At 41.8% G+C, this 128,240-nt stretch overlaps 5 protein-coding genes across 11 annotated transcripts in view; 1 reads left to right on the top strand and 4 right to left on the bottom strand.

Moving 5' to 3' along the window:
* Positions 1–28,708: 28,708 nt before the first annotated feature.
* Positions 28,709–46,817, bottom strand: cpne1 (copine I). Its single transcript, XM_082967796.1, is given in 11 exon segments — positions 28,709–31,741; positions 32,125–33,221; positions 33,297–33,356; positions 33,454–33,531; positions 34,916–35,008; positions 38,220–38,303; positions 38,412–38,483; positions 38,654–38,699; positions 39,032–39,208; positions 39,314–39,443; positions 46,810–46,817. Coding segments are annotated over 5 exon segments (372 nt in total). The 3' UTR covers positions 28,709–31,741; positions 32,125–33,221; positions 33,297–33,356; positions 33,454–33,531; positions 34,916–35,008; positions 38,220–38,303; positions 38,412–38,472.
* Positions 46,818–49,615: 2,798 nt separating this feature from the next.
* rbm12 (RNA binding motif protein 12) lies at positions 49,616–61,143 on the bottom strand. Of its 3 annotated transcripts, XM_082967340.1 has the most exons (4): positions 60,995–61,107; positions 60,184–60,266; positions 54,634–54,720; positions 49,616–53,070 (listed from the first exon to the last, which is right to left on the bottom strand). In XM_082967340.1, exon 4 carries the CDS (start codon positions 53,043–53,045, stop codon positions 50,499–50,501), a length of 2,547 nt encoding a protein of 848 aa, XP_082823466.1. In that variant the 5' UTR covers positions 53,046–53,070; positions 54,634–54,720; positions 60,184–60,266; positions 60,995–61,107; the 3' UTR covers positions 49,616–50,498. The 3 variants fall into 3 exon arrangements, with proteins under 3 accessions (XP_082823466.1, XP_082823467.1, XP_082823468.1); XM_082967341.1 differs by lacking the exon at positions 60,184–60,266 and having other exon boundaries at positions 60,995–61,143; XM_082967342.1 differs by lacking the exons at positions 54,634–54,720; positions 60,184–60,266 and having other exon boundaries at positions 60,995–61,108.
* A 112-nt stretch (positions 61,144–61,255) lies between these two features.
* nfs1 (NFS1 cysteine desulfurase) lies at positions 61,256–80,695 on the bottom strand. Its single transcript, XM_014165890.3, has 13 exons — positions 80,368–80,695; positions 79,858–79,934; positions 79,557–79,673; positions 79,385–79,468; positions 78,998–79,150; positions 78,700–78,793; positions 78,448–78,582; positions 77,992–78,149; positions 77,536–77,641; positions 75,666–75,747; positions 62,968–63,051; positions 62,689–62,778; positions 61,256–62,345 (listed from the first exon to the last, which is right to left on the bottom strand). Exons 1-13 carry the CDS (start codon positions 80,459–80,461, stop codon positions 62,282–62,284), a joined length of 1,338 nt encoding a protein of 445 aa, XP_014021365.1. The 5' UTR covers positions 80,462–80,695; the 3' UTR covers positions 61,256–62,281.
* Positions 80,696–103,814: 23,119 nt separating this feature from the next.
* si:ch211-15p9.2 (protein serine/threonine phosphatase 2C family protein) lies at positions 103,815–108,447 on the top strand. The gene is made up of 2 exons (XM_014165885.3): positions 103,815–104,051; positions 106,642–108,447. The coding sequence occupies exon 2, from the start codon at positions 106,672–106,674 to the stop codon at positions 108,232–108,234; it is 1,563 nt and encodes a 520-aa protein (XP_014021360.1). The 5' UTR covers positions 103,815–104,051; positions 106,642–106,671; the 3' UTR covers positions 108,235–108,447.
* A 12,196-nt stretch (positions 108,448–120,643) lies between these two features.
* LOC106582636 (RNA-binding protein 39) overlaps positions 120,644–128,240 on the bottom strand; it is a 51,338-nt gene continuing 43,741 nt past the window's right edge. For all 5 annotated transcript variants that reach the window (XM_014165880.3, XM_014165881.3, XM_082967338.1 and 2 more), the window contains 5 exons: positions 122,043–122,129; positions 121,648–121,756; positions 121,364–121,469; positions 121,205–121,283; positions 120,644–121,088 (listed from right to left, as the gene is read on the bottom strand). In XM_014165880.3, coding sequence (XP_014021355.1) covers positions 120,985–121,088; positions 121,205–121,283; positions 121,364–121,469; positions 121,648–121,756; positions 122,043–122,129 — 485 coding nt within the window. In that variant the 3' untranslated portion in view covers positions 120,644–120,984. The remainder of the gene's footprint in view (positions 121,089–121,204; positions 121,284–121,363; positions 121,470–121,647; positions 121,757–122,042; positions 122,130–128,240) is intronic.

The raw sequence follows: 128,240 nt of genomic DNA, 5'->3' as shown, positions 1-128,240 counted from the left end.
GGAAGGTTTAGCCGGCCAGGATGTCCTTGTCCCATCACGCTCTAGCGACTCCTAGTGGCGGGCAGGGCGCCTGAAAGCTGACTTCGGTCACCAGTTGTACAGTGTTTCCACCGACACATTGGTGCGGCTGGTTTCTGGGTTAAGTGAGCAGTGTGTCAAGAAGCAGTGCAGCTAGGCAGGGTCATGTTTCGGGGGACGCATTGATTCTCGACCTTCGCCTCTCCTGAAGTTGTACGGGAGTTGGAGCGATGGGACAAGACTAAGTATCAATTGGATATCACAAAATTGGGAAGAAAAAGGGGTAAAAGTACCAATTTCTTTTATTAAATACTATTATTGCACACAAAGTGAGTCCATGCAACTTATTAAGCACATTTTTAGGTTTGCCATAACAAAGGGGTTGAATACTTATTTGAGTCAGCTTTAAATGGTTTATTCATTTGTAAAAATTCAACAAAACATGATTCCTCTGTCATTATGGGGTATTGTGTATAGGCCAGTGACAACATTTAATCCATTTTAAATTCAGTCTCTAACACAAAATGTGGAAAAAGTCAAGGGGTGTGAATATTTTATGAAGGCCCTGTATATCAAAATCGATCTATTGTTTGACTACCATAAAGCCACTAAGAGGGTCATCTGCATTGGGCATCCTCTGTCTAAATGGAAAAATATGACCCCACCCATGTTCAGTTTATTAGATAGCTAAATAATATTTTATTTAGTCTATAGCGCTAGGATAAACTTTCATTCATGGTTTGGATTATTTTAAATAGTCACCGCTAACTTGAGTCAACTTTATCCAACACTGCACAAAAACAATAGGATTGATTGGAAGTCATTATGTTCGAACTGTGTAGCCAAAACAGTAACTTTAAATCAATCCACTCTATTTTGCTCTCTCCCAGTCTCCCCTCCAGGAGGCTGAGCCCCTAGGACCGTGCCTAAGGACAATCTGGCACAATGATTCCTGGCTGTTCCCGTCCCCAATCCACCTTGTCGTGTTACTGATCTCGTGCTGCTGTTCCGACTGCAGCTTTGAACCCCTGGCCTGACTTCGGAGTACGTGCTACCTTATCCCGGACCCATGCTGATCAAGCTCCCTTTCTCTCCTCTAGGTTTTCCTCCTATGTTCCTTTATTTTTTTAGCCACTGTGCTTCTGCCTCTGCTCTTTGCACGCCCATTATTTTTTGATTAGCAGTGGCTAAAGTTTATTCAACTTAGCAGTGGCCATTTAAAGGTAGAGTCAGCAACGCAAAGTAAACAGCAACATTGGGTCGATTTCCAAAACAACTAAGAGTGTTGAAGCGCGGGGCTAAACTTCAACTGTTTTGGCCTTACAGCCATCACTTTTCAAAAGCATGAAGCGCACATCTTTTGCTATTGCAACATTTTGCATCACACTCATGTACAATATCATGCTGCTCGTGGCAACATCATATCCCAGAGTCTCAGTTTAAGAAAACCTGAACCATGGATGACGGTTTCTCCTGGTCCCAGTCTATTTTCTTTCATGAGAGGAAGGGGGGGGGGGGAAGGGGAGAGGTGTTGCATGTGGTCTAGAGTGCTGCATGGGTCCGTTTTGTTTTAAACCGCACCCGCCCACATTTCAAGCACCATCTTTTTTTCACAATGAGATACGCCACATTGACAACTCAAAACGCTTAGAAAAAAATAGCTTTCTAAATTATCCTTCTTGACTAAAGAAAGTGTGACAAAGTTGGCGGTTACCTTGTACACATAAAAAATGTTTCTTGAAGTATCTAATATCTAATTTGTTGTCAATAATTAGATCAATACAACAGGTAAAAAATTAGGCTGAGAGCTAAAACAAGGATTAGAAGATCAAAAAGCTCAATCTAGCAAACATGCTCTCCTCTATCCTTGCTTCCAACTACCTCTCACCCTCCAAAGACATATAGACCTGTATTTCATCAACTGAAATAGGTGGGAGGGGCACACAGTTACAATCAGCCAATCCTGATTTTACACACATATTCAATTGACCCACTTAACTGCTGCAGGTGAAATGGTGAAAAACATGTTTAACATCAGGGCTGAACTGACCAAGATGCACCTCCAACAACAACTTCACATAATTCTGCCCAAAAACAATGATAATTTCTCTCAACCAGTGGCATATGGGCTTTTTAGGTGAGTGTTGATGTTCTATGATAAGCACTGCCCACGTTGTCAAAGGCAGGGATGCAAATGATGTATCTTGTCCATTCCCAGTGCGCCTCTCCAGGGTGCTGTTGGAGACGCAGCACTGTGGCGCTCCACCAACATTCCATCAAAGAAATGACCATAAATAATGTTGCATATGGTAGAAAGAGTATGTGGCCTTTTCTGTAGCCTACACGCTGGAGATAAAATTAGACGGAAAATTTTTGCATCATGCAGGTTTCTACGATCAAATAGCCTAACCTAAAATGGCGCCCAATGAAATATAACACGAGCTGACATGCTAAATAACATATCCTAAGAACAGGGCAGGTCAAAGTAAAAATTGACAATATGGAATGGACAATCAGGCTAGTCATCTAGTGGATTTCATCTAGTGGGTTACTTTGTCATGATCAGTGGTTTCAAGTTTGTATCCATAAATATTTTACAAGCTGATCATAGCGAAAAATAAAAAGAACTTCTGCATTTCCCACTGTGTAAACATACTGCTCAAGATAACTCCTTCTGATAAAGTTGGGTAGCTGATATTCAGAGCTTAAATAGCCAAATTGATTAGTCACAGGAATCAGGACTAATAAAGCCAATACAATAGCCTCTTTTACAAACGGTGGGCCTACCACATGGATGGGCATTCATAAAATGTAACTGTGGACCGACATGGTAGGCTAGACCCCAGTAAGCACAGACCAACGTCTTGTTTTGGTCCTGTCTGGATGTCTTTTTGGGGGTTTAACAAAAGGTTGGCCTACCACAGAGATTGGCATTCCAAAAAAAATGTGACTCACCACCTGGATTCGGTCTTATGTAGCAACAAATGAATCTGTTTTCTTACATTGGATAAAAGTAGAGACTCAGAGCTACAAAATGGTATATCATACACGGCATTTGAGGAAACAATGGGAAAGTAATTATGCTTTAACAGTTGATTAACTTGTAAACTCACTTTTGAGAAAAGTCTTTCAATGTTTTGGCACTACTATTGGAGAGCCCTTCTTTGTCTACACCCATTCAGCATTGTTCACACCCTCTTAATTAAGCCTTAGCCCCACCCATCTCTTTAAGGGTTGATCCGAGCATTCTGTACTAACTTGCCAGCTACTATATATAAATATATGAGAGTGAGTGAGTGAACAGGTCACTGAACATTACTCGCCCTAGCAGAGCTGGTAGGCTGCTTTGTTATCCAGAGCGTTGGTGACTGCAACTGTGCTGTCAGATTGTCCATTCGTAAATTCAGAGCGTTTCGCGTTCAGAGCGCACACTGGACGCTCTGGCCAATAAGTAGGGTTGTTCTGAAAGCTCTGACCTCACAACGACAGTCAGGCACCCAAGCTAACTGGCTAACATTGGCTAGCTACTTCCATACACATAATGAGAGAACACCCCACTCTGACCATTTTACTCACCCTAGCAGAGCTGGTTAGGCAGTTTTCATGTTACCCAGAGTGTTGGTGACTAATAGTGCTGCTGGCTACAATTGAATTACGCTTTGTTGCCAACGTTTACTGACACAGGACATATTCAACCGGTGTTGAGCGCTCAAAAATGAATCAGTTATTCTAACCAACCAGGTTATATGGCTATAACTAATAAAGCAAATGTGTCTGAGATACGAAGAATAAGATCATACACATAACATTAGCTAGCGACCCCACCAGCTAACATTAGCTAGCTACCAGTACACTTGAAATGAAACCACTGTCAAAATTAGAAACGTGTAATATCAGAAAATGTAGCTAGCTAGACTATCTTACCAGTATACATCATGGTTGGACGCGTCTCCTGTCTGATGCCATTCATGGTTGCCTTAGTTTGACAATGTAATCCGGACTGGTGTTCTCTCCATCTCCTTAGCTATCATACTCAAATTCCACTGATTTCAAAACTTGGTCTTCCAGAAAGTGGAGAGCATACACATAACGTTAGCTAACGAGCCAGCCAGCTAACGTTAACTAGCTAACATTACACTTTAACTTGACATTAGGTTTATGCAGTTTTACTACGCGATACATTTGGAAAAAAAGCTGTGTTTGACACTATTACCTAGACATACTGACCAGCTCCAATAGACAGACATGTGCTATATGGCAGAACAATACAAACTCATCTCTCGTAATGTCCAGCCCACTCATTATCTCAGTCAACCATGGCTAGTGGGAAGGTTGCTCACTTTTTCTGTGGCTAAACCAACTAGGCTCGTAATTTAACAATTGTATTCGTATTTACAGATGGCATACAAGTTTGATATTAAGGCACATGAAAGTTCACATGTTTGAGAAGGCATTTCTGCCAAAAAACGCATTTTGATGTAAAAAAAATATGTTTTTTGCGTTCGAACAGCTCTCCTGTGAATTAGTGACTTGCAACATACGCCTAGTTTCATGAATCGGGTCACAAATGACATATTTTCAACTTTCATTCAGAATCGAAAACGTCCGGAAAATACGTCTTTTCACCTTTTATTCAGAACCTAACTTTAACATCTGGGAAAATACATAATTCTGCTTACTGGGACTATTCTTGTAGGGGTAGCAATTTTTAAGTCCAGGGCCGATTCTGGTTAATAAGGATCCGCCCCTTTTTTTCCCTCCAATTTCTGCCTAAAATGACATACCCAAATCTAACTGCCTTTAGCTCAGGACCTGAAGTAAGGATATGCATATTCTTGATACCATTTGAAAGGAAACACTGAAGTTTGTGGAAATGTTCAATTAATGTAGGATAATTTAACACATTAGATCTGGTAAAAGATAATACAAAGAAAATTGTTTTTTGGTATTTCTTCTCTACCATCATCTTTGAAATGCAAGAGAAAGGCCATAATGTATTATTCCAGCCCAGGCCCAATTTAGATTTTGGCCAGTAGATGGCAGCAGTGTATGTGCAAAGTTTTAGACTGCCCAAATGTGCCTAATTGGTTTATTAATACATTTAAGTTCATAACTGTGCACTCTCCTCAAACAATAGCATGGTATTTTTTCACTCTAATAGCTACTGTACATTGGACAGTGCAGTTAGATTAACAAGTATTTAAGCTTTCTGCCAATATCAGATGTCTGTGTCCTGGGAAATGTTATTGTTACTTACAACCTCATGCTAATCACATTAGCCTACATTAGCTCAACCGTCCTGCGGGGGACACATCGATCTTGTAGTGGTTTTAACATGTTTATTGCAGGATATGAAAAATGACTGAAAACAGGGCCCTTTAATAATAACAAATTCACACACAAAATGTGGAATGTTCAGTATTTTAGTGAGGATGCGTCTCACAGAAAGCCTATAGCCGACATAAAACACCACCATTTTGTTTAGATAATCAAATAGTTCAATTGAACTGAAATAAACTAATTCCCAGACACATAAACAGGATGCAAAAATATATGTATTTTGAAGGATATTGCCTACTCAAAAACTTTACCAGCCGCACCGGTTTCAAATTGATATGGTCTAAATCAGGGATGGGCAAATGGCGTTCTATGAATTATTTATTTGGAACTCAGTCGGGTTCTCAACTTAATGTTGAGAGTTCGAATACACAAGGTGCAATTTCGAAATGTGGTTGTGCATCAGCAGTTTCTCTTGTTGTGTGTCAGTCACTGACAGTCACTCAATTAGCCCATGTAAGCAAAACATTTTTAGATGTATAGAATTGCAGCTAACGTGCTGCAAATTTTTCTCTCAACTCCATGGCAAAATGTGTAGAATTTCATGAAATTAAATAGAAATGGCAGGGGCCGCAGCGGTCAACAAAAAAAAAAGGCAAAATCCTCTCTATGTCCACGACAAAATGTGTGGAATTGCAGGAAATTAACTCTAAAACTGAAATGTTTTGCTCCCAACTAAATTTCACTTAGGGCCCCCAAAAGGCTACGGTCGGCTCTGACTGCATGTGTGGGTATAGATGTAGGAAGACCCACGAGCCACTGCAGCCCAGATTGTTTTGTAGCACCCACCCCCTACAAAGTTGCCCATCCCTGGTCTAAATTAACGAAAGCCGTAATTAACATAATACAGTGCCTTGCAAAAGTATTCATCGTTTTTCCTATTTTGTTGCATTACAACCTGTAATTTAGATGGATTTTTATGTAATGGCCATACACAATAGTCCAAACTGGTGAAGTGAAATGGAAATAATAACTTGTTTAAAAAAATTCCCCAAAATAAAAAACAGAAAAGTGGTGAGTGCATATGTATTCACACCCTTTGCTATGAAACCCCTCAATAAGATCTGGTGCAACCAATTACCTTCAGAAGTCACATAATTTGTTAAATAAAGTCCACCTGTGTGATCTCAGTATATATATATATATATATATATATATATATATATATATATATATATATATATATATATATATATACACACCTGTTCTGAAAGGCCCCAGATATATATATATATATATATATATATATATATATATATACACATATACACACCTGTTCTGAAAGGCCCCAGATATATATATATATATATATATATATATATATATATATATATATATATATATATATATACACACCTGTTCTGAAAGGCCCCAGATATATATATATATATATATATATATATATATATATATATATATATATATATATATATATATATACACATATACACACCTGTTCTGAAAGGCCCCAGATATATATATATATATATATATATATATATATATACACATATACACACCTGTTCTGAAAGGCCCCAGAGTCTGCAACACCACTAAGCAAGGGGCACCACCAAGCAAGCGGTACCATGAAGACCAAGGAGCTCTCCAAACAGGTCAGGGACAAAGTTGTAGACAAGTACAGATCAGGGTTGGGTTATAAAAAAATATCAGAAACTTTGAACATCCCACAGAGCACCATTAAATCCATTATTAAAAAATTGAAAGAATATGGCACCAGAACAAACCTGCAAAGATAGGGCCACCCACCAAAACTTTGCAAGGAGGGCCTTAATCAGCGAGGCAACAAAGAGACCAAAGATAACCCTGAAGGAGCTGCAAAGCTCCACAGCGGAGATTGGAGTATCTGTCCATAGGACCACCTTAAGCCATACACTCCACAGAGCTGGGCTTTACAGAAGAGTGGCCAGAAAAAGCCATTGCTTAAAGAAAAAAATAAGCAAACACGTTTGGTGTTCGCCAAAAGGCATGTGGGAGACTGCCCAAACATTTGGAAGAAGGTACTCTGGTCAGATGAGACTAAAATTGAGCTTTTTGGCATTAAGGAAAACACTATGTATGGTGCAAACCCAATACCTCTCGCACCCCAAGAACATCATCCCCACAGTAAAGCACGGGTGGCAGCATCATGCTGTGGGGATGTTTTTCATCGGAAGGGACTGGGAAACTGGTCAGAATTGAAGGAATGATGGATGGCGCTAAATACAGGGAAATACTTGAGGGAAACCTGTTTCAGTCTTCCAGAGATTTGAGATTGGGATGGAGGTTCACCTTCCAGCAGGACAATGATCCTAAGCATACTGCTAAAGCAACACTCGAGTGGTTTAAGGGAAAACATTTAAATCTCTTGGAATGGCCTAGTCAAAGCCCAGATCCCAGTGGCTAGATGTGCCAAGCTTATAGAGACATACCCCAAGAGACTTGCAGCTGTAATTGCTGCAAAAGGTGGTTCTACAAAGTATTGATTTTGGGGGGGATGAATAGTTATGCATGCTCAGGTTGTCTTATTTCTTGTTTGTTTCACACTAAAAAATATTTTGCATCTTCAAAGTGGTAGGCATGTTGTGTAAATAAAAAGGCTACAAACCTCCCAAAAATCAATTTTAATTCCAAGTTGTAAAATAGGAAAAATGCCAAGGGGGATGAATACTTTCGCAAGCCACTATAATGAACTGATAATGAACTGAATTAGCCTATCGTAAACAAATAGCCTACCAACTTGCACTTTCTGCAAGCTGTTTATCCATCTTCCGGGTTGTCCTTGTCCCCAAGTACTCCAAAATCTTTCCAAACCAAACCAGGGATTGCACTTGCCCAGCACTTGTTTCCATGATGGTGTATACCAAGGGTATTCAACTCATTTTTTTTTTTTACCTTTATTTAACCAGGTAGGCTAGTTGAGAACAAGTTCTCATTTACAACTGCGACCTGGCCAAGATAAATCATAGCAATTCGACACATACAACAACACAGAGTTACACATTTAATCAACAAAACATACAGTCAATAATACAGTAGAACAAAAGAAAACAAAAAGTCTATATACAGTGAGTGCAAATGAGGTAAGTTAAGGCAATAAATAGGCTATGGTGGTGAAGTAATTACAATATAGCAATTAACACTGGAATGGTAGATGTGCAGAAGATGAATGTGCAAGTAGAGATACTGGGGTTGCAAAGGAGCAAGATAAATAAATAAATACAGTATGGGGATGAGGTAGGTAGATAGATGGGCTGTTTACAGATGGGCTATGTACAGGTGCAGTGATCTGTGAGCTGCTCTGACAGCTGGTGCTTAAAGCTAGTGAGGGAGATACAAGTCTCCAGCTTCAGAGATTTTTGCAGTTCATTCCAGTCATTGGCAGCAGAGAACTGGAAGGAAAGATGACCAAAGGAGGAATTGGCTTTAGGGGTGACCAGTGAGATATACCTGCTGGAGCGCGCGCTACGAGTGGGTGCTGCTATGGTGACCAGTGAACTGAGATAAGGCGGGGCTTTACCTAGCAGAGACTTGTAGATAACCCCCCTCTTACCCTACGAGGTCCGGGTGCCTGCTGGTTTTCTTTTCTACCTGATAAATAATTGCACCCACCTGTTGTCCCAGGTCTAAATCAATCCCTCATTAGAAGGAAACAATTAAAAAATGCAGTGTAATTGTCTTCGAGGTCTGGAGTTGAGTTTGAGGGGTGTAGGCTATCATCATCACCTTTTTTATTTCTGCGTTGACGTTAGCCATTTTCGTGTGAGCTAGGCTAGCCAGGGAAAGTAGACTTGGCAACGTATTCTCACGTGGGGGGGATGAAACATAAAAGATTCAGCTCCACACAAATACTTGACAACACACTACGTGCATGGCTGGTAGCATATATGTCTGCCACACCGCTCACAGGATGGAATTCTCAACACAATGCAACAAGCTCATGGGTTCAATTTTTTACCTTTATTTAAAACGTTTCCGACATGCGATAATTGTTCTTAACCGCGAGCCGACCTGCGGGTTGAAAGTACGTTTTCATTTTTTGTGGGTCGAAATCCGATGCAGGATTCTAAAGTGGTCTAGACTCACCGATGCGTTGTTCTGCTGTGTCGCCCCTGATGCGATGCCTGCTACGTGGTTGATGATGGGGGAGAAGTTGGTGGGACCGTAGAGCTTCACCTGAGGTAGGGCCATGCGGTAGGCCTCCACAATCCCCTGGACTCCTGCAACACAACACGTAGGGCCACATTAGTTTGAGCTAGAACTGCTGTATATACCGTAGGGCAATGGTACCAAAACACTAGAAGGTCCAAATAGTGACAGCATGCACAATATATTACTTTGGCAGAGCCAGGAGTAAGCATGATTTGCATTGTCCACAAGAATGAATGTAATCCATGGTACCAATGTTAACAAAGCCGCATTGCAAGCCAGAACTTCCTAAAAAAAATCTATGTTCGGTAGTTGGAGTTTGCAGGGATTTATTAACGTACATACTTCTAACTTAAAAAAAAAACATTAATTCTACTTTTTAGTCAGGGGAAACCCATTGAGACCAGCACAGCAATATAAAATAATCACAAAAAAAATACGTAACTGTTCAAAAGTTTGGGGTCACTTTGTCCATTAAAATAACATCAAATTGATCAGAAATAGTGCAGACATTGTACATGTTGTAAATGACTATTGTAGCTGGAAACGTCTGATTTTTTTTATGGAATATCTACATAGGTGTACAGAGGCCCATAATCAGCAACCATCACTCCTGTGTTCCAATGGCACGTTGTGTTAGCTAATCCAAGTTGATCATTTTAAAAGGCTAATTGATCACTAGAAAACCCTTTTGCAATAATGTTAGCACAGCTGAAAACTGTTGATTAATGCTGATTAAAGAAGCAATAAAACTGGCCTTCTTTAGACTAGCTGAGTATCTGGAGCATCATCATTTGTGGGTTCGATTACAGGCTCAAAATGGCCAGAAAAAGACTTTCATCTGAAAAACTGGACAGTCTATTCTTGTTCTGAGGAAAGAAGAATATTCCATGCGAGAAATTGCCAAGAAACTGAAGATCTCGTTCAACGCTGTGGACTACTCCCTTCACAGAACAGCGTAAACTGGCTCTAACCAGAATAGAAAGAGGAGTGGGAGGCCACGGTGCACAACTGAGCAAGAGGACAAGTACATTAGAGTGTAAGCAGATTTCCTCTGTCCAGTGTCTGTGTTCTTTTGCCCAACTTAATCTTTTATTTTTATTGGCCAGTCTGAGATGTGGCTTTTTCTTTGCAACTCTGCCTAGAAGGCCAGCATCCCGGAGTCGCCTCATCACTGTTGACGTTGACACTGGTATTTTACGGGTACTATTTAATGAAGCTGCGAGTTGAGGACTTGTGAGGAGTCTGTTTCTCAAACACTCTAATGTGCTTGTCCTCTTGCTCACTGGTGCACCGGGGCCTCCCACTCGTCTTTCTATTCTGGCTAGAGCCAGTTTGCGCTGTTCTGTGAAGGGAGTTGAACACAGCGTTGTACAAGATCTTCAGTTTCTTGGAAATTTCTCACATGGAATAGACTTCATTTCTCAGAACAAGAATAGACTGACGAGTTTCAGATGAAATGTCTTTGTTTCTGGTCATTTTGAGCCTGTAATCGATACTCAGCTAGCCTTCATTTCTCAGCTAGTCTAAAGAAGGCCAGTTTTAATGCTTCTTTAATAAGCACTACAGTTTTCAGCTGTGCTGTCATAATTGCAAAAGGGTTTTCTAATGGTCAATTAGCCTTTTAAAATTATAAAAACTTGGATTAGCTAACACAACGTGCCATTGCAGTGATGGTTGCTGATAATGGGCCTCTGTACACCTATGTAGATACTCCATTTTAAAAAATCTGCCGATTCGAGCTACAATAGTCATTTACAACACTAAATGTCTACACTGTACGTCTGATCAATTTCATGTTAGTTTAAATGGACAAAAAAATAGCTTTTCTTTCAAAAACAAGGACATTTCTAAATGACCTCAAACTTTTGAACTGTAGTGCACATGCAGTTGAAGTTGGAAGTTTACATACATTTAGGTTGGAGTCATTAAAACAAGTTTTCAACCACACCACAAATGTATTGTTAACAAACTATAGTTTTGGCAATTCGGTTAGGACATCTACTTTGTGCATGACACAAGTCATTTTTCTAACAATTGTTTACAGACAAATTATTTCACTTATAATTCACTGTATCACAATTCCAGTGGGTCAGAAGTTTACATACACTAAGTTGACTGTGCCTTTTAAACAGCTTGGAAAATTCCAGAAAATGACGTCATGGCTTTAGACGCTTCTGATAGGCTAATTGACATAATTTGAGTCAATTGGAGGTGTACCTGTATTTCAAGGCCTACCTTCAAACTCAGTGCCTCTTTCCTTGATGTCATGGGAAAAATCAAAAGAAATCAGCCAAGACCTCAGAAAAAATTGTAGACCTCCACAAGTCTGGTTCATCCTTGGGAGCAATTTCCAAATGCCTGAAGGTACCACATTCATCTGTACAAACAATAATACACAAGTATAAACACCATGGGACCACGTAGCCGTCATACCGCTCAGGAAGGAGACACGTTCTGTCTCCTAGAGATGAACGTACTTTGGTGCGAAAAGTGCAAATCAATCCCAGAAGATGCTGGAGGAAACAGGTACAAAAGTATCTCTATCCACAGTAAAACGAGTCCCATATCGACCTGAAAGGCCGCTCAGCAAGGAAGAAGCCACTGCTCCATAACTGCCATAAAAAGCCAGACTACGGTTTGCAACTGCACATGTGGACGAAGATCGTACTTTTTGGAGAAATGTCCTCTGGTCTGACGAAACAAAAATAGAACTGTTTGGCCATAATGACCATTGTTATGTTTGGAGGAAAAAGGGGGGATGATTGCAAGCCGAATAACACCATCCCAACCGTGAAGCACGGGGGGGGGCAGCATCATGTTGTGGGGGTGCTTTGCTGCAGGATGGACTGGTGCACTTCACAAAATAGATGGCATCATGAAGTAGGCAAATTATACGGATATATTGAAGCAACATCTCAAGACATCAGTCAGGAAGTTAAAGCTTGGTCGCAAATGGGTCTTCCAAATGGACAATGACCCCAAGCATACTTCCAAAGTTTTGGAAAAATGGCTTAAGGACAATGAAGTCAAGTTATTGGAGTTACCATCACAAAGCCTTGACCTCAATGCTATAGAAAATTTGTGGCAGAACTGAAAAAATGTGTGCGAGCAAGGAGGCCTACAAACCTGACTGAGTTACACCAGTTCTGCCATGAGGAATGGGCCAAAATTCACCCAACTTATTGTGGGAAGCTTGTGGAAGGCTAACTGAAATGTTTGACCCAATTTAAAGGCAATGCTACCAAATACTAATTGAGTGTATGTATGTAAACTTCTGACCCACTGGGAATGTGATGAAAGAAATAAAAGCTGAAATAAATTTCACACTCTTAAAATAAAGTGGTGATCCTAACTGACCTAAGACAGGGATTTTTTACTAGGATTAAATGTCAGGAATTGTGAAAAACTGAGTTTAAATGTATTTGGCTAAGGTGTATGTAAACTTCTGACTTCAACTGTACATTGAAAACTTACATGTTAGAACTTTCAACATAACAACCATAAAAATATTTTCATTCAATCCAAACAACTCCCACTCAAGACATGTAATACTAGGGTCTTAAACTGCCCTGGCGGCACCTGGGAATCAAGATGTAAGGAGTTCTGCAGGCTATTCCAAGAACGGGGGGGCATTAAAACTGTAAGCGGATCTACCTAGATCGATACGGACTAGTGGAACCTCGAGAGTTAACCATCCCTGTGAACGGGTTTGGTGTCCCATATTGTTTTATTTTAACAGTGAAGCGAGGTAGGTAGGAAGCTTTTTCAGCAGCTTTGTAAACAAAAAGGGAGTAACGAAGTGATCTACAGGACTTTAGCGAGGACCAGCTGACCTTCTGATACAGGATACAGTGGATGAGCATTAAACCTGTCACCTGTGATGAAGCGAAGTGCGCTATGGAGCGAAGTGCGCTAAGTGCGTTAATTAACATAGACACAGTTAGCATCACCTTCAAGCATAGCCTACACCATCACAATAATTCCATTATTTATTTTAGACAGGTCTAAAGAAATATGATACGAAGAAAATGTAGTCTATTTCAGAAGAACAGAATAGCATACTCTGTTGTCCTTATGTTAGGAACTGACCTGGCTATGCAATATGGCTGTGGGCAACACACGTTAATTTAGAAGACAAGATTTTCTTAGAATTCCGTAGCATTATTTGATATTATTTTATAGTGTGAAGAACACAATTGAACAAAGCTGAATAAAATATAAAGGATATTTTCTCCAAACGATTTGAGGGAGTGCGCACATGCGTCTATTCTGTGTTGAGTGGTTAACAAAGAAACAGGTACTCCTACAATACAAGTCAAAAGTTTGGACACACCTACTCATTCCTAGGGTTCTCTTTATTTTCACTATTTTCTACATTGTAAAATAATAGTGAAGACATCAAAACTATGAAATTACTCATATGGAATCATGTAGTAACCAAAAACAAAGTGTTAAACAAATCCAAATATATTTTATATTTGAGATTCTTCAAAGTAGCCACCCTTTGCCTTGACAGCTTTGCACACTCTTGGCATTCTCTCAACCAGCTTCATGAGGTAGTCACCACTAATGCATTTAAATTAACAGGTGTGCCTTGTTAAAATTTAATTGGAATTTGGAATATTCCCAATGCGTTTGAGCCAAGCAGTTGTGTTGTGACAAGGTATGGGTGGTATACAGAAGATGGCCCTATTTGGTAAGACCAAATAGACCAAGTCCATATTATGTAAAGAACAGCTCATCAAGCACTATGATGAAACTGACTCCCATGAGAACCGCCACAGGAAAGGAAGACCCAGAGTTACCTCTGCTGCAGAGGATAAGGTCATTAGAGTTACCAGCCTCAGAAATTGCAGCCCAAGTAAATGTTTCAGAGTTCAAGTAACATCAACTGTTCAGAGGAGACTGCGTGAATCAGGCCTTCATGGTCAAATTGCTGCAAAGAAACCACTACTAAAGGACTTGCTTGGGCCAAGAAACACGAACAATGGACATTAGACCGATGGAAATCTGTCCTTTGGTCTGATGTGTCCAAATTTGAAATTTCTGGTTCCAACCGCCATGTCTTTATAAGATGCAGAGTAGGTGAATGGATGATCATCCCATCTGGTTTGCGCTCATTTGTTTTTCAACTGGATAATGACCCAACACACCACCAGGCAGTGTAAGGGCTATTTGACCAAGCTGGAGAGTGATGGAGTGCTGCATCAGATGACCTGGCCTCCACAATCACCCGACCTCAACCCAATTGAGATGGTTTGGGATGAGTTGGACTGCAGAGTGAAGGAAAAGCAGCCAACAAGTGCTCAGCATATGTGGAAACTCCTTCAAGACGGTTGGAAAAGCATTCCAGGTGAAGCTGGTTGAGAAAATGGCAAGAGTGTGCAAAGCTGTCACCAAGGCAAAGGTTGGCTACTTTGAAGAATCTAAAATATATTTTGATTTGTTTAACACTATTTTGGTTACTACATGATTCCATATGTTTTATTTCATAGTTTTGATGTCTTCACTATTATTCTACAATGTAGAAAATAGTAAAAATAAAAACCCTTGAATGAGTAGGTGTGTCCAAGCTTCTGATGGAGTTATTCATGTAACTAGTTGTGATACAAATGTTGGGCTATACAGAGCATTCGGAAAGTATTCAGACCCCTTGACTTTTTACACATTTTGTCACATTAAAGCCTTATTCTAAGATGGATGAAATGGTCTCCCCCCTCAATCTACACACAATACCATATAATGACAAAGCAAAAACAGGTTGACATTTTAGCAAATATATAAAAAAAGAAATACCTTCTTTACATAAGTATTCAGACCCTTTGCTATGAGACTCGAAACTGAGCTCAGGTGCATCCTGTTTCCATTTAGCATCCTTGAGATGTTTCTACAACTTGGGAGTCCACCTGTGGTAAATTCAATTGATTGGACATGATTTGGAAAGGCTCACACCTGTCTATATAAGGTCCCACAGTTGACAGTCCATGTCAGAGCAAAAACCAAGCCATAAGGTCGAAGGAATTGTCTGTAGAGCTCCGAGACAGGATGGTGCCGAGGCACAGATCTTTGAAAGAGTACCAAAAAATGTCTGCAGCATTGAAGGTCCCCAAGAACACAGTGGCCTCCATCATTCTTAAATAGAAGCAGTTTGGAACCACCATGACTTTTCCTGATCCAGGCTGCATCACATCCGGCCGTGATTTGGAGTCCCATAGGGCGGCACACAATTGGCCCAGCGTCGTCCGGGTTTGGCCGGGGTAGGCCGTCCTTGTAAAAATGTGTTCTTAACTGACTTGCCTAGTTAAACAAAGGTTAAATTTTTTAAAATTAATAAATCCTAGAGCTGGCCCCCAGACCAATCTGAGCAATCGGGGGAGAAGGGCCTTGGTCAGGGACGTGACCAAGAATCCGATGGTCACTCTGACAGAGCTCCAGAGTTCCTCTGTGGAGATGGGAGAAACTTCCAGAAGGACAACCATCTCTGCAGCACTCCACCAATCAGGCCTTTATGGTAGAATAGCCAGATGGAAGCCACTCCTCAGTAAAAGGCACATGACAGACTGCTTGGAGTTTGCCAAAACGCACATAAGAAACAAGATTCTCTGGTCTGATGAAACCAAGATTAAACTCTTTGGCCTGAATGCCAAGCGTCACGTCTGGAGGAAACCTGGCATCATCCCTACGGTGAAGCATGGTGGTGGCAGCATCATCCCTACGGTGAAGCATGGTGGTGGCAGCATCATGCTGTGGGGATGTTTTTCAGCGGCAAGGACTGGAAAACTAGTCAGGATCGAGGGAAAGATGAACGGAGCAAAGTACAGAGAGATCCGTGATGAAAACCTGCTCCAGAGTGCTCAGGACCTCAGAAGGTTCACCTTCCAACAGGACACCGACTCTAAGCACACGGCCAAGACAATGTAGGAGTGGCTTTGGGCCAAGTCTCTGAATGTACTTGAGTGGCCCATCCAGAGCCCAGACTTGAACCCGATCGCACATCTCTGAAGAGACCTGAAAATAGCTGTGCAGCGACGCTCCCCATCTGCAGAGACGAAATGGGAGAAACTCCCCAAATACAGGTGTGCCAAGCCTATAGAGTCATACCTAAGAAGACTCAAGGATGTAATCGCTGCCAAAAGCTGCTTCAACAAAGTACTGAGTAAAGTGTCTGAATACTTTTTGCTTTGTTATTATGGGTATTGTGTGTAGATTGATGAGAAAAAGATTTTGGGAATTAATTTTAGAATAAGGCTGTAACAAAATGTGGATAAAGTCAAGGGGTCTGAATACTTTCTGAATGCACTGTATGTTTTGATTATTAATACATTATAAGGCTGCATGATGTGACTAATGATGATTTGAAAAAAGTCACATGAAAGGCATGAGCTCTGCTTTGTTTGTGCAGGCTGTACGCATTTCATCAGTCTCTCATTCACAATTTGACAAGCACTTGATAATGCCTCAAATTTCCCGGTGGCATCCCCTTTGTGTGGCCGTAATGCCCCCCCCCCAAAAAAACATGTATTTTGCGGTCTGTGGCCGTTGTGCCCTTGGCCTGAATATGATCATTTTAATTCCCTCCTCCCAACTTTGTACCGAAGCACCTCTCACTCACATGGCTCTCCGTCACATGATCGGGTCTTTCTAACAGGCTACAAGTGAAGACACATCGGGGACGCAACTGTGTGTGTCCTTATCCAATTCCGAGGACCATATTTAAAGATATTAGAAGAACTATCCACATTTATTTTTCATCAGCCAACAAGATGAGTAGGCCTACTGAACAGCAAAAGCACTAGCCTATGTGAATCTACTTTCCCCACAGCACAAAAGTTTACCTATTCTGTGCAATAAATAAATATTCCCAAACATAGTCTGGGAGAGTTGTGGGATGCGATAGCGCCCAAATTCATACAACCACTAGCTAATCAAAAACCTGTGAGAACGTGTAGCTTAAAATGTTATGATAAACTATTAGGCTATTTCTTCATATTATATGCGCAGCAATGTGCACATGGCAGTAGGCTTTTAGCACGAATGTTCCATTAGCAAGAAAAAAACATTCTCAAAAGTGACCACAAATGTGATTATGCATGTATTGCTTTTATTATAAATGCGCATTTTTATGGTGAAAATTATCTTCCCCAAACCGGTGCGCCGCCTATGTATGCCAGTTAGGCTCTACACCCGTTGTAAAGCGGATTAATGTGCTTTATTTTAATAAGTTATTTGGACACTTTAGTTGTGATAAAACCTTATCAAAACATATAGGCCAGGCTACATGAGGTGGGCGACTATGTTAATTTCAAAGAATTGATTCTAGCTTTGAAAGATTCCAAAAAGTGTCCAATTATTTCAGGTCCAGTACCATCATTGGGCCGCAGGTGTGAAAGATTAAGCAGGCTACTGGCATAACACATCTGGCTAAAAGACTACTGTAGCTCTGTTGGAATAACTTAGATAACTTTTACACCTTCTGGAAACAGAAGATACTCTACAGGAATGACGGAGTCCATCAAAATCATCTTGACTCCTGTCCACGCCTTTCAAGGCTGCGTTGATACAATGACCACAGCTAAGATAATCTCTACCATTGTGTTGCTGACTTATCGTAATGCTGCAGCAAATGTACATTATCCCAGGGGCGTTGGCAGTCACAATGCAAGTAACCTAATTTATGTCCCTCTAACTCCCCTAAATGTCCCTGTCGATCCTACAGCTACTGATCCAGTAATTATGTGCCTATGAACCAAAGTTATACTGTTAGCACAGAGGCGGTGTGCCCCAGTAGGAAGTCCACTGTGTGCAGCTCACCCTGCACTGTCTACTCCCGATAAGCTTCCCAGTAAAGCAATAAAAACAATCAAGCAACCCAGAAAAGTGCTAAAAAATAGCCCAATAACATACAGTTGAAGTCGGAAGTTTACATACACCTTAGCCAAAAACTCAGTTTTTCACAATTCCTGAGATTTAATCCTCGTAAAAATCCCCTGTCTTAGGTCCGTTAGGATCACCAATTTATTTTAAGAATATGAAATGTCAGAATAATAGTAGAGAATTTTTGATTTCAGCTTTAATTTCTTTCATCACATTCCCATTGGGTCAGAGGAAAACATACACTCAATTAGTATTTGGTAGCATTGTCTTTAAATTGTTTAACTTGGGGCAAACGTCTCAGTTAGCCTTCCACAAGCTTCCCACAATAAGTTGTGTGAATTTTGGCCCATTCCTCCTGACAGAGCTGGTGTAACTGAGTCAGGTTTGTAGGCCTCCTTGCTTGCACACACTTTTTCAGTTCAGCCCACACATTTTCTATAGGATTGAGGTCAGGGATTTGTGATGGCCACTCCAATACCTTGACTTTGTTGTCCTTAGGCCATTTTGCCACAACTTTGGAAGTAAGCTTGGGGTCATTGTCCATTTGGAAGACCCATTTGCGACCAAGCTTTAACTTCCTGTGTCACGTCCTGACCAGTAAAAGGGATTATTTGTTATTGTAGTTTGGTCAGGGCGTGGCAGGGGGTGTTTGTTTTGTGTGTTTCGGGGTTTTTGGTTTATGTTCTAGGTTATCTATTTCTATGTGTTTATCTAGCTTTTCTATTTCTATGTTAGTTTTGTCAATGACCTCCAATTAGAGGCAGCTGGTTGTTGTTGTCTCTAATTGGAGGCCATATTTATGTGTGTTCGTTTTCACTTGTGTTTGTGGGTGGTTGTTTCCAGTATAGTCTGTGCACTTTATTGGACTGTTTTCGTCGTTTGTTTTGTTTAAGTGTTTTTCCTTCAATAAATAAGAAGATGATAAATATACCCGCTGCATTTTGGTCCACTCCTTACGACGACCGTTACATCCTGACTGTTGTCTTGAGATGTTGCTTCAATACATCCACATACTTTCCTCCCTCATGATGCCATCTATTTTGTGTAGTGCACCAGTCCCTCCTGCAGCAAATCACCCCCACAACATGATGCTGCCACCTCCGTGCTTCACGGTTGGGATGGTGTTCTTCGGCTTGCAAGGCTCCCCCTTTTTCCTCCAAACATAACTATGGTCATTATGGCCAAACAGTTCTATTTTTTTTTCATCAGACCAGAAGACATTTCTCCAAAAAGTACGATCTTCATCCACATGTGCAGTTGCAAACCGTAGTCTGGCTTTTTATGGCGGTTTTGGAGCAGTAGCTTCTTCCTTGTAGAGCGGCCTTTCAGGTTATGTTGATATAGGACTCATTTTACTGTGAATAGAGATACTTTTGTACCTGTTTCCTCCAGCATCTTCACAAGGTCCTTTGCTGCTGTTCTGGGATTGATTTGCACTTTTCGCACCAAAGTACGTTCATCTCAAGGAGACAGAAAGCGTCTCCTTCCTTAGCGGTATGACGGCTGGTCTACATTTTGTTTCTGACGTTTTGGCAGAATCTTTTTGATTTTCCCACAATGTCAATCAAAGAGGCACTGAGTTTGAAGGTTGGCCTTAAAATACATCCACAGGTACACCTCCAATATCTCAAATGATGTCAATTAGCCTATCAGAAGCGTCTAAAGCCATGACATCATTTTCTGGAGTTTTCCAAGCTGTTTAAAAGGCACAGTCAACTTAGTGTATGTTAACTTCTGACCCACTAGAATTGTGATACAGTGAATTATAAGTGAAATAATCTGTCTGTAAACAATTGTTAGAAAAATTACTTGTGTCATTGTAAGGGCTGTCGTCGGAAGAAGACCAAAATGCAGCGGAGTTAGTGTTCAACATATTTAATTATTGCCGTAACACTATTCAAACAAAACAAGGAACTGACAGCCAACACAGTCCTATCAGGTGAAACATACTAAACAGAAACAATTACCCACAAAACCCCAACGGAAAAACATGCACTTATGTGTGACTCCCAATCAACAGCAATGAACTTCAGCTGTGCCTGATTTGGGAGCCACACACGGCCCAAAACAAAGAAATAAACACATAGAAACAGAACATAGAATGCCCACCCAACGTAACACCCTGGCCTAACCAAAATAAAGAACAAAAACCCCTTTCTATGGCCAGGGCGTTACAGTACCACCCCCCCCCCCCCCCAAGGTGCGGACTCCGGCCGCAAAACCTGACACTGAAGGGGAGGGTCTGGGTGGGCCCTCTTACGGTGGCGGCTCAGGTGCGGGACGTAGCCTCTGCCTCACCCTTGGCATCGCCCTCTTAGGTGGCGCACCTGGCCGCGCCGAAGGTCTGGTGGGCGACCCTGGCTTCGCCCGGCTGGCGGGCGACCCTTGCTGCGCCCCGGCTGGCGGGCGGCGATGGCTGCGCCCGGCTGGCGGGCGGCGATCGCTGCGTCCGGCTGGCGGGTGTCCCTTGCTGCGCCCGGCTGGCGGGCGGCGATCGCTGCGCCGGGCAGACGGGTGGCGATGGCTGATCCGGGCAGACGGGCCACTCCGGCTGGGCCGGAGGGCAGGCGGGCCACTCCGGCTGACCCGGGCAGGCGGGCCACTCCGGCAGATCCGGCTCAGGATTCACCAGGCTGGGGAGACATGAAGGAGGCCTGGCTCTGGGCGCAGGCCCTGGACTCAACAGGCTGGGGAGACCCGCTGGAGGCCTGGTCTGAGGAGGCAGCACAGGAGAGACCAGGGTGGAGGGATCCACCGGAGGACTGGTCCTTGGAGGAGACACGGGACGAACCAGGATGGGGAGACCCATTGGAGGACTGGTCCGTGGAGGAGGCACGGGCTTGACCAGGATAGGAAGACATGCAGGAGGCCTGGTTCTGGGCGTAGGCACAGGACGTGCAGGGCTGGGAAGACATGCAGGGGGCCTGTTTCTGGGCGCAGGCACAGTCTTCACCAGACAACCAGCACGCACCTCAGGACGAGTATGGAGAGCTGCCTCAGGTGACATCATTTCCACGACACGCTCCGTAGGGCGAATGCCGTGCCTTATGCACCAAACTAGCAGCTTTCTCATCTCTCTCCCCTTTAATTTCCCCATTAACTCCTTCACAGTCTCTGCCTCGTACCCCTCGCTCACCTCCAAAGTCAACCCGACTGGCTCTGGTTCCGACCTCGGCTCCGCCGACTGTCCCGTGTGCCCCCCCCAAAAAAATTATTGGGGCTGCCTCTCGTGCTCGTTGTGCTCTCTCTCCTCATAATATCGCCTCTCCGCTTCAATCTCCCACTGCGGGAGGCGATACTCCCCAGCCTGAGTCCATGGTCCCTCTCCGTCCAGTATCTGTTCCCATGTCCACGAGTCCATCAAGCTGTTCTCCTGTTGCTCCTTCCTCCTCCGCTGCTTGGTCCTGGTTTGGTGAGTAATTCTGTAAGGGCTGTCGTCGGAAGAAGACCAAAATGCAGCAGAGTTAGTGTTCAACATATTTAATTATTGCCGTAACACTATTCAAACAAAACAAGGAACTGACAGCCAACACAGTCCTGTCAGGTGAAACACACTAAACAGAAACAATTACCCACAAAACCCCAACGGAAAAACATGCACTTATGTGTGACTCCCAATCAACAGCAACGAACTTCAGCTGTGCCTGATTTGGGAGCCACACACGGCCCAAAACAAAGAAATACAAACACATAGAAACAGAACATAGAACACCCACCCAACGTAACACCCTGGCCTAACCAAAATAAAGAACAAAAAACCCCTCTCTATGGCCAGGGCGTTACAGTCATGCACAAAGTAGATGTCCTAACCGACTTGCCAAAACTATAGTTTGTTAACAAGAAATTTGTGGAGTGGTTGAAAAATTAGTTTTAATGACTCCAACCTAAGTGTATGTAAACTTCTGACTTCACCTGTATGTATCCTAAGAAACAAGGTAAATGAAATCGATAACTTGCTAGTATCAGATGACATTCATATTCTGACTATATCTGAAAGTCACATACTATAGATACAGTGATAGCAATACATGGTTATAACAGCTACAGAAAAGCCAATGCTTTGCAGTCCATATTCAGAGCCACATTACTGTTCAACTTAGAGGATCTCATTAAATACCGTTGAAGTAATATGGTTACAGGTTCACCTGCCTCACCTACAGTCCATTGTTGCTATACACCACCAAGTGCTAACAGTCAGTATCTGGATAATGTGTGTGAAATGCTTGATAATGTATGTGATATCAACAGAGAGGTATATGTTCTGGGTGAACTAAATATTAACTGGCTTTTATCAAGCTGCCCACTCAAGAAAAAGCTTCAAACTGTAACAAGTGCCTGCAACCTGGTTGCCTGCTACCAGGGTATTTATGAAATCATCAGGTACTGATCACATCTTTACTAATGCTGCAGAAATTTTTTTTTAAAGCAGTATCCAAATCCATCAATGGTAGAGGGCCTAATATAAAGAGATCACACAATACGTTTTGTAATGATTTCTATGTTGATGATGTAAATAATATTTTCTGGTCTGTGGTGTATAATGAGGGGCAACCAGACACAGCACTTGACACATGAAATGGTTTATTCCAGTTACTAATAAGCATGCAGCCATTAAGAAAATGAGTAAAAACTGAAATCCCTGTGGATTGATGAGGAATTGAAAAATTGTATGGTTGAGATGGATGAGGCAAAAGGAATGGCAAATAAGTCTGGCTGCACAACCGATTGGCAAACGTACTGCAAATTCAGAAATCATGCAAATAAACTGAATAAAAATAATCAACTATACCACGAAAACAAAGATAAATGACATAAAAATTGTCAAAAGCTTTGGAGCACCTTAAATTACATTTTGGGCAAAAAGGCAAACTCAACACCATCATTCATTGAATAAGATTCATTCATCACAAAACCTACTGGATATTACCAACTACTTTAATGATTTTTTCTTTGGCAACATTAGCAAGCTTAGGCATGACATGCCAGCTACAAACACCGACACTACACATCCAAGTATAATTGACAAAATTATCAAAGACAAGCGTTGAAATTTTGAATTCCGTAAAGTGAGTGTGGAAGAGGATCATTTTTTGGTCTATCAACAATAACAAGCCACCTGGGTCTGACAACTTGCATAGAAAATGACTGAAAATAATAGCGGACGATATTGCCACTCCTATTTGCCATCTCTTCAATCTAAGCCTACAAGAAAGTGTGTGCCCCCAGGCCTGGAGGGAAGCAAAAGTCATTCCCCTACCCATGAATAGTAAAGCCCCCTTTACTGGCTCAAATAGCCAACCAATCAGCCTGTTACCAACCCTCTGAAAACCTATGGAAAAATTGTGTTTGACCTGATACAATGCTATTTTACAGTAAACAAATTGACGACATAATTTCAGCATGCTTATAGGGAAGTACACTCAACAAGCACAGCACTTACACAAATGACTGATGATTGGCTGAGAGAAATGTATTAAAAATATTGTGGGAGTTTTTGACATTATTGATCATAGTCTGCTGCTGGGAAAAACATGTGTGTTATGGCTTTACTCCCCCTGCTATATTGTTGATAAAGAACTACCTGTCTAACAGAACAAAGGGTGTTCTATAATGGAACTTTCAGTAAATCCAGCGTGCCTGTGTATGTCCAGAGTACTCAACAGTCAACACTTAAAGAGCTGCAGTCAGTTTCAGAATGGGTGGCAAAAAAACAGTTAGTGCTAAATCTAAAAGCATTGTATATGGGACAAATAATTCGCTAAACCCTAAACCTCAACTAAACCTTGAAATAAATAATGTGGAAATTGAGGTGTCTAAACTGCTTGGAGTAACCCTGGACTGTAAACTTTCATGGTCAAAACATGTTAATGCAATCGTAGCCAAAATGGTTTGTTGTCTCTGACGTATTGTTGTCTCTACCTTCTTTCCCTTTGTGCAGTTGTTTGTGCCAAATAATGCTTGTACCATGTTTTGTGCTGCTGCCATGTGTTGCTGCCATGCTGTGTTTGTGGTCTTAGGTCTCTCTTCATGTAGAGTTAGATATGCAGTGTTACATGGTCAAAACATGTTGATGCAACCGTAGCCAAGATGGTTTGTTGTCTCTGACTTATTGTTGTTTCTACCTTCTTTCCCTTTGTGCTGTTGTATGTGCCCAATCATGTTTGTACCATGTTTTGTGCTACTACCATGCTGTGCTGCTGCCATGCTGTTGTCATGTGTTTTCATGTGTTGCTGCCATGCTATGTTGTCTTAGATTTCTCTCTATGCAGTGTTATGACATGTTGAATGCACCGCGCTCTCTGTTTAACTACAAGACATGCCACCAGAGGTCTCTTCACAATCCCAAAGCTCAGAACAGACTATGGGAGGCTACTATGGGAGTACAAACCTCAGCAAAAAAATATATAAATAAATCATCTCACTGTCAACTGCATTTATTTTCAGCAAACTTAACATGTGTAAATATTTGTATTTGTCAGGATGAGCCTGCAGAAAGGGTACCACATGAGGGAGGAGGATGTCTTCCCTGTAACGAAAAGCGTTGAGATTGCTTGCAATGACAACAAGCTCAGTTCGATGATGCTGTGACACACCGCCCCAGACCATGACAGAACCTCCACCTCCAAATCAATCCCGCTCCAGAGTACAGGCGTCGGTGTAACGCTCATTTCCTTCGACGATAAACGCGAATCCGACCATCACCCCTGGTGAGACAAAACCGCGACTCGTCAGTGAAGAGCACTTTTTGCCAGTCCTGTCTGGTCCAGCGACGGTGGGTTTGTGCCCATAGGCTACGTTGTTGCCGGTGATGTCTGGTGAGGACCTGCCTTACAACAGGCCTACAAGCCCTCAGTCCAGCGTCTCTCAGTGTATTGCGGACAGTCTGAGCACTGATGGAGGGATTGTGCGTTCCTGGTGTAACTCGGGCAGTTGTTGTTGCCATCCTTTACCTGTCCCGCAGGTGTGATGTTCGGATGTACCGATCCTGTGCAGGTGTTGTTACATGTGGTCTGCCACTGCGAGGACAATCAGCTGTCCATCCTGTAGCGCTGTCTTAGGCATCTCACAGTACGGACATTGCAATTTATTGCCGTGGTCACATCTGCAGTCCTCATGCCGCCTTGCAGCATGCCTAAGTAACGTTCACGCAGATGAGCAGGGACCCTGGGCATTTTCTTTTGGTGTTTTTCAGAGTCAGTAAAAATACCTCTTTTGTGTCCTAAGTTTTCATAACTGTGACCTTAATTGCCTATCGTCTGTAAGCTGTTAGTGTTTTAACGACAACTCCACATGTTCATTAATTGTTTATGGTTCATTGAACAAGCATGAAAATGGCTATCTAGTAAAGATCAACAACCAACTTGACAGAGTTTGAAGAATAATGTGCAAATAGTGTATAATCCAGGTAGTGCAAAGCTTTTAGAGACTTACCCAGAAAGACTCACAGCTGTAATCCCTGTCAAAGGTAATTCTAACATTTATTGTCTCAGGGGTGTTAATACTTATGTAAATATTTGTCTGTATTTCATTTTCAATAAATTTGTGATATCTAAAACATGTTTTCACTTTTTCATTTTGGGGTATTGCGTGTAGCTGGGTGAGAAAAAAAATGTAATTAATTTTGAATTCAGGCTTTAACAAGAAAATGTTGTATAAGTCAGGGGTATGAATACTTTCTGAAGGCACTGTAGGTCCATGCCTCTATACAAATAATTTGGTAATGATCCTTACGGCTAAACATTTCCATGACCTATATCTACCCAACCAGGAAGGCAAGCCAAGAGCTCCGTTGCTGTATTATGATTCTCATCGCATCCCCCCAAAGTGTGCATTTCCTCTTCCTCTCATAAATTTAACAGCATTTGACTGGTGTTAGCATTGGCTCGAGAGTGTATCCACCAGATTTCTTAAACAAGATAACGCATTTAAAATGAATTAGGTGGCGGGTGGAAGCCATCTATTCATTTACTCATGGCCTCTTCCCTCTTGGGCGTTCTACAGAGCAGAAAGAGTGTTCTTCTTACGTGTCATAGTCTTGGACCACCAGGCCCACTGACCAGGTGGCCGCCAGGTACTGGATCAGACCGTCAGGACTCAGGTAATGCAGGGACTGTGGGGATCGAGGGTCGCCATTCAACCCAGTGAAGTCAATGCCCACCTTAGAGAAATATAGGAACCCTGAGTGATGAAGTCCAATTGGCACAAAAAAGCTCAAATAAAGACTAATTTAAAATAAGCAATGTTTAAAAGATGTAGCCATTGATTCTTAAAGGGCAATTCCACCACATTTCATACTCATTATTTATCTCCAGCACCAAACCAGTGTCTACATACGTGAAAACAACACGGTTCTATGCATTGTGGTTAGAAGTCAAGTGGCTGCCCTCCACAAGAAAATCAGCAGACTTCCTCACTGGGTTAATGCGGAAGACACATTTCAGTTGAATGCATTCAGTTGTACAACTGGCTAGGTATCCCCCTTTCACTTCCTTCCTTCCTTCCTCTGACCAGCTCACAGGGTAGGATTAAAAGTAAGACAGTGGTCCCACTTACACAGTGACTTTCAAAACCTGCAACGAGTTTCTAGCCACAGCGAGGGTATTTTCTTGCTCCCCATGTCACAGTGCTTCTAAAATGTTTTAACTTTTGATGGTGTCGTCGGGTAGAACTTCATATTTTTTCGGCACAAGGTAGAAATGCACCGTTTTCACATATGTAAACACTGGTATTGTGCTGGAGATACTTAAAAGGAGGTTGAAAAATTATGAAATTGCTCTTTAAAGAATATAACGTGTAAATACCTTACGATCTTAGTCCATTTGTCATACCCCATCAGAACCCAAAATATAATCTTATTTTACTCCATTGTTTATAATCAATGTAATTGTAAACAAAAACTGTACTCAGTCTATGTATTTGAGAGTGGTTACATTTCTACAGCCCCCCTCAGCTGTTTACAAAGACAAATGATGGGGTGTTTTTTTGTATCCCGGAATTCCCCTTTAACTTATCTTCATTAGTGCATTTCCAATCCATCAAAGATAATGCTTGAGTTTTGGACATTAACTAATAAGCACAACTTCAACCTTTTATTTCTGATTGTGTCCGAAGAGCTTACTTACGCTTTGAACACACCGACTGTGTGTTGCGTTTCGATACACCAGAAGTACATTCATTTCCAATGGAACGCTGCGTTTGCCTTGCAGCATTGCGTTGCAGAGGCAGTTGCAGTGCGTTCTGTGTGGTGCATACGTTCGATTGTATGCGTAGACTTGACAGAAAGTAGCAAAATGTGAATGTTGAATTTTTGTTGCACACATATCCAGTAAAAAAATGTGGGATTACATAATAAAAACAGTTTGACTGGAGAATTTGTTTAGATTTTTTATTCATTTAATTGTCAAGAATATTATTTATTCGATGACATCCACAAATTAATTGTGAGAGCCTATAATATAATTTCCCTCAACTGCAGTTTTGGAGCGAAATGCAATAATAAATAGTCAAGATAGCAGCGTAGGTTCTTTCAACAATGAGACCAACATTGAGGAAGGTGGTCTTGATCGCACTGTTGGGCCGGGACCAGCCCCGCTGAAAGCGCAGGTCTGTGTGGTTCCAGAGATGGTTAAAGTCCCGAAAGCAGGCAGGAGGGTTCCACCGTCTCATTCAAGAGCTTCGAATGTTTGGAGAGGAATTCCCGAAGTTACTTTCGTCTGGACCGAAGCCAGTTCGATCACCTGCTCCAGATGGTTGGAGCCAGGATCGCCCGGATGGATACCAACTACCGGGAGTCCATCAGCACAGTTGAACGCCTGGCGATTAGTCTCCGGTAAGCTTTTGATTGATTCATTGTTTTTATGTGCAACCTAGCTAGCTAAAGGGCGCTGTAGTTAATATTCCCTATTTGACATCAGATGTGCTTTTACAGAATGTTCATTAGGACTATAACTTTTCCCAAAGTTGGTTAATAATAATTTAATTATGCAATGTTACCAAATGAAAAGAAAATTGGGGTGCCTTCTGCTCTGATGAAGGTAGGCTAGTCTTCTCCAGGATCCATTGTTGTTCAAGATAGTTACAGTCATTCATTACATTCTTATTGGACTCAGGTACACTCTTAGAGAAAAAGGTTCCAAAAGTGTCCTCCTGCTTTCCCCATAGGATAACCATTTTTGGTTCCAGGTATAACCCTTTGGGGAAAATGTTATACATGGAAGCCAATAGGGTTCTACTTGGACCCAAAAGAGGTACTACCTGGAACCAAAAAGGGATCTCCTATGGGGACAGCCAGAGAACCCTTTTAAGTAGATAGAAAGAATGGTACTAAGAGTAGAGTTGGCCTGGGCTACAGTTTAATGATATAGTCATTGCCTTGAAACAGTACAATTCAGTCTTTGTTAATGATGGTTGATGAATATTACAATATAATTAGTAGATCATTAAAAAAAACAGTAATGAGGTAGCTATAGGAGTAGATAGAATATGTGGGTGGAATTCAAGTTACACACAATATTGATCATTATTTGGAATTATATTCTAGATTCTTGGTGACAGGGGACTCCTACAGGACCATAGGATTCAGCTTCCGAGTTGGACGGTCCACGGTGCAGGCATTGTCCCCTCTGTGGCACAAGCCATTTGGGACTGTCTGGTTGGTGAATACATGCCTGTCCCCACAGAGGAAGACTGGAGGGCCATCGCTGCTGAGTTGCTGGAGAGGTGGAATTTCCACAACTGTCTTGGCTCCATTGATGGGAAACATGTAGTAATCCAGGCTCCACCGTGCTCAGGTTCGCAATTCTACATTTAGTTTACATATTAAGTTGTACTCTTGGCGGTTGTAGATGCCATCTACTATTTCTGTGTTGTCGATGTTGGTGCTTATGGCAAGGGAAGTGATGGCGGGACCCTCCGGGACTCTGCCGTCTGCCAGGCACTTCAGGATGGCACCCTGGAGATTCCACCACCTGCATCACTCCCTGGAGCTGAAGACCTGGGACCTGTTCCCCACGTCTTCGTCGGCGACAAGGCCTTCCCTTTAAGACCCAACCTCATGAGGCCCTACGCTGGAGGCCAGCTGCCGTTGCCAAAGCCTGTAACGATCTTTAACAAACGATTGTCCAGGGCAAGGTTAGTTGTTGAATGCGCCTTTGGGATTCTGGCAGCCCGGTGGAGAATGTACATTTAACATTACATTTAAGTCATTTAGCAGACGCTCTTATCCAGAGCGACTTACAAATTGGTGCATTCACCTTATGATATCCAGTGGAACAACCACTTTACAATAGTACATCTATATCATTTTTTTTTTTGGGGGGGGGGGGGGGGGGGTTAGAAGGATTACTATATCCTATCCTAGGTATTCCTTAAAGAGGTGGGGTTTCAGGTGTCTCCGGAAGGTGGTGATTGACTCCGCTGTCCTGGCGTCGTGAGGGAGCTTGTTCCACCATAGGGGTGCCAGAGCAGCGAACAGTTTTGACTGGGCTGAGCGGGAACTGTGCTTCCTCAGAGGTAGGGAGGCGAGCAGGCCAGAGGTGGATGAACGCAGTGCCCTTGTTTGGGTGTAGGGCCTGATCAGAGCCTGAAGGTACGGAGGTGCCGTTCCCCTCACAGCTCCGTAGGCAAGCACCATGGTCTTGTAGCGGATGCGAGCTACAACTGGAAGCCAGTGGAGAGAGCGGAGGAGCGGGGTGACGTGAGAGAACTTGGGAAGGTTGAACACCAGACGGGCTGCGGCGTTCTGGATGAGTTGTAGGGGTTTAATGGCACAGGCAGGGAGCCCAGCCAACAGCGAGTTGCAGTAATCCAGACGGGAGATGACAAGTGCCTGGATTAGGACCTGCGCCGCTTCCTGTGTGAGGCAGGGTCGTACTCTGCGAATGTTGTAGAGCATGAACCTACAGGATTGTGTCACCGCCTTGATGTTAGTGGAGAACGACAGGGTGTTGAAGAGCGCTTGGTCTCAGCCCCTCAAATGTCGATGCCTGCGTAAAGGCCACGTGTTCTCTATAACTACCTGCGGCGGTCATTCCAGGAGCCGCTCTGGATGGAGATGGGCACGCCAAATGGTCACCTACCTGATGTCACCAGGGCAGGTGCCAACAACGCCCCCAGACAGGCACTCCAGGTGAGAGAGAAGTTGACCACCTACTTCTCATCGCCAGCAGGTGAAGTTCCATGGCAGTATGCCGTGGAGTGAAACTGCTCTTTTAAGAGCCCCCTAACACAAAGGTTACTTTAAGAACCATCCACCGTTGTCCATAAAGTTGCATTTTTCCCCCAGATTACTTTATGTATCATTGTCTCTCTTCATTTGGAAGCTATATTTAAGTGAAATTTGGGAGTAAAGACCACACCTTAACCCCTTCCCTCTCCTTAACGTCAGTATTATACACACCTGGCATGGTACATCAGGTGAGCAGGAGCACTAATTAAAGGTTATACGACATACAGTTAGTATGATAACTAAGGGAAAGGGTAACCTAGGGTCCATACAAATAGTACAGTTTACCACCATGTTCACTGGCCTGACAAAATACAGGTGGGAAAAAAAACGAATTCGGAAAATAATGTGTTTTTACTTTCATCTTGTCTTAGATCTGCAAAGGTGTAGGGAAGAAATAAGCAGATTAAGTCTAAATGAGATATTAATAAACAACTGACTATGAAAACATAATTTACTAAGTATTCAAGTACAGGAAAGAATGTTTAAAAAAATAAAACTATTGAAAGCGGTGTGTGTGCGTGTAAATAAAATAAAAAATGAATGTGTAGCCTGTAATCTGTAAGAGAACAACAAGAGCATGTTATTTTGGTACAACTGCAGACTGATACAGGGACTACTCATAAAGCCTAGACGTAGTAGGGGAACTTCAGACATGGCCATAAAGAGAGAGAGGGCAGGGCACTGGAGATCTGAGGGACAGAGAGGAGTGGAGAAGAGGTGTGTGTCTGTCTCTGAAAAAAATAAAATAATGTGTAGCCATAACACAGCTAAACAAACAAATGGTCCCTGGATGTCATGGACCAGTCGATGGAACATAACTTCACAAACAGTTTCAACACCCGGATTTTCAAGTGGTTTTAAATGAAAGAAATACATTGACCTTTAGTCTTGTAAGAGACCAACAAGAGCTTCTGAATTCTCCGGTGTATGGGTTTCAATTCCGTCAATTCAGAAATCTATGTAACCCTAATAATGAATGCTATCCTAGGACTTTATAAACAAATGACTTTATGAATTGACTGAATTTAAATGGAACTGACGTGTGTGAAAAGAAAGGTACAATGAGGGAGGTCAAAACAACAACCAGACAACTCCTCTCCTCTTCCTGTGAGCTGATCGGCTAAATTGACTCCATTTCTGAAAGGGAAGAGAAAAACAACATATACAAGCTTAAAATGATATGACACCATAAAAGGTGAGATTTATGTTAACTAAATACTGCTTGTGTAGTTAGAGGCATAAATATAGGAACAGTGTGGTAAAGTTGGTAATACTTGCTGTTTACTCATGGAATTTGTATTTCAGATCAAAAGATGAATGTGACAGGCAAATATTTAGACAGCAAACTGTTGTTTTAGGATATTTTCTAACCCAGAAACAACAGCTATACATTTGCCTCATTAATACTTTGATCTGAAATACCAATTAGCCTACATGACTATACTGTAAAAATGACCTACTTTACGTCACTGTTGCAACACTTATGACACTACCTGTGAAGTGGAGAAGAAAAAACGTACCATTGAACTCGGCTTCGAAAAGCAGCTGATACATTTTAACCTTGACTGCTGCTTTTCTTTGCTGAAGCAGCCTCTTCAGTGTTGGCACCAGGCTCATGGCAAAGAGGGTCTCTTCATCCTCCTTCCTGTGAGCATCAGGTTGGGCTGCATCCCTCTCGATGGCTTGGAGGAGCCTTTGCTGAAATGAGTTGAGTGGATCTGGGGGCTGGTACCTCCGATGACGCCTGGTGTGACATTGTTCCTCTTCGTTTCTCTCTCTGTCTCCACGGCCACATCCTGTTCAACGAGGTCCTCAGTGGTCACTTCTGTGAGGTTCATAATAATCTCCGGTGGTCCTAGATCCAGCGGTGCTTCCTCCATTTCATTGTCTTCCTGGCTGCACCGGTGGTGGTCATACTCGTGGATGACGTAGTAGAGGGTCTGGCTGCAAAATTGCCACTCGTTGCACTAGGCACAATAAATATATCTAGAAAAGAATGTGGCAGAAGCGCCAAGGCTGCTGGCCTGAAGCTGCTGACCCAGACCTCTTTTTCTCTTTCTCTGCCCTTCTCTCTCTCTGATACCTGTCCCTGAGTCCTCTCCACTTCCGCCTACAGTCTTCTTCTACATAGACATGATAAGCCAAACCATTACCTAGCATACCTATAGTTATTAGATAGCTGTCACCTACTGTACACAGACATACACACGGTTGGTTATCTGACCAAATGATCAGGGGTACAGTAGTATCTACCATTTATTACTATTTATGACATACACACTCACACTCTTTCAAACATGATTATTTGGTAAAGTTATCAGGGGTAGTAACTAGCATAATTTATTTGACTATTTCTTACACACACACACACACACACACACACACACACACACCTCATTGGCTAGGTTAGCAAGCTAGGTTAGCTAGCTAGCCACATCTAGCACATGCTCACTACTAAACTGACCTGGCAATCCTACTATCGTGGACACTTGTCTCCAAGCAGCATTTTTTCGTGTTTATGTCCCTGTAGCTGTCCGCAGTTGTGTCAAAAATACACCGTTTTGAGGATACTGTGAAAACTATTCTCTCCTCCATGTGTCCAACCGCATGCGACCATCTGCAAAAGGTACCTGCATCAGAATAGTTGCATAGCTGCGCAAAATGTTATGTAGCAGTGTTTTCGAAGCGTTACCGTAAAATTTATTTGGCAACCTCCCATGACATAGTCCAGGAATGTGTACCGTGCCTGTATCTAGGGGGAAATTACTATTAGCTTTAGAAGTAACAAAATTTAGAGGGTAAAATCTAAGGGCTAATGATAAGCTACTGTGCAATTAATTATAACCTACCTGGCAGCCCTTGACACTGATTACACCAGAGTTTTAACTCTTCTTCTGCTTCTCTGGATGGACACAGTCAAACTCCACCTGATTAAACATCAATAAAAAGGTTCACAATGGGCAATATAAAACTAACTCAAATAATAAACTACCTTCACCATGATTAGATAAATGAGGTGGAAACCCTTTACATTGAGATGCTCAGATTTTATACATGTAGTTAATACAGTGCATTCGGAAAGTATTCAGACCCCTTCCCTTTTTCTAACATTTTGTTACATTACAGCGTTATTCTTAAATATGTTCCTCAATCTACACACTAGAGGTCGACCGATTATGATTTTTCAACACCGATACCGATTATTGGAGGACCAAAAAAAGCCGATGCCGAGTGTGGCTGTTGTCAATGTGTTCCTGGTTCGAGCTTAGGTAGGGGCGAGGAGAGGGACGGAAGCTATACTGTTACACTGGCAATACTAAAGTGCCTATAAGAACATCCAATAGTCAAAGGTATATGAAATACAAATGGTATAGAGAGAAATAGTCCTATAATTTCTATAATAACTACAACCTAAAACTTCTTACCTGGGAATATTGAAGACTCATGTTAAAAAGGAACCACCAGCTTTCATATGTTCTGAGCAAGGAACTTAAACGTTAGCTTTTTTACATGGCACACATTGCACTTTTACTTTCTTCTCCAACACTTTGTTTTTGCATTATTTAAACCAAATTGAACATGTTTCATTATTTATTTGAGACTAAATTGATTTTATTGATGTATTATATTAAGTTAAACTAAAAGTGTTCATTCAGTATTGTTGTAATTGTCATTATTACAAATATATATCTCGGACGATTTAATCGGTATCGGCTTTTTTTGGTCCTCCAATAATCGGTATCGGCGTTGAAAAATCATAGTCGGTCGACCTCTAGAAAAGAATGGTATAAACTCCCCAAATACAGGTGTGCCAAGCTTGTAACGTCATACCGAAGACTCGAGGCTGTAATCGATGCCAAAGGTGCTTCAACAAGATACTGAGTAAAGGGTCTGAATACTTATGCAAATGTGATATTTCAGTTATATTTTTAATAAATCTAAAAACAATTTTTTCCCTTTGTCATTAAAAACTATTTCATCCATTTCAGAATAAGGCTGTAATGTAACAAAATGTGGAAAAAGACAAGGGGTCTGAATACTTTCCAAACGCGATGTAAAGCATATGATATTTATACTGTAAAAAGCACATAGAACAATAATTCAATTGTAAACAGAAACTGGCCCAATTTGTAAATAGTGAAGTTTGTGTAATTAGATGTAAATATAATTACACAGACAACTTTAAAATGCACGTAACATGGTATCTTTACAACTTAATGTCAAGTGGGTGTCATAAAGAGACAGAAGCTTAACAGTAAGGTAACCAAAAAGTTTAAGATTGCTAGAAGAAAAAGGAAGATATGGTCTCACCGGCAAACCAGCTTCCTGTAGCTCCGACACATTCGTTTGGAAAACACCGATAAGTTCATGCGAGCCATCACTATCATAATCAGAGCAGTGGACCTGGCGAAGAAAGAGGGACAGGAAAGGGAGTTTAAGAGAGAAAAAAGGACGGAGAGGGGTTCCCTTAGGCTCACCGGACGGTCTTTAGCATGCGAAAGCTGGGCGGTTGTGCAAGTAAACTCGCCTATAATATCTGAACTTGTGTCTTTGTCCTTATCGTAACACGTGACCTGCCAGTAACAGACACGTAGGTAAGCCCTGGGGCTACAGAGATCCCATAACAATAGGGCTGTAGGTTATGTCAAATCAAAAAGGCACACACAACTTTGAGGAACTCTCATTTTCCCCCATAAGAGTTTGCTCAAGGGATAAGAATCAATGCTTGAATTTGGCAGGAGCTCATCGGAGCCTCTTATAGAATATTAGCTAAAAAGTATTGTGGAGCTCCTGCACCTAAATAGAAAAACAGTACCAGCACCCAAAATGAGTACCGGAACCTATTTCAGTCCAAATCATGCACTGATAAGACACCTATTTTATGACATTTCCACTGGATCAGGGCATGACATGTTTCACTTTCTCGCTATGGTTATCGAAGAGAGAGAGTTTTCAAATACATTGAGGAACTATTGTAATTCTCAATGGATGTAAAAACAGACTTCATTTGTTTGCTGTTTGAGGTGAAGAAAACATTACCTTGAGAAGCTCCACAGGTAAGTCAATCAGAAACACTATCAGATCCTCAAATGGGCACATTTATATGCCGACATTTGCGTGCAGGCCAGGTAGCCTATAGGCCTACTTCTATGCATCAACATTGACAGCAGCGCTCCAAACAAAAGACAATGAATAAATTGACAGAACTTGTAAATGAAATTAAACAAAAAACTTGTTTCACACAAGTGTAGCATATGTTTTGCACTCTGCAAACAATGTGTCCACTCAGACAATGAGAACAGGAAGAATGTAATAATAATAATAATAATAATAATAATAATGAATGCATTAAAATAAATGACAATAAACAAAGTAGCAAACATTGTAGATTACAAATTACAGGAATTAAACGGTAAATGTACGACTGGTGATATATGTAATGGGGAATTGATATACACTAACAATGAAATGCAAACAATTCACACTACGAAGTTATTAAACAATGAATGTGCACAAATTGGCGGGAGAGAGTGCATTCTGGAGAGAGAAGTGCATTCTGGGCGCATGGTCAATCTGACGTCTGCATTGGCCATGTAGCATTTACAGTAATATGGCCTAAGCAGAAGTCAGGGCATTCATACTTCTTGTGCTTCGCGGAGCAGTGCAGAGCTGTTGTCAAGGAAGTGAGTTTGTGTTTGTACAGGATGTACCGCCCCCAACTACCGTCAACCAATCATGTCAATGCGGAGCTATACAGAGCCCTCCGCATTGTTACAAAATTTAGGAGGCGCATGGCAATGCGGTGAAGAGCTCGATTTGGCCTCCACAATTGCGTCACACCCTCCATATGGAGCCTCCGTCCACATTTTCGAACCGAACATAAATTGGCTTTTTAGTGAAGACATCAAAACTGAAATAACACACATATGGAATCACACAAGTGTTAAACAAATCAAAACATATTTCCTATTTGAGATTCTTCAAAGTAGCCACCCTTTGCACACTCTTTGCATTCTCTCAACCAGCTTCACCTGGAATGCTTTTCAGTCTCGAAGGAGTTCCCACACACACTGAGCACTTGTTGGCTGCTTTTCCTTCACACTGCGGTCCTACTCATCCAAAATCATCTCAACTGGGTTGAGGTCGGGTGATTGTGGAGGCCACGTCATCTGATGCAGCATTTCCATTAAGCTCCTTCTTGGTCAAATAGCCCTTACACAGCGTGGAGGTGTGTTGGGTCATTGTCATGTTAAAAAAAAAAAAATGATAGCCCCACTAAGCACAAACCAGATTGGATGGCGTATCGCTGCAGAATGCTGTGGTAGTCATGCTGGTTAGGTATGCCTTGAATTCTAAATACATCACAGACAGTGTCACCAGAAAAGCACCCCCACACAATCACACCTCCTCCTCCATGCTTCACGGTGGTAACCACACATGCGGAGATCATCCGTTCACGTACTATGCGTCTTACAAAGACACCGCGGTTGGAACCAAAAACCAGGACAGATTTCCTGGGGTCTAATGTCCATTGCTCGTGTTTCTTGGCTCTCGCAAGCCCTTTCTTCTGATTGGTGTACTTTAGTTGTGGTTTCTTTGCAGCAATTCAACCATGAAGGCCTGAATCACGCACATCACCTCTGAGCAGTTGATGTTGAGATGTCTGTTACTTGAACTCTGAAGCATTTATTTGGGCTGCAATTTCTGAGGCTGATAACATTAATGAAGTTATCCTCTGCAGCAGAGGTAACTCTGGGTCTTCCTTTCCAGTGGGGGTCCTCATGACAGCCAGTTTCATCATAGCGCTTGATGGTTTTTGCGACTGCACTTGAATAAACTTTCAAAGTTCTTGACATTTTCTGATTGACTGACCTTCATGTCTTAAAGTAATGATGGACTGTCATTTCTCTTTACTTATTTGAGCTGTTCTTGCCATAATATGGACTTGGTCTTTTACAAAACAGGGCAATCTTCTGTATACCACCCCAACCTTGTTACAACACAACGATTGGCTCAAACGCATTAAGAAATTCCACAAATCAACAAGGCACACCCATGAATTTAAATGCATTCCAGGTGACTACCCCATGAATTTGGTTGAGAGAATGACAAGAGTATGCAAATGGTTGCTACTTTGAAGAATCTCAAATATAAAATATTTTTGGATTTGTTTAACACTTTTTTGGTTACTACATGATTCTGTGTGTTATTTCATAGTTCTGATGTCTTCACTATTATCCTACAATGTAGAAAATTGCACAAAATAAAGAAAAACCCTTGAAGAAAACCCTAGCTGTGTCCAAACTTTTGACTGGTACTGTATATCAACCAGTCAACTAATTGGGGTCAGTGCTAATTTACATGCTTGTTTTTCCACAGTATGAGTGATTTTATGACAAGTTCATTGAGTTTCCCCAACGTTATTTTGATGCACCTTTCTCTCTACAAGCCTGGTCTCCACAAATCTCTGCACTCGCTGGCAAGAACTGACAAAGTCAGACCAATTACATTTGCGCATACGATACACCTGTATTCTACACCCCCATTTCTTTCGACACACGCAGTCAACGGTAGCCATTGGGTTCTTAAGACAAACAAATATTGTGATAAGTACCTCTGTTCTGTGAACCAGCTGCCACTTGCCATCATCTTCTTGCTTAAAGAACTCTAGGAATGGATCAGATTTCCCAAATAAGTCCTGCAAGAGAGAGAGAGACAAATAGGAGCACTGGCAAATGAATAATGGAAGGGAGAGAATTTAGAAAACTGTTTATTACTCCTTAATAATGTAGAACATTTATTGTACCATCTTATCCAGGCCTTTAGCCTCCAACTCCAGCACTATGGCCCTGTTATCCTTTATCTCCTCAGCAGTAATCTTTAACATACACAATAAAGCACAAATTGGGGAATTCATATGATCATCTCAAGACACTGTTTGCATTAGCCTTATGGTTGTTATCACAACATTTACATAAATGGGACCATTATACATTTACACAGCCACTTAAATACTTAGAGTAATGGTGCCTTTTCCTGCAGGCTTACCCTTCTTCATTTGTAGAGGTCTGGTAAGCATCTTGCGGGACACAATCTGAAAGGCAAATGGTTGTTTGGTGGAGGCACACCACCATTCCTAGAGAAATTCCAAAACGCCATTGGGTTAAGTTCACAGGAGGTTGGTGGCACCTTAATGTGGGAGGACGGGCTCGTGGTATTGGCTGGAGCGGAATGGTATGAAATACATCAAAAACATGGTTTCCATGTGTTTGATGCCATTCCATTTGCTCCGTTCCAGACATTATTATGAGCTGTCCTCCTCTCAGCAGCATCTACTGGTTAAGTTAATACCTGCGAAAATAAAAGTATCAACACAAGGACACAAAGATGTGAGAATAATTGGTCCACACTTTCTTATATCCTAACCTGTCCCAGTGTGCACTCAAACCCCCCCAGGAAGTCATCATTCAGATCAACAGACTTGTTGTCTATGTCATAGACACCCAGCTTCAATTACTGCACTTTCTCAAAGCGGTAGTCCAGGAGCAGCTTCTTGAAGAACTCCGGGTCCCGGCAGTTCTTCACCCTCTCTGTGCGGTCCAACTGTATAGTGAGCCAGAAAGCATCTTCATGAACAAACCATAGGCCATTTCATTATATACATTAACAATGATTAGATGTTTCAATTAGTTAGCGCTTTCTCCCTACCTCGGTCCACTTGTCATTCCCGATGCTCTGCAGCATCACGCTGAGGGGGTCGGACTTGGATCCAACGTCTTTGTTGAGGAGATTGTTGCATGAGATGGAAAGCTCTACTTGACACACATTGAGTATCCATCTGAAAAACACAGGAAGAAAAAGAATGGATCAATTATGACTGTATATTAAAGCCACAGTCTGCTCTGCAATTAAAAACAATAACAATGGGGCCCCTGCCACTTGTTTTGGTATAAAGCTGAGGGATAGGGCCAGGGAAAGGAAAATACTCTCAAATTCATAGATAGTATGTGGACACCTGCTCGTCGTAAGATCTCATTCCAAAATCATGGGCATTAATATGGAGTTGGTCCCCCCTTTGCTGCTATAACAGCCTCCATTCTTCTGGGAAGGCTTTCCACTAGGTGGGAACACTGCTGCAGGGACTTGCTTCCATTCAGCCACAAGAACGTTAGTGAGGTAGGGCACTGATGTTGAGCGATTAGGCCTGGCTCGCAGTCGGCATTCCAATTCACCCCAAAGGTTTCGATGAGGTTGAGGTCAGGGCTCTATGCAGACATTTCTGTATGGACCTCCCAATGTGCACAGATGCATTGTCATGCTGAAACAGGAAAGGGCCTTCCCCTAACTGTTGCCACAAAGTTGGAAGCACAGAATCGTCTAGAATGTCATTGTATGCTGTAGCATTAAGATTTATCTTCACTGGAAATAAGGGGCCTAGCCCGAACCATGAAAAATAGCCCCAGACGATTATTCCTCCTCCACCAAACTTTACAGTTGGCACTATGCAGTCGGGCAGGTATCGTTCTCCTGGCATCCGCCAAACCCAGATTGACCCGTCTGACTGCCAGATGGTGAAGTTGGCCGAACGCCATCTGGGTTTGGCCGGTGTGGGCCGTCATTGTAAATAAGAATTTGTTCTTAACTGACTTGCCTAGTTAAATAAAGGTTAAATACAAAACATAAATGATGGTGTTTTAATGGTCATTTCAATTCATCCCATATCCCAGGCTAAGCTTTAACGTACACAACTCAGTAAAATCGCAATTTTGCGATTAAACGCTACTCACCCTGATAAGCACAGGGACAGGTAGCCTACTTCCTACTAGTTGACATCTGTCAACTTGTCATTGAACTAGGCACCTTGCATGCAACCAACCAAGTGCGTATTTTACAGTAAAGACTCGACTTGGAGGAGAGAGAGCTTTCTATGAAGGCAACAACCATTTTTCATCAAAAACCCATTTTGAAGAGAGTGACAAGAATTCCATGGGCACATGAACGCCCATAAAAGAACAATCAACGGATTTGCCTCATCAAACTCAAATCAAGCATTGGTGTACTTTAGAAAAATAAGTAGGCAAATGTTACAAATATTACCTTGTCGCACGAAACGGCAATATATCGGGTGTCCTATGAAACAGTTGTACTTGTCATGCAACTCTAAACTGCACTCTGCCGTAACGCGATATAAATGTCGAGTCGAGCTAAGATTTACTAAATTTGCTATCTGACAAAAAAAGGTGTGGCAGATGTCAAGTGAGCATGATAGCTAAACAATTGGATAAGCAGCCAGCATAAAAACGTTCCTATTGGACAAGAGGCAACGTCACTCACGCTGTGCCCCCAGTGCAGGAAGTGACTACACACACACACACACACCCTTGTTCAGGCTGCACTCAAATATTTTTTTTCCACCCCTAGAGATAATACAAATGTAGCCTTTTACAATTAGCCGATACAGCCGATGTTCTGGAATACAATGTTAACGTATAAACTCCGCTCAATAAACTGACATAACCACCGTTGGAAACGAAGCTAACTAAACCAGATACAAATGTATGCGTAACTGCACAATATTTATTTTAGTGTTAGATCACTCATGCTTTGCGAATTTGCAAATGAATTCGGTCCTTATCAAAATCATTAACACAAATAACAGAAACTACACATTTCTGCACTACTACTCGTCTAAATGTTAACAATCTTATCACATTTCAATAAAGGAAACTATTCATACTTAACAATAACTGTTATTTGTATGTTATACCACACACAATGGGCAAACAATTCACTTTCTGTATATAGCAAGGCTGCATTTGCTATGTAGGGCTACTAACATTCCCACACGTTTTTCTCTCAAATTCTGCCGATCCATTTCTCCACACCTACAGTATACATTTGATAGTTATACATACATTTCTGCACATATCCTTGGACAGTTGGTCTATTCAGCTCTAATGATACAGGGCAACAGACAGTGCTGCAAGTTTAGCACATCAATTACTTTACAAATAAGTATAGGAATTAAGTTAATGAAATACAAGCAATACTGTAGTGTTAACCTTTCACTGCATTACTGAGGTGGTGAATGATTTCTCTCAATAATAATTGTCTCCATTTACAACCCAATAGATCAAACCTTCTAGTGTTGTAGGCCTCAACTTCGCTCAATAAACAGACATGAAACATTTTTGGAAACATTGCACAACCTATACTGACCAAAAATATAAAACGCAACAATTCCAAAGTTACAGTTTACAGTTGAAGTCAGAAGATTAAATGTATTTGGCTAAGGTGTATGTAAACTCAGTTGTTCACAATTCCTGACATTTAATCCTAGTAAACATTCCATGTCTTAGGTCAGATGGGATCACCACTTTATTGTAAGAACGTGAAATGTCAGAATAATAGTAGAGAGTGATTTATTCCAGCTTTTATTTCTTTCATCACATTCCCAGTGGGTCAGAAGTTTACATACACTCAATTAGTATTTGGTAGCTTTGCTTTTAAATTGTTTAACTTGGGTCAAACGTGTTGGGTAGCCTTCCACAAGCGTCCCACAATAAGTTGGGTGAATTTTGGCCCATTCCTCCTGACAGAGCTGGTGTAACTGAGTCAGGTTTGTAGGCCTCCTTGCTCGCACACACTTTTTCAGTCCTGCCCACAAATGTTCTATAGGATTGAGGTCAAGGCTTTATGATGGCCACTCCAATACCTTGACTTTGTTGTCCTTAGGCCATTTTGCCACAACTTTGGAAGTATGCTTGGGGTCATTGTCCATTTGGAAGACCCATTTGCGACCAAGCTTTAACTTCCTGACTGATGTCTTGAGATGTTGCTTCAATATATCCACATAATTTTCCTCCCTCAGGATGCCATCTATTTTGTGAAGTGCTCCAGTCACTCCTACAGCAAAGCACCCCCACAACATGATGCTGCCACCCCCGTGCTTCACAGTTGGGATGGTGTTCTTCAGCTTGCAAGCGTCCCTCTTTTTCCTCCAAACATAAAGATGGTAATTAAGTCCAAACAGTTCTATTTTTGTTTCATCAGACCAGAGGACATTTTTCCAAAAAGTACGATCTTCCTCCACATGTGCAGTTGCAAACCGTAGTCTGGCTTTTTAAAGCGGTTTTGGAGCAGTGGCTTCTTCTTTGCTGAGCGGCCTTTCAGGTTATGTCGATATAGGACTCGTTTTACTGTTGATATAGATACTTTTGTACCTGTTTACATCATCATCTTCACAAGATCCTTTGCTGTTGTTCTGGGATTGATTTGCACTTTTCGCACCAAAGCATGTTCATCTCTAAGAGACAGAACGTGTCTCCTTTCTGAGCGGTATGACAGCTGCGTGGTCCCATGGTGTTTATACTTGCGTACTATTGTATGTACAGGTGAACGTGGTACCTTCAGGCGTTTGGAAATTGCTCCCAAGGATGAACCAGACATGTGGAGGTCTACAATTTATTTCTGACGTCTTGGCTGATTTCTTTGGATTTTCCCATGACGTCAAGCAAAGAGGCACTGAGTTTGAAGGTAGGCCTTGAAATACATCCACTTCCAATTGACTCAAATGATGTCAATTAGCCTATCAGAAGCTTCTAAAGCCATGACATCCTTTTCTGGAATTTTCCAAGCTGTTTAAAGGTACAGTCAACTTAAAGTATGTAAACTTCTGACCCAATGGAATTGCGATACAGTGAATGATAAGTGAAATAATCTGTCTGTAAACAATTGTTGGAAAAATGACTTGTCATGCAAAGTAGATGTCCTAACCGACTTGCCAAAACTATAGTTTGTTTACAAGAAATTTGTGGAGTGGTTTAAAAAATGAGTTTTAAATGACTCCAACATAAGTGTATGTAAACTTCCAACTTCAACTCTATATATCAATTGAAATAAATTCACAAGGCACTAATTTTTGGATTTCACATGACTGGGAATACAGATATGCATCCGTTGGTCACAGATACCTTTAAAAATGGGCTTCACAACGGGCCTCAGGATCTCATCACAATATTTTTGTGCATTAAAATTGTCTTAGATAAAATGCTAATTGAGTTTGTTGTCCGGAGCGTATGCCTGCCAATACCATAACCCCACCGCCACCATGGTGCACTCTGTTCACAACGTTGACATCGGAAAACCGCTCCCCCACATGACGCCATGAATGTGGTCTACGGTTGTGAGGCCGGTTGGACATACAGCCAAATTCTCAAAAATGACGTTCAATTCTCTGGCAACAGCTCTGGTGGACATTCCTGCAGTCAGCATGCCAATTGCACACTCCCTCAAAACTTGAGACATCTGTGGCATTGTGTTGTGTGTCAAAACTGCACACTATAAAGTGGCCTTTTCTTGTCCCCAGCACAAGGTGCACCTCTGTAATGATCATGCTGGGATTTTTTATTTCAGTTCATGAAACATGGGACCAAAACTTTGTTACATTTATTTCATAGTAGATTTGATTGAGACTTCTAATAGGGAATGACACAAATTAGGAAAATAATTTACTGAACAAAAATATTTGTAAAAAACAATCCCCATTTGAAATCCAGTGCCAGTTGGAAGTGATGGAACCGTGGCTTATTCTGCAGAAGGCTGTCCTAGGGTCCCATGTCAGACTCAATCAGGATTTAGGATTGTGTGGCCCTCTGTTATATCAACAAAGACCAGCTATATGGCAATATTTGATATACACTTCATGACCAAAAGTATGTGGACACCTGCTCACCGAACTCCAAAATCATTGGCTTTAACAAAAATGTATGCACTCACTACTATAAGTCGCTCTGGATAAGAGTGTCTTCTAAATGACTAAAATGTAAATGTGAAATTCTAACATGGAGTTGGTCCCCCCTTTGTTGCTATATTTATTTATTTTTTAATTTTACCAGGTAAGTTGACTGAGACCACATTCTCATTTACAGCAATGACCTGGGGAATAGTTACAGGGGAGAGGAGGGGGATGAATGAGCCAATTGTAAACTGGGGATGATTAGGTGGCCATGATGGTATGAGGGCCAGATTGGGAATTTAGCCAGGACACCGGGGTTAACACCCCTACTCTTACGATAAGTGCAATGGGATCTTTAATGACCTCAGAGAGTCAGGACACCCGTTTAACATCCCATCCGAAAGACGGCACCCTACACAGGGCAGTGTCCTGGGGCATTGGGATATTTTTTAGACCAGAGGAAAGAGTGCCTCCTACTGGCCCTCCAACACCACTTCCAGCAGCATCTGGCCTCCCATCCAGGGACTGACCAGGACCAACCCTGCTCAGCTTCAGAAGCAAGCCAGCAGTGGGATGCAGGGTGGTATGCTGCTGGCATACAGGTTGGTGTATATCAGCCTACACTGTTCTGAGAAGGCTTTCCACTCTTCGTGTCCATACTTTCCATACTCGGCCTTGTCTCAGGATAGTAAGTTGGTGGTTGAAGTTATCCCTCTAGTGGTGTGGGGGCTGTGCTTGGGCAAAGTGGGTGGGGTTATATCCTGCCTGTTGGGCCCTGTCCGGGGGTATCCGACGGACGGGGCCACAGTGTCTCCCGACCCCTCCTGTCTCAGCCTCCAGTATTTATGCTGCAATAGTTTGTGTCGGGGGGCTAGGGTCAGTCTGTTATATCTGGAGTATTTCTGTCTTATCCGGTGTCCTGTGTGAATTTAAAGTATTCTCTCACTCTCTCTCTGAGAGGACCTGAGGCCTAAGACCATGCCTCAGGACTACCTGGCCTGATGACTCCTTGCTGTCCCCAGTCCACCTGGTCGTGCTGCTGCTCCAGTTTCAACTGTTCTGCCTGCGGCTATGGAACCCTGACCTGTTCACCGGACGTGCTACCTTGTCCCAGACCTGCTGTTTTCAACTCTCTAGAGACAGCAGGACCGGTAGAGGTACTCTGAATGATCGGCTATGAACAGCCAGCTGACCTGTTGCAGCCTCTACAACCACTGTGATTATTATTATTATTTGACCATGCTGGTCATCTATGAACATTTGTTTTTCTGTTATAATCTCCACCCGGCACAGCCAGAAGAGGACTGGCCACCCCTCATAGCCTGGTTCCTCTCTAGGTTTCTTCCTCAGTTCCGGCCTTTCTAGGGAGTTTTTCCTAGCCACCGTGCTTCTACACCCACATTGCTTGCTGTTTGGGGTTTTAGGCTGGTTTTCTGTACAGCACTGTGTGACATCAGCTATTGTAAGATGGGCTTTATAAATACATTCGATTGATTGATGTTAAAACATTGCTGCGGGGACTTGCTTCCATTCATCCATCCATCCACAAGCGCATTACTGAGGTCAGGCACTGATGTTGGGCGATTAGGCCTGGCTCGCAGTCAGTGTTCCAATTCCTCCCAAAAGTGTTAAATGGGGTTGAGGTCAGGGATATGTATGTGCAGGTGAGTCAAGTTCTTTGACACCAATCTCGACAAACCATTTCTGTGTGGACCTCGCTTTGTGCATGGGGGAATTGTCATGCTGAAACAGCAAAGGGCCTTCCCCAAACTGTTGCCACAAAGTTGGAAGCACAGAATCTCCAGCCAACACTTAGCATTGCACATGATAATCTTTTGTCCTAATGTTGCTTCCTGAGGCAGTTTGGAACTCGGTAGTGAGTGTTGCAGCTGAGAATATTTACGCACTACGCGCCTCAGCACTCGGTGGTCCCGTTCTGTGAGCTTGTGTGGCCTACCACTTTGCGGCTGAGCCGTTGTTGCTCCTAGACGTTTCCACTTAACAATAACAGCTCTTACAGTTGACCGGTGAAGCTCTAGCAGGGAAGAAATTTGACAAACTGACTTGTTGGAAAGGTGGAATCCTATGCCGGTGCCAAGTTGAAATTCATTAAGCTCTTCACTAAGGCCATTCTACAGCCAATAATTGTCTATGGAGATTGCATGGCTGTGTGCTCGATTTTATACACCTGTCAGCAATGGGTGTGGCTGAAATAGCTGAAGCCACTAATTTGAAGGAGTGTGCACATATTTTTGTATATATAGTGTAGCTTACTGCTTTAGGTAACAATCCGGTTGACTGCTTAATTTCAAGAGTGTGAGAACTATATTCCTGCTTTTCCCGTCTTAAGTCGAACCACAATAAAGCAAGTCCAGCAAACCTAGATATAGGCATAATGGCTCAAATACTTAATTTATTCCACACCATGTGTCACCTCGCACAATTCATTAAAATAACTAGTACTTACCTCTGCATGTAAATCCAATAGTGAACCAAGTGGCTCTCATTGCCTTATACCCAACAGCTTGGTACCCAGAAAGTAGGTGTAATGCATAATATTCAAAAAGTTTTTTCCAGAAGCACACTCAGTGACTTTGAAAGGAAGCAAACCAAAATAGGCATGTATGAATACTGAATGACAGGTAAGTCCCAACTTGCTTTGCATCGCAATTCATCAGCTTTTTCCCCATCGGCTCTCTCTAACAGACACAAAGGCATTTTTCAGGCCAATTTAGTTCACACCATGCCCTAGGTTGTCATGTCTGTCCCCAACAACCCACCACTTCACCCCAGTGCTGTATACTAGGCCCTTCTCAATCCGTGGACTCGTTAGAACCCCCAGCATTTCACTCTTCTTTCAAACATGACGAAGTAAACAACTTATTTGATGAGCACCCTATATGATTACTCTGCCTGATTTATAGAGACCGAAAATAAAACAAGGCTGTATACATATGACATTTAAACATATATAATTCATGTTCAGAGAACTTATATGACCTCAGTCAATAACTTTCCATTAAACCGCATTATGAAAACAAGACAAATGTAGGTTTAGCGGTAGGCTAGCTTGTAACACACAAGAAACAAAGACTCTCTTAGCCTTACAGTAGGCATGTTTGCCACTAGCATCTATAGTGGAATTGAAAGTGAGCCTTGTGACAGTACACAATTTATTCCACTCTCAACACAAACAGAGACAATTTATGAACAGAATTATATACAGTGCTCCATCTTGACAATTTTACTGCTGTATTGTAACATGTCTGGGACCATTTCAACAGTGGCCTACTGAACAAAATACTTTAAAATAAAAAACACTTGAGTGAGGTTATCATTTGTGTGTGTCTCTACATCCAGTATGAATGCAGTTAAAGGTAGTTTGGGGAGCAAATGCTAACTAGCATTAGCACAATAACTGGAAGTCTATGGTATCTACTGGCATGCTAGCATTTACCATAGACTTCGTCATTGCGGTAACATTAGTTAGCAATTGTGCTAACGCTAGTTAGCAACTAACTTAACTGCACGCTGAGACAAAAATTGTATCCACGGCTTCATCTGACTCTGTGGAACTAGACAGGGCTTAGCGGCCAAGATCCTGAAGTATCCCTGTAAAGGCAAGGGTGTCAAACTAAATTCCTGGAGAGCCATGTGTCTGATGTATTTTTTTTTTTGTACAATTAAGACCTACACAACCAGGTGAGGGGAGTTCTTAACTAATCAATGACCTTAATTGATCAATCAAGTACAAGGGAGGAGTGAAGACAAGCTGAACTTGGCACTCAAGGACTGGAGTTTGACACGTGTTTTAAAGTAACTGTCCAGTGTTTCCAGATTTCTATGAAATTTGACCTATAATTAAATTACAATATGAGCCAAATCGTTCTGTCCAATAAAAAGTACTTGTAGGCCCAGTGCAGTCAAAATGTAGATTTTCCTGTGTTATACATTTCCACACTACGAGGTTGGAATAATACTGTGAAAATGAGAATGGCCTTTTAGCGTAAGAGCTGTTTGAAAAGACCTCTTGAAATGTCATGCTTTTTTGGTGGGATGGAGTTTTAGCCTGCCTGGTGACATTGCCAGGTGGTAAATTAGTTAACAGACCAATAAGGGAGTTCGAAAACTCTCTGCCAATAAGAACTAGTTTTTAGTTTTCCCCTCCACACTCCTAGCAAAATTCTTGCTTGAGAAATTGCGCTTGCTAAGATGTTTTTTTGACCATTTTAATTGAAAACAGTCACAGTAATTGTCACTCAGAAATTATTTGATAGTGAGCTAAAAACAGCTGCATTGGGCCTTGCTAAAATGCAGCTTTTATGGGTTTGGATGGTCCACCACAAGACCATTGTACTTGCATATGGAGCAGCAAGAGCAACTGCCCCTCCCTACCGTCAGGCCATGCTCAAACTCTACACCCCAACCAGAGCACTCCGTTCTGCCACCTCTGGTCTCTTGCGCTCAGCCCAGTCCAAGCTCTTCTCTGTTCTGGCACCCCAATGGTAGAACCAGCTTCCCCCTGAAGCTAGGACAGCAGAGTCCCTTCCCATCTTCCGAAAACATCTGAAACCCTACCTCTTCAAAAGAGTATCTTAAATAATCCCCCCCCCTTCTCAAATATTCATGCAAGTAGCCCGCTGATTGGCCAGCTCAGCCAATGAGCCAACATGAAATGTTCTATGAGGAAATAGCAAGCATTTTTTTAAACAGTCTGAGATACAACTGAGTTGGGGATTTGAAGTTTTTTTTCTCTAATTTATGCTTTGGCCACAAATACAAGTATAAAACGGGTTAACAACATTATTTGGGTATAAGTTAACAGAACGCACTTTTAAAAGTGAGATTTTCATTGGCGAGTTACTTTAAAGGATGGTTTCTAAAACAGATTAAGCTTGGTCCTGTTCTAAAAATGATTCTAAACAGAATTGCCATGATAAGGCATTTTAGTCCAGGAATAGGCTTAATCTGGTTCTGGGAAACTGGGTATATAGGTTTCTTAGTAAGATCCGATTGAATTTCCCATTCAACCCCTGTATATCCTATATGTTCACTTGCGAAACCTAGATATAGCCAAGCCTATATGACCTTTTAAAGTTAACCTAACCATGCCTAACAGCAATACTCATGCCTATCTAAACTTTCTTTCATACCTGGAACATGTTTGGGAAAAACTCAGTGCCTTCCCTTCCAAAACCATTTTAATTGTTCATATGGAAAATCAGCAAGCAGTGAAAAAGCATTGGAGAAAAATAGAATGCCTTGTAGATAGATCTATGTCAGGAATGTCATTTTATTGACAAAAGTGTAAGCTAAACAGTAGGCTATATACACACACACTTGTGAAATAATAAACTGGAACGTCCCCAAAAATGAAACATAAAAATGTATCTTGTCAGGCAACACTACAAAACTAAGACATTCCAAACAGCTCATACTTTCAAAAAGAACATATCGCAGTGGGAGGGTTGGCAGATACAAAATATTCTAAAGAGCTCTGCAGACCATTAAACCAAATGCAAAGTTCAAAATGTTTTTCTCAGAAACAAGCAGTACAATCTCACATCATAGCTAACATTAACATTTGCATTTATTAACAGTGAAAAACAGCATAGAGCAAATAAGCAAACGCTTTAACCATGGCACAATAAGTGTTCTCTGTACTAACACCATGCATGGCAGCATTTGGTGAGTACCCCCTTTAGAATATCGTCACAAAGCACAGGTAAAAGTAAAGACAATGTTAAATCTATGGAAGAAATACAAGAACACAAAATGTGTCAGGGCATTTGAAAATGATACATGCTTCCAAGTCAAAGTGATGTCTCAGCACAGCAATAACAGACTATCCTCCTACTCCAACCATATTATTTTGACTTTAGAAATGAATTTCAGCGCTCTTGCTCGAAACGGGATTGGACTCAAGCTACATCAACATGGCAAGTTGGCTTTTTGCCATTTGAAAATCCACATCCTACTTTTGTAATCATATTATACATCAAATCGATATAGCAGTTTTCCATTTCATTCCTACGCTACAAACTTTGGTAAAGGAACTAAAGATAGTTGGGAGATTAAATGCAAGTTCTTACCTTTGCATTAATGAAACCACATGTTTCACTTAATCATTATTGGTAGAGGGGAAAATTGGGAGTCTTATCCTAGGGTTATCTTCACTTTCCTAGCCCCAATAGGCCTATCATTTAAATCCATGACAGCAGACGTTGCCTCCTTGTGCGACTCAAAGGCAACCATTGCCTCGCCAGTGGGCAGGCCCTTTTCACTGAACTGCAGACAGACTGAACCAGGCAGAACCTGATACCCATAAAAGAAATCTAGAATCTCATCGACTGTTACAGTGAAAGGCATGTTTTGGATCTTTACAATGGTAGGTCCACGAGGGTTACCAGGGCCTCCGGTTGATTGCCCTCTCAGAGGGTCAGAGCCAGGGCCAAAGGCAGACTGAGGACACCCTCCTGATTGCCCATGGCCACCTCCTCGGTTGTTGTTGTTGAGGCCTCTGCTCTTTCTAGGGCCATTGTCAAAAGGTGGCATGCCCCTCAATCCCTCTGGCCCAAAGCCAGGTGGGCCATTGTTGCTGCCTGGTCGGAAGCCCGGGGGTTCCAGAACTGCTCCAGGCAAGTGACCGGCAACCATGGGTGGGGGAATGCTAAGGGCTACATCCCCTAGACTTGCTGCAAGTGGGGGTGGAGGGGGGCCCGCTAGTCCATTACCTGGGACAGTAAATGGTGTAAAAGGACCATTGCCTAAATTGCCTACAGTGTTTCTGAGGAAGTTGAACTCTTCTCCTGTCATACCGGCAAAGGGGTGAGCTTGAACTGGATTCTGTGCATGGCTGTGTGCCTGGCCTTGAGTGTTCCCTTGGGGTTTCTGGCCTCTTTTAACCTGTGGTGGTGGGTTTCTCTCAATTTCCTTCATCTGCTCAAAGGTGACCAAATGTACAAAGGCATCTCTGCCATTTAACTTCTGCCTGTGTAGTCTCTCAGCATTTAGCGCATCCTCCTCTGCCCTGAACTGCATAACAGCCTGACCTAGACTGTTACCACTGCTGTCAACCAGAACTTTAAGACTTTCGTCAAATACTGAAATGCCTTCTAGAAACAGACGGACATCTTTCTTCGACGCATTAAATGGAATATTTGAGATGTGAGCACAGTTTCTAGGGCTCTTGCCTGATTCTGAGTTGTTTTTCTTATCACCACCCTGCATCCTTTGACGAATTGAACCAATCTTTTCAAACATAGCTTTTTTACTGATGGGGTGAACTTGTATGAATCGGCTACCCATATACTGCATGTGACAACCGAGGGCAACTTTGTAGTCCATTTCCTTTTTGAACTCGACAAAGCCCTCGCCTGTAGCTCGGCCAGTGGGTCCATAAGCAATGTAAATGCTGTCTTCCACAATATCCAAGTTTTTGAAAAACTCAAAGATCTGTTTGTTTACTGCTTCATAGGGCAGGCCTTTCAGGTAAACACAGAACTCCTTGTTGTGAGGGGAGCGGGACCTCGCACGGTCTCTGGTTGACGGGGACGCTGAACTCATGTTGCTGCTGACACTCATCCACTGCCTCTCTGTGGCCGGAGAGATGTCCACGTACCTCTGCCCTAACATTCCAGTGCCTCTTTTGAGTGCCTCAAAAGTGTCCTGAGGGGAAAGGAACTTGACCAGCGCCCTGCCGCTACTCCGGCCCATGTTGTCCCTGACCAGTCGGATGGAGTCCACCGCTAACCCACGGAAAAACTCCCTAATATCTGTTTCTGTACCTGAGAAGGGCAGGCCTTGAAGGTGGACATATAACTCGTCTGAATTACCTATTGCTGCCTTCATGTGTGCCTGGAGATTTAACAGAGGGTTCATATGGCCCAGAAACATGTGGTTTGGGGTTCCTAGAGGCAGCCCTGAGGCCAGTCCACCAGGGGGTGGGATGCCTGGGTTAAATGGTGGCATTGAGCCCATGTGGGACAGGTGACTCATGGGAAGGACAGGGGGGCCTTGGGTTAAAGGTGACACAGTGGGAACAGGAGGCATAGAGGACACAGGTGGTGGAAGTGGCATGGGGGGTATGGAAGGCATGGGTGGCAGGGATGGCATGGTTGGCAAAGGGGGGATAGGTGGTGGTACAGAGTTGAGGGAGGACATGGCTGTTGTCATAGTGGATCCCATGGTAAGATTTGGGCTGCTGAAGTTGTTGCTGAAACTGGGGGGCATGTTTCCCATGCTAGTGGTGGCAAACGTGGACACATTTTTGTTGCTTATAGTTTCATGTGCAGATGCAGCTGTGGTGACTGTGGTTGGTGTGGTGTTGCTGAAGCCTTGTAAAGTGGTGGGTAAACTGCCCCTCCCACCTGTGCTGACGGTGGGGCCTGGCCTGCTACCGTTTCCTGCGGCTCCCTCCACATTGCCTGTTTCAAAACGCCTGCGGCTAAGTTCGATCATATTCTGCATCTCTGTCTTGCTGCTCAGCAAAAGTGACACTTTAGAACCTTTGATTGCTCCCCCTGTACGCATCATGCCAAGCCTGGCATCTTCATCTGTGGCGAAAACAATAAAAGCCTCACCATGTTCACCCCCTACAATATGCACCCCACCATCCGGGATAGTCAATCCAGAGAAGAAATGGCGTATGTCCATGGTGCCCGCCACTATCGGGAGACCCTGCAAGCGGATGACCACAGCCATGCTGCTGAGGCGAAACAACACACACCTGCAGGTGAAAAAAGGCAACCACCGTAAGACTAGAGGAAAGAGTAAAGAACAGACAAAACAAAAAGAGCAGGAGACAAACCATGATTTAGAAAACAGCTTAGGTTTGGAGGTATTCGATAAGAGAGCCCAATGCATCAATAGAGGAATTCAAAATACATGTGCAAGTATTAGGCCGTCTGTCTACTCATCACCACTCTTACACAGCCATCCACACATTGCTTCATTTACCACATACATCAGCCTTGGCTCAAGGACATTATGTAGGCCCAAGGTCTAATACGCAAATATTGGAGAAATTTAGCTCGTAGGCCTAAATCTTGCTCATAATTAGACCCAGAGTACCACACATTTCAATGCTGTAAATTGGATGAACCTGTAGCCCAACTTCCAATTTATCAATCTGATGCATCATGAGGTCTATGTCCAGTAAAGGTCAGGTGGAAGAAGGTGCCTGAATTTAAAGGCTGAGTAAGTAATTTTCTAAGCTTGCAGGATGCATTACTTACCAACAACAGCTGACAAATCCTAATAAAACTACATCACGTTCTGAAGTTGACTTTCCTTTGTCTAACTACACTATCTTGAATGTAGCAAAGAAGTTCTGTGGTTCAGAGTGCAGTATTTAGTTACGTAGTGCAAATGTTGGCTAGCACGTTTTTCACACTGTCTTTAGTCAGCAGGGGGAGCAGGCCTGTACAGGAAATTCCCAGTGTTGCCTAGAGTTCCTCGAAAGGGAGACAATGCTGGCAGAGCGACAGATTTACATGATTCTATGCTAGATTTGTACCGAACAATTAGCAAGACAGCTAAAATGGCGTTGAAAAAGTAAGACCTCAGCTAATAGGGAGAAGTATCTAACAAAATAACTACACTATGGCAGTCACTAATTCGAAATTATTTACATACAATAGGAATTTGGGTACATTTGTGGACGAAAACCCTACTTACTCAACCTTTAAAATATAAAAACGTGTCAATTTGATACTACTGCAATGCAGTGTCCGTAACCCATTGGACGACACTGTGCCATCTCCGTAGCAACTGGTAAACATAAAAATGCATTTATGAATCATTTAAATACCAGTCAAGAATGTTGTTTTATCACGACACCAACCATATTAAAACATTAAAAGAGCAAAAACAATTAGCCTATGCTTAGGCCTGAGTCTCAAGCATTGTTTAGAGCAAGTGTTGGACAAAACAGCCTATCAAAAAGCAAGTAGAGAGAATGTGGTCCACAGAAGGCAGTCAGGTCATGAAGTGGAGACATTTACTTAGGGCTTTGTGGATGTGGTATTTTGCCAAAGAAAGCCACTAACATACCATGCACTCCCTCTATACCACTCATACCTTGGTAGGTCATTCTTAGCTCTCCTCACCTTCAGAGGTTTCCACAATAGAGTGAACATTGAGCCCAAAGGGAATCAATAAGGTCAATGAATATTGCCTAACAAAGCGAATAATTACTGGTAAAAACCACCAAGAGCCCACAGGAGGTTGTGAAAGTTGGACTGGCAGTCAATTGAATGAACCTATGTTCAGGACATATTTACAAGCTTACCTGTAATAATAAGTGGTGCTTCGTTAAAACTGTGGCACAGGATATCCAAGCCAATCCTGACGGCAAGCAATTTAAATCAATTCTAGACTGTAACAAAAGAATAGGAAATGGAAGCAAAAACATGAGCAAACAGCAGGCAAATTTAGGCATCCTTAGTGAACAACATGTACAAAACACTCTTGATTCAGACCCAGCACCATATCAGCTGTTTTGCGTCAGTAGATGGTCAGAGAAATGTAGTAAATTGGCATCAACAATAAGAGCACAAACTCTTTGAAATGGCTGCCTTGCCAAAAGTCACACAGTAATAATAAAAATCATGCATCTCATAATTTCTGATGTTGACATCAAGCATAAAGAGACATTTGATTCATCACAGCAATCCATAATAGCAAAATAAACATGCATGCCATTGAAAAACTTCAGCAGTGAAATACAGAATTTCCCCCATTCTAACGGAATACCTTATTCTTAGGTACATTTCTAAAGTATTCTATATAAAACGTAAATGATAACATCTCTAAATGTAAATGAGGGATGTGCAGTTCACCTAGCAATGTGCAGATTGCCTAGCAATCAAATGTACATTGTTTAAAGCACAGTTTTGCACGTCTAAGTCAAATGACACCTCTAAAAAAGCCCCCAATGAACGACAGGTTTGTAGAACCATGACTCTTTCGAGTTTTATGTTCGCTGGTAGGGAGGAGGGATGTGCATTTTACCTTTTGTGGCTGTTTGAGTACTTGCATGATTTTTTTTGTTTACTCAAGTACAACAATTCTAATCAAAAAGCTGTTTTTAGAACACTGGTGGAATTTCTCACTGGAAAATTGTTTGTGCATTTATCTACAGCAGTTGAGGCTTGTGGGAGGAGCTATGAGGACGGTCTCATTGTAATGGCTGGAATAGAACGGTATCAAACGCATCCAACATAAAGACACCACACGTTTGACTCCGTTCCATTAATTCCATTCCAGCTATTAGAATGAGCCCATCCTCCTATAGCTCCTCCCACCAGCCTCTGGCAATATACCGTTTTTGCCAACAGTGAGCAACAACGCCTAATTTATCATAACCATTACTGAAAACTCATCTGAATTGCTAAATTGCCTCATTCAGTCAATAAAAAAAAAGTATAATTTAAGATTTATTTACTAAATAAACCCTTGCTCTACAGAATAATATAATAGATCAAAAGAATGAATGCTTTAAATCAAGTTGACATTGGTAATCTGACATTGAACATCTGTCATCTTTTGTGGAGCAAAGACGTTTAAGGACGGGGAGAAATTACAATAAAGCAAAAACAAACAGGAAAGATTTTCTGTGCAAAATGTCCAAATGACAGTTTGGCTGGTTGTAAGGAAAAAGAAAGATTTCAGTTCAGCTTGGATGCATATTTTATGTGGTTGAAATAGTATCAACTTTTATGAAGACAGCACCTCTACAGATCGTAACTAACTGAGCACTGCATTCTCTCAAGATACAGAAATAAATTATTTCTCTCCACTCCTGTTCCCAAGTCAAAATTTTGCCTACATTTGGTGTATATTTTTTTCTGCAAGAAATGCTTAATTCTGCAGGAGTTAAGGCTATAGCCCTATTCGCACGTGACTAGTACTATTAGAGAACGTTGGTTATGTGTTTATTACCCCAGAATGTCTGCCATTTCAGCAGACGATTAGGACGAGATACGTATTTTTTCTTCCCCAAACTGCCCCCTTTAATTGTTATTTTTTTTATAAATTGATGGAAGCCTGGAGATTTTTTCCCCTAAATGTTTAGATATTTCAACAAGTCCAAGCCACAACAGGTTACACTGATAACTTGGGAACCAAGCTCAAGTTTCTTAAACATCTTTGGTATAGTGTCACCATAAAATTTGAATTGAGGAAGTGTGATCATAATCATTAGGATATTTTAGCAATGCGCAGTAGAAGACTTCCTAAAAAGCCCCCCCCCCCCCCCCGGCTAACTTGCACTTCATATGCTTTTGGGGGGGGGGGGGGGGGGGCCTATGGATGAGAAAGTGAACTTGTTCCAAACGTTTAGCTCAGCTGTATGCCGTTTTGCGATCTATTAACAGCAAGGTTTGCATTAAATAGGCGCAATGTTTTTTTAACGATGCATTTGGCGATGTTCAATTAATTTGCACAAAACGTATAAACAAAAGCATTCACTGTAAAAGTTAAAAGTATTAACTTTTACAGTGAGTGCTTTTGTTTATACGTTTTGGGAGCAGCACTTTGTTCAATTTATTGAATCAGTTATTGTTTTCTTGCTCAAACTGCGAGCAACACCTCTCAAACCACAGGGATGTCGATTCATACTGGGCTAGTATTAGAGGACTTTGGAGTTTGCCAATAAACAGTAGGTTATTCTGGTTAGTCAATGTCCAGATTTCAGTTTGCATTTAACCCATCTAAACAGTAGGCCATTGTTTCCTTGAAATGCCACAGGCCTATTTGAAGTCCAGTCTTGTGACTGTCTAATTTGTATTGCGCCTCACAATAATCACACATAACATGATCCTCTTTTACCACTTCACCAAATCTTTTCCAAACATGACTTTTCTGGCCCTCCCTTCTCCTTATTTTAAACTCTCCATTCACAGCTTTTGTCTCATTGAATTAAACTTTAACAATGTCCTTTTGCCACCGTGGATTGAAGGTAACTTTTTCTGCCAGTTAAGCCCTAAAGCTTATGCACTAATACTAGATAGCCTAAAAACATTAATGTAGGCTAAATAAATTGCACAATAATGATACATTTATAGATTATTTAAGGCATTGTTTCTCTATATTCAACTCGCCTGCGATCCACCCACCCTTCAGCCACACAATATTTAATGACCCTAAACCAATCCTCCCCGCGGATATAACCACGGGGACTGCGGGTTGTGTGTTAACCCGCGCATCACTATTGCGCATGAGTCGGTTTTGTTGCTAAACATCCAACCAGCCTATGGACAAACCCTAAATCAGGCCCGTTGCGTCAGTCTCGCACTGAGGATTGTATTCAGAGCCTGCCCCATGAAAAATATAAGCCTGGGCCTACAATGAAATGCAGCCTCCCATATTCCTTATATCGTATACAAAATGTTAGAGAAAAAACAACCACCTGCGCGTTAACACTCATCAATGTAACCTCAAAGCTTCAGCACACTACAATCTCTCAATTGTGTGGGAATCTTTCTACAAAACATACAGGAGACAAAGGTCACTCCTGAGAGCACCTAACCACCTGGTACACATCAGCAACAATGGACAATGAGAGAGGTCATCAACTGGCTTACTTTTAAACACGTGTGCACTTCAACATGACAAAGCAGAATATAACCCTTCGGATGACAAAATGCAAAATAATTTGCAACTATAATAAGCTAGAAATAAGCTACAAGAGAGAAAGTTAACTTCAATGCAGATGCCATATTAGCAACAGATTAATATTTGCTACGGTTAATATTTAAGGAAGTATTGCCAAGTAAAGGGTTGTTGCGCCATAAAATAATCCATCAATGCATATGCCGCCATTTTGGGGGGGGATTTAATATTCTCTCATTATGGGAGTTCCACCGCTACTGGAAACACAAGTTAAGACAATAGTGCCTTCCAAATCGGGAAAAAGGAAGTATCGTTGTTTGAAAATGTTATGACCATGGAGATCAAAAGATAAGCTGTAAGTCTATTCAAGTAAGACTACAGTCAGCACACCGGTGCATATCCACGGTTACGACTTCAAAACGACTGCTAATGCCATATGGCAGGGTTTGACATTCAGGGCTGTCCGCTGGCCCAGAAACATCTGCCGAGCTCAGCGGGCCAGTTAATCAAGCTTTCATATGGCCCACATTTTCAAACTCCAAAACTGAAAATAATGGGGTCTATTTCATCTTCCCTTCGTGACACTTCACACTTGTTATCAATCAGCATACGGTTTCTAAGCGGAGGCAAGAATGTCAAAGCCTTCCCTCTCCGTCTCGAGTGAGCCCCGCCTTAGTAAGGCCTGGATACTCACTCCAGACCCGCAGAGTTGAACAACGGCACGCGCATTCCACAATCACAGAATAAAAGTCCTCTACCAGCCTTTTTTCATATCATACACCCAACAGAGCAATATCTTTATTAACAAAGAAAGGCCTAGTCATACACTATGTAGCTGCCTGATTGTCAAAACATGAAAATGATTTACACAAAATCACTTACAAAATAAATACAAATATAAATACAAATATATTTTCTAATGCTGCTCTCTGTAGTCTATAGAATTGTTTAAAAGCCAAATTAAATTTACAGAAGCTGTTAATGAGCTGTCATTTATCCGTGGAATATCCACTGTCGGGTGGCAAGAGCGTGCAGCTCCTCATACAGCCGATTGCTGCATGGACAGAAACGTGTTCTAATAAACCCAGTCACTGTGTAACATTCCTAAATGCAATCTCGGGAAAAGACAATTTAGATGGCAATTATTGTAAAGAGCTAGATCCCAGCTTTCCCATGCAGTTTTATTTCGCAACTCCAATTTTTGCACAATTGCAGCGTTTTACAATCAGAGTGTCTGGCATGACAAAAAAAGTAACTGCAGGAAGCGCGTCATGGTCATTGGAGTGTGTAAACAGTAGGCTTGGAATGTAAAATTCACACAATTACACTAAACACTGTAAAATCACATGATTTTATTAGGCTAGTGGAAGTTTAGGATATTAAACAAGCAACAAGATCATATTTAGAGTCTGATATCTAGCTAATGATCAGGGTAAAAGCAGATGAGCATCCCCATGCTTCAGCCATGTGGCCACTATGCTGCAAACTGTTTAAAAATGTAATATCCAGCCTGTAATATGGACCATGTACAGGCACCTAAATATATTACCTTTCATCAATATGTTATTGGGCCCAGGAGGGTGTATTTTTATTTTCCAAACAGTTGTTTGGATTCATTTTCTTCAAATTAAAAAAATGGACTGCAAATTAACATGAAAAAACCCATGATTGAAATTCTGGTTCATAACTTGCTTTCCTGTGAACTTGGCCCGGGCAAGTTCATTTCTCATTCGGGCCAGTCGTTTTCACTTGGTACTGGCCCAGTGTGCCACTGGCAAATGTATCTGACCTGCATATGGGCTTTTCTTCTAGTCTTCCCATTCAAATGAAATCGTTTCAAAATGTTGGCCTATTCTTATGGTAACTGGAGGGATACATATTGATTCAGATGATCCACATACCAGTATGTTTCTATCTGTATTTCATCTTGATGTTAACTTGGGCTAGAATAGCCTGTGTACATAACAATTAAACATCAAGGTTATTGCCCATACAAATAAGTGGTAGACAACAACCCAGACTTGAGGTCTCCAAAGGACGCATTAGAGTTGACGTTAAAACCTTACATCGAAGAGGGACCTGGGCTCCCCAATCTCTACACAGGACAAATAGCACACACAGGTAAGTTGATGAAATAGCAGCAATGAAATAGTATGTGCACAAAAACGCTGTCAACATGAACAACGCTGTAAGACTTCATTGTAAAACACATTCGCCAGTAACGTACCGTTAGCTAAAAGCTCAGTCCGCCAGAGTACAAAAGCAGTTGCCAATCTGAAGGGCTGCAGGTAGACAGCAAATTCTGCAAAACTACAGGAAGACCGCATAAATATTACATCCAGTATTGTTTAATAATTTTAGCCATTATTGTTCAGTTGGATGTGCACCACTGATATTTACTTGAGGAAAAGCGTCATGCTAGATAGCTAGTTTGATTCATGTAAAAGAGCACAGTCAAGATGGCGCTGGTCCTACATCGAAAACGCTTTATAGAAACTAGCTAGTTAATTAACCAGGGCCTGGTTTCCCAAGAGTATATTATGGCTAAGATTATAGTTAGGACCATTGAATGGTTCTAACGATTAACTTAGCCATAAGACCCTTATGGGAAACTGGGCCAAACAAGATTGGTAATTACTAGCGGCAACATTTGCTAAAAACAGAACAATTGCACTTCAACGTACTGTAATTCTTCAGATTAGTAACATCACAGTAGTTAGCTAGCTAAACAACCAAAACAAGACAGAACAGCGAACCTAAATGTTTCCCCACAACCGTTCTAAACTTAAACCATGGCTAGGATCAGAGTGGTAGTTAACATTATATATAGCCTGTTTGCTAAAAACATAGCTAGCTACCCCATTTGGGCAGGCCAACCATCTAAAATGCCGATAAAAAAAACGACGCTGTTAGCTAGCTAGTACTTGCTAACCATTCATTCTCGCTATAGTCCCCGCATGTCTGCAGGATTATATTTCACTGGTGGATAACAATTTCAACATTAGTGGCATTTGTTTGCTGTTTTTTTTTGTCCTTACCGAAATATCTGTTAAAAGATCTTTATTTTATTTTGTGATGCGTTCTCTCCATTCCGTGCTCTTCTCTCTTCTTGTAGCTGGTAGTAAAATGTCGGTCGCGCGACGAACTCGAATGGTGACGTAGACCTTCTCAGCTCTCATATAATACCGCCATCTAGTGGACTCAAACATGATGTTTTAGACAACATTTTATATCTTTGTCAAAATACTATAATTCAATCAGAGCATGTGTAGAATAATTTAAGAAGCAACATAACACAATTCAGGGTCAGGCCGAGTCAAATGTTTATTGGAGCGCTAGCTACAAACATATGCATGTATGTATACATTATGTGAGATTAGATTGCTGTTGGACATTATGGAAAGACATTTTGGGAAGAGTAATGAGTCTGCTGTGCTATCTGCTGCATGTACAAAGCAGAAACAACAAGCGCTGTAAATGTTCAGTCACGGTGGTGGTAGATTATACTGATGTCATAAAACAGCTGGCCATGTAAATTGGTGTGCATACTTCCCTCACAATAAATATTCAAATCAGTTTAAATGATAACATGCAAGATTCATACAAACAATGCACATTTTGCCAGAGACTATACAAACCAACTGGGGAGAATTTCCATTATTGGAAGACTATTAACCCACAAGATTGGCATTCAAATTCACAAATTGAGATGAGGGAAATATTTGATCAATTTCCTCATTTAGTGACATGAAATCTGTACTGTTGACTTTAACCTTGTTAGCATGCTGTGTGTTGTCAACGTATAATGACTTATCCATGAACTAAATGGAATGTAGCACATGCTACATGAATTAACCATTTTGTAACTTGCTCTCAGTCATGAAATCCCATGTTCAAAGCAGCTGATAAATTTTGTTAACTACTTAAGAGCACTTGTAAAGAACAGGAAGGCATGCACACAAATTTATGCTCCCAATTCAATGCTTTAAGGGACTTTCTGTTCTTTATAAGGTTTCTTTATTAGCCCAGCACCTACATTTAAGGATGTGCGTATGAATACAAACTTTTCTAACTACTTAAGAGCAGAATATATGCATCAATAATAATAATAATAATAATACTTTGTAAAATACAAAGGAACAAATTATTCAGGTCTGCAAATACAAAATCTAGTCATAAGCCTACACTAAAGTAAGTCAGGAAGTTGTGCGTGTTTCTTGACAGTATAACTAATTACTAGTCATCACAGGAGTGGCATAGTATGCAGCAAACTAAACAAGTTTACTATTCACAATGCTCTTAGGTATGTTTCCTGAAGGCTTTCTTTAGTGCTGCGTCCATTTGATGCTCTTCAGATCAATTCCTTCTTGCACCATCTCCCACAAGGGGCTGAAGAGAAAAAGAAGATGGACAACAATGAATATATTAACCTATGAGTGCATTGCTAATATTGCAAATTAAAAGGCTATATATTATAAAGTATTTAATTAGATCATCAACACTATGTGTACAAAAAATATTACAATTTCTTTCCACCAGTAAATTTCTAGTTAAGTGACATTCAGCATGTACATTTTGCGGTGGTTTCCTAGACACAGATTAAGCCTAGTCCTGGACTAAAAAGCACGTTCAATGGAGATTCTCCATTAATCTTGATTTGTAGTCCAGGACTAGTCTTAATCTGTGTCTGGTAATCCACTGTATGTATGCTATTCTACTCTTTTTCTCTCACCTCATCTCTCTCAGGCGTTTGACCTGCTGAATGCACTTGTCCGCTGTGTAGTCCACTTCTGCCTCTGTGCTAAATCGTCCGATTCCAAATCTTCAGGTATTTGGAGTAACAACAAAAACAGACTAGGTAAAACACCAAAATAATACCATTCAGCTGCAACATGTTATTCTTGACCCTGCTCTTCTGTAATTAGGAAATATAAAAAGGAACATTTAAATATTTCAAATCCCATGACCATCCATTTGAGCTTCTTGAGTTGTGTTCCTAACCGTTACTCACCTGATTGAGGAGTGGGCAAGGTCCTCATCTGTTCCAATAGCTCTCAAGACATATGAAGGCTCCAATGAAGCAGAAGTGCAGGCACTGCAGGAAGATAGCATCATCAACGTACAGTATTTTCATGTGGATCCAACTTAACTTAATATAATACATTAATAAAATCAATTGAGCCTCAAATAAATAATGAAACATGTTTAATTTGATTTAAATAATGCAAAAACAAAGTGTTGGAGAAGTAAAAGTGCAATATGTGCCATGTAAAAAAGCTAACGTTTAAGTTCCTTGCTCAGAACATGAGAACATATGAAAGCTGGTGGTTCCTTTTAACATGTGTCTTCAATATTCCCAGGTAAGAAGTTTTAGGTTGTAGTTATTATAGGACTATTTCTCTCTATACGATTTGTATTTCATATACCTTTGACAATTGGATGTTCTTATAGGCACTTTAGTATTGCCAGTGTAACAGTATAGCTTCCGTCCCTCTCCTCGCTCCTACCTGGGCTCGAACCAGGAACACATCGACAACAGCCACCCTCCAAGCAGCGTTACCCATGTAGAGCAAGGGAAACTACTCCTCCAATAATCAGAGCGAGTGACGTTTGAAACGCTATTAGCACGCACCCGGCTAACTAGCTAGCCATTTCACATGGGTTACACCAGCCTAACCTTGGGAGTTGATAGGCTTGAAGTCATAAACAGCGCAATGCATTGCGAAGGGCTGCTGGCAAAACGCACAAAAGTGCTATTTTGAATGAATGCTTACGAGCATGCTGCTGCCTACCATCGCTCAGTCAGACTGCTCTATCATATCATAGACTTAATTATAACATAATAACACACAGAAACACGAGCCTTAGGTCATTAATATGGTCGGATCCGGAAACTATCATCTCAAAAACAAAACATTATTCCTGTTACATTGCACAACCTTCAGTGTTATGTCATAATTATGTAAAATTCTGACAAATCACCCAAAGTGTTGCATATACCCTGACTGCGTGCAATGAACGCAAAATGACACAATTTCACCTGGTTAATATTGCCTGCTAACCTGGATTTCCTTTTAGCCAAATATGCAGGTTTAAAAATATATACTTCTGTGTATTGATTTTAAGAAAGGCATTGATGTTTATGGTTAGGTACAACACCATTAACTTGTTACGATTGTGCTTTTTTCGCAAATGCGCTTTTGTTAAATCATTGCCGTTTGGCGAAGTAGGCTGTATTTGTTAGGAAGAAATAGTCTTCACAGTTCGCAACGAGCCAGGCGGCCCAAACGGCTGCATATACCCTGACTCTGTTTGCAAGAGAAGTGACACATTTTCCCTAGTTAAAAGAAATTCATGTTAGCAGGCAATATTAACTAAATATGCAGGTTTAAAAATACACTGATCAAAAAAATAAAGGGAACACTTAAAACAACACAATGTAACTCCAAGTTCTGTGAAATCAAACTGTCCACTTAGGAAGCAACACTGATTGACAATGAATTTCACATGCTGTTGTGCAAATGGAATAGACAACAGGTGGAAATTATAGCCAATTAGCAAGACACCCTCAATAAAGGAGTGGTTCTGCAGGTGGTGACCACAGACCACTTCTCAGTTCCTATGCTTCCTGGCTGATGTTTTGGTCACTTTTGAATGCTGGCGGTGCTTTCACTCTAGTGGTAGCATGAGACGGAGTCTACAACCCACACAAGTGGCTCAGGTAGTGCAGCTCATCCAGGATGGCACATCAATGCGAGCTGTGGCAAGAAGGTTTGCTGTGTCTGTCAGCGTAGTGTCCAGAGCATGGAGGCGCTACAAGGCGACAGGCCAGTACATCAGAAGACGTGGAGGAGGCCGTAGGAGGGCAACAACCCAGCAGCAGGACCGCTACCTCCGCCTTTGTGCAAGGAGGAGCAGGAGGAGCACTGCCAGAGCCCTGCAAAATGACCTCCAGCAGGCCACAAATATGCATGTGTCTGCTCAAACGGTCAGAAACAGACTCCATGAGGGTGGTATGAGGGCCCGACGTCCACAGGTGGGGGTTGTGCTTACAGCCCAACACCGTGCAGGACGTTTGGCATTTACCAGAGAACACCAAGATTGGCAAATTCGCCACTGGCGCCCTGTGCTCTTCACAGATGAAAGCAGGTTCACACTGAGCAAATGTGACAGAGTCTGGAGATGCCGTGGAGAACGTTCTGCTGCCTGCAACATCCTCCAGCATGACCGGTTTGGCGGTGGGTCAGTTGTGGGGTGGCATTTCTTTGGGGGGCCGCACAGCCCTCCATGTGCTCGCCAGAGGTAGCCTGACTGCCATTAGGTACCGAGATGAGATCCTCAGACCCCTTGTGAGACCATATGCTGGTGCGGTTCCTCCTAATTCAAGACAATGCTAGACCTCATGTGGCTGGAGTGTGTCAGCAGTTCCTGCAAGAGGAAGGCATTGATGCTATGGACTGGCCCGCCCGTTCCCCAGACCTGAATCCAATTGAGCACATCTGGGATATCATGTCTCGCTCCATCCACCAACACCACGTTGCACCACAGACTGTCCAGGAGTTGGCAGATGCTTTAGTCCAGGTCTGGGAAGAGATCCCTCAGGAGACCATCCACCACCTCATCAGGAGCATGCCCAGGCATTGTAGGGAGGTCATACAGGCACGTGGAGGCCACACACACTACTGAGCCTCATTTTGACTTGTTTTAAGGACATTACAAAGTTGGATCAGCCTGTAGTGTGGTTTTCCACTTTAATTTTGAGTGCGACTCCAAATCCAGACCTCCATGGGTTGATAAATTGGATCTCCATTGATTATTTTTGTGTAATTTTGTTGTCAGCACATTGAACTTATTTAATTCATTCAGATCTAGGATGTGTTATTTAAGTGTTCCCTTTATTTTTTTGAGCAGTGTATATACTTGTGTATTGATTTTAAGAAAGGCATTGATGTTTATGGTTGTAGCAACGTGTACCTAAGCGATTATATGCAACGCAGGACAGGCTAGATAAACTAGTAATATCATCAACCATATGTAATTAACTAGTGATTATGATTGATTGATTGTTTTTTATAAGATAAAGTTTAATGCTAGCTAGCAACTTATTTTAGCTTGTTACTGCATTCGCGTAACCTCGTGGAGTGCAATGTAAAGCAGGTGGTTAGAGCATTGGACTAGTTAACCGCAAGGTTGCCTAGTTAAATAAAGGTCTAAAAAAAAAAAAAGTAATAATAAAAAAAATATATATTATAATATATATATATATTTTTTTTTAAATGATAATAAAAAAAATTCGGCCAAATCGGCATCCAAAAATACAGATTTCCGATTGTTATGAAAACTTGAAATCGGCCCCAATTAAATCGGCGATTCCGATTAATCGGTCGACCTCTAGTCCAGTGTGTTTTTTTTGCCCATCTTAATCTTTTCTTTTATTGGCCAGTCTGAGATATGGCTCTCTCTTTGCAACTCTGCCTAGAATGCCAGCTTTCTGGAGTTGCCTCTTCACTGTTGACGTTGAGACTGGTGTTTTGTGGGTACTATTTAAGCATTGTACGAGATCTTCAGTTTCTTGGCAATTTCTTGCATGGAATAGAGTTTTTCAGAAGAAAGTCTTTGTTTCTGGCTATTTTGAGCTGTAATCGAATGCCCTAATGCTGATGCTCCAGATACTCAAGTAGTCTAAAGAAGGCCAGTTTTATTGCTTCTTTAAATCAGGACAACAGTTTTCAGCTGTGCTAACTTTATTGCAAAATGGTTTTCTAATGATCAAATAGCCTTTTAAAATGATAAAACTTGGATTAGCTAACACAACGTGACATTGGAACACAGGAGTGATGGTTGCTGATCATGGGCCTCTGTACGCCTATGTAGATATTCTATAAATTTGCAGTTTCCAGCTACAAGTCATTTACAACATTAACAATGTCCACACTGTATTTCTGATCTATTTTTTTTTATGGACAAAGTGCTTTTCTTTCAAAAACATGGACATGTGACCTCAAACTTTTGAACGGTAGTGTATATACACAGTACCAGTCAAAAGTTTGGACACCTACTCATTCCATGATTTCTTTATTTTTACTATTTTCTACATTGTAGAATAATCATCAAAACTATGAAATAACACATGGAATCATGGAATAACCAAGAAAGTTTTAAACAAATCAAAATATATTTGAGATTCTTTAAAGTAGCCACCCTTTGCCTTTGACAACTTTGCACACTTGGTATTCTCTCAATCAGCTTCATGAGCTAGTCACCTGTAATGCATTTCAATTGACAGGTGTGCCTTGCAAAAAGTTAATTTGTGGAATTTCTTTCTTTAATGCATTTGAGCTAATCGGTTGTGATATACCGAAGATAGCCCTATTTGGTAAAAGACCAAGTCCATATTATGGCAAGAACAGCTCAAATAAGCAAAGAGAAACAACAGTCCATCATTACTGACATGAAGGTCAGTCAATACATTTCATTTCAAGAACTTTGAAAGTTCTTCAAGTGCAGTCGCAAAAACCATCAAGCGTTATGAAACTGGCTCATGAGGACCGCCGCAATAAAGGAAGACCCAGAGTTACCGATGCTGCAGAGGATAAGTTCATTAGAGTTACCAGCCAAATTGCAGCCAAAATAAACGCTTCAGAGTTCAAATAACAGACATCAACATCAACTGTTCAGAGGAGACTGCATGAGTCAGGCATTCGTGGTCTAATTGCTGCAAAGAAACCACTAACTCCTAAAATGACACCAATAAGAAGAAGAGACTTGATGGGGCCAAGAAACACGAGCAATGGACATTAGATCGGTGGAAATCTGTCCTTTGGCCGGATGAATCCAAATTTGAGATTTTTTGTTCAAACTGCCATGTCTTTCTGAGATGCAGAGTGGGTGACCGGATTATCTCCGGAAGTGTGGTCCCCACCGTGAAGCATGGAGGAGGTTGTGTGATGGCGCTTTGCTGGTCAGTGATTTATTTAGAATTCAAGGAACACAACCTGCAGGGCTACCACCACATTCTGCAGCGATACGCCATCCCATCTGGTTTGCGCTTAGTGAGACTATCATTTGTTTTTCAACAGGAAAAATTACCCAACACACCTCCAGGCTGGGTAAGGGCTATTTTACCAAGGAGGAGAGTGATGGAGTGCTGCATGAGATGACCTGGCATCCACAATCACCTAACCTCAACCCAATTGAGATGGTTTGGGATGAGTTAGACCGCAGAGTGAAGGAAAAGCAGCCAGCAAGTGCTCAGCATATGTGGGACCTCCATCAGGACTGTTGGAAAAGCATTCCAGGTGAAGCTGGTTGAGAGAAGACCAAAAGTGTGCAAAACTGTCAGAGGCAAAGGGTGCCTACTTTGAAGCATCTCAAAATATTTTGATTTGTTTAACACTTTTGGTTACTTCATGATTCCATGTGTTATTTCATAGTTGATATCTTCACTTATTCACTTATTCTACAATGTAGAAAATAGTAAAAATAAAGAAACCCTTGAATTAGTAGGTGTGTCAACTTTTGACTGGTACTGTGTATGTACAGTGAGGGAAAAGTATTTGATCCCCTGCTGATTTTGTACGTTTGCCCACTGACAAAGAAATGATCAGTCTATAATTTTAATGGTAGGTTTATTTGAACAGTGAGAGACAGAATAACAAAAAAATCCAGAAAAACTCATGTCAATAATGTTATATATTGATTTGCATTTTAATGAGGGAAATAAGTATTTGACCCCCTCTCAATCAGAAAGATTTCTGGCTCCCAGGTGTCTTTTACACAGGTAACGAGCTGAGATTAGGAGCACACTTTTAAAGGGAGTGCTCCTAATCTCAGTTTGTTACCTGTGTAAAATACATGTCCACAGAAGCAATCAATCAATCAGATTCCAAACTCTCCAACATGACCAACACCAAAGAGCTCTCCAAGGATGTCAGGGACAAGATTGTAGACCTACACAAGGCTGGAATGGGCTACAAAACCATCGCCAAGCAGCTTGGTGAGAAGGTGACAACAGTTGGTGCGATTATTCGCAAATGGAAGAAACACAAAAGAACTGTCAATCTCCCTCGGCCTGGGGCTCCATGCAAGATCTCACCTCGTGTAGTTGCAATGATCATGAGAACGGTGAGGAATCAGCCCAGAACTACACGGGAGGATCTTGTCAATGATCTCAAGGCAGCTGGGACCATAGTCACCAAGAAAACAGTTGGTTACACACTATGCCGTGAAGGACTGAAATCGTGCAGCGCCCGCAAGGTCCCCCTGCTCAAGAAAGCACATATACATGCCCGTCTGAAGTTTGCCAATGAACATCTGAATGATTTAGAGGACATCTGGGTGAAAGTGTTGTGGTCAGATGAGACCAAAATGGAGCTCTTTGGCATCAACTCAACTCGCCGTGTTTGGAGGAGGAGGAATGCTGCCTATGACCCCAAGAACACCATCCCCACCGTCAAACATGGAGGTGGAAACATTATGCTTTGGGGGTGTTTCTGCTAAGGGGACAGGACAACTTCACCACATCAAAGGGACGATGGACGGGGCCACGTACGATCAAATCTTGGGTGAGAACCTCCTTCCCTCAGCCAGGGCATTGAAAATGGGTCGTGGATGGGTATTCCAGCATGACAATGACCCAAAACACACGGCCAAGGCAACAAAGGAGTGGCTCAAGAAGAAGCACATTAAGGTCCTGGAGTGGCCTAGCCAGTCTCCAGACCTTAGTCCCATAGAACATCTGTGGAGGGAGCTGAAGGTTCGAGTTGCCAAACATCAGCCTCGAAACCTTAATGACTTGGAGAAGATCTGCAAAGAGGAGTGGGACAAAATCCCTCCTGAGATGTGTGCAAACCTGGTGGCCAACTACAAGAAACGTCTGACCTCTGATTGCAAACAAGGGTTTTGCCACCAAGTACTAAGTCATGTTTTGCAGAGGGGTCAAATACTTATTTCCCTCATTAAAATCCAAATCATTTTTGACATGTGTTTTTCTGGATTTTTTTGTTGTTATTCTGTCTCTCACTGTTCAAATAAACCTACCATTAAAATTATAGACGGATCATTTCTTTGTCAGTGGGCAAACGTACAAAATCAGCAGGGGATCAAATACTTTTTGTCCTCACTGTGTGTATATATATATATATATATATATATATATATGAGGGATGAAATGATTACCGGTTTCACGATACAATTCCAGAAGGTTAGTATTACAACTGAATTTTTATTATCATTAAAACTGTGTTTGATTACCACGGTTTGAAAAACTCACTGTAAATACTGTCCAGCATCAACCAAAGTTAGCAACAGTCTGACGCCGGCACAGCATGCAACATGGGTTTTGTTTTGTGTGAAAACATGGCGGAAGGCAGTGACAGCGCTCGGGAGATTTTTCAGCCTTCTTAGAGGACCAAATCTGAAGTGTGGTCGTATTTTGGGTTTTACATTAGTGCAGAGGGAAACTTAATTGAAGATGGTCACCTTGTCTGCAGAACAAGCAACAAAAAGAAAATGCTGTGAAAGGGGGCAACACTTCAAATCTCGAGTCATGTTTGTGACCACCACCCACTACTTTATAGCGAACGCAAGGTAAGTTAACTTTTAGCTCAATGCGTGATGTGGGGACTTCGGAATGGGGGGAAAATGTCATGGTTTGTCTATTTAACTTGATAATAGCTTGTCAATAATGTAAACTGAAGCTTTCAGTGTTACCTACTCTTGTAAAAACACTACACGTTGTTCTGCTGCTGTATGCGTCGTGTGTCTGAGGACTCTATTGGCCCATTGCACACGATAACACGTTATGTAGTTTAATCACCCAACCAACATATTTTGTTCATTTAAAATCCGTAAGTCATCGACTTGGTTGTAAAAGTATTCCAACAGGAGAAACACTATAGACTCCTTTACAAGACTCCTGAATGTATGTCAATTGTTGGGCTCATTGCAATTACTATCACTGTCTTAAGACTCATTTTTATTTATGTAAATTGTGCATGGGGTCATAGCATATACTCGAATGCAACACAGAAGATAGACTGTGTTGGTGGGTGGGTAAGCGAATAATAAAACACCAATAACAAATTTGTTATTCGCTTGTTCACAGAGTGGGCGTGCAGCAAGCAAACCCAGTGATGCTACTGGTCCCTCCTCATCTACAGTTGTGAAACAGGAACTCAAGCAAGCATTTAAAAAAGGCAGGCCGCTTATGCACCCACATCAAAAAATGCTCAAGACCTCACTGCAGCCCTTTCATATTACATTGAAATGTAAAAATGTCAGCATATTTAATTTGCAATCTCAAGTGAACAAAAGATGCATACATACAGGATGTTAGGCCAGCAGCACCTTATTTCCTCATGAAGGAGAGAACGGACATACAATCAGTGCTGTTCATTTGATTTCTTTACATAGTGTTATTTTAATGGCAACACCTGCACATTGGATTTGTTTACATAGTTGTATTGTTCTTACTTGCACATTGCTTTACTTGTTGCTTTAATATGCAAATTTGATTTACTTAAGGTTGTGTTCATTAAAACATGCACGAGGGAAACTTTACTCATGACCACATGGTGCCATCTTTAATGTTTATGCAAAGTGCATAGTGCTGCTAATTTTATTTGTTGTTTGTTGGCTTTCAATATAACTTGGTGAAATGATTTCAGTGTGTGTGTGTGTGTGTATCAGTACATTTTGAACATTTCCAGCACATTTTAATAATACCGCTATAATACTGATAAGTGTTAATTTTGGTCACTAATCGTGATATGAAATTTTCATACCGTTTCATCTCTTAATAAATATATGCATGTGTATGGACACACACACACACACACACACACACACATATATATATATACACTGCTCAAAAAAATAAAGGGAACACTAAAATAACACATCCTAGATCTGAATGAATGAAATAATCTTATTAAATACTTTTTTCTTTACATAGTTGAATGTGCTGACAAAATCACACAAAAATAAATCAATGATAATCCAATTTATCAACCCATGGAGGTCTGGATTTGGAGTCACACTCAAAATTAAAGTGGAAAACCACACTACAGGCTGATCCAACTTTGATGTAATGTCCTTAAAACAAGTCAAAATGAGGCTCAGTAGTGTGTGTGGCCTCCACGTGCCTGTATGACCTCCCTACAACGCCTGGGCATGCTCCTGATGAGGTGGCGGATAGCCTCCTGAGGGATCTCCTCCCAGACCTGGACTAAAGCATCCGCCAACTCCTGGACAGTCTGTGGTGCAACGTGGCGTTGGTGGATGGAGCGAGACATGATGTCCCAGATGTGCTCAATTGGACTCAGGTCTGGGGAACGGGCGGGCCAGTCCATAGCATCAATGCCTTCCTCTTGCAGGAACTGCTGACACACTCCAGCCACACGAGGTCTAGCATTGTCTTGCATTAGGAGGAACCCAGGGCCAACCGCACCAGCATATGGTCTCACAAGGGGTCTGAGGATCTCATCTCGGTACCTAATGGCAGTCAGGCTACCTCTGGCGAGCACATGGAGTGCTGTGCGGCCCCCCAAAGAAATGCCAGCCCACACCATGACTGACCCACCGCCAAACCGGTCATGCTGGAGGATGTTGCAGGCAGCAGAGCGTTCTCAGCGGAGTCTCCAGACCCTGTCACGTCTATCACGTGCTCAAGTGTGAACCTGCTTTCATCTGTGAAGAGCACAGGGCGCCAGTGGCGAATTTGCCAATCTTGGTGTTCTCTGGCAAATGCCAAACGTCCTGCACAGTGTTGGGCTGTAAGCACAACCCCCACCTGTGGACGTCGGGCCCTCATACCACCCTCATGGAGTCTGTTTCTGACCGTTTGAGCAGACACATGCACATTTGTGGCCTGCTGGAGGTCATTTTGCAGGGCTCTGGCAGTGCTCCTCCTTGCACAAAGGTGGAGGTAGCGGTCCTGCTGCTGGGTTGTTGCCCTCCTAACGGCCTCCTCCACGTCTCCTGATGTACTGGCCTGTCTCCTGGTAGCGCCTCCATGCTCTGGACGCTACGCTGACAGACACAGCAAACCTTCATGCCACAGCTCGCATTGATGTGCCATCCTGGATGAGCTGCACTACCTGAGCCACTTGTGTGGGTTGTAGACTCCGTCTCATGCTACCACTAGAGTAAAAGCACCGCCAGCATTCAAGTGACCAAAACATCAGCCAGGAAGCATAGGAACTGAGAAGTGGTCTGTGTTCACCACCTGTAGAACCACTCCTTTATTGGGGGTGTCTTGCTAATTGCCTATAATTTCCACCTGTTGTCTATTCCATTTGCACAACAGCATGTGACATTTATTGTCAATCAGTGTTGCTTCCTAAGTGGACAGTTTGATTTCACAGAAGTGTGATTGACTTGGAGTTACATTGTGTTGTTTAAGTGTTCCCTTTATTTTTTTTGAGCAGTGTATATATGAATTTTGGCCCATTCCTCCTGACAGAGCTGGTGTAACATTGTCTATAGTATTGAGGTCAGGGCTTTATGATGGCCACTCCAATACCTTGACTTTGTTGTCCTTTGGCCATTTTGTCACAACTTTGGAAGTATGCTTGGGGTCATTCTCCATTTGGAAGACCCATTTACGACCAAGCTTTAACTTCCTGACTGATGTCTTGAGATGTTGCTTTAATATATCCACATAATTTTCCTTCCTCATGAAGCCATCTATTTTGTGAAGTGCTCCAGTCCCTCCTGCAGCAAAGCACCCCCACACCATGATGCTGCCACCCCCGTGCTTCATGGTTGGGATGGTGTTCTTCCGCTTGAAAGCCTCCCCCTTTTTCCGCCAAACATAACAGTGGTCATTATGGCCAAACAGTTCTATTTTTGTTTCATCAGACCAAAAGACATTTCTCCAAAAAGCACAATCTTTGTCCCCATGTGCAGTTGCAAACCGTAGTCTGGCTTTGTTCTTCCTTGCTGAGCGGCCTTTAAGGTTATGTCGATATAGGACTCATTTTACTGTGGATATAGATACTTTTGTACCTGTTTCCTCCAGCATCTTCACCAGGTCCTTTGCTGTTGTTCTGGGATTGATCTGCACTTCTCGCACCAAAGTACATTTATCTCTAGGGGACATAATGCGTCTCCTTCCTGAGTGGTATGACGGCTGCGTGGTCCCATGGTGTTTATACTTGCGTACTATTGTATGTACAGGTGAACATGGTACCTTCAGGCGTTTGGAAATTGCTCCCAAGGGTGAACCAGACTTGTGGAGCTCTTTAATATTTTTTCTGAGGTCTTGGCTGATTTCTTTTGATTTTCTCATGACGTCAGGCATAAAGGCATCAAGTTTGAAGGCAGGCCTTGAAATACATCCACAGGTACACCTCCAATTGACTCAAATGACGTCAATTAGCCTATCAGAAGCTTCTAAAGCCATGACATCATTTTCTGTTTAAAGGCACAGTCAACTAAGTGTATGTAAACATCTGACCCGCTGGAATTGTGATACAGTGAATTACAAGTAAAATAATCTGTCTGTAAACAATTGTTGGAAAAATTACTTGTGTCATGCACAAAGTAGATGTCCTAACTGACTTGCCAAAACTATAGTTTGTTAACAAGAAATTTGTGGAGTGGTTGAAACACTTAGGTTGGAGTCATTAAAACTAGTTTATGTAAACTTCCGACTTCAAGTGTGTGTGTGTGATATTTAAAAAAAACAAATATATATATATATATATATATATATATATATATATATATATATATATATATTTAAAAAATTGATAGTCCCACCAGATGAGACGGCGTATCACTGCAGAATGCTGTGGTAGTCATGCTGGTTAAGTGTCATCATACCTCATCCTCCATGCTTCATGGTGGGAACCACACATGCGGAGATCATCCATTCACCTACTCTGCATCTCACAAAGACACGGTGGTTGGAACCAAAAATCTCAAACTTGGACTCAGACCAAAAGGACAGATTTCCACCTATCTAATGTCCATTGCTCGTGTATTCTTGGCCCAAGCAAGTCTCTTCTTATTGGTGTCCTTTAGTAGTGGTTTCTTTGCAGCAATTCGACCATTAAGGCCTGATTCACGCAGTCACCTCTGAACAGTTGATGTTGAGATGTGTCTGTTACTTGAACTCTGTGAAGCATTTATTTGGGCTGCAATTTCAGAGGCTGGTAACTCTAATGAACTTATCCTCTCTTCAGGATACATTTTCCAGATAGACTGACCTTCATGTCTTAAAGTAATGATGGACTGTCGTTTCTCTTTGCTTATTTGAGCTGTTCTTGCCATAATATGGACTTGGTATTTTACCAAATAGGACTATCATCTGTATACCACCCCTACCTTATCACAACACAACTGATTGGCTCAAACGCATTAAGGAAAGGAATTCCACAAACTAACAAGGCACACCTGTTAATCGAAATGCATTCCGGCTTCCTCATGAAGCTGGTTGAGAGAATGCCAAGAGTGTACAAAGCTGTCATCAAGGCAAATGGTGGCTACTTTGAGGAATCTCAAATATATTTTGTTTTGTTTAACACTTTTGGTGACTACATGATTCCATGTGTGTTATTTCATAGTTTTGATGTCTTCACTATTATTCTACAATGTAGAAAATGGTAAAAATAAAGAAAAACACTAGAATGAGTAGGTGTCCGAACTTTTGACTGGTACTGTATATAAATAAAAGCATCTAATAACTCTTTATTTGCTACTGACCTGCCAGATGATAGAGCAACATCCTTCAGGGCCATCAACAGACTCTCTCCCTCCACGTAGGCAAAGGACAAATTAATGCATCCTGTGTCAGACAAAGATTCAAGTTAATAATAGAGCATCAACATTTAAGGAATTCTTCACCGATTCATCAACTGACTAATGTACAATCCACAAACTTATGTGTTTCACTTCATCTGTAGGCATATGCAAAATACTATTGCTCTAATGTGATTATGATAATGTACAGCACAGTACTTGATTTAACTCATACACAACTCATAAGGTATAAAGGGACTTATTTAACTTCTTTGGGATAGGGGGCAGTAATTTCACAGCCGGATAAAAAACATACCCAATTTAATCTGGTCACTACTCCTGCCCAGAAGCTAGAATATGCATATAATTAGTAGATTTGGATAGAAAACACTCTAAAGTTTCTAAAACTGTTTGAATGGCATCTGTGAGTATAACAGAACTCATATATATGGCAGGCCAAAACCTGAGAAGATTCCATACAGGAAGTGCCCTGTCTGACAATTTGTTGTCCTTCTGTTGCATCTCTATCGAAAATACAGCATCTGTATCTAACGTGACACTTTCTAAGGCTTCCATTGGCTCTCTAAAGCCGCCACAAAGTGGAATGGGGTGTCTGCTGTCTCTGGACAAAGTACCGCAGCAGAGTTTGTAAGTGGTCAGCCTGGGGACAGTGAGACTGAGATGCACGTTCACGAGACTTCTCAATTTTTTTTCTTTCAGCCTTTGAATGAATACAACGTTGCCCGGTTGGAATATTATCACTATTTTACGAGAAAAATAGCATAAAAATCGATTTTAAACAGCGTTTGACATGCTTCTAAGTTCGGTAATGGAATATTTTGAATTTTTTTGTCATGAAATGCACTCGCGCGTTACCCTTCGGATAGTGACCTGAACGCACACACAAAACGGAGGTATTTGGATATAACTATGGATTATTTGGAACCAAAACAACATTTGTTGTTGAAGTAGAAGTCCTGGGAGTGCATTCTGACGAAGAACAGCAAAGGTAATCAAATTTTTCTAATAGTAATTCTGAGTTTAGGTGACCCCGAAGTTGGCAGATGTCAAAATAGCTATCCGTGATGGCCGAGCTATGTACTCAGAATATTGCAAAATGCGCTTTTGCCGAAAAGCTATTTTAAAATCGGACATAGCGATTGCATAAAGGAGTTCTGTATCTATAATTCTTAAAATAATTATGTATTTTGTCAACGTTTATCATGAGTAATTTAGTAAATTCACCGGAAGTTTTCGGTGGGTATGCTAGTTCTGAACATCACATGCTAATGTCAAAAGCTGGTTTTTGATATAAATATGAACTTGATTGAACAAAACATGCATGTATTGTATAACATAATGTCCTAGGAGTGTCATCTGATGAAGACCATGAAAGGTTAGTGCTGCATTTAGCTGTGGTTTGGGTTTATGTGACATATATGCTTGCTTGGAAAATGGCTGTGTGATTATTTGTGTCTATGTACTCTCCTAACATAATCTAATGTTTTGCTTTCGCTGTAAAGCCTTTTTGAAATCGGACAATGTGGTTAGATTAACGAGAGTTATCTTTAAAATGGTGTAAAATAGTTGATTGTTTGAGAAAATTGAATTGTGGTATTTTAGTTGGTTTTGTATTTCGCGCCGTGCGATGCCATTGGCTGTTGGCTAGGGGTTCCACAGGCGGAACGGGGTTCCGCTAGCTTAACGTCTGTCCTCAACAGATTACCAGCCAATTACATCTAATGATTATTATGAAAAATATGAATTCCACTTCCACCCACTTATATGCCTGTGTCTATTATTCTGTCCACAAATCCCTTGCTCTGCGCTTCACCTGGGTATCTTTGCTCTGGATCACCATTCATCACAACATCAGGGATCTCTGACATGATTTTGCGCACAAGGCGGTTTGCCAACATGGACACCCGGCTGTGATCATACTGGAAAGGAGAGAAGATCAATAAGCAACAAAAATAATAATAATAATAATATGTGAAATTATTCTTTCACTATAAAGAATACACTACTACTACAGTAAACACTTCTAATTTACCCATCAACACAACATGCAGCAAAAAATATGATGGAACCTTTCATATAATCCAGTGGGGATTGGTCAGATAAAAGAACATTATCAGTTTGCTGTGCAAGCCTCAACATTCCGACTGTTTTTTCCGATGTCTTTTGAGCTCAAGTAAAACATTTTTTAAAACAGTAAAAACAAACAGAAGCAAGCATTGATGAACAACATCCTGTGTAAGTTTGTTTCAGTAAATAATGAGTTGTCTACCTCTAGCTCCTGCTGGGCTATATCACAGGCTGCTCCCAGTCCCACAGCCAGAGGAGTGGGCACTGTCCCTGAGCGAAGCCCCCTCTCCTGGCCTCCACCATTCTGCAGTGGCTCCATTCGAACCCGGGGCCGGCGCCGCACATACAGTGCCCCGACCCCTGTCAAATCATAAACATACTTCACTTGTAATTATTTATAGGTCACTCAATTGCTTGCACAGTTCTTACATAAACACCAACAATTAAAGGAGTTTAATATGTGGCTGGACAAAAGAGTTCACTCAATATAGTAGTCAGGCTTGGGGTCAATTCCATATCAATTCAGGAATTAAACCGACATACCAATTACATTTTCTCTCCTTGCTTTTCAGTGATGAAAACAGGAATTTCAGTGTTGTTCCTAAATTAAAATGGAATTGACCCCAACCCTGATAGTATCTGATATTCAACAATGTACCTTTGGGACCATATATTTTGTGCCCGCTGATGGACATCAGGTCTACCTTCCAGTCAGATACATTGATGGGGATTTTTCCCACAGCTTGAGCTGCATCAGTGTGGAAGAACACGTTCCTTGACCGGCAGATTCGACCTGGAGAAGTGTGTGTGAAAATAATAGCGGATTAATATAGATAAAACAAAGATAAAACGAAATGTCTCAATTTCATAGTGGATATACTTCTGAATCTATTTAGGCTAAAAAGGTTACCTATGTCTTCGACAGGCTGCCTCACACCAATCTCATTGTTCACAGTCATCACAGACACCAAACTTGTGTCTTGACGAATTGTTTCCTCCAGTAGCTGTAAAAAATAGCAATATTTTTATATCAGCATGTGAGGTATTCAAGACATGCAAACGTATTGAAGAAATAGGCCATGAGAACTTAACAATTTATCTTATTCTTGGTACAAGAGCAGATTGTGGAGTGGATTCATACAATGGGGCTGTATAAAACATAGCACGTCTGCCACATTTAGATAAAACAACCAAACAATTGAGCTTGCCTGTAGGTCAACCAAACCATTAGTCTTCACGGGAAGATAGGTTATGTCAAAGCCCTCTGCCTCCAAGACTCGACAGGAGTCCAGCACACACTTATGCTCCGTCTGAGTGGTGATCACATGCTTCTTCTTGGATTTGTAAAATCGGGCCACACCCTAGGAGGAATGCATTGTATGAAGAAACAAAAACAACCACTCAGTTCCTTTTCCTCTTAATTGTTAGCATGTATCCTCATTTACAAATAAATTACACAGCAGAACAGTTGACTGACCTTAGCTCATTCTTATGTCTTAATCTTTCCATCAGCTGGCAGTTCTCGGCATGTATTATTCACCCTCCCAAATCCTTGCCGTTAATCTGACTACTAAAGCGGTAAAAGGGAGACTTACTTTGATTGACATATTATTGGATTCAGTGGCACCACTTGTGAACACGATCTCACGAGGATCTGCAGCAATCAGGTCTGCCACTTGCTGTAAGGATAAATCAAATGAAGATATGTTAGCCTTATCATCAAATGACATGATGCACCAGCTATTCAATTAATTGTAAATTAATTACCTTTCTAGCTTTTTCCATTGCACTTTCACTTTCCCAGCCATATGCATGTGTTCTGGAGTGAGGGTTACCATAATAATTAACTTGATAGGGAAGCATTGCATCCAGAACTCTTGGATCCTAGAGTCATGAGATAAAATATATTGAGTTGAAGATTCTGTGCTGGTGGCAGTTCAAAAAGATAGCATTAGATCTTATTAATTCGCTTCAATGCAATGTTTTACAGATTTGACATGCCACCAGTTTGGTATAATTATCGTGGGAGAGGCTATAGGCTGGCAGCTAACGTTAAAGAGCCACATACCATTGGTGTTGTTGCTTGAAAATCCATGTACAGAGGTCGCAACTCATCTTTCTCCAGTTCCCTACTTTTGATCAATTCTGTAAAAACACCATAATAGTGTCATTTGGGTCCAGAAAGCATACACATTGATCTGTGAATTCATTGGAAAACGTCTCATATGCATTCAGGGCAGAAATACCCTGTCACACGGATGTTATGTGACGGCATAAAAGTTGGGGAACTGGTTACAGCAGGGATGTCACATTCAAAACTGGAAAATCGGACAAATACGATCTTCAAGTCGGAAAACCTGAACTCTAAAAAGAGGCCAGAGTTCCCGAGTTGGATGACCGTTGAAATCGATTTTTCCTAGTCGGGGGCTCGTTTTTTCCAAAGTTCCCAGTTATTTTAAACACGGCATTATCTAACTAACTTGCTGCGTCACAGAACGAGTATCGTTAGCTCGTGAGCTAGCTAGATGATAAGTAGTTAATAAGACATTGTGTAAAAAAGCCGCAGAAACTAAAATACCTCTCGCAACAGCATTCACAGCATAGTTCATTCGGTGGCTTGGGAACCCTCGCATGGATCCCAGAAGCTTCGTCGTAACAGTCTTCCTCATCATCTTCACAGTAGGATAATGCTTTGCCTACCTTGCTATACAGTTGTACCTAACCTTCACCAGTGACAAACAGGATTCGCAGGGAGGAAAATAAACTTGCAGATCTTTATGTTTGCCTGGTTTTGTGCGACCCAGGTATAGCAATGTACTGGATTAACAGGCTGGTTTATTATTAAGACGCGTCAAATCCTTGTCGACACAGTCATCATGTGAGACATCGCCAAAATGGCAGCGAGGGAGTTCTATTAACCTGAGCCGCGGTGCACCGGTGTATGGCCAGTGACGGGAATGGGCAAAAGCGGCGAGGGAGGAGCGCCATTCTCAAATCGAACAGTAATCTGCACCGCTTGGTCATGTTGTCAACAAGGCAGCATTGTGCATCGTCCAGAAACATACAACATCTCTTTTCCATAAACTATATGTTCGTATTTTCATTGGGAAGGTAGATAAAGCCTTTATATGAAAAGCAATCACTTTTGCAGGAGTAAACACATTCCATACTATGGAATGCCATTTAGGTCTTTGCGTGTCAAAAAAAGATACACATCAAATAACCCTGTTTGACGTTTCAAATAAGCTTGTTGACCAATCAGGACCGGAATATGACTGCACGTGACATAATTTAACACGTTCATAACGTTTTTACGTAGTTATTACACATAGATTACACTATCCCTCGTATTTCATATGTCACTGCGATTCACTGATACGTATGTTATGATGCTGGTAAAGTTTTGTCTTGCTCACTTTCTGCGCTTGAGCTCAGACACACTTCCCCAAACTCTGGGACAGTGCTGGAAAAAAAAAAAAAAAGGTAGCTAGCTGATGCATGCAAATAATGTTCTTTCCCAAAAACATTGCGAAACGACAATCTGTTTCAGTAGTTATAGTTAACTAGCTAACTATCTAGCTAGGTGTCATAATCTAAAATACCCCTAACATGTTTCAAACAGACCACCATAGTCCCTGTGCCCAAGAAAGCGAAGGTAACCTGCCTAAATGATTACCGCTCCGTAGCACTCACGTCGGTAGCCATGAAGTGCTTTGAAAGGCTGGTCATGGCTCACATCAACACCATTATGCCGGAAACCCTAGACAAATCACATTTTATTTGTCACATGCGCCGAATACAACTGGTGTAGACATTACAGTGAAGTGCTTACTTACAAGCCCTTAACCAACAATGCCGTTTTAAGAAAATACAACAAAAATAAATAAGAGATAAGAAAAACAAATAATTAAAGAGCAGCAGTAAATAACAATAGCGGGGCTATACAGGGGGTACCGGTACAGGGGCACCGGTGTCAAGGTAGTTGAGGTAATTATGTCCAAGCAGGTAGGGTTATTAAAGTGCCTATGCATAGATGATAACCGAGAGCAGCAGCAGCAGCGTGGTGGAGGGGGGGTGCAAATAGTCTGGGTAGCCATTTTATTAGCTGTTCAGGAGTCTTATGGCTTGGGGGTAGAAGTTGTTTAGAAGCCTCTAAGACCTAGACTTGGCGCTCCGGTAATGCTTGTCGTGCAGAGAGAACAGTCTATGACTAGGGTGGCTGGAGTCTTTGACAATTTTTAGGGCCTTAATCTGACACCGCCTGGTACAGAGGTCCTGGATGGCAGGAAGCTTGACCACGGTAATGTACTGGCCGTACGCACTACCCTCTGTAGTGCCTTGCAGTCAGAGGCCGAGCAGTTGCCATACCAGGCAGTGATGCAACCCGTCAGGATGCTCTCGATGGTGCAGCTGTAAAACCTTTTAAGGATCTGAGGACCCATGCCAAATCTTTTCAGTCTCCTAAGGGGGAAAAGGTGTTGTCGTGCCTTCTTCACAACTGTCTTGATGTGTTTGGACCAAAATAGTTTGTTGGTGATGTGGACACCAAGGAATTTAACTCTCGACCCGCTCCACTACAGCCCCGTCGATGTGAATGGGTGCGTGTTCGGTCCTGCTTTTCTGTAGTCCACGATCATCTCCTTTGTCTTGCTGTCTCATCGTTGTTGGTGATCAGGCCTACCACTGTTGTGTCGTCTGCAAACTTAATGATGGTGTTGGAGTCGTGCTTGGCCATGCAGTCGTGGGTGAACATGTAGTCAATGAACAGCATTCTCACATAGGTGTTCCTTTTGTCCAGGTGGGAAAGGGCAGTGTGGAGTGTGATTGAGATTGCGTCATCTGTGGATCTGTTGGGGCGGTATGTAAATCCAGGACCTTTATACTAGGCGGTGTCAGAAGAAGGCCCAAAAAATTGTCAAAGACCCCCACCCCCTTGCTTTTACGTTGCTGCTACTCGCTGTTTATTATCTATGCATATTCACTTTACCCCTACATAGATGTACAAATTACCTCGACTAACCTGTACCCCCGCATATTGACTCGGTACCGGTACCCCCTGTATATAGCCTTGTTATTGTTATTTTATTGTTACTTTTTTACTTAATTATTTTACTTTAGTTTATTTAGTAAATATTTTCTTAACTCTGTTTCTTGAACTGCATTGGGCTTGTAAGTAAGCATATCACGGTAAGGTTTGCACCCGTTGTATTCGGCGCATGTGACAAATAACATTTGATTTGATTCCATAAATACTAACCATTTGCGTTACTTTCAAAGGGGGACTTTTACTTTGAAGGCAAACCGCCAATTCCACTATTGTGGTTAATCCTTATTGTTGCTACCTTTACAACACATAACCCGGTAGGGTCAAGCCTCACTGAAGCTAGCTGGCTGCTTATAACGTTAGCTTGGGTAAAAGGGTTTAGTAGCTGGCTAGGTAGTTATTTTCATAAACTGAAGTTGAATTTCCATAGGAGATGGAAGTGGCTACCAAGCTAATACTTACTCACGTGGATTCCTAAATCATTGCTATGAACATTGAAAATGACTGCAGTTTCTTGTCATTGTTTTCACGCTGCTTGCATTGGTGCTAGCTAGGATGGTACCACGCATAAGCTAGCTACCCCAGAAGTTTCTAATAACATCTGTATCAACTATATTTGCAAACATTTTTGATCCTGCTCTTATTTCAAATGCTCACACAGACGTTTTCCCAATCGGTCGAACAAATAATGCCTTATTACCAACCTGGTATTGTAAACATATCATGGCCGGTGAAAAGCTTATTTAACGGGTTAAATAGTGTTATGTTTTCTTTACACGCAAAGACCCAAACGGCGTTCCATACCTTTTTTATATTTTTTATTATTAAATACATTTTTATTCAAAATACAAAAATCAACAATTTACATTGCTACATCAAACATGTCTAACAAAACAGGCATTAACAACAAAATACAGATTCTCACCTTTTTCACAGAAAACGCAGACATCAATAGCCACAAATTTGGACAACATAGAATTACATGGATATATCTTACGTAGAATTTTAAAGTGCACTTCCTTAAATTTGTTTGGTCTACAATATTTGTAAGGCCTTAACCAAGCTTTTTTCCCAAACAATGTCAGGAATAAGCATGTTCCAGAAAAAAGTACCTCTAGGTGTAAGTTGTTTCTGTGAATGGAGAATTTGTCATATATATTTATTACAACAAGATTTCTCAATTAAGCCCACGCCTTCGAAATTGAGTTCTGGATAAGCTTTGTGACCATTACCAAAGTTAAAATGAGTTTTCATTAGAGTAGTTAGACCACTGGGAATGGCTTTGATCACAGAAATAAACTCTCTGAAAGGTATTGGAAACTCATTCAATGTTATAAATTGTTCATATGTAAGAATATTACCCCAGTTGTCAAAAACATCAAGAACAAAGTCAATATTCCTCTCATGCCAGCTGGGGTAGAACAATGACTTATTCCTTACGATTATGTCTGAATTATTCCACAAAAAGAGCTTTATGTGGGGAAAATTGTGCAGGAAACATTTTCCAGGCCATTAAAGCTTGTTGTTGAAACCTAGCCAATTTTGCAAGTTATCTTTCAGGAATATAATTACATTTCAGAAAAAAATTGAAGTGCTCCCAATTTATTAAACACATTATTTGGAATGAAATACCATATTGAATCAGTATTGATCAAACATCTTTTCAACCAGTTGATCTTGAAAGTGTTATTTATGTCAACAAAATCCAACACTTCCAGACCGCCTTAAGCTGTTTCATTAAAGAGGACTGACTTTTTTAGTTTGTGAGACTTATTTTTCCAGATGAAGTCAAGAAAGGTCTTGTTGATCTCTTTACAAGTAGAGGGATTTACAAATAAAGATAATGAGGTGTACACAAAGCGAGACAGTCTCTCTGCCTCGGACAGAAGTATTCTCCCAAGTATAAAGATCTCTTTGTAGCCAATTATTAAACATGTTTTTTGATTAATTAATTTTAGGAGAGAAATTCATATGTTGTCTGACTGAGTGTTTTTTTTGACAGATGTATTCCTAAATATTTAACACAGTCCTTTACAGGAATATTTTCTATTTCTTTATCATCACAGTCAAATAAACATAAGATTTCACATTTAGAAACATTCTGTTTTAATCTTGATGCAATAGAGAATGCAGTGATAGCATTAAGGGCATGGGTGACTGTCAGGCTGTGGGTAACTGGTGCATGGAATCAGGCGCAGGAGAGCAGAGATGCGTGTACAAGGTAATTTATTCCACGAACAGCACCAGTATAAAACAAATACTAAAGGTGCGTGAAATACCGGTCACTCGTAAATAACGGGCGTAATAACGAACCCGGCAAACAAGACCAGTCAACAAGTAACGACCTGAACATTATAAACAAACACACACACAAACATGGGGGAAACAGAGGGTTAAATAATGAACATGTAATTGGGGAATAGAAACCAGGTGTGTAGAAAACAAAGACAAAACAAATGGAAAATTAAAAGTGGATCGGCGATGGCTAGAAAGCCTGTGACGTCGACCGCCTAACGCCGCCCGAACAAGGAGAGGGACCGGCTTCGGCGGAAGTCGTGACAGCGACCTGGTCTTTGTCTCTTAAAAAAAGAGTAGTCATCAGCCAGTTGGGAAATTTTTATTTGTTTGTTAAAAACGGTTAAGCCATACAGAGTTACTCATTATTCAGAATATCTAGAGATAGAAGTTTCACAACCAAAATGAATAAAAATGGCAAAGTTGGGCATCCCTGTCATGCACTTCTGTTCATACTGAATATTTTGGATGGGTTAAAGTTCAGTAACAGAACTATTTTTATCTTTGTAAAACATGCGAATGACTTTGATAAACTGTTTGGCTTTGGTGAAAATGTTAAGTGACCTAAACAGAAATTCATGTTTAATTGTGTCAAAGGCTTTACAGAAGTCCAAAAATAAGACAACCACATCTGAGTCAATTGCATCTGAATAATCTAAAAGGTCCAAGACTAAACGAATGTTAGAGCGTATGTGACGGCCCTTCAAAATCCTGTTTGAGTCTCATTTATAAATGGTATCTATTCCTTTCTTTAATCTTTTGGCATAAACCAGAGCAATCAATTTGTAATCAATATTTAATAAAGTAATTGGTCTCCAATTGTCAATGAGAGAAGTGTCTTTATCGGGCTTCGGAATCAGTGAAATAAGGCCGTGTTTCATAGTGGAGACCGTTTCCTCATTTTCAATGCAATCTTGAAACATTAAAAATTTGGGTCTTCTAAATAGGGTCTTCTAACTCCCGAATCTGTCTATAGAAATCAACTGACAGGCTATCAGGGCCAGGTGATCTCCCTTTTTTCATTGAATTCATGGCCTCTCTAATTTATTTAATTGACACAGGTGAATCGCAAACTGAGTGTAAATCATCCTCAATTACAGGGACATAATTTTGAATGTGGCAAATGTAGCTTTCACAACCATCTTCCGGAAATTGTGAGTTGTAAAGCTTTTCATAAAAGAAATTGACAAATGTTGATATTGTAATGGGATCTTTGCATAACACATAATTTATTTTGAGTACAGTTATAGATTTTCTTTTGAAGTTTCTCTTTTCAAGTGCAAAAAAGTAACTAGTGTTTCTTTCCCCCTCTTCAATCCATTTTGCTCTTGATCTGACAAAGGCACCCTTTGATCCATGTAAAGCTGTTATAATTCTAGTTGTAAAGATTTAAATACAGACTCTTCTTCTTGAGATAGATTATGTTTCTTTAGAAAACTGTCATGCTTGCTCATCAACTCTTTTTCTATAAGGTTATTTAAGTGCATCAGCTCTTTGGCACATTTAATGGCTACAACTCTGACTTTATATTTGAAAAATTCACATCTACTTCCATGACCCAAGTCTTTTCTTGCAACAATATCTTTGGCTAATGATTTGATATTTCCAATGAGAATAGGATCTTTAAGAAGTGTGTTGTTTAATTTCCAATATCCTCTAGTACCTTTTGATTTTTTAGTAGCTTGTAAGTTCAGGGAAATCAAGTGATGATCAGAAAAGGGAGCCAACCGATGATCCACATCTATAACAAATTGTAACAAAACTAGATTTACATGACATAGTGTTGTTGGTCCAGGCATCTGGATTGAAATAACGCCAGGCATCATCAACAGAGAGATCCTTGCATAATGTAGTGATGATATTGCTATTTTGAAGGCTTTGACTCGTTCTAGGCGGAAAACGATCAACAGATTCATTGGGTGTTTCATTAAAATCCCCCGAAATAATTAGAAAAGCCTCTGAGTATTTGTTGTGTAAATCCTGTAATTTTCTGTTAAGTTGGGTAAAAAGGGTCTTGTTTGGAGCATGTGAGTTATGTCCATATACATTACAAATTATGAAAATGGCATTGTCAAGTTTAACAGTTACTATGACCCATCTCCCATCCTGTGAAGATGTTGATTCTAGAATGTCACCTTTAAACTTGTGAATAAGTGTCAAAACACCACCATAATGGTTTGGTCCATGACTGAAATAGGCAATGTCTCCCCATTGTGATTTCCAAAAATGTTCATCACTTTCACACGAATGAGTTTCCTGAAGGACAAAATCTGCATTACTGCGTTTACCATATAAAAATAAGGCTTTCCTTTTTGTAAGGTCTCTCAAACCCCTAGCATTCACACTAACAATATTGAGTGAGTTGAAAACGAACTCCTGCATTAAAAAAATTAATAACACAATCTAGATAACAGAAGTAGTAATGTGAACAATAAAACAAACAGTGAACCTTGAGAGGGTTACTCTGACGGAAAACTACACTCAGCCGAGGTAGCAGTGGTTAACAGTATAACAAATCTCTTTCTTTTTCCTCCCTTTTTTTTGTTGGCAAGTGTTCATAAATTGTAGTTCGCACGGTACATTAACTAGTGGCAGTACATTGAATGTACTCTTGGCAGTACTCACAGTTCCAGTATGGTTCATGTCAACAGAGGTCCCCATTAAAAATTATTCCTTCGATAAACGTGTGCGGGCCCTTGAACCCAGCCTTCTTTCCCTCTTGTTGTGCCTTCTGTATAAGCGGACAGTGTCTCCCTGGCAGTCTGATCCTGCGGTATCAGAGCTTCTTCTTGTCCAGAAACTTGTTCACCTTGGCCATTTTCCAGATGATGTCCCTGTAATGGTGCATAGTTAAGCACAAGATGACATTGCGAGGGGGTCCATCAGATCTTCATTTCCCAAGTCGATGTACCACGTCGATCACGTCTCTTAGCTTGTCTTTGATGCGCAGAGCCACCTTTCCTGGGATATTAATGACTGCTTCCCTAATATCCTCTCCCTCTACCTCTTTTACACCTTGGATTTTCAGATTCCATCTGCGAGAGTACCTTTGTAGTTCAGCTACATTCTCACACAGCTCATTATTTTGGGATTGCAGTTTCTTATGCTCATTCTCTAGGAACGTTATCTTTTCCTTGTTCTCGCTCATAATTTTGTAAAGCTGATTTACAGTTTCTGACAAATTATCGACCTTCTTTGATGTTTCTTCGGTAGCCCGCTCTATGATGGACACTTTGGAGAACGTGGCGTCTTGTTTAGTAGACAGGTACTGGATTGCAGAGAAAAGTTCAGACATAGAAATGTCCTCTTTCACTTTTTTTTTCATTTTGAAATGGGGTCTGAGGTAAAGCGGTTGCAAGGATTTCATCCTGGTCAGTTTTGATCTTTCTCTTGCTTGAGCTCGCAACATCTTGTGTATCCATGCTGTTCTGGCTCTCGTCGTAGCTAGCTAGCATGCCTGCCATCTTCTGTGAGGCTTGGATATTCCATCTACTGTTGTCTTTGTCTTGTTCTTCCCATTCAAGTTGACAAAAACGAACTCTAAACTTGTCTTATGTCGCTCGCTAAAACAAGTTATAGTTAGTTTCTTTCAACATTGATAGCCAATATTAGACTGTTAAATCAAATCAAATTCATTTATATAGCCCTTCTTACATCAGCTGATATCACAAAGTGCTGTACAGAAACCCAGCCTAAAACCCCAAACAGCAAGCAATGCAGGTGTAGAAGCACGGTGGCTAGGAAAAACTCCCTAGAAAGGCCAAAACCTAGGAAGAAACCTAGAGAGGAACCAGGCTATGAGGGGTGGCCAGTCCTCTTCTGGCTGTGCCGGGTGGAGATTATAACAGCACATGGCCTAGATGTTCAAATGTTCATAAATGACCAGCATTGTCAAATAATAATAATCATAGTAGTTGTCGAGGGTGCAACAAGTCAGTAACACAAGAGTAAGTGTCAGTTGGCTTTTTCATAGCCGATCTTTGAGAGTATCTCTACCGCTCCTGCTGTCTCTAGAGAGTTGAAAACAGCAGGTCTGGGACAGGTAGCACGTCCGGTGAATAGGTCAGGGTTCCAGCAGGTCTGGGACAACAGGTCTGGGACAGGTAGCACGTCCGGCGAAACCACCTAACCCTCAATGTTGCTTTGACAAGTGTTATGTTTGTTCCTTGTATAATGACAAACCGGGGCGTAGGTTTAACTACTTTTAATGAACATATACTTCAGCATGAAAACTCCATGTTTAGCCATGCAAGGCATTCTTCAACCACCTGCCCCGCCCCCCTGATGTATTATTATTATTTTTCAAATAAATATAGTCTGTCCAACAATACTCTATTGTGGCTCTATTTCTTTTCACATAAACAAAACATTCAGTCCAGGTGCCCCTTTTTCTTTTCTTTTTTAGCAATTCAGGGGCTCTGACAGTCCTTTTTGGTCGTTCTGCTGAAGTGCTTCCTGAAACAGTTGGACAGCGTTCGTTGTCAGTCAGGGTGTTCTGACTGAATTGTCCATTGCTAAAGGCATTTGACGCTTCAGCAGTATCCTCCTGATGATCCTCAGTCCCTTGAGTGAATGGCTGAAGCCTTAGATCCACTCTGTTTCGTCTCAGTTGTGATCCATGCTCCATTTGGATCTCATAGGATCAGGGTGCAACTTCTCTCTCCACACACCCTCATCCAGTTTCCTGTAGTGATGTCTCTGAGTCGTACATGATCTTTCCCGGGATATAGATCATCTTCACATCATACTTTTTCAGTCTGATCAACATTCTCTGGATTCTCATTGGACAATCATTCAGTGGCTGTCACAGTATCCACAGAAAATGGTGCCCCTCCTCGGCCGGGCGGTGCTCGGCGGTCGTCGTCGCCGGTCTACTAGCTGCCACCGATCTATGTTTCTGTGTTCGTTGTGTTTTGTCTGTCTAGGTCCTACCTGTTTCCTTTTCTGTCATTAGTGGGGGGGGGGGTATTTAGTTTGTTCCTTTGGGTTTGTGTTTTGTGCGGGATTATTTGTTTGTCAGCGGGCAGTGGTGTTGTACGTTGTGTTTTTTCTCCAGCATTTATATATTGGAGTATTGATTCTAGCCGGGCTGCGCCCCGTGCGTATTTTTTCCTCTTTATTGGATTACCTGTTTCCCTTTTGGGGTTTTGTGCGATCCCTTTGCTTTTGATTCACCTAGTGTGTTGGGTGTCAATAAACTTCGGCCTACCAAACAATAGTATCCTGCATTTGACTCTGCTCCTTCCTCCTGCCATAAATATCCGTGACAGAATCCCGCACCAAAATTATTATGGAGTCAGCAGGAGCCGAAGCGCCTTCAGTAGCTGAGCAGGTGTCGCAGCATCGCCTGGGCTCGGCGATGGACCAAGTGCTGGCCCGACTGGAGAGCTGGGAGAGAGGTACCTCCCCCACCAGACCAGCTCCAGTTTCTCAGCCGGCGCCCCTACCGACACCCCCTGAAGTGGGCTCGAGCGGGATCCGGATTACGCCACCGAGGGAATTTGATGGGACGGCCGCTGGGTGTAAGGGGTTTTTGCTCCAGATTGAACTGTACCTGGCGACCGTCCGCCCCTCTCCCTCCGACGAAGAGAAAGTGAACGTCCTCGTCTCCTGTCTTACGGGTAGAGCCCTGGAATGGGCCAACGCGGTCTGGGAGGGCCCAGACTCGGCTCGGGGCGACTACCCGGAGTTCACCCGTCGCTTCCGGGCAGTATTCGATCATCCCCCGGAGGGCAAGGCGGCGGGTGAGCGGCTGTTTCATTTGAGACAGGGGACGAGGAGCGCTCAGGACTTCGCCCTGGAGTTCCGGACTCTCACCGCGGGATTGGGGTGGAATGAGTGGGCCCTGATGTATCACTATCGCTGCAGTCTCTATGAGGATGTCCGCCGGGAGCCGGCTTGTAGGGACCACGCCATCACCCTCGACCAGCTGGTGGATTTGTCCATCAGGCTGGACCACCTGCTGGCTACCCGGGACGTTCTAGTCGGGGTCTGTTCATTCCACCTCCCAGCCCTCCTGCTCCACTAACCATGGAGATAGGAGGAGCTGCTTCGTGGAAGACTGGAGGGGGGGGCCTCTCCTGCACCCACTGTGGACGCAGAGGACACACTGCGGACCGGTGCTGGAGGGGTCCACCTGGGAGCCGCGGGGTCGCTAATAGGTTAGGGATTCCCCTGGTTCAGCTGGACCACCCCTTCCCTGTGCACGCCCTAGATAGTCGACCGCTAGGGTCCGGCCAAGTGGGGGAGGTTACTGTGCCACTGGTTATGGCGACGTGGGGGGGTCATGTGGAACGTATCAGCCTATACCTCATTGACTCCCCTGCGTTTCCGGTGGTACTTGGAATCCCCTGGCTAGCCACTCACAACCCTCAGATTTTGTGGAGACAGAGGTCTCTTAAGGGGTGGTCGAGGGAGTGCTCAGGTAGGTGTGTAGGAGTTTCCATTGGTGCAACTACGGTGGAGAGTCCAGACCAAGTCTCTACAGTGCACATTCCTTCTGAATATGCCGATTTGGCTATCGCCTTCAGTAAAACGAAGGCGACTCAATTACCACCCCATCGACAGGGGGATTGTGCGATAAACCTCCAAGCTAACGCGGCCCTTCCTAAGAGTCACGTGTATCCTCTGTCTCAGGAGGAGACAGTGGCTATGGAGACATACGTCACTGAGTCCTTGAGACAGGGATACATTCGGCCATCTAAATCACCCGTCTCCTCTAGCTTCTTTTTTGTGAAGAAGGAGGGAGGCCTGCGCCCGTGCATTGACTATAGAGGTCTAAATTCTATCACAGTGGGGTTCAGTTACTCACTACCTCTCATTGCTACGGCAGTGGAGTCATTCCACGGGGCGCGCTTCTTCACCAAACTAGATCTCAGGAGCGCGTATAACCTGGTGCATATCCGAGGGGGAGACGAGTGGAAAACCGCATTTAGTACCACACCTGGCCATTATGAGTACCTCGTCATGCCGTATGGGTTAAAAAATGCTCCCGCTGTCTTCCAATCCTTTTTGGACGAGGTTCTCCGAGACATGCTCGGACAGGGTGTGGTGGTGTACACCGATGACATCCTGATCTACTCCGCCACACGCGCCGCGCATGTGGCTCTGGTGCGCAAAGTGCTTGGGCGGCTGCTGGAGCATAACCTATACGTCAAGGCTGAGAAATGTGAGTTCTCCAAACGAGCCGTCTCTTTCCTAGGATATCTCATTTCCACCACAGGGGTGGTGATGGAATGTGACCACGTTACGGCTGTGCGTAATTGGCCGACCCCTACCACGGTGAAGGAGGTGGAGCTGTTTTTGGGGTTCGCCAATTATTACCGGAGGTTTATCCGGGGTTTTGGTCAGGTGGCAGCTCCCATTACCTCACTGATGAAGGGGGGTCCGGTGCGGCTGCGGTGGTCGGCGGAGGCGGACAGGGCCTTCCGTCATCTGAAGGTTCTGTTTACTGACACTCCGGTGCTGGCGCATCCGGATCCCTCTTTGCCATTCGTAGTGGAGGTGGACGCGTCCGAGGCTGGGGTAGGAGCAGTTCTGTCGCAGCATTCGGGCGCTCCTCCGAAGCTCCGCCCCTGCGCTTTCTTTTCTATGAAGCTGAGCCCGGCGGAGCGCAACTACGATGTGGGGGACAGGGAGTTGTTAGCCGTGGTCAAGGCTTTGACAGTGTGGAGACATTGGCTTGAGGGGGCACGTCACCCTTTTCTCATCTGGACTGACCACCGTAACCTGGAGTACATCTGGGCAGCGAGGAGACTGAATCCTCGTCAAGCCAGGTGGGCTATGTTCTTTACTAGGTTCCAGTTTACCCTTTCATGCATTCCGGGTTCTCGGAACCGGAAGGCCGACGCACTGTCGCGTCTCTATGACACCGAGGAGAGGACCATCGATCCCACTCCCATACTCCCTGCGTCCTGTCTAGTGGCGCCGATGGTATTGGAGGTGGATGCGGACATTGAGCGGGCAGTTCAGTCAGAACCCACTCCGCCTCAATGTCCCGCGGGTCTGAAGTTCGTTCCGCTTGGTGTTCGCGATCGCCTGATCCGATGGGCCCACACTTTACCCTCCTCGGGTCATCCTGGGGTGGAACGGACAGTGTGAGGCCTGAAAGGGAAGTACTGGTGGCCCACCTTGGCTGAGGATGTAAGACACTATGTCTCTTCCTGTTTGGTGTGCGCCCAGTGCAAGGCTCCTAGGCACCTGCCTCGAGGGAAACTACAGCCCCTCCCCGTTCCACAGCAACCTTGGTCTCACCTCTCGGTGGATTTCCTCACGGATCTCCCGCCATCTCAGGGGAACACGACGATCCTGGTTGTTGTGGATCGGTTCTCGAAGTCCTGCCGCCTGCTCCCATTGCCCGGTCTTCCTACGGCCCTACAGACCGCGGAGGCCCTATTCACCCATGTCTTCCGGCACTACGGGGTGCCCAAGGACATCGTATCTGATCGGGGTCCCCAGTTCACTTCCAGAGTGTGGAGGTCGTTTATGGAGAGGCTGGGGGTCTCGGTCAGCCTGACCTCGGGTTTCCTCCCCGAAAGTAATGGGCAGGTAGAACGCATCAACCAGGATGTGGGCAGGTTTCTGCGGTCGTATTGCCAGGACCGGCCAGGGGAGTGGGCGAGGTTCATGCCATGGGCCGAGATGGCCCAGAACTCTCAACGCCACTCCTCTACTAACCTGTCACCTTTTCAGGTTGTATTAGGTTATCAGCCGGTCCTGGTGCCCTGGCAGCAGAGCCAGACGGACGCTCCAGCAGTGGAGGAATGGGTACAGCGCTCTCAGGAGACCTGGAGTGCTGTCCAGGAGTGCCTGAAGCAGGCTATCAGGCGACAGAAGGAGAGCGCTGACCGCCGCCGCAGTGAGGCCCCCGTGTATAATCCGGGGGACAGAGTCTGGCTCTCGACCCGGAACCTGCCCCTCCGCCTGCCCTGCCGGAAGCTGGGTCCGCGATTTGTGGGGCCGTTCAAAGTCCTGAGGAGAATAAACGAGGTGGGTTATAGGTTACAACTCCCTTCATATTACCGTATTAACCCCTCGTTTCTTGTGTCTCTCCTCAGGCCGGTGGTAGCTGGTCCACTGCAGGACGCTGAGGTGCGGGAGGTCCCTCCGCCCCCCCTGGACATCGGGGGGGGGGGCCCCAGCGTACACAGTCCGGGCCATCCTGGACTCCCGACGTCGGGTAGGGGGCCTACAGTACCTCGTGGACTGGGAGGGGTACGGCCCGGAGGAGAGGTGCTGGGTTCCGGTGGGGGACATTTTGGATCCCACTATGCTCCAGGAGTTCCATCGTCTCCGTCCAGACCGGCCGGCGCCTCGCCCTCCGGGCCGTCACCGAGGCCGGCGTCAGGGGAGGGGTACTGTCACAGTTTCCACAGAAAATGGTGCCCCTCCTCGGTCGGGCGGCGCTCGGCGGTTGTCGTCGCCGGTCTCCTAGCTGCCACCGATCTATGTTTCTGTGTTCGTTGTGTTTTGTCTGTCTAGGTCCGCACCTGTTTCCTTTTCTGTCATTAGTGGGGGGGGGGGGGGGGGGTATTTAGTTTGTTCCTTTGGGTTTGTGTTTTGTGCGGGATTATTTGTTTGTCAGCGGGCAGTGGTGTTGTACGTTGTGTTTTTTCTCCAGCGTTTATATATTGGAGTATTGATTCTAGCCAGGCTGCGCCCCGTGCGTATTTTTTCCTCTTTATTGGATTACCTGTTTCCCTTTTGGGGTTTTGTGCGATCCCTGTGCTTTTCACCTAGTGTGTTGGGTGTCAATAAACTTTGGCCTACCGAACAATAGTATCCTGCATTTGACTCTGCTCCTTCCTCCTGCCCTAAATATCCGTGACAGTGGCTTAGACATGATTGACACCAATGGTTTGTGGTCGGTTTCTACTTCGAAGTCTCGTCCGTAGATGTATTGGTGAAACCTTTCGCAAGCGTATGTGCTCGCCAGTAATTATTTCTCTATCTGTGCATACCTTGTCTCTGCGCCTGTCAAGGCTCTGGGCGCAAAAGCGATGAGTTGCCATGTGTCGTCATGCTTTTGCAGAAGAACTGCTCCCAGGCCAAACTGTCTGCAGAAATCCTTGTGCTTTTCTCTAGATCATAGAACCTGAGCACTGGCTCTTCTGTGATTGTCTTCTTTAGGTTTTTGAAGCAGTTTTCCTGTTCATGGGACCATTCCCATTTGTTTTTCTGTTCCAGAAGACATCTGAGTGGAGCGGACTGTGCTGACAGTTGAGGTATGAACTTTGCAAGGTAGGTGATCATGCCCATGAAGCTACTCACGTCGTCCTTGTTCTTCGGGCGCTCCATGTTGTTGATGGCTGATGTTTTCCTCCGGTCTGGTTTGACTCCATCCTCTGAAAGTACGTCTCCCACGAAGGTAAGTGTTTTCACACCAAACTCGCATTCATCCTTGTTTAGTTTTAGGTTGACTTTCCATGTCATCTCCAGCACTTGTCTCACTCTCGCGTCGTGTTCTTCTTTTGTGGACCCCCAGACGATGATGTCATCCATCATGGTCTCCACTCCTGGACTGTGCTCGAAGATCATGTGGATTGTCTTGTGCTAGACCTCTGGCGCTGAGAGAATCCCATATGGTAGACAAATAAATCTGTACCTGCCCTCAGGTGTGTTGAATGTGCATAGCCTTGAGCTTGGATCGTCTAGCTTCATTTGCCAGAATCCTGATGAGGCATCAAGCTTACTGAACCACTTTGCTCCAGCAAACAGACATTTTCTCTTCTCTGGTTGGCATCTTGAAATACTCTCTCTTGTTTGCTTTGTTGAGATCACTCGGGTTTAGACATATCCTGAGATCGGCGTTCTTTTTCACCACAATAACCAGTGAGCTTACCCAGTCTGTGGGTTCATCCATTTTTGTGATGACGTCCATCTTTTCCATGCGTCCGAGTTCCTCCTTGAGCTTTTTCCTCAGTGCAAATGGAACTTTTCTGCATACATGCACAACTGGAGTAATTTTGTCATCAGTACATATTTTGTGTTCTCTTGGTAAACATCCAAGACCCTCAAACACATCCTCATACTCAGCCAGTAGGGATTCTTGGTCATTTCAGTCTGTGATGTCACTACATACTCTTTTCAACAATTGAGCTTTTCACATGCATTGATTCCTAGAATAGGCTGTACAGTCTTTTCCACGATCAGCAGCTGTGCTCTGAACTGTTTTCCTTTGTGCTGTAAAGTTACTATGCAGCTTCCTTTGACTGGTACGTTCTCCCCAGTATAACTAGTAACCTTAATTTTCACCGGGTGTATTTTGCTCTTCACTTTCAGTGTTTTTTAGTCATCCAGTGACAACAGGTTTACCTGTGCTCCAGTATCAAGCTTGAATGGTATTATAGTTTCATTCACAGTCAATGGCACAATTCATTCATGTCACACCCTGACCAGTAAAAGGGGTTATTTGTCATTGTAGTTTGGTCAGGGCGTGGCAGGGGGTGTTTTTTGTGTGTTTTGGTGTTTTTGGTTCTATGTTTTCTATTTCTATGTTTAAATCTAGTTTTCTATTTCTATGTTGGGTTTTTGGTAGGACCTCCAATTAGAAGCAGCTGGTTGTCGTTGTCTCTAATTGGAGGCCATATTTAGTTGAGGTTTGTTTCACTTGTGTTTTGTGGGTGGTTATTTTCTGTATAGCCAGGATGCCTAATGGAACTGTTTTTCGTCATTTGTTTATTTTGTTTAAGTGTTTTCATCGAATAAATTAAGTAGTTAAGTAAATTAAGTTTTCCAGGCACAAAGTAGTTCACATCCAGGCAGGCTTTGGAAAATACATACGAACTAGCAGATTTTGTAGCATTTCTACTATATCTGACATGTTACTGTGGTCTTTTTTTAACCTGTTGGGGCTAGGGGGCAGTATTTGCACGGCCAGATAAAAAACGTACCCGATTTAATCTGGTTACTACTCCTGCCCAGTAACTAGAATATGCATATAATTATTGGCTTTGGATAGAAAACATCCTAAAGTTTCTAAAACTGTTTGAATGGTGTCTGTGAGTATAACAGAACTCATTTGGCAGGCCAAAACCTGAGAAGATTCCTTACAGGAAGTGGCCTGTCTGACCATTTCTTGCCCTCCTTGATCATCTCTAACAAATACAGGGGATCTCTGGCATGACATGACACTTCCTACGGCTCCCATGGGCTCTCAGAAGGCGGGAAAAAGCTGAACGATGTAATTCCATCCCCAGGCTGAAACACATTAGCGCGTTTGGCAAGTGCTCTATCAGAGGGCCATTAGACTGAGGCTCGTGCATGAGGGGATAGCATGCTTTTACTTTCACTCTCTTTGTAATAAAAAACGATTTCCCGGTCGGAAAATATTATCGCTTTTTTACGAGGAAAATGGCATAAAAATTGATTTTAAACAGCGGTTTACATGCTTCGAAGTACGGTAATGGAATATTTAGACATTTTTGGTCACGAAATGCGCCATGCTCGTCACCCGTATTTACCCTTTCGGATAGTGTCTTGAACGCACGAACAAAACACCGCTATTTGGATATAACAATGGATTATTTGGGACCAAACCAACATTTGTTATTGAAGTAGAAGTCCTGGGAGTGCATTCTGACGAAGAACAGCAAAGGTAATAACATTTTTCTTATAGTAAATCTGACTTTGGTGAGTGCTAAACTTGCTGGGTGTCTAAATAGCTAGCCCTGTGATGCCGGGCTATCTACTTAGAATATTGCAAAATGTGCTTTCACCGAAAAGCTATTTTAAAATCGGACATATCGAGTGCATAGAGGAGTTCTGTATCTATAATTCTTAAAATAATTGTTATGTTTTTTGTGAACGTTTATCGTGAGTAATTTAGTAAATTCACCGGCAGTGTTCGTTGGGAATGCTAGTCACATGCTAGTCACATTCTAATGTAAAAAGCTGGTTTTTGATATAAATATGAACTTGATTGAACAAAACATGCATGTATTGTATAACATAATGTCCTAGGGTTGTCATCTGATGAAGATCATCAAAGGTTAGTGCTGCATTTAGCTGTGGTTTGGGTTTATGTGACATTATATGCTAGCTTGAAAAATGGGTGTCTGATTATTTCTGGCTGGGTACTCTCCTGACATAATCTAATGTTTTGCTTTCGTTGTAAAGCCTTTTTGAAATTGGACAGTGTGGTTAGATTAACGAGAGTCTTGTCTTTAAAATGGTGTAAAATAGTCATATGTTTGAAAAATTTTAGTTTTTGCATTTTTGAGGTATTTGAATATCGCGCCACGGGTTTACACTGGCTGTTGAGTAGGTGGGACGCAAACGTCCCACCTAGCCCATAGAGGTTAAGTCAATGAACATGTGTGTAAAGTGTACACTTTTGTTTCACAGTAGATTTGTTTAAGACCACCAAGAAACACCTGCTTTATCCCACGGCATTAATTAATAAGTTGGGTAGAAAAGGAATCTGTTTAAGTCATAAATAAAGGGCCCAACTTAAAGAGTACAATTACCCTTTCAAAAAGAGGCTGGCATGATTGACTGTGACAGCCACCCCCTGGAGAGCAGCTCTCCTTTGATCCCTAACCTTGGAAAAATCACCTGTTGTTTGGGTATCGTTATGTATATATGCCCTCCTATTGTTGAATTGTTTAGATAAAAAAACATTGTTTCAAACACCCCTGCAGACAGACAGACACACGCACACACACACCCCGAAAAAAACATTGTTTTGAAACACAATTGCATACACACACACACCCCGAAAAAAACATTGTTTTGAAACACAATTGCATACACACACACACACACACACACACACACACACACACACACACACACACACACACACACACACACACACACACACACACACACACACACACACCCCAGGATAGATCAACAGCATACACATGCTTTAACATATACTGATGCACTATCTTGTTAAATAAACACAAACTCTAAAGCGTGACAGCTATAAAGGAATAGATGCACTATATGCATAAATTAACACTCACTCTAAGGCGTGAGAACAGTAACAGGATGTCCTGACATATATGGGCACTCCCTAGAGCACGTGATAACTTCCCGCCAGGATGTCCTGACCGGATGCCCATATATGGGCATACACACGTCACCCATGACATAGGGTCATAAATCACACGTTTGACGTGTGCCGTCTACTGTATTCTCTCTGTTGTGGTGCAGAGCCATTGACCCACACCATCCTGAAGAATGACACTAGCTCAGTGTTGTATACTGGCCTTCCTCTTGGTGTTTTCTTTGACCATGTAGCATTTCTGCAGAAATCCTACACGGCTAACTTCAAGATGCGTATCACTGATCAAATACTGATAACCTTGATGAAGCTGAATCTACTCCAGGGTGATTTTGCTGAACGCTTTGCTGTGTCCCAGGGAGTAGTGAGCAGAATCCTTTCCTTTTGGATTGACACAAATGGAGGAGCACATGAGGATCTACATTCCATGACTTCCGAGGGAGACAATCCAGAACACAGTGCAGGCCAGCTGTCTGACGAGGATGTCACAAGCACAAGAAGGATAGCTAATGTGCGTATACATGTTGAGAGAGTTATCAGACGACACGTGTTCAAAATCCTCTCCCAGACTGTTCCCATCAACCTGACACACAAAATGGACAAAGTCCTTAGAATCTGCGCAGCACTTGTTAGCATGCAGGGTGAGATCATCCATGAGGATGCCGACTGAACAGTGAGAATGTTCATACAACTGAAATGTAACTTTATACACTATAATTTCATCCACATAAGATACTGTGTGTGAATGTATGTATGTATGTATGTATATATATATGTATATATATATACATACACATACATACATATACATATATATATACATATATACATACATATATATACACATATATATATATATATATATATATATACACATATATATATATATACATACATATATCTACATACATATATATATACATACATATATATATATACATACATATACATACATATATATATACATACATATACATACACATATATACATACACATATATATACACATATATATATATACATACATATACATACACATATATATGTATATATACATATATATACATATATATATACATATATACATATATACATATATATATACATATATATATATATATATATATACATATATATATATATATATATATATATATATATATATATATATATATATATATATATATATATATATATATATATATACATACATATACATACTGCTCAAAAAAATAAAGGGAACACTTAAACAACACATCCTAGATCTGAATGAAAGAAATAATCCTATTAAATACTTTTTTCTTTACATAGTTGAATGTGCTGACAACAAAATCACACAAAAAGAATCAATGGATATCCAATTTATCAACCCATGGAGGTCTGGATTTGGAGTCACACTCAAAATTAAAGTGGAAAACCACAGTACAGGCTGATCTAACTTTGATGTAATGTCCTTAAAACAAGTCAAAATGAGGCTCAGTAGTGTGTGTGGCCTCCACGTGCCTGTATGACCTCCCTACAACGCCTGGGTATGCTCCTGATAAGGTGGCGGATGGTCTCCTGAGGGATCTCCTCCCAGACCTGGACTAAAGCATCCGCCAACTCCTGGACAGTCTGTGGTGCAACGTGGTGTTGGTGGATGGAGCGAGACATGATGTCCCAGATGTGCTCAATTGGATTCAGGTCTGGGGAACGGGCGGGCCAGTCCATAGCATCAATGCCTTCCTCTTGCAGGAACTGCTGACACACTCCAGCCACATGAGGTCTAGCATTGTCTTGCATTAGGAGGAACCCAGGGCACACCGCACCAGCATATGGTCTCACAAGGGGTCTGAGGATCTCATCTCGGTACCTAATGGCAGTCAGGCTACCTCTGGCGAGCACATGGAGGGCTGTGCGGCCCCCCAAAGAAATGCCACCCCACACCATGACTGACCCACCGCCAAACCGGTTATGCTGGAGGATGTTGCAGGCAGCAGAACGTTCTCCACGGCATCTCCAGACTCTTTCACGTCTGTCACGTGCTCAGTGTGAACCTGCTTTCATCTGTGAAGAGCACAGGGCGCCAGTGGCGAATTTGCCCATCTTGGTGTTCTCTGGCAAATGCCAAACGACCTGCACGGTGTTGGGCTGTAAGCACAACCCCCACCTGTGGACGTCAGGCCCTCATACCACCCTCATGGAGTCTGTTTCTGACCGTTTGAGCAGACACATGCACATTTGTGGCCTGCTGGAGGTCATTTTGCAGGGCTCTGGCAGTGCTTCTCCTGCTCCTCCTTGCACAAAGGCGGAGGTAGCGGTCCTGCTGCTGGGTTGTTGCCCTCCTACGGCCTCCTCCACGTCTCCTGATGTACTGGCCTGTCTCCTGGTAGCGCCTCCATGCTCTGGACACTACGCTGACAGACACAGCAAACCTTCTTGCCACAGCTCGCATTGATGTGCCATCCTGGATGAGCTGCACTACCTGAGCCACTTGTGTGGGTTGTAGACTCCGTCTCATGCTACCACTAGAGTGAAAGCACCGCCAGCATTCAAAAGTGACCAAAACATCAGCCAGGAAGCATAAGAACTGAGAAGTGGTCTGTGGTCACCACCTGCCGAACCACTCCTTTATTGGGGGTGTCTTGCTAATTGCCTATAATTTCCACCTGTTGTCTATTCCATTTGCACAACAGCATGTGACATTTATTGTCAATCAGTGTTGCTTCCTAAGTGGACAGTTTAATTTCACAGAAGTGTGATTGACTTGGAGTTACATTGTGTTGTTTAAGTGTTCCCTTTATTTTTTTGAGCAGTGTATATATATTTCCTGTTTAATCTGAATCATTTTAATGGTCCTACATTTGAAATGTACTGTAACTTTGCCTGTTCCTGATAATTACAGGCATCCACTAGGTTCCACTATCATGCCTTCTTAAATCTGTTTAAAATAAATGTTCTTCAACACCAACATGTCTAACAGACCAAGAAGGAAGACAACTGTTTATCAAGTGCCACACTGTTTTGTTCATTTGTGCCCTTGAAAACCAAACCCAGAATCAAACTGAAAACACATTTCAAACCCTTAGACATGCCTTCTCGTCCTTCATTTTAAAATGTTAAATACATTAAATATCAAAGAAAATGTCAACAAAGTGGAATTTCAGTGTTTTTATTAACAACATAATTTGCCAAGAGCAAGATGAGTTACGGTATGCATAGGTAAGTTCATGGAGTGCCATATGAGAAGAAAGAGGTACAAGGTACAATACAAATATTCATAAATCATAAGGACTTATCCTTAGGCATTAGATAAACATGTATGAAGAGAGCTGTACAAGGCAAGACAAAAAAAACACAAAGAATTCTGCAAATATTATCAGGTAAATGTGCACATGAAGAGAACTGTGCAAGACAAAAAAACACCAAGAGTTATGCTTAGATAATAAGGTGGAGCTGACAGAGTGAGCTTTACGAGGCACAAAATAAGAACTATTCAAAAACAAAGTATTACGACCCAAGCCCAGATACCACAAATGAACATGTTTGGAGCACAGAGTTAGTCTGGCTGACTGGAACTCCAATTCAATCCTAGGCAACATATCTGTGAAATGGAATGCCTTCAGTTTAGGGATAACATCATCAGTTCAGTCAGACTCACACAGTTCAGTCAGACTCACACTTCTTACTCAGAACAGGACCTTTGATTTCTAGAAGTTCTTGAGAGTTTAACACTCCATCGGGGCTTGCAGAAAGCCATGGCTCCTTGACACTCACTACTGTGCCTCTACTCTCCAGACTAAACCCACAGCTCTCCATCCATGTGTAGACCACCTGCTTGTTCTCCTTGCCATATGTGGTTGCTGAGTTCCCATGGAACCTTGGGAAGAGATGCTCCCGCACAAAGTTGCACAGGACCTTCTTTGTTGAGCTGAGTTCGCAGCTAGCTAGCTAACGTTTGCAAAATGACAAGAACGCAACAACGGAAGTCCTCCACAAAACATAACATTCAGACATTGTTTTTGTGTTGTTATGTGTTAATAACATTTAGACTACGTTACCCAGCAGGCTATGCGGGGGGCAGGTGGTTGAAGAATGCCTTGCATGGCTAGACATGGAGTTTTCTAGCTTAAGTATATATTCATTAAAAGTAGTTAAACCTACGCCCCGGTTTGTCATTTTCTAAGGAACAAACATAACAGTTTTGTTTCCGGGTCCTTAAATAAGGTGAATCGCTTCTCTCAACACAAGACGGAAAGGACAAGACATGGGTGTACTGACCGCTTATATGTAGACATTTAATTGGTCCATTATCAATGTTTGTGCGTTTACAGATGTGGCATTTAATGGAAGTTTATTATATCCACCAATTGAAATAGAGGTCATATAGATTCATCCAGAGTTTACAAACCCCTTTGTTTGGTTCGTCGTCATTAAATATTGGCCAAATTGATTATTTTGTGTGTGTGAGTGAAGGAATAAACGTGTACAGAAGTATAAAAGAGAAGTTTAGAAGTCAGAGAACTTTGGGATGATATGAGGCTTTTAAAATTCATTATGATATGCCCTTATATGCCATTTATCCATTGTTCCATGGATTTTCTGCGATATTTACAATGCATGTCTTTCAACCTTCCATTGGTTTATAGATTACCTATTTGTAGACCAGATATGAATATGCTCATTTCAAAGGTCACACTTTATTGCACATGTGGTGTTCTATATACTCAAACCAATTCTTACAATTGAGAGCCTGTCTATAGTCACATTTTGGGGAGGAAATATCAGCTTCTGACAGCACATTATAATCGTATAAAACAGATTCATCCTACATTATATTAAGCATGGGAACAAAGTAGTCTACCCAAGTTAAAATATAACCTAACTGTTCTGTTCTCAAGAACTGCTCAGAGTAACTGATCGGCTACAGCAGGTAAGGTGACAAAGTATGAGCCAAATGTCTAAAGGTGTTCTTGTGTATACTTTGGAAATGTATAAGGACATTTAAAACATGAAAGTTGAATGTCTTAAAAGTTCAAGCTCTGTGGTCAATGGAAAATTATGTGGAGAGGATGGGTACAGAACTTCAACTTCAAACAGTAAAATAAAGTGCTGTAACGGTACACAGAACCGTCAATTGTTGTCTGTTGCACCGGTTTACTACTACAGTCTACATGTAATCTAGTATGTAATAGTCTAATCATGTCTCAAGGGTCATTGTCAATAATGTACACATTCTTTCAATGAAATAAGATCGAGAACAAATAGTTTGGATAGAAAACAACTTTTGGAAAGAGTGTACTTAAAAAAAAAATGCAGTGGCTGGGTGACCTGATTTTGTCGAAGCCTCTACCCAATAGCTGAACAACTGTACCTTCTGCACATGTGCTACTTTACGGTGAAAGGCACGTTGTACAAACTTCTTTGTCTACTGTAACCACAGAGAATGATACAGGCCTCGAGTGGCCATTTTAGCATGGGCAGTGTCATTGAGGGCGTCCACCATGCTTCAGGCATTTTAACTTCTATGGGCAAACGTCCCACCCTAGTCAACAGCCAGTGGAATCGCGTGGCGCAAAATACAAATACCTTAAAAATGCTATAACTTCAATTTCTCAAACATATGACTATTTTACACCATTTTAAAGACAAGACACTCGTTAACCTCTTACATCTAGACGTTCCGCTAGCGGAACACCGCTCCAATATCCAATGATAGGGCGTGGCGCGAAATACAAACACCTCGAAAACATGACTATTTTACACCATTTTAAAGACAAGACTCTCCTTTATCTAACCACACTGCCCGATTTCAAAAAGGCTTTACAGCGAAAGCAAAACATTAGATTGTGTCAGGAGAGTACCCTGCCAAAAATAATCACACAGCCATTTTCAAAGCAAGCATATATGTCACAAAAACCAAAGCTAAATGCAGCACTAACCTTTGATGATCTTCATCAGATGACACTCCTAGGACATTATGTTATACAATACATGCATGTTTTGTTCAATCAAGTTGATATTTACATCAAAAACCAGCTTTTTACATTAGCATGTGATGTTCAGAACTAGCATACCCACCGAAAACTTCCGGTGAATTTACTAAATTACTCATGATGAACGTTGACAAAATACATAACAATTATTTTAAGAATTATAGATACAGAACTCCTTTATGCAAACGCTATGTCAGATTTTAAAATAGCTTTTTGGCGAAAGCACATTTTGCAATATTCTGAGTACATAGCTCGGCCATCACAGGCTAGCTAATTTGACACCCACCAAGTTTGGGGCTCACTAAACTCAGAATTACTATTAGAAAAATTTGATTACCTTTGCTGTTCTTCGTCAGAATGCACTGCCAGGACTTCTACTTCAACAACAAATGTTGTTTTGGTTCCAAATAATCCATAGTTATATCCAAATACCTCCGTTTTGTTCGTGCGTTCAGGTCACTATCCGAAGGGTAACGTGCGAGCGCATTTCGTGACAAAAAAATGCTAAATATTCCATTACTGTACTTAGAAGCATGTCAAACGCTGTTTAAAATCAAATTTTATGCTATTTTTCCCGTAAAATACCGTTAATATTCCAACCGGGCAACATTGTATTAATTCAAAGGCTGAAAGAAAAAAAATGGAGAAGTCTCGTGAACGCGCATCTCAGTCTCACTGTCCCCAGGCTGACCACTTACAAACTCTGCTGCTGTACTTTGCCCAGAGACAGCAGACACCCCATTCCACTTTCTGGCGGCTTTAGAGAGCCAATGGAAGCCTTAGAAAGTGTCACGTTACAGCACAGATGCTGTATTTTCGATAGAGATGCAACAGAAGGACAACAAATTGTCAGACAGGGCACTTCCTGTATGGAATCTTCTTAGGTTTTGGCCTGCCATATGAGTTCTGTTAAACTCACAGACACCATTCAAACAGTTTTAGAAACTTTAGTGTTTTCTATCCAAATCTACTAATTATATGCATATTCTCGTTTCTGGGCAAGAGTAGTAACCAGTTTAAATCGGGTATGTTTTTTTATCCGGCCGTGAAAATACTGCCCCCTATCCCAGACAGGTTAAAGTAGTCAAAGTAGTCAACTGGGTCGGGACTCTTATGAGTTGTAGCCTCAATGGCACTGCCCATGCTGTCACAGACGCTATAATTGTCTCATGTCTGTTGTAACTATAAACAACATTATCTTTTCAGGGTAGGATATGGCATATATGACGATTAGATCAAGGTTCATAGCTTACATCTACTGATGGGAAGTAAGAAAGCATAAAATCAACAAAAATGTACACAAATCATGTCTTAAAATACATTCCACAAAGGATACCGACACATTCCACATAGGCTGCCAGTAGACTGATTTGTGCGTAACACGTGCAGAACGTGATATGGTTCTTTAGCTCTCGGGAAGAAGAGTCCTGGGGGGGGCATTTTTCAATTGAGGTGAACCCTCAGAGTACTGTAAATCACAGGAGCACATTCAATTAAATTCTATTGACATGCTTGCTTTATTGACAGGTGGCGTTTGCAAACTCCATAGTTCTGAAGATGGTACCTCCGCTTTGCTTTCAACACCTCAAACAATACTGGGCCATGTACAGGTTAAGACTGATAAGGAAAAGCTGCTTGACCCAAATTAAATTTCTTGGCTTTGATACTAGACTGTGTCATTCTTCCAGACCTCCAGTAGATTTGATCGGTATCAACTACCCAGCAGAAACAATCAATGGGAGAAAATACAGAGACAACAATCAGACCAGTCAGATGCCTCTTTCTAAAATAAACCACATCTTAAAAGCTAATGAGTACACTTATAAAGTCAATGGATATGATGGACGAAACTCTGTTAACTCAATTTTAGGGTTTGATAGTAACATCTTGGCATCAAATGCTCTGAATGAGGACCGCAGGAGTGCAGCGACTTGTCTCCAGAGTAGGGGAATGCTTTGTGGGGTTTTCGATGGACATGCAGGTTATGCGTGCGCCCAGGCAGTCAGTGAAAGGCTCTTCTACTACATTGCTGTGTCTCTACTCCCAGTGAAGACCTTAATGGACATTGAGGATGCAGTTGAGAATGAAAGGCCGGTGTTACCCATGCTACAGTGGCACAAGCACCCAAATGACCATACCAGCAGAGACTCTGGGAAGCTTTACTTCAACAGCCTTAGGACGTACTGGCAAGAGAGGATCGATCTAGAGGAGGACGAGGACAAGGACGTCCAAGCGGCTTTGATGAATGCATTCAAGAGGTTAGACAATGACATTTCACTTGAGGCCCAGGTGGACTTTGGGGACCCCTTCTCCCACTTCACCCCTCTTCAGGTGGCTCTGTCAGGGTGCACAGCATGTGTCGTCCATGTGGATGGAGATGACCTGCATGTGGCCAACTTGGGGGATAGCAGGGCCGTGCTGGGAGTCCAAGAGGAGAACGGGACCTGGTCAGCACACACCATCAGTAACGACCACAATGCCCAAAACGCAGACGAGTTGCAGAGGGTTCTATCTGAGCACCCTGCGCTCGAACGCAAGACGGTAGTCAAACACGACAGGCTACTGGGCCTTCTCATGCCCTTCAGAGGGTTCGGAGACATAAAGTTTAAATGGAGTGGTGAAATGTTGAACCGGGTGTATGAAACAAGACCAGACATCTTGTCGGCCAATGAGTTTGTTAAGATGCTCCCACCTAACTACCACACGCCGCCATATCTCATTGCTGAGCCAGAGGTGACAAGCCACACACTGAGGCCAAAGGACAAGTTTCTGATCATGGCAACTGATGGACTATGGGAGCTGATGCACAGGCAAACTGTGGTGCAGGTCATAGGAGAACATCTGACTGGTCTACACTGGCAGAAACCTGTATCTGGGCTGTCTTTCACACTGGGACAGATGCACAGGTTGCTCCAGGAGAGGAAAAGCAGAGCCATTTTGGCTTTAGAGGATGAGAACTCTGCAACCCATCTGATCCGACATGCTTTAGGGAGTGATGGCTTTGGTACTGTGGACCCAAGGCGCTTGTCGAAAATGCTCAGCTTGCCTCAGGACCTGGCAAGGATGTACAGGGATGACATAACAATTGTTGTAATCCATTTAAATAGTGCCAACATGTAAGCCAATCAAAGATCAGACATTAAGGGGGATAAGGGGCTCTATTTTCGGCTGGCGCTAATAGCGCTCTTGTCAAACTGGGGCTCTGACATTTTCAAAGAGAGATGTGATGATGCCAGTGACCCTCATATTTTGAAATATTTCAGTTGTTTTCTGTTCTATTTGATTAAAAAGTCCTCTGTAGGCTTACCAACTATAACGAAGCCGCGTTCAACAGCAATGCGTCATTGTGTCTTTTTTATCCTGGCTATGCATATGCCAAGTAGCCTATCAAGATTTTGTATTTTTTTATTGTCTACTCGTGAGTGCCGTTTTGGAGGTTTAGACAATTTTCACACCTGCATAGCCTTCTTCATTTTGCATGTTTCTGCATCTATCCCCATTTTCATATATGCACCCCAGCTAGCACAGTGGATCTGGGCCGATTCCGGCTGAGAGTCGGGGCACTCGGCTGAGAGTCAGACTCGGCTGACGTCATGTGGCCCGAGTCTGGGCCGCCTTCGGCAGTATTACTTATGGCCAGGATGTGGGGATTGAGCTTGGGCCGAATCCGGTGTGAGTTATCTGGCCAGATAACTCTCACTGGAATCGGCTTGAGCCCGGGCCGATTCCAGTGAGAGTTATCTGGCCCAAATGTATATTTTACTTGGGGCTCGGGCCGATTCCGGTGTGAATTATCTGGACCAAATGTATTACTTGGGGCTCGGGGCGATTGGGGCTACTCTCTGGCAGATGATTACACGGGCTGCTTTATATAATTAACATTTCATTATTTATTTTTCCATATTTTCTCAGTTTTTGTGATCAAAAAATACATTTAACATTTAAATGAAATTCTTTAAGAGTCCTGTGTAGTATTTTAGTATTTTGATACTTTGTGCAAGGCAATTGATAACCATTAACTTTGTGGATGGAGCCTCCCGAGTGGCGCAGCGGTCTAAGACACTGCATCGCAGTGCAAACTGCGTTGCTACAGATGCTGGTTCGAGACCCGTGCCGGCCGCGACCGGGAGACCCATGAGGCGACGCGCAATTGGCCCAGCGTCGCCCAAGTTAGGGGAGGGTTTGGCCGGTCGTGATGTCCTTGTTCCATCGCACTGTAGTGACTCCTGTGGTGGGCCAGGCGCATGCACGCTGACACGGTCACCAGGTGTAAGGTGTTTCCTCAGACAAATTTTTTTGTGGATGGGTATAATTTCTATGTATAAAAGGTATAATAGTAATATTTAAAATGACTAAATCGGGTAATTTTGTATACATTTTTTAAATTTACATCGGGCTTCTTTTAGGGGATTGTGGTAAGATGCTGGCAAAGTCGGCTGAATTCCGATAGACGGAAATGGCCCGATGTACTTAGCCGATTCTGAGCAGTCATTAATTTTGATTCCGGGCCGAGTCCGACACCCGATTCCGGGCCGATTCAATCAGTTCCAGCCCCCCGGAAGAGGCTTCTGGGACAATTCCTCATTCCTAGCTGGGGCTCATCCAACTTATTTACATTGTTCAGTCCTATAATGCCATATCAACAGCAGATATCTTGCCTATTGAGAATGTTCCTCACATATACAATACCATTTATAGAAGCCTAATATTTTTACTTTTGGAGATGTGTGAATGTAATGCGTAAAACACTAATAGTACATGATGAAGCCATCTAGAACAGTGTGGACTGCAAACACCAAACATATTTAGCAAAACTGGATGCAATTGTACTGTTGCTATTATTCGTTACTGTATGCTATTTAATAAAGGCATCAATCCACTAATATGTGAATATTCCGTGCCCTCAAGCCAAACTGGAGTGGATGATAACGCAAACCGTCAATAGCATACACAACTTGAGACAACCGCAAATCAGTATTAGTTTTTTTTATCGCTTTGGTACTATTTTCACAAGTGTGTGGTGAATTTTCAAAACTCGTAGTACAAAACTCCAAATGGGTAACACTTGTAACGCAGCCAGTCTTACATTCAAAACCTTTCATTGTGCATTCATTTTCTTTGTAGACATCTTTCACCACACAACTTTTGATCCAAAACATATGTTGACTGTGACATATAATGAGTATATTGGTTTATTCACCAAAACAGAACATAATGCCATCAGAGGTCTTTTCACAGTCCCCAAGTCCAGAACAGAATATGGGAGGTGCACAGTATATGGAACTCTACTCATATCACATCTATTCCACATCACTATTCCTCTATTCCACAAGTAACTCATGCAAATCAGTAAAATCTGATTAAAAAAACCTGATTAAAAATACACCTTATGGAACAACAGGGAATATGAAGAGACACACACACAGTCACAGACACACGCATATGACAACATGCGCACTATACACACATGTAGACATGGATTTTGTGTTGCAGATATGTGACAGTAGAGTAGTGGCCTGAGGGCAAACACTTAATATGTTGTGAAATTTGTTGTGAAATGTATTGTAATGTTTTTAAAATTGAAAATAACTGCCTTAATTTTGATGGACCACAGGAAAAGTAGATGCTGCATTGGCATTTGTAATAAATAATAATAAATATTAGATATTGAATTAAGTTATTGTAATAACCAGTTAATCCAATAGCAAAAAATTATCTAAATTGGCCTTTGAAAGTAGTATGCTACAGCACTGTAAATTACAGTACGTTACACCGTTTTCAAATTAGGCAATACACTTGAACTACCCATACAAATTTACTGAGCATCACATTTCCATAATGATCATTGAAGACATCTTTCACGATGTAATCAAATAAAAGAAATGAAAGAATGTTTAACAGGCACTAGTTTGAATCAAGCCTGTCTTGAGCCTTTGGCCATAGATTCTCATTGAAATCACAGTAAATATCCTCATTGTTCATGCACCTGAGAAAATATATTGGCCTGGCGAATCTAAGCCTGAGATAGATCTTGATTGAAGTCATTGCATGCCTCATCCATGGCCTGAAGGAGGGTGGTATGATCATGGGGATGGCAATCATAAAGCGCATTCGGAAAGTATTCAGACCTCTTGACTTTTTCCAAATTTTGCCTTATTATAAAATGGATTAAACAGTCCTCCCCCCCCCCCCCATCAATCTACACACAATACCCCATAATGACAAAGCAAAAACAGGTTTTTAGAAACGCAAATATCACATTTACGTACGTTTTCAGACCCTTTACTCAGCACTTTGTTGAAACACTTTTGAAAGAGATTACAGCCTCGAGTCTTCTTGGGTATGACGCTAGAAGCTTTGGCACACCTGTATGGAGTTTCTCCCATTCTTCTCTGCAGATCCTCTCAAGCTCTGTCAGGTTGGATGGGAGCGTCGCTGCACAGCTATTTTCAGGTCTCTCCAGAGATGTTAGGTCGGATTCAAGTCCGGGCTCTGGTTGGGCAACTTAAGAACATTCAGAGACTTTTCCTGAAGCCACTCCTGGGTCATTGTCCTGTTGGAAGGTGAAACTTCGCCCCAGTCTGAAGTCCTGAGCGCTCTGGAGCAGGTTTTCATCAAGGATCTCTCTGTACTTTGCTCCGTTCATCTTTCCCTTGATCCTGACTATTCTCCCAGTCCCTGGCATTCAGGCCAAAGAGTTCAATCTTGGTTTCATCAGAGCAGAGAATCTTGTTCTGAGTCCTTTAGGTGCCTTTTGGCAAACTCCAAGTGGGCTGTCATGTGCCTTTTACTGAGAAGTGGCTTCTGTCTGGCCACTCTACTACCATAAAGACCTGATTGGTGGTTGTCCTTCCGGAAGATTCTCCCATCTCCACAGAGGAACTCTGGAGCTCTGTCAGAGGGACCATCAGGTTATTGGTCACCTCCTTGACCAAGGCGCTTCTCCCTCGATTGCTCAGTTTGGCTGGGTCGCCAGCTCTAGGAAGAGTCTTTCTTGGTGGTTCCAAACTTCTTCTATTTAAGAATGAGGGAGGCCACTGTGTTTTTGGGGACCTTCAATGCTGCAGACATTTTCTGGTACCCTTCCCCAGATCTGTGCCTCGATACAATTCTGTCTCGGAGCTCCACGGACAATTCCTTTTTCCTCATGGCTTGGTTTCTGCTCTGACATGCACTGTTAACTCTGGAAAACTTATATAGACAGGTGTGTGCCTTTCCAAATCATGTCCAATCATTGAAATTTACCACAGGTGGACTCCAATCAAGTTTTAGAAACATCAATGGAATGTTGTTTCTAGGCTGATCAAAAAGCTGATCAATGGAAACAGGATGCACCTGAGCTCAATTTTGGGGTCTAAATACTTATGTAAATAAGGTATCAGTTTTTTATTTTTAATACATTTGCAATCATTTCTAAAAAACAGTTTTTGCTTTCTCATTATGGGGTATTGTGTGTAGATTGAGGCTTTTTTTTATTTAATCAATTTTATAATAAGGCTGTAACGTAACAAAATGTGGAGAAAGTCAAGGGATCTGAATACTTTCCGTCTTGTAATTGTGTATTGTATTTTAATGTATTGTACTTACAGTGCCTTCAGAAAGTATTCAGACAACCTTTATTTTAACTAGGCAAGTCCGTTAAAAACAAATTCCTATTAACAATGACGACCTACCCTAGGCAGTTTATACAATTTTAAAACATTAAAATACATTCACAACACACTGTGTGCCCTCAGGCCACTACTCCACCACTACCACATATATACAGTACTAAATCCATGTTTATGTGTAGTGTGTATGTTAATATGTGTGTGTGTGTGTGTGTGTGTGTGTGTGTGTGTGTGTGTGTGTGTGTGTGTGTGTGTGTGTGTGTGTGTGTATGCATGTGTCTGTGCCAGTGTTTGTGTTGCTTCACAGTCCCCGCTTTTTCATAAGGTGTTTTTTTAATCTGTTTTTTTTTTTAAATCAAATTTTACTGCTTGTGTCAGTTACTTGATGTGGAATAGAGTTCCATGTAATCATGGCTCTATGTAGTACTATGTGCCTCCAATAGTCTGTTCTGGACTTGGGGACTGTGAAGAGACCTCGTGGCATGTCTTGTGGGGTATTATGGGTGTCCGAGCTGTGTGCCAGTAGTTTAGACAGACAGCTCGGTGCATTCAACATGTCAAATACCTCTCATAAATAAAAGTAGTGATGAAGTCAATCTCTCCTCCACTTTTAGCCAGGAGAGATTGACATGCATATTATTAATATTAGCACTCTGTGTACATCCAAGGGCCAGCTGTGCTGCCCTGTTCTGAGCCAATTGCAATTTTCCTAAGTCCTTTTTTGTGGCACCTGACCACACGACTGAACAGTAGTCAAGGTGCGACAAAACTAGGGCCTGTAGGACCTGCCTTGTTGATAGTGTAGTTAAGAAGGCAGAGCATCACTTTATTACAGACAGACTTCTCCCCATTTTAGCATTTTAGTTTACAATCTAGTGTTACTCCAAGCAGTTTAGTCATCTCAACTTGCTCAATTTCCACATGATTTTTACAAGATTTACTGAGGTTTAGGGTTTAGTGAGTGTTTTGTTCCAAATACAATGCTTTTAGTTTTAGAAATATTTAGGGCTAACTTATTCCTTGCCACCCACTCTGAAACTAACTGCAGCTCTTTGTTGAGTGTTGCAGTCATTTCAGTCGCTCTAGTAGCTGACATGTATAGTGCTGAGTCATCCGGATACATAGAAACTCTGGCTTTACTCAAAGTCAGTGGCATGTCGTTAGTAAAAATTTTAAAAAGCAAGGGGCCTAAACAGCTACCCTTGGGAATTCCTGATTCTAACTGGATTATATTTGATAGGCTTCCATTAAAGAACACCCTCTGTGTTCTGTTAGACAAGTAACTCTTTAGCCACATTATAGCAGGGGGTGTAAAGCCATAACACATACGTTTTTCCAGCAGTAGACTATGATCAATGTCAAAAGCTGCACTGAAGTCTAACAAGACAGCCCCCACAATCATTTTATCATCAATTTCTCTCAGCCAATCATCAGTCATTTGTGTAAGTGCTGTGCTTGTTGAGTGTCCTTCCCTATAAGCATGCTGAAATTCTGTTGTCAATTTGTTTACTGTAAAATAGCATTGTATCTGGTCAAACACCATTTTTTCCAGTAGTTTACTAAGGGTTGGTAACAGGCTGATTGGTCGGCTATCAAACCCTGTACCCCACACATACAATTATCTGTAAGGTCCCTCAGTCGAGCAGTGAATTTAAAACACAGATTCAACTACAAAGACAAGCAAGGTTTTCCAATGCGTCGCAAAAAACAACACCTAATAAATTAATAAACAACATTAAAAATCCCTTTGAGCATGGTGAAGTTATCAATTACACTTTGGATGGTGTATCAATCAATACACCCAGTCACTACAAAGATACAGTCCTTTCTGACTCAGTTGCCGGAGAAGAAGGAAACCACTCAGGGATTTCACCATGAGGCCTGTAAAAATGTTAGAGTTTAATGGCTGTGATAGGAGAAAACTGAGGATGGATCAACAACATTGTAGTTACTCCACAATACTAACCTTATTGACAGAGTGAAAAAAGGAAGCCTGTACAAAATACAAAATATTTAAAAAAATGCATCCTGTTTGCAAAGAAGGCGCTAAAGTAGTACAGCAACAAATGTGGCAAAGCAATTCACCTTTTGTCCTGAATATAAAGTGTTATGTTTGGGGCAAATCTAATACAACATAATACTGAGTACCACTATTCTATTTTCAAGCATAATGGGGGCTGCATCACGTTATGGGTATGCTTCTAATCGTTAAGGACTGGGGAGTGTTTCTGGATAGAAAAGAAACAGAATGGAGCAAAGCACATGCAAAATCCTAGAGGAAAACCTGGTTCAGTCTGCCAGACACTGGGAGATGAATTCACCTTTCAGCAGGACAACTACCTAAAACACCAAATCTACACTGGAGTTGCTTTCCAAGAAGACAGTGAATGTTCCTGAGTGGCCGAGTTACAGTTTTGACTTAAATCTACCTACAAATCTAAGGCAAGACCTGAAAATGGTTGTCTAGCTATGATCAACAACAAATTTAACAGAGCTTAAAGAATTTTGAAAAGAATAATGGGAAAATGTTGCACAATCCAGGTGTGGAAAGCTTTTAGACACTTACGCAGAAAGACTCGCAGCTGTAATCGCTGCCAAAGGTGCTTCTACAAAGTATTGACTTAGGGGTGTGAATACTTACTGTACCAGTCAATATTTCTGACACACCTACTCATTGAAGGGATTTTCTTTATTTTCACTATTTTACACATTGTAGAATACTAGTAGACATCAAAACTATCAAATGACACGTTATCATGTAGTAACCAAAAAAAGTGTTAAACAAATGAAAATGTATTTTAGATTCTTCAAAGTAGCCACCCTTTGCCTTGATGACAGCTTTGCATTCTCTCAACTAGCTTCATGAGGTAGTCACCTGGAATGCTTTTCCAACAGTCTTGAAGGAGTTCCCACATATGCTGAGCAGTTGTTGGTTGCTTTTCCTTCACTCTGCAGTCCAACTCATCCCAAACCATCTCAATTGGGTTGAGGTCGGGTGATTGTGGAGGCCAGGTCATCGGATGCAGCACCCCATCACTCTCCGTCTTGGTCAAATAGCCTTTACACAGCCTGGAGGTGTGTTTTGGGTTCCTTTCCTGTTGAAAAACAAATGATAGTCCCACTAAGCACAAACCAGATGGGATGGCGTATCGCTGCAGAATGCTGTGGTAGCCATGCTGGTTAAGTGTGCCTTGAATTCTAAATAAAATCACTGACAGTGTCACCAGCAAAGCACCATCACACCATGCTTTCACGGTGGGAACCACACATGTGGAGATCATCCATTCATCAACTCTGCGTCTCACAAAGACACGGCGGTTGCTACCAAATATTAAACATTTGGACTCCAGACCCAAGGCCAGATTTCCTTGGGAATAACGTCCATTACTCGTGTTTCTTGGCCCAAGCAAATCTCTTCTTCTTATTGGTGTCCTTTAGTAGTGGTTTCTTTGCAGCAATTTGCCCATGAAGGCCTGATTCACGCAGTCTCCTCTGAACAGTTGATGCTGAGATGTGTCTGTTACTTGAACTCTGTGAGGCATTTATTTGGCTGAAATTTCTGAGGCTGGTAACTCTAATGAACTTATCCTCTGCAGCAGAGGTAACTCCGTGTCTTCCTTTCCTGTGGCAGTTCTCATTGGAGCCAGTTTCATCACAGTGCTTGATGGTTTTTGAGACTGCACTTGAAGAAACTTGAAAAGTTCTTGAAATTTTCCAGATTGACTAACCTTCATGTCATAAAGTAATGATGGACTGTCATTTCTCTTTGCTTATTTGAGCTGTTCTTGCCATAATATGGACTTGGTATTTTACCAAATAGGGCTATCTTCGGTATACCACCCCTACCTTGTCACAACAGATCTGATTGGCTCAAACATATTAAGAACGAAAGAAATTCCACAAATTAACTTTTAAGAAGGCACACCTGTTAATCGAAATGCATTCCAGCTTCCTCATGAAGCTGGTTGAGAGAATGCCAAGAGTGTACAAAGCTGTCATCATGGCAAAGGGTGGCTACTTGGAATATATTTTGATTTGTTTAACACTTTTTTGGTTACTACATGATTCCATATGTGTTATTTCATAGTTTGGATGTCTTCACTATTATTCTACAATGTAGAAAATAGTAAAAATAAAGAAAAACGTTTGACTGTCACTGTATGTAAATTCGATATTTCTCTTTCATTCTCAATAAATTTGCTAACATTTATAAAAACATGTTTTCACTTTGTCATTATGGGGTAGTGTGTAGATGGGAGGAGAAACAAAAATATATTTAATCTGTTTTGAATTCAGGCTGTAACACAAGAAAATGTGGAATAAGTCAAGGGGTATGAATACTTTCTGAAGACACTGCATGTATTGTAGTGGTCTGTATGTGACTCAGTTGATAAGAGCATGGCACTAGCAACACCAGAGATATGGGTTTGAATCCAACTGGGGTCACATACCAAAATGGTGGATTGTTGTCACTTTGGATAAATGTGTCTGCTACGTAAATTGCATATATTACAGTACTACAGTGCTGTATTGGCCAATTCAATTTTAGGAAAGCAGTGTGGAATTTCTGGATTATTTGCGTATTGATATTGTATTACTGCACTGTAGGAGCTAAAAACACAAGCATTTCACAGCACTTGCTGCAACATCAGCTAATCTCTGTATGCAACCAATAAACTTTGATTTAATTTGTTACATCCAGTGCATATCTGATCTTTTCAATCCATTTTTTTTAAACATTTAATGTGAAGTTAAATCATCATAGCAATCATCATAGTAGTACATTCAAGGCAATTACTTTATATGATCATGTATTGCAATGTGAAACATGTATTTCTAGATGAAACACTGATTAAGTTGTGAAAAAGTGACTATGATTCGGTTTGATGTACTTAGTCAATTGAAAATGTGCTTAGAGTTTTGAAGCAACTGCCTTTTTGATGATCTGTTTTGAGTTTTTTGTTAAGTTGTGAAAATTGCACCAATGTGATAAAAAAAAACTGTAAACCATAGTTCATTGGCCTGTAAGTAGTCAAGCCCTCGTCAAACTAACTATTGCGCCCATGATTCCCGCTTTGAAAATAGCAAATATATTTGACACCCACAACTCGACAGTGCTGCGGTAAGATTGACCATTGCGCTAGGTTTGTTAATATATATATATATTTTTTATTTATTAACCTTTATTTAACAAGGCAATTCAGTTAAGAACAAATTCTTATTTACAATGACGGCCCACATAGTCCAGTTTTGCTTCAAATTCATACCAAAGCTTAATTACAGTAGGATCTCAGATAATGGAGGTTGTTTGTAATACTGAAATGTTTGTTACTTTGAAATAAACAGAGTACATTTTGTGGAAAATCTTAAATTGTGTAAATATGTTAACTGTTTAGCCGACTATTGTTTTTTTTCCTCACACAAAATGTTTCACCCCACCCCCGTTTTGGTAAAGAGATGAGGTATGGGGCATGACAGTTGAACTAAGCTAAGTTATATTCGCAGATTGCCCCTTTAAAGCAACCTTCACGTTAGTCTGTTGCCTACAGAAGTTTTTTAATTTATTAACAGTCAGTTTGATATTGCCTGTTCGGCTGACCAGTAAATCCGTAACTCTGAGTTTTGCATCTTCGGGATTCTATGTCTCATCAGCATTGACATTTTTTCCAATTAAGTTTTTGATTTTCTTAGAAGTGTATATATTTTGTGAGTATATTATGTATGCTTATACCAAATGGGAGGATAATAGAATGTGCTACAGACAGTATCGAGCAAGGAAAGAAACTACTTGAATGTAACTAAAATACATTTTAATCAAGGTCTTTATAAAATCTAATCTTGATTAGAAAACATATACTGAAAAACCAAATGGTCTCTAAACGACCACAAATGAAATCAGTCATTACGTTTCCAGAGCTCATGGAGCTTAAAACATTGAATAATATTCTGATGTATAAACGAAACTGCAATAATGTTTGAATTTTATTTTTTTGCTCTCCAAAAAGACTCAATATCCTCTTTTCTTATGTCTGGGTATCTACAGTTGAAGTTGGAAGTTTACATACACCTTAGCCAAATACATTTAAACTCAGTTTATACAACTCCTGATATTAATCCTGGTAAAAATTCCCTGTCTTAGGTCAGTTAGGATCACCACTTTATTTTAAGAATGTGAAATGTCAGAATAATAGTAGAGAGAATGATTTATTTCAGCTTTATTTCTTTCATCACATTCCCAGTGGGTCAGAAGTTTATATACACTCAATTAGTATTTGGTAGCATTGCCTTTAAATTGTTTAACTTGGTTCAAACGTTTCGGGTAGCCTTCCATAAGCTTCCCACAATAAGTTGGGTGAATTTTGGCCCATTCCTCCTGACAGAGCTGGTGTAACTGAGTCAGGTTTGCAGTCCTCCTTGCTCACACATGCTTTTTCAGTTCTGCCCACAAATTTTCTATAGGATTGAGTTCAGGGCTTTGTGATGGCCACATAATACTTTGTTGTCCTTAAGCCATTTTGCCACAACTTTGGAAGAATGCTTGGGGTCAATGTCCATTTGGAAGACCCATTTGCGACCAAGCTTTAACTTCCTGACTGATGTCTTGAGATGTTGCTTCAATATATCTACTTTGGCAAAGGGGGTCGAGTGATAAATGGCAGATATGTGAGGGCAGAACTAATAAACGGGCTCTGCCCGATCACTAAAATGGCCGACTGCCAAACTACAATTCCCAGAAGCAAGGGGAACCCTCAGAAGGTGGAGCCGACCCACAGATAAAAGGTCAAGAAAAACCAGGAAGAGAGAGAGAGGGCGGGAAGGATCTATGAACCATAGAGAAAGAGACAATCTACATTGGCTGGATTTACCGTGTACGAGCTGGACTGTTTTGGACTTACCTGTTGGCGTTTAGACCTGGACCTACCGAGAACCAGATTTGTGTACCGAACCCTGCTATCCTTGACCTTACCTGCGGCCTGGTTGGACCAGGACAGCGAAACAAACACACAGGTACTGTCATGTTCGAAATAACTTTCATTCTGGGCTGACTTTGGTGACAGTTTCCCACTTAATTTGTGACAAACGCTCCTAACTTTGAAGAGGTTTGCCACACTACATAATTTTCCTCCCTCATGATGACATCTATTTTGTGAAGTGCACAAGACCCTCCTGCAGCAAAGCACCCCCACAACATGATGCTGCCATCACCGTCCTTCACGGTTGGGATGGTGTTCTTCGGCTTGCAAGCCTCCCCCTTTTTCCTTCAAACATAACGATGGTCATTAAGGCCAAACAGTTCTATTTTTGTTTCATCAGACCAGAGGACATTTCTCCAAAATGTATGATCTTTGTATCCATGTGCAGTTGCAAACCGTAGTCTGGCTTTTCAATGGCAGTTTTGGAGCAGTGGCTTCTTCCTTGCTGAGCAGCCTTTCAGGTTATGTTGATATAGGACTCGTTTTACTGTGGATATAGATACTTTTGTACCTGTTTCCTCCAGCATCTTCACAATGTCCTTTGCTGTTGTTCTGGGATTGATTTGCACTTTTTGCACCAAAGTACGTTCATCTCTAGGAGACAGAACGTGTCTCCTTCCTGTGCGGTATGATGGCTACGTGGTCCCATGGTGTTTATACTTGCGTACTATTGTTTGAACAGATGAACATGGTACTTGTGTCATGCACAACGTAGATGTCCTAACTGACTTGCCAAAACTATAGTTTGTTAACAAGAAATTTGTGGAGTGGTTGTAAAACGAGTTCTAATGACTCCAGCCTAAGTGTATGTAAACTAACGATTTCAACTGTAAGTTGTACACTTCATCAGGGAAAACATGCCTATCAAAGCTTTCAAGCACTAGAATGTATGAACAAGAATAAGCTTTACAAAATATAAAATGGTAAATTGTCCAGATCAACCAATTAACTCTTCAGGGACTACAATCCCTTTATTAGACTGGCTGAAACTCCACCCTCAATGCCAAACACATGTTTGGACGTGGCTATGCAAGTAAAGCTTTGATTATTTTTGCGTATGGAAAGCCAACGTATGGGAAGTCAAAAAAAACATGTTGCGGGGAAAAAAAGGATTTTACTTCATCTACTAACATAAAAGAAAAACATACTGCCATAACTTGCAGGAATGAAAAACCGACCACAGACTGTAAAATGTCTAAATTTTAAAGAGAGAAAATTGAAGGGGAAAAAAAATCTATTATACAGTGTCCCACCAATCTGGGCTTTTCGTGTCTTGCTGTGAGAGATCATCGGCGAGCAGGAGGGATCAGGAGCTGGGTTGCCGTCACAGAGTCAGGGAAAAGGTTGTGATATGTTGGGAGAGGGACGTATGCCGCTGTGATCATTTTACCTGTGAAGAAAATGTTAAGGAAATGATGACAGTTTAGACAAAACATATATTTTTAAATGACTGCGTCAATGACAATTCATAATTGAGTACCACATTCTATAGTCAGTCCCACTTACCTGCAAAATATCGACCATGTAATGCGTTTACTGCAGCCATGGCAGCAGGAATGGATGGACATTTCACATACACGTTGCCCTAAAAAAAGAAAAAGTTGAATGAGTTGCTATTTAAGACGGCAACCATTTGGAAACCATTCAAATACACTTAAGTCTTACTTCAGTGGAATTCTTGTCAACGTATATGTGCACAACTCCACCATGTTTGTTGCATTCCTCAATGACATCATGCTGAATGTCAACATCCCAGTCTGGGTTATCTTCACTGTAAAATCAGATGGGAAATGATCACCCACAAACGACTAGTGATTGGGAACCAGTCTATGGGAACAAATAACATCTTAAGGTCTAAGAAGTCTTAAGTTTGTGTACTTTCATCAGCTGGCCCCCTTGGGATACAAATATGCTAGATTGAACAACTTGATTAAATGTTAAACACTTACGACTGAGGGTTGAACATGTTAGACAGCTGGAAACAGTGTGTAGCAAGTGGCTGTGAGGGTAGGTTCATAGCTGTATTCATGTTCATGTTCATAGCAGGATTCATGGCAGCTGAAAGTGTCAAAATGCATCATATCACATTAAACTAACTGAACTATGTGCTCGAAATGTTACATTTATTAATGTTTCTTATTATTTATTTATGTTCAATCCAGCCTAATTCTGACACGAGTCTCACAACAGACCAGCTCCTCGCACCGAATCAACCAATCAGTGTCTTACAAGTAAACCAACAGATTTGATCAATGCTGGATGATATATGCCTTTTCCAAATAGCTCAGCAAAAAGCAATCATGGCAGTCAGATAGGCTTGTCCAATTGATCATCCTTTTATTACCTGATACAGCGGCCATGGCACCAATAGCAATGGCCCCACTCATCTGCAGGGCTTGCTGTGCTGCTGGGGGAATCTGCAGTCCCGTGCCTGAAAGACAGAAGACACTGGGCTCGACATTCGTCCTTGTTCACACTTTATGATACGGTTCTTAAAGCTGAATTATGTAGCTTTTAGTATTTTTTTAAATGCTCAAAAGCTATAATAAGTCGCCAATGTGTTTCATCTGTGATAATTTTGTGCCACTAGCCTGCCCGGAAACCGCTCCATTCATTTCATTTTCCCTGTCGGGTCGGTTTTCCCACCGATTTAGTGCTGTGCATACTGAATAACGTAATGAATGATGAGTTCCACTATGAGCTCAGCTGACGCAATTTAATATATTTGGGGATAGAGTCTTCGCTTTCGCTAGTATATAGCTTACAGTTATGGCAGCTGTGCAATCAAACCCAAAGAAATTGGGAACTTTGGAGAGCCAACAGGCAAAAACGTAAAACATTATTATTTTTTAACCTTCATTGAATTAGGCAAGTCAGTTAACCTGTTATGGCTAGGGGGCAGTATTTTCACGGCTGGATAAAAAAAACGTACCCGATTTAATCTGATTATTACTCCTGCCCAGAAACTAGAATATGCATATAATTATTAGCTTTGGATAGAAAACACTCCAAAGTTTCTAAAACTGTTTGAATGGTGTCTGTGAGTATAGCAGAACTCATTTAGCAGGCCAAAACCTGAGAAGATTCTGTACAGGAAGTGCCCTGTCTGACAATTTCTTGGCCTTCTTGATTATCTCTATCCATTACAAAGGATCTCTGCTGTTACGTGACACTTCCTACGGCTCACATGGGCTCTCAGAAGGCGGCAAAAAGTTGAATCGTGGCTTTGCAGGCTCTGGCTGAAACAAAGTAGCGCGTTTGGGTAGTGGCTGGTTACAGTACTGTGAGACTCAGGCTCGTGCCCGCGTCGACCGAATGCTTTGTTTTCTTTCCTCTCTTTACCGAAACGCAGATTCCCGGTCGGAATATTATCGCTTTTTTACGAGAAAAATTGCATAAAAATTGATTTTAAACAGCGGTTGACATGCTTCGAAGTACAGTAATGGAATATTTAGAAATCTTTTGTCATGAATTGAGCCATGCTCGTAACCCTGATTTACCATTTCGGATAGTGTCTAGAACGCACGAACAAAACGCCGCTATTTGGATATAACGATGGATTATTTTGGACCAAACCAACATTTGTTATTGAAGTAGCAGTCCTGGGAGTGCATTCTGACGAAGACAACAAAGGTAATCAAACTTTTGTAATAGTAAATCTGACTTTGGTCAGGGCTAAACTTGGTCGGTGTCTAAATGGCTAGCCGTGATGGCTGGGCTATCTACTGACAATATTGCAAAATGTGCTTTCACCGAAAAGCTATTTTAAAATCGGACATATCGAGTGCATAGAGGAGTTCTGTATCTATAATTCTTAAAATAATTTATGCTTTTTGTGAACGTTTATCCTGAGTAATTTAGTAAATTCACCGGCAGTGTTCGGAGGGAATGCTAGTCACATGCTAGTCACATGTTAATGTAAAAAGCTGGTTTTTGATATAAATATGAACTTGATTGAACAAAACATGCATGTATTGTATAACATAATGTCCTAGGGTTGTCATCTGATGAAGATCATCAAAGGTTAGTGCTGCATTTAGCTGTGGTTTGGGTTTATGTGACATTATATGCTAGCTTGAAAAATGGGTGTCTGATTATTTCTGGCTGGGTACTCTGCTGACATAATCTAATGTTTTGCTTTCGTTGTAAAGCCTTTTTGAAATCGGACAGTGTGGTTAGATTAACGAGAGTCTTGTCTTTAAAATGGTGTAAAATAGTCATATGTTTGAGAAATTGAAGTTATAGCATTTTTGAGGTATTTGTATTTCGCGCCACGAGATTCCACTGGCTGTTGACTAGGTGGGACCTCGCCCAGACAGGTTAAAATACAAGCTTTATTTCCAAAAGGTATCAAAATTGTCAATAAATGTTACACCCACAGAGCTGCAATAGTCTCGTAGCCAGTTATGGAGGGCTAAAAGTCTGCTGAACCGTTCAATGCCACGATTTAGGGAGGATAGAGGGCCAGATATTTTGGGATGTTTGTTGGGGTCAAGTAGTGACCCAATCAGTTTTTTAAAATCCATCTTCAGCTTTTCTGAGCTGCCCTTCATAATGTCATTCAACCCCCCTTTATGAGTGACACAATGCTTAACTATTAACTATTGCATACAAGTAAAAGAGGCGTGGGGAATAACACCCGAGGGGGGACATGACGTAGTGCCAGGACAGTGGGTGATGGTAAAAAATAAGATGTAACAGACACATTAGGGCCAAACAAAAGACTCCAATATGCAAGTATCCATTTCAATAGAACGTCACTGCAACAACTGTTTTAGAGCACTCTCGTCTGAGTGTACCAGACCGCAGAATAACTGATGAATTTACAACACCGGTTGAATATGGCCTGTGTCAGTAAACAAATGCAAAAAATGTTACCTACTTGGTTAACCTCTTTCTTGGTTAACCTCTTTCTTGGTTAACCGCTTAATTCGCGTGGCGCGAATTACAAATTCCTCAAAAATACAAAAACTTCCATTTTTCAAACATGACTATTTCAGAGCATTTTAAAGACAAGACTCTCCTTTATCTAACCACACTGTCCGATTTCAAAAAGGCTTTACAGCGAAAGCAAAACATTAGATTGTCAGCAGAGTACCAAGCCAGAAATAATCAGACACCCATTTTTCAAGCTAGCATATAATGTCACAAAAACCCAGAAGACAGCTAAATGCAGCACTAACCTTTGATGATCTTCATCAGATGACACACCTAGGACATTATGTTATACAATACATGCATGTTTTGTTCAATCAAGTTCATATTTATATCAAAAAACAGCTTTTTACATTAGCATGTGACGTTCAGAACTAGCATACCCCCCGCAAACTTCCGGGGAATTTACTAACAATTTACTAAATTACTCACGATAAACGTTCACAAAAAGCATAACAATTATTTTAAGAATTATAGATACAGAACTCCTCTATGCACTCGATATGTCCGATTTTAAAATAGCTTTTTGGTGAAAGCACATTTTGCAATATTCTAAGTACATAGCCCAGCCATCACGGGCTAGCTATTTAGACACCCGGCAAGTTTAGCCTTCACCAAAATCAGATTTACTATTATAAAAGTTTGATTACCTTTTGTTGTCTTCGTCAGAATGCACTCCCAGGACTGCTACTTCAATAACAAATGTTGGTTTGGTCCCAAATAATCCATCGTTATATCCGAATAGCGGCGTTTTGTTTGTGCGTTCCAGAAACTATCCAAAATGGTAAATCAGGGTCGCGCGCATAGAGCAATTCGTGACAAAAAAAAATCTAAATATTCCATTACCGTACTTCGAAGCATGTCAACCGCTATTTAAAATCTATTTTATGCAATTTATCTCGTAAAAAAGCAATAATATTCCGACCGGGAATCTCCTTTTCGGCAAACAGAGGAAAAATCACAAAGACGGGGGCGGCCAGGGCACGCGCCTAAGCCCACAGTCCCTTGATCAGCCACTTGAGAAAGGCGATAATGTGTTTCAGCCTGGGGCTGGGATGACGACATTCTGTTTTTTCCCGGGCTCTGAGAGCCTATGGAAGACGTAGGAAGTGTCACGTTAGAGCAGAGATCCTTTGTAAAAGATAGAGATGGCAAAGAAGTTCAAGAAATGGTCAGACAGGCCACTTCCTGTAAAGGAATCTCTCAGGTTTTGACCTGCCATTTGAGTTCTGTTATACTCACAGACACCATTCAAACAGTTTTAGAAACTTTGGGGTGTTTTCTATCCAAAGCCAATAATTATATGCATATTCTAGTTACTGGGCAGGAGTAGTAACCAGATTAAAATCGGGTACGTTTTTTATCCAGCCGTGAAAATACTGCCCCCTAGCCATAACAGGTTAACTTTAGCTATGACAATTGGTTTGTCTTGCTAGTACTCTATGGATTAGGATTATGGTTCATTGTTTAGCTAGCATGTCTAAACAAAAGACTCCACTTCGCCAGATGATGACCCACCAAGTTAGCCAGGTGTGTTTGACGGTTTTTACGGCTATCTATTGTATAATAATGCCAAAATATTTGTATCTGGAATTTGTCTTTCAGCATTAGTAGAACACAGCTGACTCTCCTCCACCAGTCATACAAGGAGAATGGTCTAATGCCTCCCATCAAAAAGAGAGCTGATCCAAGCAAGCACAGGTTACACCTGAAGCATGAGGACTTGCAGCTAGTGGTGAACTTCAACAATTATGCAGAGGAAAATGCAATATTATTACCATGATGCCACCCAGGACACAAACACTTTGGTAGAAAGCTGCTGCCTTCCAATGTGACAAAAGCAGCAGTGTGGCGTCTCCACAAGGAATTTGATGACAACACTTGTAAAGCATAAACAACACGTTTTCATTATTTAATTGACCTCCAACATGATTGGCAATACTTCTATTGATCTCACATTATTTCTGTATTTTCCAGAGGTATGTGTAGTCGGGCTGTGTGTTATCATTAACTTCCAGTTTGCAAGATTATGTTTCTGTATGCAGTGCTGCTGCTCTTAAAAAAGTATTATATTTTACATTACATACGCTTTTCATTTACTTAATGTTATTTTGTTGTTTGCAGGTGCACTATCCTTCTGTCGTTATGTAGCCGGGTCCCATCTACTTTTAAACTCCTCGCAACTGCAGTGGCCAAAACAAGAACAAGTTTGTGCTCTGGTATTGTGCCTGGCGGACCACACACAAGCTCCATCAGTCTGGACCTTCACTTCCTGATCACAGGCCACATCAAGTTTGCCCCGACTGGTGCTTTGGCCTCATCAAGCAGCACTTCAGAAAGACCAGTGAACACTGTCTGAGATTGCTGGTGTTGTGAAGGACATAACTGTGACAGGGGTCAACAGCTGGTTGGACTGGAGGATGGTACAGTGCTGGTGGAAAGCTACGGCTGGCAACAACACCTGACTCCGTACTTCAGGCCGCTGCCACAGTTCAAGCAGTACCTGCACATCAGGTGAATATCATTTTCATTGCATTAAGTTATTCTTCTTATCTAAACTTGGGAGGTGAATTGAGGTTGTAACGTCTTACATTTTTTGTTATTTCCTGTTTTACAGCGTCGACGCTCTGGAGCCTGGTGTTGTTGTCACCAAGGAGTATTCCGACTCAGTCGGACCAGGTTTCAGCTGCTGCGCAACGCTGACATCCTTCCTTCCATAGATGGTCTGCCTGTACAAGCACCACCTGGACTGGGCACAGCTAGACAAACTTATGTTTTTGAGAAGATCAGGGAGTTTTGCAATGAAGAGGATATGGACATCAAATGCCCTGCACCAAAGTCATGGGCAGGACAGAAACAGGATCTCCAAATATAGATTCCCTTGTTCATGTGTGGTTCGGAGGGACCCGTCATCAGCACTATCTGCAGTGCCTCTATTCAAATGACTCTCTCCTAACACACACGCCATTAGGCCATCACATTTGCCATCACTTTTTTTTGCTAAAAGTATTATTATATTATTGATCGATTGACTTTCACCCAGTAGTGCTATCTGCTGAGTTAGCTCCAGGTAAATGTTGCAATTCCTCAGCCATTCCTGGACCTGAGAACAAAAACAAGCTACATATGGACAGTACTAAAATAAAATGATCTAATGACTCTGTCTCTTTGCAGGAAAATCTGCAGAGCTGGGAAGGTTGTATCCCCCATATATGTAACATTCTATTGGCAGCAAGAATTCTGTATAATCATTTGAAAAGAAAAATTATACGTTTTGTATCCGGCATCGTTTTTGTATCCGTTCTTAAACCGCGTGCCATGGAATCGGTACATCGAAAATCTCTTCCCAACTATTTGCAATCTATATGGCACAGCTGTCAATTTTTTGGTCCTTATTAAATGAAACCGGTATACTTTTTATTTTCTTTAACTGCACTGGTATAGTAACTTTACTGAACTGATATAATAATAAAATAATACATGTAATTTGTATAGCGCTTTTCATTAAAGTTAGATTTATTTTATAATTATTTACAATAAAAACAAAATTTAGAATGAAGGCTGGTAAAATAGCAATAGCGTACTAGGTGCTAAATACTACGTTTTA

The sequence above is a fragment of the Salmo salar genome, chromosome 22 (assembly GCF_965601325.2).
Source record: "Salmo salar chromosome 22, fSalSal1, whole genome shotgun sequence".
Lineage (NCBI taxonomy): Eukaryota > Metazoa > Chordata > Actinopteri > Salmoniformes > Salmonidae > Salmo > Salmo salar.
Note: the sequence above shows the minus strand (reverse complement) of the source record. Positions and strands in the feature narration are given on the sequence as shown.

What these genes read in the sequence shown, in the direction of transcription:
- rbm12 (XM_082967341.1), bottom strand. Translation starts at nt 53,045, where the DNA reads ATGGCTGTGGTCATCCGCTTGCAGGGTCTCCCGATAGTGGCGGGCACC.
- nfs1 (XM_014165890.3), bottom strand. Translation starts at nt 80,461, where the DNA reads ATGATGAGGAAGACTGTTACGACGAAGCTTCTGGGATCCATGCGAGGG. An exon ending in TGTGAATGCTGTTGCGAGAG is followed by an intron (nt 79,935 to 80,367) that starts GTATTTTAGTTT and finishes GTGTTTTTACAG; the next exon opens with AATTGATCAAAAGTAGGGAA. An exon ending in GTTGCTCTATCATCTGGCAG is followed by an intron (nt 63,052 to 75,665) that starts GTCAGTAGCAAA and finishes ATCTTCCTGCAG; the next exon opens with TGCCTGCACTTCTGCTTCAT.
- si:ch211-15p9.2 (XM_014165885.3), top strand. Translation starts at nt 106,672, where the DNA reads ATGGTACCTCCGCTTTGCTTTCAACACCTCAAACAATACTGGGCCATG.